Source organism: Nomascus leucogenys, chromosome 8, assembly GCF_006542625.1.
Source record: "Nomascus leucogenys isolate Asia chromosome 8, Asia_NLE_v1, whole genome shotgun sequence".
Taxonomy (NCBI): Eukaryota; Metazoa; Chordata; class Mammalia; order Primates; family Hylobatidae; genus Nomascus; species Nomascus leucogenys.
The window spans coordinates 51,068,597-51,212,775 of record NC_044388.1 but is presented as its reverse complement, the minus strand read 5'-3'; the positions used below and the strand labels follow the sequence as shown (position 1 = coordinate 51,212,775).

Here is a 144,179-nt window from a genome sequence, read left to right as displayed (position 1 = left end):
GTGATGTTATCTTCAGGAGTCATTGGGGAAGTTACATACCTTGTGAACTCCGCAATAATGTCTGGTAATAATTTATGTCTACACCTTAGCAGAATTCGGGCTCTTCTCATCCTCCCAGCTCGGTGGCCTTTCATTAGTGTTACAAAAGCAATTTTGTTTGGAGAAGGATTATTATCATTTAAACTATAAGCTAAATATCTCCCAAAGTTAGCTTGGCCCAAGCCCCGGAATAGTTAAGGGCAGTTTGAAGGCAGAAGGCAAGAAAGGAGTTGGCTAAATCAGATTTCTTTCACTGCCATGATTTTCTCACTGTTATTAATTGTTGCAAAGGTGGTTTCAGGGGGACTGGCTCACAATGGACTCTGGGCTTCTGTTTTCTCTTGCCACCTATCTACAGGCAAGAATCTCACTTCATGTAACTAGCTTTGGGGTGGGGTGGGGGTGGCATGTTCTGTCTCACCAGAATCAGCCTAGTTGTTAACCAGTTCCCTGTGAACCTGCTTCACAAAACTGGCCTGTGAGCAGGGTCTGGTCTGACAGGACCATGGCTTCTTGGCAGAGTGGGAGGGTGGTACCCTTCAGTACCCAGCACAGGCAGAGACATCAGCCTGGCGGTGCGGGGGGCTAGACATGAAGCTGAAAGTTTTGTAGAGAAGGAAGGGTGATAAGTGGAACAGAGGTCACCTTCCCTACACACACACACACACACACACACACACACACACACACACACACAGATGAGAGAGAGCTGGCTGCAAGGACTGAGGTGGGGAGAAAAGAATATGGAAATGAGAGCATGGCACATGACCCCTGGTTGCTGGCCCTTATGTGATCACTCATTTCCGGGGCTGGAGAGTTCAGGAGTGGGTATGTAGGTGGACCCCAAGGTACCCAAGAGGGAACCCACATGCACAATATGGGTCTTCACAGAAAAGGAGAATTTGGATCTAAGGGATAGAAGTGGGCAAAATGCAGGGGAGGCCATGTCATGGCTCTCTGGGATAGCTGATGGGAGAGGACCGAATGCTCTGCTGTCCCAAAAGAAACGGTGCAATTAAGGGTGGGGACAAGGTCTCCAGGCCCCCACCATGCTCCTGTCAAAGGAGAGAAAAATTATACTGATGCCATCGGCAGGTTTGAGGACAGACATGGTGACTGACAGTGCCTATTTGCTGTGGGTGGGGCCCTTTGGGCCATTTTGGGCACAGTGACCATGGTTTCCACCTCTGCACTATAACAGGGGTCCCAACCTCCCAGGCCACAGACTGGTACTGATCTGTGGCCTGTTAGGAACCAGGTTGCACAGCAGGAGGGGAGCATGGACAAGGGAGCATTACCACCTGAGCTCCACCTCCTGTCCGAACAGCGGCGGCATGAGATTCTCATAGGAGCACAAGCCCCATTGTGGACTGTGCATGTGAGGGACCTGGGTTGCGTGCACCTTATGAGAAGGTAATGATAAATATAATGGGCTTGAATCATCTTGAAACCATCCACTCCCCTGTCTTGGAAAAACTGTCCTCCACAAAACCAGTCCCTGGTGCCAAAATGGTTGAGGACCTCTGCATTATAGGCATTGAGACTTGGGCTGCTGTGGCACAGAATGCCAGGCCACCTAGATGGCATACCCTCACAGCAACAGTGGGGCAGATCCATTCCTGCCTACCACCTAAGCTCCCCAAGCCCCAGTGGGTTGTTCAACAAAAGCAGTACTGAATGCAAAGTGGAGAACAGGACTTTGTGTTAATTCTGATAAAAATGTTACAAACCATTCTGTCACAATGTGACGGTTGACTTTGGCTGGTCAAAAAGACCTTCAGGGGATGGAGACCAACAACGGACTGTTGCAGGCTGAACGCCAAGGCCACTTGGACAGGAAGCCAAAGAAATATCCCAGACGCCATCAAGCAAAAATTGTTGGCCCGGCAGCATCCACTAATAAAGAGGAGGTCCCATAGCAGGTAGGTCTCTTTGAGTGCTAGAGATAGCATATACCCACCTTGTGTTCCTTTGCCCCCTTAGTCAAGGTGACAGGCAAAGCTGCCAACTTTGAACAGGGCCCTTTGCAATAGCAGGCCTTGGAAGTCACTTAACAACTTGTGTCTCAGGCACTGCCTTTAAAACTTTTACAGCCTGCTAGCCCAGTGGAATTATAGGTGTCTGCCATCTCCACACGTGCCGACTGGAGTCTCTTGCAACAGGAAACTGTCACTGGGGTGCACCGGCCTCAGGTTTTGGACACATAATTCCTAAAGCAGCCCCCAGATGTGCATCTATTGAATGGCAACTGCTTGCTTGCTACTGGGCGGTGCAGGGGACTGGAGATCCACATGTGATGTTGCAACCTGAACTGCCCAACTTGAATGCTTACAAATTCCACCAATAAAATCAAACAGGCTCACCAGAGCTCAACTGTTAAGTGAAAATAGTACCTTTAAGATTGGATCCAGCCAGGACCCGAGGGGCCGGTGGGCTTCATGAGCAATGGCTAGCTTGACAGAAGGTACCACGTGAGCTGATGGGGGTGCTTCAGCTCCTCTTGGGCTACCTGGGACCCAAGATTCAGATTCAGAGACTGGACTGCCTATGATATGGCATGGTTTACTGACAGCTCTGCAAAACAACGAGCAGACAGGGTCCACTGGGCTGCGGCCACTGTCCAGCCAGTGAATGGCTATCTTTCGACTGAGACTGCACATGGATATTCTGTCCAATGGGCTGGACCACAGGCAGGGGTGATGGCCATGCAGGCCACCACCATATCTTGTTAGATATTCGCTGATTCACGGACTGTGGCTAACAGCCTAGATGACTATTCAGGAGAATGGCTACTGAGTGGCTGGACTATTAAAGGGTTTCCTGTTAAAGGAGTATGACAATAGCTGGCTGCCTGGAAGGGACACAGAGATGTCACTCATGTGGGTGTTGAGACTACCGTGGCCACCCTTGAGAGGAGCTTCTGTCATGTTTTTGGATATCCCGGAACCTCACTCTGCCCAAGGAACATCCTTCACTGCCTTAGCAGCGTAACAGTGGGTGCGCACTTACGAAATGGGACAGACTTTCCATGCATGCTGTCACCTGCAGGCCAGCGGGGCTGCTGAATGATGGAACCATTGCCCACAAAGAAACCAAAGACAGGACATCAAGATGGCTTGCTAGCCGGGTGACACCATCTGACTAGGGCGTTATGGACCCTAAACTCTGTACTCCCGCACAAGGGAAGCGCCGAGACCAGCTCAGTCTGGGAGACCCTAACCCAGCGGCGCTATGGGAATTAAAGACACACACAGAGAAATACAGAGGTGTGAAGTGGGAAATCAGGGGTCTCACAGCCTTCAGAGCTGAGAGCCCTGAACAGAGATTTACCCACATATTTATTAACAGCAAACCAGTCATTAGCATTGTTTCTATAGATATTAAGTTAACTAAAAGTATCCCTTATGGGAAATGAAGGGGTGGGCCGAATTAATTGCAGCAGGAACACGCCCTTAAGACACAGATCACTCATGCTAATTGTTTGTCGCTTAAGAATGCCTTTAAGCAGTTTTCCTCCCTGGGCTGGCCAGGTGGTCCTTGCCCTCATTCCCGTAAACCCACAACCTTCCAGCTTGGGTGTTATGGCCATTATGTTACATTGCTGCAGAGATTTTATTTATGGCCAGTTTTGGGGCCAGTTTATGGCCAGACTTTGGGGGGCTTGCTCCCAATGGGGAAGTGTGACACTGCAGGGCACATTGAGAGACACTGGGCTTCTAAGGGTGACGGCGACAGGGGGCGGCAGGCAGCCACCTGATTAGGTTGCACCTGTGAAATCCCAATCTCAGCATTCCCAACCATTCTTTTTCCCTTCTCCCTTTACAGTGCACGTCCTGAAGGTGCTTTGTGGTTCAGGCTGCCATAGTACCCAAGACAGGGCCCCCAACTTGAACCTGGACTTCATACTTCCCCTGGGGGTCTCCCCTCTATGGGGTCCCACAGGAGTGGGGATGGGACCAAGGAATACCAAGGCGCTAGGGTCTCTCTAGTACCAGGGGAACATCTGATCTTCTACTAGAATAGGCAACATTATCAGACATGTCATTTGTACAGGATGTGACACCCTTTCCTGGACTAGATGACTGAGGCCAGAAGGTCTGAGTCATGCAACAGGGGCCATGGGTGCCACAGAGGTAGTGGCCTGGGCTGGGGCAGACAGACTTGGTCACTGCAGCAGCTCAGCCCAGCCTTGTCCACAGGTGGGGAACACCTGGAACCCCGGTGTGTCTCTGCTTTTCCACAAGGACGTGGGAGCAGAGGCCTGGGAGCATAATACCTTTGTCGTACCCTCCCAGGCAACCTGGCAAAGTGCTAGATCTGCCCTTCTGGACCTCGTTCTGTCCCTGACCAGAGCAACCCTCTCATCCCGTCAGTGGTGAATGACATCTGTGTGCCTGACACCACCACGCACCCAACAGAGCCCGAGCCCTGGCTGACCGAGGGAGGCTCTGGCACCCAGGCATGGGAGGGAGCTGGAGGTGCCATGTTTTAACTTAACCGATTCTGCAGCAAAATGGCATGAACACAACTAATAAACCTCTCCATGGGCTGGTCCTTTGACACACCACACTCCTTTGTTTCCATGGACAAGAGGTGTCCACGTGCAATAAAGGAAATAAGAATTGGATTAGCAGCAGCCCTCTGTGCAGGGGAGACTGAGCTCTGCAACTCTGCCTCATGTGGCGTGGCTGGTGAACGTCAGTGCCTCCCACCCCCAAGTATGGGATTGAGCAGTCACGTGGGGGAAGGGCTACACCTTTCTCTGTGGGCAGCCCTGGGATGGGCAATGTCATGCCAGCCAAGCTGGCAGATGGTGGGATCCTGCACGCTGGGTGTGCTGGGAGCAACCTGGCTATCACCCCTGGGAATGGGCCATACCATTGGGCCAACAATCTGGGGCTTTTCACCAGACTTGCTAGGGACCTGCCAGGAGGAGTAACAGACCGGGTTTATGTCCCCTAAGGGATCTCTGGTACCATCGTAGGAGTCAGTGCCCATGAAAAACGTAAGAAACCTGTCCCTGAGTGTGGCAGGTATCACTGCCTCCACCGCCTCTGCCTGGGCAGCCAGCAGCCAGCCCTTGGCTCCTTCTGGAAGCCTGCTTCAGATGACAGGATTGCTCAAGACTGTCTTCCCTGACCAAGAAGAGTGTGTGTGTGTCAGGGATTGCAGAGACACAAGGAGAGGAGATCTGGAGGCAGACCCACTGGGTCACAGTGGGGCCACCTAAGGACTCTTCTCCAACTTCGTTACCTGGATCGCTGGGATCCTGGGCCAGACTGCTGCTCCCAGCAGGCCTGGCCATCCTGCTGTGGTTGTGGTCCCCCTGGGCCTGGTGAAGTGTAACCTGGCTATGGCTCAATGACATTGCACTGAGCCTGTGTCCATCAATCTGTTACATCGACCTGACAAGACATGCCTCTGTCTCCAGATCTGGAGAGGTCGGAGGGCAGAGGCAATGGACTGGCTTTGTAGAAGGGGCTACCTGGGTTGGGAGGTGGACTGCAGGACAGCTCTCCAGGTGACCCTGGACTAACCCAGTTCTGCCCCACTTCTCACTCATAGCTGTCAAGAATAACCATAGAATATACTGGAATGCTGCATCCCGAGATAGGGAGGGACTGACTGGGCCTGCCTGGGCTCTGTCCCAGTCTCCCCTAGAAACAGGACGTCCTTCAACACTGCAGCCCAGTGTGTCCTGTGACCCCAGGGTATAAAACCCAGGGCAGGCTGCTTTCTGGGGGTCCTTCAGCTGTGGTGCAAGTGGGGTACACACAGATGAGACTCCACCCGCCCCGGGCAGCTTTCCTGAGCCTTGGGGACCGGCTTGCAATGGAGCCATGGCTTCTGCAGTCCCTTGCTGTCCATCTGTAAGAAATCCACTTCATGGTGCCTGTTGAATTTGACTGTGTTCTAACTCACCAGGCTCAGACACGTTCATAAACAGTGCCCAGTGACACTGCTTCACAAACCCCTTCTAGACCTTTCTCCAGTGAGTCTGGACCATCCACAGAAACTCCAAGGGAACTAAAGGGAATATCACGGGAGGGCATAGGGTCAGTGGAGGAGCTGCCTTGGTCTGTTACTCACGTACTTAGTGAAGGCAGTCAGGTTTCCAGTTAAATTCTCCATATCTGTAACCTATGGTCACTGCGCTAAAAATAATGTGCCATTTTTTATTCACAGGCAGAGGTATTATCGAGTTGATTAGATTAGGAATTGGTGTTTACTAGCTGTATTAATGGAAAAAGTTATGATCAGACACATTATCTACCAAACTATCTTTGATTTTGACCTTTCCTGTTCCCACCATAGCGTTTCAGTCATATGGTCAGTGGATAACATTTGGTTACTGTGCAAATTGGATTAAGTGACTCAGAAGTTCCTTTCCAGTCCCGTGATGCTATGTGACATGGTGCTGATTATCTGCAAGTGGTCTAATCTTAGGGCTTGAATGCAGACCGTCATCCAGCTCCATTTACTTATGTATGTCTTAACAACACAAGAAAACGGACCTCCAGAAGTGAATGCCCCAGAACGAGCGTTTGACACTCCTGACTTTGCAGGTGGACAGAAAAACCACATCTGTCCAGGTCCCAGCACAGGAATACGATGCTGGCCACTTCTAAAAATACTCAGGATCAGAGAGAAAAATCTTTACTTTGACTAGAAAGTGTTATTATATAGAAGACTTTCAAGATCTGTAGCAAAACACCTTCTACGTGCCATGCACTTTGTATTCAATTTGAACTCCTCTCTGGTCCTACATGTAGGTGTCATTTGCTCAGTTTTACCAATGAAGGATGGAGGTTCAGGGTGTGGCTGCAATGAGCCAGGTCTGGAAACCAGGCTTAAGTGTAAAGCCATGCTCTCTCCACAGCCTCTGCCCCTTGGTGAGGGGTGTGGTATTTATTAGGGGAGGGGGCCTGATGGAGAGGGAAAGAGGTAAGGGAGGAGCAGCTGCCAAGCCTGGCTGCTTCTGATGAAATTAAAGCAAACAAACAAACAAAAACTAAAGTAGAAGGACGTTCCCGCCAGACTTTTATAGTTCTTGAAGACAAAGACACTCTGTTTACCTCCATTTCAAAATACATTTTGAGTTTTCCTTTTTCAATAGAAAATCCAGCCTGGCCACAGTGGCTCACGCCTGTAATTGCATAATTTTGGGAGGCCAAGGAGGGCGGATCACCTGAGGTCAGGGGTTTGAGATCAGCCTGGCCAACATGGTGAAACCCCCTCTCTACTAAAAATACAAGAATTAGCTGGCCGTGGTGGTGTGTGCCTGTAGTCCCAGCTACTTGGGAGGCTGAGGCAGGAGAATTGCTTGAACCCAGGAGGCAGAGGTTGCAGTGAGCTGAGATCACGCCACTGCACTCCAGCCTGGGCGACGGAGTGAGACTCCATCTCAAAAAAAAAGAAAAAAAAAAAGAAAATCCAAATTCCCAAGTTCCCGATAAACCAAGGTACCCCAATGGGTATGAGGTTTCTGAGGCTGCACTCCACCCACCCCGACGGCTACTGAACCCATGGCCTCACGGGCCTCTGCACGGCTGGAACCCACCTGTCCCAGCTCCACCCCCACACTAGCCCTGCTGTTCATTGGTCATAACTCCTCTTGGTTGCCAGTTATTGAAACCCAATTTAAACTGGATTGAGAGGAAACAAAGGAAGGGATTTTTGGAAGCTTCAAGCTACCACAGAAATGGCAGGAGTGTGGTGGGTGTCAGAACCACCTGACTTGCAGAAAGTTTTGCAAAGATTTCATAAGCCTCGCTGTTGTGACACCCCGTCTGTTCTCTTTCCAGTTCTGTGTCACTGTGACAACCCACAGGCCAGAGGAAACTAGAAAAGAGGTTTCTGGTATGAACTGTCCTGAGGGCTCCTCTCCTCTGCTATTTGACGATTTCCGCACCACCACCGGGTTCAGCAGTATTCTTTGATGATCCTAAATTCTCTAGATTTAGCTTCTCAGTCAAGCCTGTTTCTGCTTACAGGAATGGGCAGATGGAGTGGGCAGACAGGCAGTAACAGACCCTTCTAAACCCCACCCATGCAGCAAAGAGGCCAAGACTACTCCTGCTTACAAAAGGCAGCACGTCCATCAAAATCTGTGGCCATCCAGGTCTGTTCTCTCCCATGGAGGAAGGAGCCAAGGTTTCTCCAACGAGGGAGAAAAGGAGACAAGCGGAGAGGAAGGCACAGGGCACACTGATCACTTTCCCATTGGAGTTCATTCCATTCCTATTTGAATATCATGCGAGCTAATGAAACAATTCTGACTTCCATAGCAACTGGCTTCTGAAAACTGCTAATATTTCTTAATGCTTTCCCACGTAAACAGTCAAAATAATTGTGCCTTAATTTTATATAGCACTTGACAGTTGATAGAATATTTTTATCTGCGTATCTTACTTGATTTTCATAAGAAATTTCCAATGTAAAAGTGGCCCTGCCAAAAAATAAAAGTGAACCTAGAAGTCATTGTTATACCCACTTCCAAGCTGACAGAATCGAGGCCTGAATGAGTGAAGTGACTTACCAGAGACTGAACAATGGCCTTGTCTCAAAAGCCAGTTTTCTCAACATGGAAGCTTGTTGGAAGGATGTAAAATATGTATTTAATGACTCATTAGCAAAATGGAGATTTTCCTTTAAGTGGTTCTTATGATACAGATAACAACTATGGTTTTTTGTGTTGGTTTGTTTATTTATTTATTTACTTTTTTGGATGGAGTCTCACTCTGTCACCCAGGCTGGAGTGCAATGGCACAATCTTGGCTCACTGCAAGTTCCGCCTCCTGGGTTCAAGCAATTCTCCTGCCTCAGCCTCCTGAGTAGCTGGGATTGCAGGTGCACGCCACCACGCCTGGCTAATTTTCGTATTTTTAGTAGAGACAGGGTTTCACCATGTTGGCCAGGTTGGTCTCAAACTCCTGACCTCACGATCCACCCACCTCAGCAACAACAATGCATGACTTTGTAGAGGTTATTGTAATCTATCCTCCTTTAAGAGATAAGGAAACTGAGGCTTAGAGAGGCTAATATACTATGATCCACAAGTTGTCCAAATCTGTTTTATGATTTATGACCTTAAGCACGTTCATTATATTTTAAAATTCTACTTCATTGAAACATCATGGGAAGGTACAGCAACACAACATTTGCAATGAGGTTATTGGATAAACAATCATAAGGCAGAAGGGATGTGAATCCTGTTTTTAGTGCACTAGTAGGAAATTCATACCACATCCTAAGCTACTCCAGTCATTCCACTCTGCAAACTAGAGCATGAGAAATGATCTTGGCTCATGACTAATCCACTGCCCTGAGCCAGGGGACATTCACATCTACACTATCTGTGACATGGAGTTGTCCATTCTTGAAGAGCATCATCTTCTGTAGCGAGGAAAGTCAGTTAAGCAATTACTTGCTGAAAAGCTACTAGGAGCCAAACGTTGTGGAGTGAACATGACTGTGACTGTGCTTGCCCTCAGAAGGCTTATAACCCAGAGCCAAAAAGACAGAACCTCTGCAGTGTGACGTGAGCAGAGGAAGGAGAGACTTAATGAAGCGAACGGTTAGATGAAGACTTCACATTTTTTTTATAGATCATGGGGACAGAATTTCAAAAAAATTAGAGAATGGAAGAAATATGGAACTCTAATTCAGATACTTTCTGCTTCAAACAAAGTTGGCTAGTCATAGAGATGGCAGTTGAGTAACTTCACGCAGAGTAAAGAAATACCACACCCAGGACGTTGCAGGTTGCTCAAGCAGATGGCCACATGGACCCCGGCTTCCTCAGAGCCTGCTGTGACTAGAGCACAACCAGTACAAGTGACAAGAGACCCGCCCCATGTGTGCACTTGCTACTCAAGCGTCCAACATTCACCATTCCCCACACTTGGGGAATCTCGTACCAGAAAGTCTATTCTTGGCCCAATAGACTTTCTGTTCCACTGTACTTGTCTCAACAACCTGCAACAGTGAGGAGGCGATGAGGCAGGTAGAGAATTTGCAGGCTATGGAGTGGAATTCATGTATTTTATTCCTCAGTAAGGAGCCAAATGAGTAAGAAGGTGTGTTTTCACCGGAAGCCACAAGCTAAAGCAAAATAGGCAAGAAGCTCAAAAGCCTCCCTCTTTCCTTAGAGCCCAGCTAGCCCACGTGTGCCTTTGTGAGACTCAGAAAAAGACGTCCTCTCCTCTGGATTTCTGCCTGCTCACCGTCGGCCCTCAGCCAGGCCCCCTGGGCCTTGCCTTGCCCACACAGCCACACAGCAGCGAGTTCCCCACCCATGCAGCAATTTCAAGTGTGGATGACAAACACCTGGAGAAAAGCAGCAGCTGGTGTCAGAAGGGATGACAGGGGAGGGGGAAGAAGGAGGCAAGCTCAGGTGGCATGGGGACTCAGGACCTCCTTAAGGCCTCATAAGTCACTGAATGTGTTTAGAGCAAGGAAGAAAAGATAAATGACAGCTACAGGTAGGGAGGCAGGAGGTGGGTCTGAAAAGAGCCTGTTTGCCACCAAAAACTTATTTCTAGGCTATTGATGGCAGGTCACATAGCATAGTGAAGTGGTTCTCAAGTGTGGTCCACGTGAACCAGCCCCATTAGCACCACCTGAGAACTGACAGTTAGAAACACAAATTCTTAGGCCCCATTGAAGACGAACTGTATTAGAAATCCTGGGATTTTCAGCGAGTCCTCCAGGTGATTCTGATGCATGTAAGAGCCTGGAGCCACTGGCAAGGTGGCCGGGCAGATCCGGCTCTGGGGGTTTCCATCCTAGCTGACTCTCAGGAAGTCACTTTGCCATCTTAAGTTGTGTGCTCCTTTTCTCCATGTAAAATAGACATACTAACAGCACCGGCTTCTATAGTCTTTTTGGAAATTGAGATCACATATGGAAAACATTTTGCATGGTGCCCAGCATATGGCAGGCAGGGAATACATGTTTGCAATGACTGCTGCCAGCCAAAATGAAGCAGCAAGTGTGCTTGGAAGACTGCAGGCCTCCATGGTCTCCAAGTTCAGCCTGTCCCCTGAGTGGAGAAAATGAAAGAGGATGCAGGCTGGCGTCCAGGGAGAACCCAGAGGGAGAGAGCAACGCCCGGTGCATAACCACCCAAGGCCCTGGAACGCCACAATGCCTCAGAGCCCAGGTGAGCAGTAGCGCCTGGGGCTGCACAGAGCTGGGCTGGGAAGCTGAGCCTGAGGGCTCAGCACAGGCTTTGAGAGGAAAGCGATGCTTGAACTGAGGTGGGGAGAATGAGTCATGGCAATACCCAACATTTACGGACTGCATGCAAGACATGACTTTAAGCAATGCCAGATTTGAATCATGTAATCTCCAAAGTGATATTTTGATACCCGTTTTAAAGATGAGGGAAAAGAAAATAACCTTGACCAAGGTCATGGAGTGAAGTGGCTCAGATAGGATTTGAACCCAAGCAGACAGACTCCTGGACCCACACGCCTCACCAAGTGTGGTTGGCTAGCGGGCTTAAAGAACCCTGGGGGCAGGGTGCTGAAGGAGGGGAGAGTGGTGTGAGGCTCTCTGTTTCTCTTATTAAATCCAGTTCTAGGCCGGGCAGTAGCTCATGCCTGTAATCCCAGCACTTTGGGAGGCTGAGGCAGGTGGATCACCTGAGGTCAGGAGTTCAAGACCAGCCTGACCAACATGGTGAAACCCCGTCTCTACTGAAAATACGAAAATGAGCTGGGCATGGTGGCAGATGCCTGTAATTCCAGCTACTCGGGAGGCTGAGGCAGAAGAACTGCTTGAATCCGGGAGGCAGAGGTTGCAGTGAGCCGAGATTGCACCACTGCACTCTAGCCTGGGCGACAGAGTGAGACTCCATCTCAAAAATAAAATACAATAAATAAATCTAGCTACTAGGTGTCTGGTGTGTCCTACCCCCGTGGATGGCACGGCTGGTGGGGTGCAGCACAGGAGGGGTGCAGCTCCCTGGTGGTGGCTCCAGCTCAGCCATGAAAAGTCACACGCTAAGAGACTAATTCTGCATGTAAGAAATCATGTGAGGGGGTGAGAAACAGCAAGCTATAAACAGATGGTGTAGTCACACACACACACACTCATTGGAAAAAATTTCCAAAGGACATATACTAAAATGTTTATAGTGGTTATCACTGAGAAAAAATATTAAATATTAAAGTTGATTTTTATTATCTTTTATCTGCTTTTTTTTTTTGCACCTGCTCCTGTGCCTATGTGCAATGATCATGTATTACTTTTGCAGTCAGACAAATACATAAGCTCTACTTTAAAACTGTTTATTAATCTACCAGGTTAACGACAAATACTGAAACTCAGTCTTGGCCTGAACCTGGTGACCTGGAGCTGGTGGAAGCCCTGGTGAGAGACAGCTTAGACACTGGCTCACTCTCTCCTGGCTGAAGCCTGACTCCTGGTGGACAGAAGCATCAACGACAGACTTCTATTTTCAAACGCCTACATGGACATCTTAGGGAAAGTTTATTTATCCCCTCATTTTGTCATTCAACAAGTATGTACTGATCACATTCTACATGCCAAGCATGACAGGAATGTAAAAATAAATTTGAGATGACGCCTTTGAGGAAAACAGCTTCTCTCTACTTTCGTTCGCATTTTCTTTTGTTTCAATAGTAGGGTATAGTGCGGTAGTTTTCTTCATGTAAGTCCTGCTCCTCAGTTACAATTCAGTTTCTTTCCAGGTTGCTACTGAGAATGGAATATTCTTCTTGGTGTCTTTTCTGACTGCAGTAGTGACCCGGAAGCTATGGATTTTCATGTGTTGTTCCATGTGGCCACTTTACTGGACTGTTAGCTGTTCGGACTCTTCTTGGCTCTCAAGGTATACAATCACACAGAAAGAATTGCTTCTCCTGAAATAGAGCAGTAGTAGTTCTCATTTCAGAGATCTGTGCACACTGGGTATTCTCCACCCTTCTCATCTAGCTTTGTAACCAGGGAAACTTCTGGTTGGTCCTGCTAGTGGGAGGGACTGGCAGGAGATGAGAAGGCAAGAGAGAGAGGATTTAGACCATGCATTTCCTCCTCCTACCCCCAGGTTCCCTACTCAAGAGGTGCAGCAGCTGCTGAGTTCTTTGCCTCCACTCAGGGCCGCAGTTCCTGTCTGAAGGCTGCTGGCCACCTCCTGCTCTCCCAAGGCTCCCTGCCTGCTCCCACCCCTTGCCTCTTCAGGCCTTGCCAGGGAATTGCCTCTCCCCTTGTGTTGGTCCCCTGAACCTTCCCCATACCTTTTTAATACTTGTGATCCCTGATTAAAAGTTTCTCAGTGGCCTGAGAGGACCATCTGTGTCCTCCCTGTCCTCTTATGCCTGACTGGCATAAGAGCTTCAAAACATTTAGTTTTAAATAATTGCTTTTTATGAAGATTTGTTAACTCTATTAAAAATATTTACTTCTGCTTGGTTTCTGCTTAAGTTATAAATGCCTTTGTGGGCTCAAACTGCCTGGAACTGCATCTATGCATCTATGAATGTGTAGTAGTGCTTTTAAACTGTAGTAGCTACACAAAGGTTAATTCATAAAAAAGTAAGCTATCCATGGCATTTACGTGAAAGCATAGGAAATTCATCCTTTCTAATATAACATCAGTATCAAAAGGCGGGTTCTCTTATTTGGAATTAATTGATAACATTGTCCAATTAATTGATAACATTTTCCAGGTACAAGTGTGAAGACTTGTACCTGGAAAAGATGAGTTAACAACGATTCTTCTTGTAACAATTGGAACAAATCTCTGCAAGTCACTATTCTTACTGTTCTTAAATTCAGGTTTGGCTGTATGAGGGTGAACAAAACTACAAAATACACTTGGAACATAAGGAATAAGTTGTGTTTGGTGGTTATGTTGCTTTTTCAGAATCAGTACATAACTTCTGATATTTATTTATTTACTTATTTATTATTATTTTTTAAGATGGAGTCTCACTCTGTCACCTAGCCTGGAGTGCAGTGGCGCGATCTTGGCTCACTGCAATCTCCACCTCCCAGGTTCAAGCGATTCTCCTGCCTCAGGCTCCTGAGTAGCTGAGATTACAGGTGTGCGCCACCACGCCCAGCCAATTTTTACATATTTAATAGAGATGGCGTTTCACCATGTTGCCCAGGCTGGTCTCAAACTCCTGACCTCAAGTGACCTGCCCACCTCAGCCTCCCAAAGTGCTGGGATTACAGGTGTGTGCCACTGCACCTGGCCCATAACTTGTGCTATTTAAATGGCATCATATGGAAGGGCTGCCCCCAATTGTTGAATACTACTATAAACAGGCAAGAGATGTGCCTCCCTCACCAGAAACTCTGGCTCACTGCATTAGTTTTTTCCAGGGTTCAGCTAATGGTGTACTTTCACAATCATGCTCACTGTGGTATGTGCTAGGTATTCAGGCAGTGAATATCTGCTTTACAAAACTTTAAAAATCTGCTTTCACATAATAAGATTCTTTGAAACCAAAAAACAAGCATTTCCAAACTTTCAAGCTTGATTTTACAATTACAGAAAGTTGGCTGCTCAGCGCCCCGCTGCTGGATACAGCAAGACATGTGCTGCAGGCTCTCCCCAGCACCACATGCTCCAGAACAGGCCCTGTGTCCATGTTACACACGGTGTGTTCAGGGCCACATGTCTAATAGGATGATGGGTCTCAAAGAGCTCTCAGCACTTATTTGTTGGCCTGAGTTATGATGCTCACATATTTTCCGGGCATAAATTCACACCTGTGCCTTGACCACCACTGGGATCCATCCCTCAGGAAACTGGCAGGAGTGAGTCATGACTGAAAAGCTTGTTAAGAAGTTAATGTCACCTCCGGTTACATCACAAGCACACTTATTATCTGGAAGTAACTCCATCCCCCAACAATTTTTTTTTTTTTTTTTTTTTGAGATGGAGTCTCGCTCTGTCGCCCAGGCTGGAGTGCAGTGGTGCGATCTCGACTCACCGCAAGCTCCGCCTCCCAGGTTCACACCATTCTCCTGCCTCAGCCTCCCGAGTAGCTGGGACTACAGGGCACCCGCCACTATGCCTGGCTAATTTTTTGTATTTTTAGTGGAGACAGGGTTTCACCGTGTTAGCCAGGATGGTCTCGATCTCCTGACCTCGTGATCCACCCGCCTCGGCCTCCCAAAGTGTTGGGATTACAGGCGTGAGCCACCGCACCCGGCCTGTAAAAATGTTATTTTTAAAGAATCAAAATTGGCCAGGCACGGTGGCTCACGCCTATAATCCTAGCATTTTGGGTGGCTGAGGCGGGCAGATTGCCTGAGCTCAGGAGTTCGAGACCAGCCTGGGCAAGATGGTAAAACCTTGTCTTTACTAAAATACAAAAAAATTAGCCAGGTGTGGTGGTGTGTGCCTGTAGTCCCAGCTACTCAGGAGGCTGAGGCAGGAGAAGTGCTTGAACCCAAGAGGCGGAGGTTGCAGTGAGCCAAGATCACGTCATTGCACTCCAGCCTGGGCAAAAGAGCACAAGACTCCGTCTCCAAAAAAAAAATAATAATAAATAAATAAATAAAAAACTGGGCTATAAATTTCTTAATGAAATACTAGTAAAGATAATGGATTGGACCCACAAGTAATTTTATTTCCTCCTAAGCCTCCACCAAAAATACAGTAAAGGAATCCTTAAAAGCCATCAATCCTTAAAAGTGAGGAGAACAAGTGAGATAATGGCAACATGATGCTGGAGGTGGAAACATGACGGGCAAATGATAACTGACCTGGCAAGTCGAGTGGGGAATGCCAACGCATCAACGTGGCAGAGGTCTCAGAGGCTTGGGAAGTGGCAGCAGGTAGGGAAGAGGAAGACGGGTCTCCAGACACCCTCTCCTACTCCAGGCCATGGGAAGATCTCAGAACCAAGAGGCCCCAGATAGAGCCAGGGGCTTGGGTACCATTTCAGTCAGAAGATCAAAGTGATAGGCACATACTGATTGATGTATGACGACTTTCCTCTTTCCCTCCCTGGCACTCGGAACACAGGGAGCCATGCCTTGACCTACTTGACCGAAAAGATGAGCCTGACCCTACCTACCATCTAGTCTCAACACGGTGGCAAGGGATCCCTATAACATCAAAGTCTCATCAGGATACTCCTTTGGGGGAAACCCTGAGTAAAAGCCAAAGTCCTTCCCATGACCTAAAAGGTCCCACCTTATCTGAAGCTCCATGATCCTCGGCCTCGACTTCTACCACTGTTTCCTCCCCTCCGGCTAGACTGGTCTCCTTACTAGACGCTGAACCCACCCAGCCTTCCATCCTCCCTCGGGGCCTTTGCACTTGCTTTTCCCTCTGCCTGGGATCATCCTTTCCTGGGTGTCTGAAAGGCACATTCACTTCCTTGAAGTCTTGACTCAAACACTTTCTTGGTTGAGATCCACCTTGGCCACTCTACTAAAACTGCACTCATACCTCCCAACCCTTTCCATATTCAATCTTTCATTCATTTTCTCCTTAGCATAGCACTTATCACTATTTGGCATATTAACATATTATTTTTCATACCATAAGCTTCAAGAACACAGAATTTTTGGTCTCTTCTGCTAGCTGATGTGTTTCAACAAGAATAAAACAGGCACTCACTATTTATTGAGGCTGGGCGTGGTGGCTCACACCTGTAATCCCAGCACTTTGGGAGGCTGAGGTGGGTGGATCACCTGAGGTCAGGAGTTCGAGACCAGCCTGACCAACATGGCAAAACCCCGTCTCTACTAAAAATACAAAAATTAGCCTCGGGTGGTGGTGGGCGCCTGTAATCCCAACTACTTGGGAGGCTGAGGCAGGAGAATCGCTTGAACCTGGGAGGTGGAGGTTGCAGTGAGCTGAGATCATGTCATTGCACTCCAGCCTGGGAAGAAGAGCAAGAGTTGGTCTCATAAATAAATAAATTTATTGAATAAAAAAAGAAACTTCCCTAGAACTGAAAGGATTTTCCAGGTTCAAAGGCCCACCAAGTGCCCGGTGCAGACTTTTAAAACACGGGGAGCAAAGACAGAAGAATCTACAAGTTGATAGAGGTTACAAACAAAAGACCACACACATCAGGGTGCCTTCAAACTTGACAACAATGTGGGAAAGTGTAAAACAATGGACAAGTAATTTCTTACCTACAATTTATTCCCAGCCAAACTCTCAGACACATCTGAAGGTAGAATAAAAGCATTTTGAGTCTCCTGAGGTGTAAAAATACTTTCCCTCCACACACCCCTGCTCCATAAAGCTACTAGAGGGTACATGCCACCTGTGCCAGAAAGCACAGTCAGTCCTGTAATCAGATAGGGTGCAGGGAGAAGCAAAGGAAAGCTCCAGGGTGATGATGGAGGGAGATTCTGGGGATGGCACCTGTACACTACAGTGCAACCACTCCAGACAGGAGGGAAGCCAGTCGGGACCAAGCCTCTGCAATGTACAATCCCTCCGGCCTGATAAAACTACTAGAGGATGGGTCGCACTGAAATAGCAGAATAAACCAAGAAGGCAGGATGGAGCATCCAGAAAATGGGAATCTCACTCAGAATACAGGCAGAGGACATCCCAGGCCAACAGCCAGCAGCCTTCCAGACATGGCAGGAGGACCCCAGGAGGGATCACGCAACAGCGGGGGGAGAACCGACTACCTGAAGGGGCCATCCTTGTGGGAATACGCACGACATGCGACTAAGGAGAGGGAGAGGAAGTAGCAGTAGGGACAAACAACTCTCAACCGAGCAGGAGGAGTGGCATATTTTGTGTTCAGGACACACAAAAAGTAAAAGAAAAATGACTGTTTAGAAATATGGAGCTGCAAGAAGAAACCAGGACAAGTGGGGAGGGATGGGCACGGGACTACCGGAGTCTTCTACAAGCCATTGAAAGAATAATTCCTGTATGGATTCCTTTAAAGAGATCAGAGCTAACTTTCAACAAGGTAACACTGACTTCTTAACTAAGCTCCCTGTTCTTCCCATCTGGTGATTTCTCCTTCCCAGTATCCACCCACCAAATGCAATGGTGACAACGCTGGTATCTAGCATCCAGGCGGGAAAACCATGACAGAATCGAAGAGTACTTTGAAATAGTTTTATTGGCTCATAAGACCTTTGCATATAAAAAAAATACCCAAAACACTATGCAGTATTAAATCACAATTACATTTTTTTTTACCAATTAAAACTACCCAGAATATACATTTTTTAAAGAAAAAAAACTCCTACAGAACTGAATTCTGAAATGACATTATGACTTAAATACTATGACAAAATAGATAATTCCTTATAACATTAATTCATTGCACAAAGCCGCCAGATATTTTCATAAGCATAACCGCTGCACTGAGTGCAAATGAACACAATTTCAAAGTTACACATTTAGTTGAAATAACTGCGCCTCCACCTATGAAACTCTTAAATTTCTGGCACAAAATGTTGGTCTGTTCTAACTTCCACCAGGCAACCAACTTTGCAATCCAGTTACTTTCTTTCTGGCCCTCCCTTAAAAAAAGCAACATCCTTCTGCTGTCATGGCCTGAGGAGTCAGCACCTCCTCTGCTTGAAGAAATCTACTCCCCTCAACTCTTCAGGCAGGTACTCCTGATCCACAGGCTCGCTGTACATGGGGTTGTACTTGTAGCCTTTGCCATAGCCCAAATCCTTCATCAGCCTAGTGGGCGCGTTCCTCAGGTGCAGGGGCACGGGGGGCAGCGGCCCCTGGTGGTTCCTCAGGCAGGCTTTGACGTTGTTGTAGGCGCTGTACACCTCAATGGACTTTGGGGCTCTGGCAAAGTAGACCACACACTGGGCCAGAAGCACCTACCAATGACACAGAGGACACATTTTACTAGCAAGATGCCGAGCTTCTGTTCTGCAGAGCCCCTTCTGATACACAGCTCTAGGTAATTCTGAGAAGATCCCCACATGCTTTTATTATCCCCCTTTTGCACCTACAGTCTGGATAACCACCTATGACAGACAGAAGAAATTCCCAGGAGGTGAGAGGCAAACCAGGTGAGTGGTTTTCATTTTCTTTTTAACTGAAGGACTTTTTACTAAATTGAATTTTTCTTAAGCCCCCAATATATAAAAGAGATGAATATGAAGCTGCTCTGGGGGCGAACTTGCAGAGGCTTGCTGTTCAGCTCCTTTAACCTTTCTGCTCCCTGGAAAATATGGAGCATGTGCTCTGAACCCCAGAATCCTGAGGACAGTTTGAAACATGACCTCGTTGACACAGAAGGTTTCCCTCTCTAGGAGTCTAAGAGTCTACAATTGGAATTCAAAAGCCAAGCAGCATATTCAGTGGGCCCAATACACCAGTGGTGAAGGAGGGACACTTATTCAAATCTACAAAAGGACAGAGCACAAGAGAGAAAAGAAGTGACTTGCAAGAACTGAGCTGATTACTTTACCTCACATTCGGGCATGCCTATAAAATGACAGCCTTGGTAGGCAGCAACTGCTTGTGTTAACGCAGACGGGTCTGCCAGACCTGCCACACACAGAGACAAAGGAGAGTTTCAGTCATGACACACACTGTCCTCCTGGCCTATGTGCAGGTGACCAGAGACCACCACTGCTCGTACACTTGGTGACCAAAACAATCCCAGGTAGCAAAACAGACTGACTTAGCTCTAGTCTCTGATCACATGAACTTACGCAAGAAATATTTAGTGAGTGGTTCCTGTGTGGTGTTAAGAACTGTTTCCTTGTGGATAAAAACTCTACATCTAGAAAAATATAAGTCTCTGTATAACAAACATAAGAAGTGAAGGCTATGGAGACATTCACCAGGATGGAAACACTAAAAACAAAACATCCCCTAAGACCAAAGAAGAGAAGAACTTTCCTGATCTTTTTCTTCATATAGTGTCTAGAGTCTTCCATTTCTACCTTGGGAGCTGTCCAAAGAAAACCTTGAACACCTGACTGAAAGCAAAGTTAAAAGCAGCTCATCTACTGCAATACTCTGAACAGCCACTAATGTTAGTAAAAACATTCCCGAAGAGGAAACAGAAAATGGTGACTTTATGAACATAAACATTCAAAAGCACATACACCAGGAAGTAAACGACTGAGCTCAGGCACAGTCTTATCTTCTCCTGCCAGTCTCACATAGCCGAGACATTCTTCCTGCTACCCCCGCCCACCCTGCCCTGCCAAAAAAAAAAAGCCACGACATAACTGTTAGCCATTTCCCCACCCTCACGGACACAGGGCTCCGGGACCCTCCCATCACACTCACCTATGTCCTCGCTGGCAAACCTGACAAGCCTCCGTGCCACGTAGAGCGGGTCCTCTCCTCCCTCGAGCATGCGAGCCAGCCAGTAGAGGGAGGCGTTCTGGTCTGAGCCCCGCATGGACTTGTGCAGGGCGGAGATGCAGTTGTAATGTTCCTCACCTGACATCACAAAGAGCACCACTCACACAGAGCTCACAGGAGGGGCGCCCAAGCCATCTTCACCTCCGCCAGCTGACTTCCAGGAAGCCTGAACAAATAAAGGCCCTGAGAATGCCGAGGAGAGGTTTGCGCAGCTGCCTTAACCGTGCTCTGAGCGGGGTGCACTGGCTGCTCAGGCTTAATCCCAGGACATGCCCCAGCGCCGTTCTCTGTGGGGCTGGGGAGCCTGTTCAGTGACCCAGTCCTATTGTTCAGGGGAAGAGGCTGCTGCAGCAGAAACCTGTGGCCGTCGACATGGAGTGCACGCACAAGCACAGAGCCAGGAGGCAGGGGACATTCACTTGGAAAGGTGGTCCTCCCAGCGGGTGGATTTGCCAGAGACAAGAGTGGAGGGAGGGCAAGTCTTACGTTCTGGCTCCATCCTGTGACCCACCACCTACTGGAGCAAAATCAATGGTGGGCCTGGTTGGAGCCGGGAGGATGTAGAGCCAAGTGGCAAGGGCAGCTGTTACAGCCCATCTGTTCCTCAGTGTCATTTCCAGCTGCCTTTCTGATATCCGAAGCCTGTGGTCATTTAAACCTCCTTCTACCAGCCTTGGTGTGGGGACACCTGTGTGGCAGGGTCCCAGAAGGACCGACACATGGACTAACCAGCTCCCGCCCTGAAGGTACGGAAGCCCACTCTCACCGCCTGGTCTTATCCCATTTTTACCCTAGGTTCACATGAAATCAGTGAAATGTGCTTTAAAAAAAGGCATATTTAAGGGCAAAAAATGACAGCTAAACAGTTCTCAGGAACTAAGCAGTGGCACCTGCACACATTTCACTATTCTCTGGCCATCGTCCCTTAGGTAAGTTCAAGGAGGGGACACCTTCCTCACGAGAAAGCAGAGGATGGTGTTCCTGCCAGTCTCACTCCTCCCAGAGGAGCACCTGGTCTGTGCTCAGCATAAGCCTGTGTCCACAATACGACTGGCGCCAGTCACAAATCCTGGCAGCTGAGCTCGCTAGTAAGATGACAGTTGGTCTGCAGGTGGAGACGACAGCAAGCAGAAGATGCTGGCCTCCTACAGGGGGAAGAGCTGCAGGACCCACGGCTCAGCCTGAGTGATTGTGGTTTCTGAGAACCAGGGCAGATGGATGGGTCAACCCAGCTACCGGATTTCTGAGGAGGAACTGAGTGTCTCCTGTGCAGGGCTCTCCTGGTGAAGTCAGAGTGCTATGGACACTGGCCGAGAGGGAGTCCTGGATGACGTCTGCATGGTTCTGGCCCACTCCCTCACCCTGCTGGCCCAGGCACTCTGGCTACACTCTGCTCCTTTGCAGGGTGGAGGAAGGTGGGAAGAGGGTAGCAGATAACAGGCCTGGCTAAACTCACGGGCATGGGGGCTGGAAGAAACTACCCACACCACTTTATGTCAAATTTAAACTCCCCCTACACAGGTTAGTCATCTTTTCCCACTTTGTCAATGCCAGGGGCAATACCACCAGTGTAACAGCCAAGAGCACAGGCTCTGGGACCAGGCAGCCTGGGCTGGACCCCCAAGCTCCTGATCCTCACTGTGCCTCAGGCTTCTCATCTGTAAAATGGGAAAAAGGAGACCACTTACCTCACAGGGCTGTATTAAATAACACACGCCTGGCATAGAGCAGGCACTGTAGAAAGATTCTTTTGCATCAGTGATAGACACTAGTATTATTCTATGTTACCTTCAGTGTTTGCTTTTATTATATACTGCTTTATAACCTGAAATTTGACGATTTCTATAGAACCCCGATGCCAATGCATGGCAGAGAGTTCGCTCTCTTAGAAATTCCTTCACTCTGATGCAGAAACATCACTGGATCCTACTAGTGGGTAACTATGTACTAGGTGACATATACAAAATAATAACAACTCTGGGGATGGGTCTTTGTCTCACTCCAGCTATAAAAAGGCTCAAGATTATAAGCTAACAGGTTTCCAGGGCAATGCTTCCACCATCCCTATTTATAGAGCAAAGCCTGTAAAAGCAGCTTTCTCCAGGATCTGAATGAAATTTATGTGTCTGCGGATCCACTGTGGGGCAGACATGTTGCACTGGGGGGGGGTGTGGGAGCACGCTCATACTGGGAAGATGTATAGGATGTGGGGTTCTTAAGGCGGTGGCACTAGGCAGCCTCCACCGCCCCCAGCTCCAAGCTATAGACAAGGTCATCCCCACTGTGCAGAGCTCTGCAATGTGGGGCTCAGGAAGTGGGATTCCTAGGACTGAACCCCTCCAAGATCCGCTCTGTGTGTATGTGCATGGACGGGTGACCCCTCTCAGGAGCATGATGTAATGGGTGAGATCAGTAACAGCATGGCAAGGCTGGTGTGGAGGCAAACGCGGATGGGGGGAAGGGCAGTCTTGGGAACCAGTCAGACCTGGATTTACGGGTCAGTTTCACCGCTTGCTTTGTGAATGCAAGCATGTTTTGTTACCTTAAAATGTGGGTAATATTAATAGCTATCTCCATAAAGTTATTTTAAGAATTTAAAAAATGAATACACCTATAAAATACTCAATGGCTGAGTGTTAGTGAATGCCATATTATACGAATCTCAACTGACAGTCTGATAAAATGTCAAAGAACAGTCCTAGTCGTTCCAATCAAAACAAGGCAAATCCTTTGGGGCACCTACAAGAAGAGAGAGAGACCGCTGCTGCTGCACCTCAGAAACGATGGAGATCCCGGCATGGTGAGATTTTTTTAATGTCTGAAAATCTTTTTCTTGTTCATACCTACATTTTTTCTATTTGGCCAAAAGTCAAGCGGGGCTCTACACCTAGAACGTGTTGCTTTTCAGACTTTGCCAGCATTCACGTCATCTCCAGAGCACTAGGGAGAGCCAGCCATCTGAGCAGGCCCCGCTGAGGCACATTCACGTCACAATGTAGACAAGATTATTTATTCAGCTTGCCAGTGTGTCCTTAGCGCTAATGTACACCCCCGAGCTACCATCAGCTGAGGCACACTAAAGCCAAAAAGCTTTAGTCAGTCCCCCAAGGTCATGCAGCGAGTGTGCTCACCCACGAAGAGGCAGCGCCTGGAACCAAAGTCATTCTTAAGCCCCTCCACCCCTTCTCTAACCAGTAAGGACTCTCCGTTGTCACGTGGCACAGCCTACGTGAGATCTGGAACATTCAATTATCAGCTTCCTTTTCTGGCAGAGCTTTGAAAAGTGTGGAAATTATATTCCACAGTTACTGCAACATGATTCCATCCAGAGTCCCACAAATGCTCAAGCAGCAGAAGTTTGCTCATCTACAGTATGTTATCTTCATCTCCCACTTCTTTTATAAGAAGATGCAAATGTGCTGTGCTAATGACATTTAATATTGCTAGGTCACAGATTTAATAAGAGCTGGTATCAAATCTGCTATCTGTAAATGCAGTTCTACACAAACAGATAAGTGCACACAGCAAAATTAAATTTTTGAAAAAGCTACTACATAAAAACTTCAAGATCCATGACAATTTATTTTTTAGTATAGACTCTAGAAATAAAGCATTTTAATTCTCAATTAAAACTAATAAGTCATTATGACAAAAGTCTTCTTTTTATTTACTGCCATTGTAAATGATCACAAAACACATTCACTGTCAAGTGAACGCACACGCTTTCAAAGGTGATTGTATTCTGCAAGATGGGGAATAGCCAACTACCTTCTAAGGTGAATGTGCAGCCTGCCACTTCCAACCCCAAAACTTCTCTAGATTCTCAACAGGGCAGCTTCTGCTTCATGCCTCTCTTCGGAAAGGTCAGCCCTGTGTGGAAGGCTTAATACCAACATGGAGATCCACCTGAGAATCACTGGAATGCTTTGGACCCAGCTCAAAGTCAGGCTTCCAGAAATGAGAATGTGTGCACACACTTCTTTCCGTACAGTTTCACTCTTTCCACAGGTGAATTACTTACCTGCCCGGTCATATAAAATGTGGGATCGCTGTAGGCCCTCCTTCACGTCATTCTCTGTGATCAGAACTCTACTCGGAGAATAGGATTGCCCACTCTTCTTACAGAACATCTTCCTAGAGCTTAACCTAGCCAGCACCGCCAGCTGCAGTCCGTTCAACCCAGCTCGGGCATCACCGTCACTGAGGTAAGCCAGGGTGTCTACTGCTTTATCCTCTATGAACATGGCAGGCCTGAAACACAACCAGGGTTAGTTACGGTCACACTCAGGCTGCATACTTCTTGTTCTGCACATGTCTTAGAAACTCACACTTCTCGGCAAGGACCCTGAAGAGTTCAAGGCCTTTGCCTCTTATTCTCACCTTTGTCAACGTGCTTAAGCATCATCAAGACTACGAACTGACCAGGTCTCCTAAGTCACCACATTATCGCCCTGTATCTTATGACTGTTATCTCACTGCATAGGTTCATACATCTAAGTTTGTGTGAAACAGACACTGACTGGCCTGGAAAGTCACTGTTGACAGGTGGTCTCTCTGGTTCTACCCTGCAGAACAGTGAAAACTTTATTAGAAATGCTAGCACCTCATTACCGTGTATGGAAAACACGTTCCAAATGCAGCCTACATCCCGATGAGCCAGACGTGCTTAGACCACTTTCCACACAGGGGAGAGTCAGCATTACATCTGAATATTAGCTCTGAAGGGTTCCAGATCATGCAGTTCAATTCCTTCATTTTAAAAACAACAAATTGGGTCCCTAGTTACTCTGAGCACAGCAGGTCCTAGAAGCAGGTTTCAGGAATCTTGGCCTGGGGAATCTTGGAAGCTGCAGTAGGTCATCTCATAGTGGGCACTAATCATGCAAAATCCGCACAGGGTAGCAGAGAGGTCATTAGCCTGGGAAGCGACGAGCAGACTGCTGGTACATAGCCATGAGACCCTGAGTAAGCCACCTAGCTTCTCTCTGAACATCAGGACTAAAACTTACAGTCACATTTCTAAATTTGGACCTTCATAAATAAGATCTAACTATGATCAGAAGGCTGACTCAGTAAAATTTTCTATTCCTAGTTGAGTTAAACAAGACATCTAACACATTTCATGACTTAGTGGGGTCTTACATTATTCCTGGCTGAGCTGCTAGCTGCACATTTGTGAAGCAAAAAAATAAAAATTTTCAGTTACAGTTCACCCATGTCATTATCAACATTCAGCTGAGAACATCTACAGTAAATAATAAGCCCATTAGGACTGTCCGAACCAGCTACCTGGAAAACAATGTACAAGCAGCAACGGGGCTGGGCCGGGGGCGGGGGTGGTTTCCGAAGGGGACCCAGCTTGCCTGCTGGATCAATGCAGAACTCCCCAGCATACACCCACTCACTGACACTACTCTGCTCACTGAGTAACCCAAATAACACCAATCTGCATTTCATTCACGGAAGGATTTGTTCCCAATGCCTTAAAGATGCCTCATCTCACCCCCATTATTTACCAAAGTTGATTTCCAGTTATTCCTTGTGGGTCTCTCACCATACCTAAGACAACTGGCCAGCCCCAGCTTTACAACAAATGACTCTCTCCTCACTCATGCCAACTGCCTGGGCCCCAGAGCCACCGGTGCAGCCTGGAGACCCATCTTCCTCTCTCCTGATGGTAGCCTTCTCTTCAGCAGACCTCACCAGAACAACAACAAAACAAACACCGGGGCCATGTCACTGGCACTCTGTAAAGCCTGTGGGTCGCTTCTCAACCAGAAATTAGTTAGCAAGTCTTCTGGAAGACGATTTAGAAGACAATGATGGACAGAACATACACTAAAGAAAATGTATGCGGAAGGACCAGCATCAGAGGGGTGTGGCAGTACGTGACATGCCTGAGAGGGAAGGGTGCACTCTCGGCCCCTTACTGCACTCAGCCTGTGTGGGAAGACAGGTAGGGAGAACAGAAACTGCTTGGGCATCTCATTTCCGCCTCAGAACTAATAAAAACAATGGATTCTCTCTCCTTGGAAAGCTGCCTAGCAACAAAAAGCCTCCAGGACAATTGAGGGAAGAAAACGGAGTCAAAGCAGGAGCCCCAGTGGATCCTAACGGACTGAACCAGCCTATATCCTGCACCATGGGTTGGATTGTGTGTTGATTACATTACATTCATCATCTCTCCATCCCTACTACATGCAGAGCACCTCAAGGACAGGAATATTTTATTCTTTGTATTCCCAGACCTGGTAGATGATAGGCATCCAATATTTGCACAATAAATGGACTAAACTCAGTTTCATCATAATCTCAGAGTGAAACCTTTACTTCTTATAAATTATATGCAAAGTATAGAGAAAACAAAAAGAATCCATATTTCCAGCACCGAGAGATAAAACTGTACTTGTTATTTCACAGCAGAATGAAAGCTACTGTGTCAAGTGTTGAATTTATGACCCACTCAACCATGCAACCATCAACCTTACAGCTAACTTTCAAAACAAAAATTGGGACCATATTTTGTATAGTTTTACATCCTTAACCATTAAATAATTGTTTGAAAAACAAGCTACTCAGACCTGTCAACATTTACTTTTAAGAAATTTACACTAAATTTTAAAAATAGATAAAGGGAGAAAATTCACCTTCCGCTAGACTACCTTGACGTTAGTATTTTGGTATGTATCCCTTCTCCATGAATTTGTCTTTTGTATGTATTTAGGGGCATGGCGTGCTCTTGGGACAGTGACGAGATGGGCAACCTTATATACCATGGTATTTACTAGTATAAACTGCCTCATTTCCATTAGTCCTCATATATAGACAGGGAAGCAGGCCTTATTAATTAGGAGAGAAGCCAACTAGCCGTCTACTCCACAGATTTATGAACAGTATGCTGTGAATAAGTCTTTAGCAATGATTATGTATTTTATGTGGTTGGAAAATAAGGTCTTCCTTTGGCTTTTAAACTCCCGACCAAAGTACAAGTGGTTCCACTCTTCTGGTTTGGAGTCATGGGGAATGGAGGTGCTGCCACAACGAAAGCTACCCGAGCTCCCGCCACTCCCTTCTTCTTCCTCCCCTTGGGTATAATCCACATTTTAAATTTCACCCCTGTCCAAAAGAAGAAAGTATTTCGAGGCCCAGATCAATCTGTCAGCAACTCTGTCCAAATAATACAGGACCTGCTGACAGCACTCACAATGATCACACAAGAAGAGTACAAAATGGGGATTCACTGTGAAGAAGACTGAGCAGGGAAAGGTTCCACTTAAACACCCAGTATATCTTGAACTCCCATTTACTAAGTTCTGAAGAACAAAGTAAGATATACTAAAATACCTTGAGATCTTAGAATGGGAAGCCCCTGAGAGAACTCACACCAAGAATGATGAAGGGATAGTTGTACTGATATTGGCAAAATTCCTCAGCAAACTGCTGCACAAACTATTTTGAAAGAGTGTTCCCAGTCTAGAGAATTTACAATTATTTTTAAATTTAAGCATATATTAAAATTAAGCATATATTTATAAAATGTTTTGCATTTAAAAATAACCTTCCAAAGGTAGAATACAATAAAAAGAGGTGAAATCTATTCTGGGGATAGACTGCCCAAAATGTCGTAACATCCTACATGGAAATAAACAATAGGAAGTAAATTATGTTGTTATAATAAAACACTATTCATAATAAGGGAAAATTGCTTAAAATAAATGCATTGGAAAAGATTCTATTTCTAGTTAACAAAACCTAGAGATAAAAACAGACTTAATGGAGCTTGGCTTCTCCAACTGACGAGAAGGGCTTTAATCTTAACAGAGGAATGTAGGAAGCTCTCTTCTTTCTTATTCCAGGTGCCTAAATCCTGAAGCTGTCTACACATTGGGTAATGCTGGAATTTGGAGGATACTACTTAGACAGCTGGATGTGTAAGTTGGAGAAGGAGTGTAGTAAGTAAAAACGTACCTGTTATTTCAAGGCAGAACGAAAGAATATGCATGGCTTGGTTAAACTCTCCCTCTCTAAATTACAAACCAAACCCCACAAATCTCTTTCACTAAGGAAAAAGAACTTTCATGGTCAGGGTGATAATTGCTGTGTAGAGGTTCTCAACTAGGGATATGCATCAAGTTAGATACAAATACAGCCACATGTACCTTACCTACCACAGACTGAGCTCAAATCTCCAGGGACAGACCCTGGGCAAGGCATGTTTCTAAAATGTATCCCAGGGAAGTGTGATGTGCAGATCTGGTTAAAAGGCTCTCCTGCTGCTCTTACACAAAGAAGTGCCAAGAGAGAAAAGTCAGAATGGGAAAACCGAGCAGTGGGTCCATCCTCTGTAAACTTGGCACCTCCACCCATTGTAGCACTTGAAGTCACTGAGAAGACAGAGACATGCCTTAAACACTGGCTCCATCACACTGAGGCTGGTTGGTCTTGGGCATGTTACTTAACCTTTTTGTGCCTCAGTTTCCTCATCTAGTAAATAGGAGGTAATGGGACCTACTTTGCAGAGCTGTATTGAGGACTGTATGAGATTAAGACATGTGGAATGCTTAGAGCAGTGCCTGCCATGTCATGAGACTCGACAAATACCGCTATTGGTATCAACAGTGGGGAGAATCACCCTCATCAGACTGTGCAACAGCATACTCTCCAGAACTGCACATATTCAAGGGAGAGCCCCAGATGCTGCTGCTTCCGTAACATTAGAGTGAAAGCAAAGCAAAACAAAACTTACTTTCTCCACAAAGAGAGAAGGTACATTTCAGATGACGACATCTTTCTGTTTAATCCTATGGAGGCACATGTCTTTCCAAATTACGTTATACTTGGTAGGGGTCTGTAGTGGGTTGAATAGTGACCCCAAAAGATGTAAGTCCTAATCCCTGGAACCTGTGACTGTGACTTTATTTGGAAATAGGGTCTTTGTAGACGTAACTAAGGGTCTCGAGATGAAATCATCCTGGATTTAGAGTGTACTTTAAATCCAATCACAAATGTCCTTACAAAACACAGAAAAAGAGAAGACATAAGGACACAGAGAAGAAGGCCACCATGTGAAGATGGATGTAGAGACTGGAGTGACATGGTCATTAAGCCAAGGAATGCCAAGAGCCATCAGATGCTGGATGAGAGCATGGCCTTGTTGATACCTTGATTTTGGTCTTCTGGCTTTCAGAACTGTGAGGATAAAGCTCTGTGTTCTGAGCCACCCAGTTTGTGGCAATTGTTACAGCAGCCACAGGAAATGCATCCAAGGACCATGAGATCTGTGGTTCTGGCTGCTGGTGCTTTAATGGCATTATTTTAACGCACCCTTGTATTAAAACAGCTATGTTAATGTGCTATATTAATGTACTTTAAGAAGTTTTAAATAAAAATATTGAAATCTACTCTATACCAACCATTTATTCTGGCCAATACCTTGTATTCTGGAGTTCTACTACCTTTCTTTCTATTCAATGGCACAAAAGATTATTTAAGACAATTTAAACTTTTATAAAAAGAAAAAATCCATAGCCACCTTGTTTGAGGGCCAGCTTGTCAGGGGCTCTCCTCTCCAGATGATTAAAGCCCCACACCCAGTTACGCCACAGCCCTTACCCAGGGACAGACGCCACTGTCAGTCTTCCAACCACCTCTCGGAACTCAGCCTAGCTAGGCAGAGGGCAGTTATGGCTTCTCATTTCACTCTCTTGATCTCCAAAGACTTGTATACTCTATCTGGTTCACAAATAATTGATTCTTTGGGAGCGTTTTTGAATATGTATATATTCTATGACCTAGGAATCTATACTCCTTCAAAGCAGCAAGTAGTGCAGGATGATGAAATGCTAGCTTACTTTTTCATTTTCAGCAGCACAAGCTCATTCTTCGTATCATGAATCATGGACTTTTTTTTCCTGGCCTCCAAAACCAGAGCAGATAGCATGCTTCACTGTTTGTATCATGTGACCCAAATATTTTTGGGAGAGCAAAATACCTGAACACCATTGCTTAGCCACACAAACCAAAGCAACTATGGCATCGACAGTGAGCTTCCTATTCCACTCAGTTAAATTCTGCTTATCCTTCAAAACTCAACTCTGCATCCCCTCATCTAGGAGGTGAAATACTGGATTTCACATAATCTGAATGCTGCTTCTCTACGCCCACTGCACTTGGCGTATAAGTGTGGCACTGGAAGTGGACCTGCTCCCCTAGCCTTCATCATGCTGCGCTCCCTCTAAAGGCACAGGAACAAGCTTTTCAACTCGCAGCCAATGCCTAGCATACACAGGAGCTTCAATTTTGACTGAATAATAACTACAAGAGGGAATTTAAAAAAAAAAAAAAAAAAAAAGAACACTTATTTCACCTTAATGGGAATTTATCACTTACATGAGTATACTGTGTGACAACTCACAATTCCTCAAGTGCAATCAAGAACGGCTAAGCGGCAGCTTGATTAGTTTCCAAATCCAGTGCCCTGCTCACCTCCTCTCACGTGCAGTTCAACAGCCTGGGACTTCTCTGTAAATGTTCTAGTTGCTATCTAGGGCACCAAAACATGACACAAGAATACAAATGCACACCAATAGCTTCCCGGAGAGAGAAAGTAAGTATATGGGGTTAAAAGTCTTTTCTTTCAACTAGATTAGTGTCACCAAATCTGATTTATATGCACAAGGATGTATATATAGCTGTCAACAGGGATTGGAAAGCAAAATTTTACCTAAAACAACTAAAAGACATCACAATCCACTCTTAATTATCCATGACAGTTGGGGTGGCAGGTACTTGTATTCGGAAATCACTTGTAAGAGTTCTTTCTGTGGCCTATGATATCTCCTAACTTAACTTCTTGTTAGAATTGCTAACAAGTAGACCAATTAATGGATTTAAGCTTAATATTCTTTCATTTTACTCTGCTTGCTGCTGATGAAAAAGGCAATAGTATTAAAGAAAAAGGCTCTTGCTACCTGGGTAATTATCCCTTATGCTGGATAATACAAAACATATTAAACTACTTTTCTCATATTGAAAGCTAGGATTATTATTATTCATTTCCAAACAATTCAGCAAGCACATAACGTGTGCCAGGCACCGTGCTGGGGATATGAACAAGGACAAGCTCCTGTCCTCACAGTCTTCCCAGGAAAGCAGGGGACACAAGATAGCAAATATAATTGAGATCAATTCTAAGCAAGTGGTAGTGGAAATAGTAAATCATTTACCAGATATGGGAAGTTTTCTCTGAAAAGCAATTTTAGCAGATTAAGAATCTCTAGCTCATTTTTATATCAGTTTCAATAACTAAATCTTAATTATTTCACTTGATCTTCTTAAACTTTAATGTGCCTGCAAATCACCTGAGGATTTTTAATAATAAAATACAGAAATTCTTCTCACAAGGATGAGCTCCTTGGCTGCCGCCTTTCTCATTTCATTTAAATTCCTGCATGGCAGTGACTGGGGAGAGGTGAAAAAACCTGGGGGTATCTGAGTAACAACTGATTATTATTGACTTCATGTCATCAATATTAATTATTGATTTCATGTTCTATTTCATGAACTGATGACATGAAATCAATAAAAATCACCCCAGACAAGTATACATGCAGAATATTAAGTTGCAGATACATTACGATAACCAGTACACAGAACAAAGAACACACAGAAACAGGAAACATGTTAGGATTTCCCCCCTTTTCTTTCAATTTGTCTTTACCATGTGGTTCTATGCGTCTGTGATGAGAATTCTGTTACAGGAAACCTACACATGAGTATCCCACATCTGAAGTGCCTGGGACCAGAAGTGGTCTGAATTTCCTATTTTTTTGATTTTAGGATATTTGCATCATATACTTAACAGACGAGCCACCCAAAATCCAGAAATCTGAAGTGCTCCAATAAGCATTTCCTTTGAGCATCATGAAGGTGCTCAAAAAGCTTTAGATTTGGGAGCATTTTGGATTTCAGATTTGGGATACTCAACCTGTACTAGATATGAGAAGCTGGCAGCCCCCTTAGGCTCTGACAAATGCCCACCATATAAAGGGCTTCTGAGTATGAGTCCATGCGGCTGATACCAGCAGGTCCCACACACTGCTTGTGGCCACAGATCTAATGGCTATCCCCATCACAGTGGTATTCCAAAACGAGGCCACTCTGTCCTACCCAGTGGTCCACGGGACAAATGTTTCAAGGCTTTCATTAGACACAGCAGAATTCTTCCTCCATCTCAGACAGGAGCAAATGGGGCCAGACACATAGGGAGAGCCTGTTGAAACCTAAACCCTGAGCCTAAAACTATGCCTTGTACTTTAATCCTCACAGAAAAGTGGCTCCAGAACTTGGCCTCAGGGCAGGCACGAGCAGCTGCAGAGTCCACAGCAGGAGGAGGTGGGCAACAGCCTCTCATCAGACCAGATTATGTTCCATGGCAGTATTTCAGCTAACATATGAACAAATACCATCTGAAGAATATGTTCTAATATAAAAAAACGGAAAACCCCTGACCCAAGAAATCCAATTGATTATCTATGATATATACTCGGTGCATTAATGAGCTCATGTGGTACTCATGATGCAGAAACAGGTCACTAAAATGATAGGGACAGCCTCTAATGTCATATTCAGTTAACATTCCTTTACTTTCATGAAGTTGACTTTCAAGTATGCAAAAAGGATTACATAATTTTAAGGTTACAAGTTACATTAATTTTTACTTGATTTTTTTTTAACAAAATGCTAAACTGCAGGTTAAAAAGAAATTGAAACATGAGTACAATGCTCAAAAGAGTTGTATGGTAAGTCTAGGAAGTATCTATCTATTTGTTCTATTCAATGAGGGACATAAAGCCTTTCAAATCATCAATAAGGCTTCCCATAGAAGCCTAAGCACAAAAGCAACACCCAAGAACCAAAACAACAAAGCAAAGTTAAAGCGTGAAGAATTATAGAAACACACATCAGAGGCTAGAAAATGCATCCTAAAGTTTGCAGGGATACCTTTGTTAGGTATAATCCAACATTTCCCTCCTCTTTTATTTTCATTACAGGCAGATCAACATTTCTTCTCTGTCCCCACCCTCTCCTCACTGATGCCGAGCCCTTTCTGGCCCCCTGCCAGACTCTCTGGGAGGTGTGTGCCCCCAGGACGCTGCACACTGTCAACTTACTCTGAGCTGCTGTTGCTGCTGTGGCTCAGAGGGTCAGTGGGACGGCTAGAGTCTAGGACGTGGATTCCCAGGGAGTTGATCGCTCGCATTAAAATAGTCACCATTGCCTCTACTGGAAGCTTCTCAAGAACAATCACTCGACAGCGGCTCAGAAGAGCAGCGTTGACCTGGAAGGAAGGGTTTTCAGTGGTTGCCCCAATCAGAGTGATCGTCCCACATTCCACGTGAGGAAGGAAAGTGTCCTAATCATGGGAGGAAAACAGAAAACAGTGATTCCAGTCAACAGCCACCTGCAGAATCCTATGTAAGTTGGCTATCCCTTCCTTCCTTTTCCTCGTTTTTATCTTTCGAGTTCAGGAATAGCAGCAGCCTTATATTCATTGAATATGGATGCAATATTTGGGGGAGTACAATTCTTGCTTTTAAGTCTGAAACACACCTTCTGGAATGACCGTCTAAGCTTGATCTCTTGCTAGTAGACTAATAGCTTTAAGTAGAATTCTAGCTTAGTTTCAACATAAATGATTTCTTTACTCAGAAAACCATCTTCTACCAAAGGCTGAACTGGCCCATAGCTTATATGTAACAGCTATTTATTTATAGACAAGAAAGAACACACAAAAACAACACTTTCAGAATCTTCTTCCACTGCAAGTACTCAATCATATTATTATTACTCCTAACGAAGTTGGTGATTATGCTGTTTTATGGGGAAAAAATACTAAGATGAGTCAATGGTCCAATATGAAACCTAGAATGCTAACATCCCGTCAGAACTTTAAAAGGGTCTGTTTATTCGAAAAGTTCAAAAAAGGCTCAGAGTTTTGTGAAATAGTCTACATATGATTAAAAAGTGGCAAAAAAACATATTTTAAAAGTTATGCCTAAAAATTTATTTTAATTTAGAGTATAGCTCTCAGATCTCAGCCTGATAAAATGTTAATGTTTACTTTTTTTAAATCCCTAAGTGGCTTTGTTTATAAAAATAGCTTCTGTCCTTTTATTTCGGAAAGCCATTTAAATAAACAGTAATCATTAGCTCTTCCAACATTTACCTTGAAGAGAGCCTGGAGTTACAGAAAACAGATTAATTTTGAAAATAAAAATAGAGTTAAAGAAATTTTTAAAAACCCATTAAAATAATGATCTTAAAATCATTATTTTACTGTTCACAATGACTCCTAGTATTTAGATTAAAAATTTCTAAAACTGGACATTTGATTCAAAGCTGCTTTTCTGATATGTATAGCTCAGGGATATACCAACCATTTCATTTATTAGATAGAGAAAGCATTTTCTTGTTACCAAAAAACACTAAGAAATGTATGGGGAAATAGGCTTGAAGGAGATGGGTTGACAGGCCTATGCTTCTTTGTAAAGAAAGCTCATAATAAGTCTCTAGCATTTGTATAGTGATCTCACATACTTTATATTCTGTTTGATGTTCACAACGACCAAAAGGTAGAAGGAAGTTAATATACCTGCTGAGATTTATTGAACCGATGAATCTCATCAATAAAAAGGATGGTTTTCCTTTTGAAAAAGCTCTTTTCATTTTGAGCTTGTTTTATGACATCTCGCACATCATTTGTCTTGGCATTTGTTGCAGATAATGTCACAAACCTTATGCTATGTTTCTTGCTGTTGTTGGCTATGATGTGAGCCAGAGTGGTCTAGAAAAGATGACATACATGGAGTTTGAAAAGCTGATAAGACACAGAGACCAGCACCCATGGGAACTACTACAAGCAGCATCATTATTTACCAAGCAACTTGAACTCTGAAGAATGCTTAGCAGCACAGATACAATAAAAAATACCACAGTACATTTAAAAACAAAAAACAAAAAAAAAATCATAAATACAACAGTAAAGTAGCTAAACCTTAGGCTAATCCTGACCTTTTCTCCTCTGTCCCTAACCACCTTTGATTCCTTTTTGGGGGACTCTTTAAGATCTCTGGAATCCCAGTAAAGAGCGGCTGTCTTGATTTAGCAGAGTGACAGCTGTGACCTCTCACCAAAGAGAAAATTCTCCCTCCTCTAGCCAAGACAGCACGGAAGGATCTAGGTACAGAACTCATCGCAGAACCACAGCCCGAACTGGAAGCTCAGGACAGCTGAGAAAAGGAGAGTGAGGGAGCATTTGCCTTGAGACCAATGGCATCGACCTAGCATTTGAGATGACTGCAGGCCACTTCTGCATGTTCACTCTGGTAGGAGATGAAGGGCAGCACTGTGGTCACATTAGCGATTACTAGAAAACCAAGGAGACCCAAGTAAAGCACTTCTTGGGTGCTTGACAAATATGTATATGCTGTTATTAATATGAATGTTATTGTTATTAGTACTAAAGGATGAGAAGAAAAACTGAAGACTGTTTAATGAATGGGACAAATCTGCACCTAAATGGAAAGGTGGCACTTTGTTTTCTAAAAGTTGTAGAGCACCCATTCTGTGGCTGCTTCTTTACGAAATCCCCGCCTGCCTGCCTTTTGGAATCAGGCTCGCAAGTCACACATGCCTAGGCTTGCAAATGACCAACGCCCATCTCACTGAGCAGCCTGGACCACCCAAACCTCTTGCCTGGCATCTGGTAGGTGGAATGATCTCACCCACTCGTCTCCCTAAGGACCTTCTTGCTGTCTGGGGCCACCAACAGCTGATTATCCATTCTCATGATCTCATGTAAAGACTTCACAATTACTAAGAATGATACTGCTCAATTCCTTAAATGGGGTCAACAATTCAACCACCATCATCATAAAATGTTATTTGGGATAGATGTGGTTTATTCCTGGCCAAAGGGAAGGCATGAGTGCAAACGAGAAGGCACAAAAAGGGCAATTCATTCCAGGAACTGGAGTTAAAGGGGGTGTGGTTAAGTTGTGGGAGATAAAGCTAGAAAGAAAAATAGGAGAAAAATCATAAAAGCCATGTGTGCAAAGGAGTCTGAATCTCAAAGCTACAAGAACTCTTTACAGTTTGACCCCTGAATTCTCCCTTTCCCTCCCTGATGCTGGTTCTTCTCTCTTATTATGGATAAAAGAGCATCCTGTATTTAAGCACTTCTTAGCTTTCTCTGTTTTCTGGCTCACCTCCTCCATTTTTTCTCAAGTGCTTTTCCAATGACATGCTTTCTAGACTCACAATATCCTAACTGCCCTCGTCTGGAACGCCGACGCCTCACGAATGGACATAGAACTGGACACCAAAATGCACGGATGTTTCTTCTCCAGAGTAGAAAGCATTATGAGAAAAGTTATGGAAATACCGGATGAAAATGACTTACAGATGAAAAAGTTTTTATGTTAGTTTTGTAAATACTTGAGTATATTTAGTAAAATAAATATATTCTCAAGAATATAACAATGTTAAACATATTCTCAAGAATAAATAAATACCAGTCTGTTAAACCAACAACTAGTGGAAAGGGAAGGAAGCACAACAGAATTAATTTGATTTTTTTTTCAAAGCTGAAACCGTATTACGTACAAACGGAATCTACAAATGTTTCTTTACAATTTAAACATGCTGATTCCTTGCGAATTCGGTTACTAAATCAAAGTCTGGGGAGGGCGCGGGGAGACCCGACGGAAGATAAAGGCAGATCAAATCTACGAGTCCCTATCTTGTAAAACTGTGGATTCACAGACATCGTCCTTTCGAAAACCCGGCAAGCCTGCCTTACGAATCTGCGGGTGTGTGCCCCTTTCACACCCATCACAGACTCCACCTGTGGATCAGGCACTGCCCCAGCCCAGCCCGCGTCTGCACCCCTGGGCCCTCTTATCCAGGAGAGCCAGGCGGCTTCTTTGGGGGCAGCACACTCGGCTCTCCGACCGTCAGAGAAAACTACGGAAGCCCTGCGGCCAAGGCCGCACTCACCTTGCCGCAGCCTGGCGGCCCCCACAGGATAAGCGAGGGGATTTCGTTGGTCTCCAGGAGCGAGCGCAGCAGGGTATCCTGGCCCACGGCCCTGCTCTGCCCGAAGTAGTCCTGCAGTGTGTCAGGACGCATCGTGTCGGCCAGCGGCTTGCCCTGTAGCATCTGTCGGATCTCCTCGGCCGCCAGCGCCCGGGGGTGCGGGCGGCCCCCGCCGCTGGCCCCGAAGGCGGTGGCGGCTTCGGCAGCGTCCGCGTCCCAGTGCCCCGGGTCGTCCTCGCCGTCCGCGTCCGCGTCCCCGTCGCCATCGCCCACGGCCTCCTCCTCCTCCTGCGCCTCCGCCTCGTCCCAGCTGCGCGGAGACGCGCTCCCCGCCGCGGCGGCGGCCGTCGGCCTCTTCCCCGACCCCTTCCTCCCGGGGCTGCTGGAGCGGGCCACCGGGAAGTCGGGGATGAGGCGGGCGCCGCTGGGCGTGGGCGGCGCGTCGTAGCTCTCGCGGCTCTCGGTCTCGCCGCCGTCGTCGCCCTCCTCGCCCTCGCCCTCGCTGCTCTCGGCTGCCGTCGGGGTGGCAGGCTGCTTCAGCGCCGAGCTCTCCGACAGCCGCCGTCTCTTGGCGCCGGGCGGCGAGGGCCCCTTGGCCCGCTCCCCGGCGCGGTGCGACCCGGCCGCGGGCTCCGCGTGCCCCGCGGGGTGGAGCAGCAGACAGCGGTCCAGGTGCGAGTTGATGTGCGCGGCGGGCATCATCTGCTGGCACACAGGGCACTGCACCTGGTGCATCTGCGAGAGGAAGGGGTCGTCTTCCGGCCCGCTCACCTCCATGGCGGCCGCCGCCCTCCCCGGCGCCCGGCGCGGCCGCAGCAGCCCGTGCGCACGCCGAGGCCTCCGATGCCCTCCGCTAGGCCCCGCGCCGCGCGACCCTCGCTCGGGGAGCCAGCAGGACTCTCGCGGGCCGGGGGAGGGCGCCGCTCATGCCTCACGTCCGCAGCTCCCGCGTCCGCCCGCCCTCGGCCGGCAGCTGGCAGCGCCTCGCGCGGCGTGTCGGGAAGTGTAGTTCGTGGCCGTTTGCCCCGGCGGCGGCAGCGCCTCGCGCGGCATGTAGGGAAGTGTAGTCCGCGGCCGTTTGTCCCAATCACCGCCGATAATACCTCGCGCGGCACTTCGGGAAATGTAGTCCGCGGCCATTCGCCCCAGCCGCCGTGCGTCCATTTCCGACTCTGAGAACCGCCTGTGTGAGGGGTCGCGGGACGAGCGTGGTGCGCGTGCGCGAGGTTGCGCGGTGGAGGGCGCAGCCCTCCGCCCCGGCCTGCGAGGCGCGCGCGGGCGGGGAGGAGCCACGGAGCGCGCGAGGTTGTTGGAGCCGCGAGCGCCGCTTTCCGGGCTGTTGAATGGGCCTGTGGGGAGAAAAAGGAGGAGGCCGCGGCGGGTCGTTTGTAACTAAAGGGAAATGGGGGAAAAAACCCAAAAGCCTCCAATAGAAAACCTGTGTTCAATTGGACCCGAACAGCAGAAAAAATACAAACAAGTACGCGGGTGAAAGAAATGCTCACCTCAGCAGTGGTCAGAGAAATGTAAATAAAGCGTCCCTCGCCCCCTTTTAGATGTGTTGGCCTTTAAGTCAAGGGCGGTTCACCTACAGCGCGCTTCGAGCCAAGAGATGCTTCTCGCGGGCCGCTGTGTAATAGTGGCAAATCGGAAACACCAGCCTTCTGTCTCCTTAGCAACCAAATGATGGGAGGCGCCCGCGTGCAATTACGTCGTCGACGGATAGAAATGGAAAGTATCAGATTAAAACAAGTGTGGTATTTTGCATCTTTGAATGAACTACCATGTCCTGTGATTTTATTTTTTGCTTTTCTGTAAGTCTCCCGTTTTAAAACATGTATCTTAAACATGCATTTTTGGTAACTAGAGGAGGTAAATGAATTGAGAGAGAATGAAGACTTTTCTGAAATTTGGCAAAAGCGGAATTTTTATTTCACGTGGGCATGAGCAGATTGAGGGTCTCGCTCGTTCTGTTGCCCAGGCTGGAGTGCAGGGTCGCGACCAGAGCTCACCACAACCTTGAACTCCTGGGCGCCCGGGACCCTCTCGCTGTAGCCTTTGGAGTCGTCTCGGGGTTACAGGCTGAGCCACCACGCCTGGTTGGATGGTTAAGAGTTTTTCTAACTAAAAAAGTTAGGCTCAGAAATAAGATTAATAGAAACACTAGAGAAACGAGTTAAACTTTCTTTAATCATCATGTAATCTGGAACTGTACCAAAAGAGGATCATGAGCTTTTATTATTTATTATTACTATTTTGAGACGCAGTTTCACTCTTGTTGCCCAGGCTGGAGTGCAATGGCGCAATCTCAGCTCACCGCAACCTCCGCCTCCCAGGTTCAAGTGATTCTCCTGCCTCAGCCTCTCGAGTAGCTGGGATTACAGGTGGCCCACCACCACGCCCGGCTAATTTTTTTGTATTTTTAGTACAGACAGGATTTCTCCATGTTGGTCAGGCTAGTCTCGAACTCCCAACCTCAGGTGATCTGCCCACCTCGGCCTCCCAAAGTGCTGGGATTACAGGCATGAGCCACTGCGCCCGGCCATGAACTTTTATTTTCATTTGGCCCCCAAAAGTGAGAGGTGACCGCATGCTGGCAGCCCTCACAGTCCTCGCTCGCTCTCGGCGCCTCCTCGGCCTTGGGGCCCACTCTGGCCACACTTGAGGAGCCCTTCAGCCCGCCGCTGCACTGTGGGAGCCCCTTTCTGGGCTGGCCAAAGCTGGAGCTGGCTCCTTCAGCTTTCGGAGGGGTGTGGCAGGAGAGGCATGGGCGGGAACTGAGGCTGTGCGTTGGTGCTTGCGGGCCAGCGCGAGTTCCTGGTGGGTGTGGGCTCGGTGAGCCCCGCACTTGGAGCAGCCCAGGCAGTGAGGGGCCTAGCACATGGGCCAGAACTTCTCTCGGGGCATTAGCTGCTTGTGCGCGGGGCAGGGCTCGGGACCTGCAGCCCACCATGCCCGAGCCTCCCTCTCACCGTGGGCTCTTGCGAGGCCCAAGCCTCCCTGATGAGTGCCACCTGCTGCTCCATGGAGCCCAGTCCCATCAACCACCCAAGGGCTGAGGAGTGCGGGCACACTGCGTGGGACTGGCAGGCAGCTCCACCTGCGGCCCCAGTACAGGATCCACAGGGGGAAGCCAACTGGGCTCCTGAGTCTGGTGGGGCCTTGGAGAACTTTTATGTCTAGCTAAGGGATTGTAAATACACCAATCAGCACTCTGTATCTAGCTTAAGGTTTGTAAACACACCAATCAGCACTCTGTATCTAGCTTAAGGTTTGTAAACACACCAATCAGCACCCTGTGTCTAGCTCAGAGTTTGTGAATGCACCAATCCACACTCTGTATCTAGGTACTCTGGTGGGGACTTGGAGAACCTTTGTATCTAGCTAAGGAATTGTAAATACACCAATTGGCACTCTGTATCTAGCTCAAGGTTTGTAAACACGCCAATCAGCAACCTGTCAAAACGAACCAATCAGCTCTCTGTAAAACAGACCAATGGGCTCTCTGTAAAATGGACCAATCAGCAGGATATGGGTGGGGCCAGATAAGACAATAAAAGCAGGCTGCATCTAGCCAGCAGCGGCAAGCGACTTGGTTCCTCTTCCACGCTGTGGGAGCTTTGTTTTTTCAGTCTTTGTAATAGGTCTTGCTACTGTTTGCTGTTTGAATCTGCACTGTGTTTATGAGTTTTAATGCTCACTATGAAGGTTTGCAGCTGTGTTCGTGAAGCCAGCCAGATCACAAACACACTGGCAGGAACGACTGACTTCAGATGTGCTTCTTTAAGAGCTGTAATGCTCATTGCGAAGGTCTGCAGCTTGACTTCTGAGCCAGTGAGATCAGGAACCCACCAGTAAGGGATAAACTCTGAACACATCAGAAGGAACAAATTGTGGACATGCCGTCTTTAAGAACTGACACTCTCCGTGAGGGTCTGTGGATTCATTCTTGAAGTCAGTGAGACTAAAAACCCGTGAGTTCCAGACACAAGGACTCTAACAGGGGCATCACAGAAGCAAACACTTCTTGGAAAAGAAGTTCTGGGGCCGGCCTCAAAACAGGTTTTCAAGAAAAGTGTTCCTAAATTTGGAAATATACTACACTGATCTTAAACATTCATAGAAATATATGGACACATGATCACATTTAACCCATCCAGAAAGTTTTAACATGACAACGAACTAGACAACTGAAATTTCTTGAATCTCTTTTAATAAAGGTAAGGCCTAAACTTTTTTAAAAAATAATGCTGTGGAGAATCTACTTGTAATCATTGTTAGTATTTTAGCACCTTTTGCTAGTCTCTTAAGACGTGTTTTAAGATTAGACAGTATAGTTGCATGTAGACATAATTTTATGTCCAACTTAATTGTTAACTAACAGTGTTTTCAAGAGTATTGTCATGGGAAACGTGTACTATGGGAGTGAAAATTAAGAGTTAGGGAACTATATATAAACTCCCGTAATCCTAGGACTTTGGGAGGCTGAGGCGGGCGGATCACAAGGTCAGGAGCTGGGGACCATCCTGGCCAACATGGTGAAACCCTGTCTACTGAAAATACGAAAATTAGCTGGGTGGGGTGGTGCGCGCCTGTAGTCCCAGCTATTTGGGAGGCTGAGGCAGGGGAATTGCTTGAACCTAGGAGGTGGTGAGCCAAAATCACAACACTGCACTCCAGTGTGGCAACAGAGCGAGACTCTGTCTCAAAAAACAAAAACATAAACCTAATATGTGTAGTATAATCCCATTTGCTTTTTATACTTGTGCTTTTGTAATCTATGTTATATAAATAAGAGGAAAAATACAAAGCAAAGATTGTGTGTGTGTGTGTGTGTTTGTGCGACTCCCACAGCCACATACATGAGGTTGAGCTATTTGGATGACTTATGAGGTGAAAATGATTCTAGACCTTGACTTCAAAAACCCCGATTTTGAGCTGTCCATAATGTGACCTTGGGCAAGCTACATAACTTCTCACACTGTTTCCAAATCTAAAGGAGGAATAAGAATGCCTACCTCACATCTGTCGCGAGAATTAAGTGAACTTGTCAATGTGAAAGTATTTAGTAAAGTGTCTGGCACCCAGTAAGTCCTGTAGTAATATTTTTTCCTGAACCCTAGCACCCTCTGTCTGAAGTTCAAGGTTTTCTCCACTAGGTGGTGATGGTAGAAAAATAAATGAAAAAAAAAAAACGTACTTCAAAAATCACCCCTCCTCAGATTGCTTTGCCAACCAAATTTAAACTTTCTTTTCAGATCAGCATAAATACAAATAAATTTAAACTCATATAGTATAAGGTCCCAGGAAGTGAAATCAATGTAAAACAGAAACCTAGGCTTCCATTTTCTCCTTTAATACCTCACTGTCTGCAGCTGACCTCGGTGGTTTACTTTTAAGTGTGTAACTGTCTTCTCTGTCTTCCTTCCCCAGAGTCAGAATGGGGAGGATAGATTCGGTGGTGACTCAAATAGACCTTCTGTCAGTAACCACAAGTAGAGTCAGCCTGGCTGCAGTGCCTATGAGCAGGTATCTTATAAGCCACCTACTATTAGTGAACCTTTGGGCATCATCTTGCACCTTCATGTTCATATCTAAGGTATGCTGGACAGTTGAGTCCAGTTAATCCCACGTGACTCACATCCCTGCCATCTTTAGTCAGCATCCTAAAAGTTAGTCGTATGGTTATCTGTTCTTCCTACTCTGATTACTGTCCCCTAACCCAACCTCATGTTCCTTTCTCTTCTTGACTTTACACTACATCTTCTGGAATCTATGCCACATTTCGTATTGTTTATTCTAACACATTTTATATATTTCCTTACTACTGTAAGTAGAACCTTTTATTTACTCTATTTTCTTACTGCCCTTTATTGGTATAAAAGAAATGCATTGATTTTTTTGTTAATTTATTTCATACTTGGCCTTTTTGTGAACTCTTATTAGTTTTAAGTGATTTTTCATTGATATTCATAGTATAAAAAGGAATATATTCAGCCTTTCTCCCTGGCTCCTGGCACAGATCTTCAGAATCCCATGGGATTTCCTGGGTGCTAAGGAGTACCTTTATAATGCTAATGAAGCAACTCCTAGTGGATCCCTAAGGTTGGAACTTGGGACCAGCCCAATCTCAGGGGCTAGAAATTGAATTTGATTGCTTGGCCAATAATTTAATCAATCATGCCTACACAATGAAACCTCAATAAAAACTCTGGACACGGAAGCTCAGTGGAGCTTCCTGGTTGTGAACATGCTGATGTGCTGGGAGGGTGGTGTGCCTGGATTCTACAAGGAGAGGGCTTGTAAGCTCCATGTCTGGGACCCTCCTGCCCCTCACTGTGTGTGTCTCCTTTACAATAAAACTTATAAAACTATTCACATACTCCCATATATTTTAAGTCATCTCTAGATTACTTATGATACCTAATACAACGTAAATGCTATATAAGTAGTTATTATACTGTATTTCTTTTTTATTTGTATTTTTTGTAACCTATGCACATACGCTCATATATTTTAAATCATCTCTAGATTACTTGTGATACCTAATACAATGTAAATGCTATATAAATAGCTATTATACTGTATTGCTTTTTTATTTGTCCTATTTTTTATTAATTGTACTGCTGTTTCTTATTTTTTCCCAAATTTTTGATCCACTGTTGGTTGGATGAGTAGGTGCAGAACATGTGGAAATGGAGGGCTAACTGTATTCTCAAATTATTGGAAAGATCAGTTCTCTGTATCTTATAAAGTGGAATGTGAAGTGACATTTGACAAAAGTCTATTTCAATCCTTGATTTTAAAAAAATCTTTAGTAAAATAGAGAAAGTTATCTTCTTAACAAGATTTTTGTTTTTGCCCTCAAACTAGCACAATTATCATGTTGAATGGTAAAAACATCATTGATGTCGGGAAAGGTTTCTTTTTTTAAAAGAAAAAGCACTAACCATAAAAGGAAAAGATTAATACATCTTAGTACATGAAAATGAACATCTGTTTATTTAGCAGAAGATACTACAAGAGTGAAAATACAAGGCATAGAGAAGAAGCTATCTTAAACACACATTACTGTCAAGCACAGCGTGTAGGATGTAAAATAAGTCCTACATAATAGTAAGAAAATAGTAGGAAATGTAATTAAAAGTGAGTAAAGAACATAAATATGTACTTCATAAAAAAGAGACCAAGTGACCAAATATGTATTTGAGAACAGCTTGGCTGGGCACAGTGGTTCATGCCTGTAATCCCAGCATTTGCAAGGCCAAGGCAGGAGGATCACTTGAACCCAGGAATTCAAGACCAACCTGGGCAAAAAAGTGAGACCTCCATCTCTATAAAAAATTTTTAAACAATTAGCTTGGCGTGGTGTTGTGCACCAGTGGTCCTAGCTTCTCGAGAGGATCACTTGAGGCCAGGAATTCAAGGCCACAGTGAGCTATAATTGTGCCACAGCACTCCAGCCTGGGTGACAGCGTAAGACCTGTCTCTAAAAATAACAACAAATTTCAACTCTTTAGTAATCAGAGAAATGCAATTTAAATTTATAAATGATATACTATTGCATGCCCAAAAGATTAGCAAAAACTAAGTGTTTTTGAAGCTATAGAGTAACAGGAGAATTCTTATAGTGCTGGAGGGAGTGTAAACTGGTATATACATTTAAGTGCGTACATCATGTGTGCACATTGGTGTTCATAGCAGCCCCAAATAGAAAACAGCCAAATGTCCGTCAGTGAATAAACACATACATTTTGTAATATTCATACAACAAAATATTATATAATAATGAAAACTAACTGAGACATCTATACACACTATATACAACAATATGATGGGTCATAGACAGTTTTAACTGGAAAAAAAACTAAGAAAATTATACAAACAATACGAATACATTCAAACAAACTAAAACTGCCAAAACAAAGCTATATATTTAGAGCGCACATGTAAATGGTAAAATTGCAAGGAAAATCAAGGAAATTATTTAAAAGATTCAGATTAGTGGTTAGCTTGGGTAGGACAAAAGGATGGGATTTTTGAATTTGGGGATTCTTGACCTGGTGGTGGCTTTATGGGTATTGCTTTTATAATTATTTATTAAATAGTATTTATGGTTTTATATACTTTACATATGTATATCTTTCAATAAAAGATAGATACGTCTTTTATTATATATCTTACATATTATATGTCATGTATACTTATATAACATTTTATGTTATTTATATTATCAAAAATATGTATTTCATATATACATATGTAATATATATTTAATATATATGTCCTGATAAAAGAAAAAATATTACAAATTACTGTGACTTCATTTTGTAGTTGCTAAGGCCCTGGTATACAATAACAGCAAGTGATGTTACACTGTTGATTAAGAAAACTGAGCTACTCCAGAATATTCTTCCTCTTTAGAATCTTGGCTCTAAATTTTTCAGCCAAATAATCTTTTATTTTTTAGGAGATCTGATAAGATGAATAGCAATAATATTACCAATGATAACCATAAAGGCTGTTATTTATTTATTTTTTTGAGACGGAGTCTTGCTCTGTCACCCAGGCTGGAGTGCAGTGGTGCAATCTCGGCTCACTGCAAGCTCCGCCTTCCGGGTTCACGCCATTCTCCTGCCTCAGCCTCTCCGAGTAGCTGGGACTACAGGCGCCCGCCACCACGCCCGGCTAATTTTTTTTTTTTTTTTTTGTATTTTTAGTAGAGACGGGGTTTCACCATGGTCTCGATCTCCTGACCTCGTGATCCGCCCGCCTCGGCCTCCCAAAGTGCTGGGATTACAAGCGTGAGCCACCGCGCCCGGCCAAGGCTGTTATTTATTAAGTTTCTCTGATGCATCAACCATTTTTATCTCATTGTTTACCCCTCAACAACCCCATAAGGTAAATGTTGTTATCCTCACTTAACAAATAGGAAGCACTGAGGTTCCGGAAGACTGAGCAGCTCTTGAGTCAACACAGCTCGTAGAGCTTGAACTCAAGCATAAGCTATGTGTCTCAATGCCCATGACTTTCCCACTAGGCTGGGAAATTTATTTTGGCAACTTTTTTACATTAAGAAGGAAATATATGTTTATTTTAGAAAAATGGATAACTCTAGGAAAGCACAAACCGTATTTGGTATAGCAATCTTACCTATTTAGCTATGGATCTCTGTATTATCATTCATCTGCTATGTATTGACAGTGCGTCTTTTTTTTAGTTAAAATTCGGATCCTATTGCATCTACTGTGCCGGGATCTGTCCCTTTTTCCCTAACTATGAAATTGACACATGACCAATAACCCTGGTTTTTTTTTATGGAAGTATCCTATTATACTAACTCTAGTACATAGATTCTATTTCAGTGTTTTATATATAACAGATAATGTGATGATGATATCTTCAGAGATAATATTTTGTGTACAATTCTATTTCTTTGAGGTAAACTTCTTAGAAATGTGATTGCAGGGTCAAAGGGCATGACCAAGTTGCCTTCCATAAAAATCAGAGCAATATGCGTTTTAACTAGAGGTGTACAAGGCGGCTGCCCATCTGCCCTCTCCCTCCCAGGCTTCATTCACACTGAAGATGTTTTCCATATACTAACTGGGGCTTATAATGCTTTTTACCATTTTACGAGCTGCCGTGGTCCTTTTGTACCCCAGATTCTTCAATACTTTTGGACATATAGAATAAAAACTAGCAACCTATTATGACTCATTACATAATAGGTCAACTTATTTTCTATCTAAAAATACAACTTTTATCTTTAATTAAAAAAAAAAAGCACACCTCTGAGAGTTCACCAAACTGCCCATCAGCCATTAATGCACGCCCTATGGCAGTGTTTTTCCATGTGGAAAATTTCTCCTCTCAACCTTACCCTCTTGGGACAAGGAGGCCAACATTTGGTCAGAAGAGCATGACTTGGACTTTGCACTTCTGTAATTTCATGCCTTGTTACTATCATAAGCTTATTCTAGCTCTGAAATCTACTTCCAATTTAGAAGGTAGGAAAACATTCCCGAGAATGTAAACATAAACATTGTTCCTCCAGTTCCTAAAACTAGAAAATGATGATTCAGGCTGTAGCATGGGATTTTTAAATATTGGAAATGAATATCCTTAGACTTTCCTCAATTGTTTAAAATGGATAATCACAACAGTAACATGAATTTTACCTTGTAGCAAGCATTTTATTTTGTGTTTTCTCATGTTTAAAATTTTTAGGCTTAAAGAATCAGTGGGAGGGGGTTACACATGTGGTATAGGGAAAGGGCGCAAAGAATCCTATGGTGTTGGGTTGGAAACAGAAATGTATCCATATGAGTGTGAACTCATGATTTTTTAGAAAGAATTACATTTCCTCACTCTGTCCTCTGAAATGTCTACAGTGACACCCCCGTAGCAAAAAACACTCCTGGTGCCCAGGGCTTGATTTCTAAATACCATTCTGCCTAAGAGGAAGGAGGGCTCCTTGAATAAATGGCAGAATTCAGAAATAGGGTGAAAACAGTACTGAAAGTAAGGAAGTACTCAAAAAATAATAATGACATGTCAAAAGTACATAGAAGGCAGCTCGAAGGCACTTCCGTTGGCCAATATGGGGCAATTTGAGCATCAAAATAAAGAATGTAGGGAGTGTATGTCCATTTTTAAAAGGCCATGAGCTCATCCTGATACTAAAGAGAGTGAGGTTCAGGATGGGGATGGAAAGCTCTTCTTTATAAAAGAATACCAATTAATAAGTATAGAAGAAATGGCAGGATTAGAAAATCATTTCACAGTCACTGTGGTAATCATTGATTCTCAAGAATAGATACTGAGAAACGTTGGGTGATGCATTGTTGGGGAACATGATACCTATAAATTCCTACAAGTTACTTATCAATCACAAAAATGAAAGGGTTAGTTTTACATTTGAGAAGTCTGGTGGACACAACCTTAATCAGATCACCAAATTTAGTATATGAATAATGGCACAAACTGACGTTTTGTGCCACCTTTTGTGATGTTCTGAAAAAAATACAGTGTCACTTCTGTAGTTTTCATGCTCGGGTATAACCTGGTTCCAAGCATGAAGACACAATCAGGAAATTGGAATTGAGAGACATTTTATGAAACAATTTGTCTGAAGACTTCAAAAATATCAGTGTCATGAAGGATTACAAAAAAGAGAGAGATACTAGGAAGCCTCATCTCCACAAAAAATACAAAACTTAGCCCGGTGTGGTGGTGCCTGCCAATAGTCCCAGCCACTTGGAGGGCTGAGGCAGGAGGATCGCTTGAGCCAAGGTCAAGGCTGCAGTGAGCTGTGTTCATGCCACTGCACTCCAGCACAAGCAACAGAGTGAGACCTTGTCTCAAAAAGTAAAATAAAATAAACGGAATGACCATTTCCTAAATAGATAAAAGGAGACTAAAAAGACCTGGTGATTAAATGCACTATGTAATTTTTGAGTAGATTCTGTTATGTGAGAAAGTGTCTTTTTTCTCAAGAAACATGTACCAATTCATATAGGGGTAAAGTTTAATGAGATATGCAACTTACTCGCAAAAGAGAGAGCAAACGTGGAAAATGCTAACATTTGGTGAATATGGGTGAAGGATGTATGGGTATTCATTGTACTATGCTTGCAAATATCCCTTAGAAAGTTTAAGGCATATAATTAAAGGAACAATTTGTGTAGCCACTGTAGAGGTAATAAACTGAAACATTATGTAATATTTCTGAAAAATATTAATTTTTAAGTGATCCAATCCATATTTTTATCTAATTTTTAAAACCTATTTTATTTTCATTTTTACATTTCATAATACTTAGCTAATTGCTGTCATTTAGAAGTTTTAATGGTCTAATATCAACATTTCCTGTAAATAAATCTGGATATTCTATAACATCATTATCTTTCTTGCTCAAAGTATCCTAGCTCCAAGCAGAAAATAAAAGATAGAAATTACTTTTAAAATTACTATTAATTTTTGGAGTAATTACAAAATCTTATGTGATATTCATGCCAGGAGAAGAAAAGCGTGACAGTCTTAACTGTCTCCTGCTCACCATTCCTTTTTTTGGCCCTAGGTGACCTGGCAAGTGTGGAATATAATTTATGTTTCCCCGGATCCCAGCCTTGGTCACTGGGGACAGATGGCCACAAAGTGTCCAGTTTTTTCCTTTCCTTTTAACAAGCTTACTTTTTGTTAATCGTATTATTGGGTTTTCTTTTTTCTTAGTGACTCTATTGAAGCATAATTTACAAATTATTAAATTCACCCATCTCAAGCACACAATTCTGCACTGTTTTAAGAAACTGAATGAGTTGTACAGTCATCACTACAACACATCATCTGGTAAGTTTCTGTTTACAATTAACCCCCATTCGTGCACCCAGCCCCAGGCAACCACCAGTCTGCTTTCTACATCTATAGATTTGTCTTTTCTGGGCATTTTATACAAATGGAGTCGTACAATCTGTGCTCTATGTTTCTGGCTTTTTTTTTAAATTAGCACAGTGTTTTTGCTCATCCATGTTGTAGTAGATACCAGTATTTCATTCCTTTGAATTACATAGTGTTCCATTTGTATGCGTATACCACATTATCTTTTCCCAGTCCCCAAACCATCCGATGGACATTTTGGTTGTTTTCAGTTTTTGGCTATTGTGAATAATGCTGCTGTGAACATTCATGTGCCAGGGTTTCTGTGTTCATATGCTTTCATTTCTCTTGGGTAGATACCTAGGAGAAGAATTTCTAGGTCATATGGGAAATAACTTCTTAAGAAATTGCCAACCTCTTTTATAAAACACCTGTACCATTTTATATTCCCATCAACATATTTGGTGAGGGTTCCAGTTTTTCCACATCGTTGTCAACGCTTGCTTTTCTCTGTCTTTTCTTTTTTTTTGGTAGAGATGGGGTCTCGCTATGTTGCCCAGGCTGATCTCAAACTCCTGGACTCAAGTGATCCTCCTGTCTTGGCCTCCCAAAGTGCTAGGATTACAGGTGTGAGCCACCACACCCAACCTATCTTTTATTTTTTTTCATTATTATTACAGCTCTCCTAGTGGTTGTGAAATGATGTTTCCTTGTGGTTTTAATTTGCATCTCCCTGATGACTGATTTTGAGCATTTTTTTTCATGTGCTTATTAACCATTTTTATATCTTCTTTGGTGAGGTCTGTTTTAATCTTTTGTCCATTTAAAAAACTGGAATGTTTTGTCATACTATTATTAAGTTGTATATGCTGGACGCAGTCCTTTGTCAAATATGTGACTTCACAGTATTTTCTACATATCTGTAGCTGGTCTTTTCATTTTCCTAATAGTGTTTTTTCAAAGGCAAACATTTTGAATTTTGAAGAAGTGCAATTTATCCATCTTTGTTTTTATGGGTCGTATTCAGTGGTGATTTTTGGAAGTAAGGAAGTTCTATTGTAATGTGGATAACAGGGATGCAGTAGCTTTTTATTTGCATTTTGGTATTTGTGCTGTTGCTCCACTTTTGTGTGTAAACATTCAAGAGGTCTTGTTCTGGAAACATTCAGAATGCTGTGTGGAAACAAAAACTCTTAGTGTGATCTAGCCGGGTTTCACTGCCAACCCGCAGACAAGAGCTGTCGACGATGCTTCTTCCTGTGGCTCCTTTGACAACAGTCTCTTACGCAGCTAATGGAAATGTGCCTTGAAATAAATCAAGGGATTCTTTTCCATGGCTCTGTAGGGTGCTGTTTTCCTGATGTTGGTATTTTTTAAAGAAGTATAACGCCAAAATATAGAAATACTGGAAAAGTGTTCCTGGGCCTGCTCATATTCCTCACTAATGAATTTTTCCGGGTATAAGAGCATCTTTAAGCATACAGAACATTTTATGAGTATGGACTTAGGGTCCTGAGGCTAGGCTGATAGACCAGAATGAGTATGCTTGTATAACCTGTTTTTTTGTGGTCAAGTGTTGTGCCAGCAGTGTGCTTGTCCTGTATGCCATCGGAAGCTGGGAACAGTGTGATGCAGCAGAACCAGACAACCAGAACCAGACAACCAGTCACTCTTAGCAGGGATTATTTTAATTGACTTGTTTTTTAGGGCAAGTAGACACAATTAAAGATCATTCTGTCTAGTCATTAATCAAATATGTATTGAATGTATATTGTGCGTGGAAATGTCTGTATGTGGATCCAAATTCTTATCTCCAGCCTACACCCCTCCTCTGAACTCCAGTTTTTCCCTCCAGAGCAGCCCTTCCCACAGCCGTCTCCGTCTCGGTTAATGTTCACTCTGTCTTTCAAGCGCTCGGGAGAAAATTTGCAAAGGTGTCTACCATCTTTCTTTCATACCCCATACCCAATCTATCATAAATCCTACTGATTCTAAATGTAATGTGGAATCCTGCATGGGATTCTGGAACAGAAAAGGGGCATTTGGGGAAAAAAAAAAAACCAGCACCAATAAAGTACTGAGTTTAGTTAATAATAACGTTCACCATGGTTCATTAATTGTGACAAGTATACCATACCAACGTAAGATGTTAAAAACAGAGGATTTGGGGTGCAGGTCAAGGGGGACTCTGAACTACCTTTGCACCTTTCTGTAGATGTAAAACTACTCTAAAAGGAAAAGTTTATTACAAAAAAATAAGCTAAGGAGCAGATTCTCCTGGCCTCTGGCTCACTCAAGCCTGTGGTTGGTTTGCTGGAGCCAAGGAGATGGAAAGTCTGCTTTTGCGTGGTGGTGGTCTGGGTGGAGGATGTGGTTGGATCAGCAGCAGCCCACACACATTTTGCCTCTGGCAGGGCATTTGTTGCCTTATCAGTACTTCTACACAATTTAATTATACTAACAAAATTGGTAACCTCAAACCAGCTTAGTCTTTATATAATAATTTTGTCAGATAATTTATCTCTCACAAATTTATAGTTCCACTTCATTACTTTTCCTGAAGAACAAAGCTCTCTCATCTGAAAAATAACAAGCATTTTGTGTTTTAAAAAAGATTTTGCTATAATTCATTAATACTATGTAAAATGGAAAAATGTGTATTTTTATTTCACATGGAATGTATCGATCTGAATTAAAAATAAGGTTTTTTTTTTAAAGAAGCAGAAGAGCAGCAGAGGCTGGTATTATAATGGGGCATAGAGGGGCTAGCACAGGCTCCAAATAAGAGGTGACAATTGGCCAGGCCCTGAAAAATTGCAGAGTTGTCTAGACTGCAAAGTCCGACCTCTGGGTAATCAAGGTTTTATGCCACTTTAATGAATCTAGGGATGCACTACTGCGAGAGTCGGGTGGGTGAGTTGAAATTCCCCTTTCTTAATCTGTGCAAAAAACTACGGAGGAAGTCCTAGTGTTGCTTAAGGAGAATATATGAAAAATTTATTCCTGTTTCCTGGGTGCCTGTGCCTTTGACCTTTCCCTAGAGCTAGAAATGGTTGGAGACTTTGCAAACATCTTTAAGGACTGAGAAAAATAAAACAAACTTGCTAACTGCTTTCAGAAGATCTTCTATATTGCAGTTGGATATGCTCAAAGCATAAGATGGGCCAACAGAGGTGGCTGTGGGGTTGCCACACCTGGCATTTTCCCGACTGGGGGAAATTTAATGAGCACTTAAATAATCCTGAGTCTGAAAGGGGCAGAAGGTCCAGGCAGATGATTGCCGAGAACAAATCTAGCTTTGTAAATCCGAGAGTATTGACACAATGATACGAGAGAAAGGTGAAGGTGATATTTCATCCAGTGTTCCCGGTTCATCCTCTCCTTACCTGACCTCTGAAATGGAGCCATTGGCCTTGAAAAGCCTGGTGTCTAAAATTAATATTCTTCCCCATCTGACTAAGAAGGCAACAGCTGAGCAACATGAGATCAAGAGCCATATTAATTTAAACAGGGACTCAAAGTGGCATTTGAGAGAGAAGATACTTCCTCTCGTAGTGGACACTTGTCTTTTCAGAAGATTTATACGACTGAGAGTCAAAACTTTTACCAGAGACTTCCATGGTCAGTTTGAATTCTGCAACATTTCTCTTTGGCTTCTGGAATGTATGCTCTACACTTGGAGTGGCTCAAGCTCTTCGATGTTATCCTATCAATGGTAATATCAATGGTAATTATCTTTGTTTATTGTTATAACCTCTCAAATCTCCTTCCCTTTATTCTAAGTTCAATAACAAATTGCACCAAACTTCAGGTAGAGCTAAATGTTTAATATTTCCTTGCAAAATTGTTGTATCTTAATCCTAAGCTTTTGTTTTAATACATTAATTTTGTGTGGCTTCCTGATCCAACTTGAGTTTCATCTGCAATTAACCATAATATTTTAGTTGTAGTTTGCCTTAGAAATAGCCATGCATTTGTTTCCTTATTTTAATAATTTTTTCAGGGCAATTTGAAAGAATGCTAAGAATGGTCTGTAATATATCTGTAGAGCTCTGGTTGATAGTATTAATATTTGCGTTTTTATTTGTTTGAATGTAAGCTCTTTATGTGGATAAGTAAAATTTTTTAGAGCAGTGAATTTTAAACACTTTGGAAGTCAAGAGTATCATTTTACTGTAGGAATTGACAAAACAAAATATTAAGTTTTGTGGTGAGAATCACAGTGTGGTTTTTAAGCTGAGAAAATGCTGGAAGAAGCGCTTTTCAGAAAATCTCCACCAGGGGGCCTCAGTTGTCAGCCATGCGGAACTAGCACAAATTCAAATCTCTCTCCCTCTCCCTGCCTGTCTATGCAATCAAGTGATGTGTACATATAGACATGCGTATATATCTCTAGTATCAAAGCGTATTGTGTATGCTGTATTACTTCATTTGTGAGGAAAGTATTTTAAGGAGAGTTGAAAGACTCTGAACTTCTCGGTACATAGCTGTTAATGCAGATGCAAGGAAAGGTATCTGGGTGTGCTGTCCACGTGAGAGGACTGTAAGGAAACAAATTTCTTTTCACAAATAAACACCGCACATTTTAAGGCATAGGTAGAGAAGAGATCTGGAAAAGGACTCATTTGGGGGCGATCCCTCTGGAGAGGGAGGCCAGGGGAAGCAGGAGAGACCCCTTCGGTGATAAGCCCTTCCCACGGGGCTGCAAAACCTGCGGTTCCAATTAAACCCAAAGATACTTTATATTTTACATCTAAGCTGGCCGCTTGATCTACAGCTTATTTTGTGCAATGAGGAGCATATTTCATCACCCGTGAATCTTGACATTGTTTCTTACTGTTTGCTTTTGTAGTTTTAAAGTGAAAAAAATTTTTTTCCTTTTAAAGTTCCAATGTTGGAAACTTAATATGAATGTTGGTATTTCTTTTCCTAATTTTGGATCCTCTCTCCAGTTTCAACAGAAGAGACTTCCAGATTCTCACTGGTCATTTTCCCAAGAAGTCAAATGCATGAATAAGTGATGAGAACTTTCTGTGTTTCCTTTCTCTGCAGTCAAGAGAAAGAAGCACGGAAGAGTCATAATTGTGTCTTGATTTATAAATCGGAGACAGAGGGAGACGAAAACCACACTCCAGAAAGTAGCTTAATCGGACTCACTACTAAGATGTTAAAAGTGAAGAGGCTGGAAGAATTCAACACGTGTTATAACAGCAAACAGCTGGAGAAAATGGCCTTTTTTCAGTGCAGGGAAGAGGTGGAGAAAGTGAAGTGTTTTCTGGAAGAAAATTCTGGGGACCAGGATTCAAGACCTGGACATCATGAGGTAATCATATTCTAATTTCGTCTCCTAAAAAGTATTCATTCTATCTTGCCTTTTCTAATGTCATGGAGCCACTTGTGAGTACAATTATGAATAGGCACCACTCCATTTTGCTTCACTGAGAATTGTGTGTGTCAACTATACAACTGTGTTTGGTAAATAATTAGGAGGCCTTTGAAACTGCATTTCTGCCAGCAGTCAACTTCCCTTTATAGTTAGTGGCTTAGGAGTTATACAGCCAGCTTGCGGAAATGAAGAAGAATCCTTTAACATGATGGATTTGGGCTTGAAATTCAGAAAAGGGCCTGAGAGGCACAACTGTTCTGCAGAAAGAAGTTTCTCCTTTCCTCCAGACCTTGAGTTCCTCACAGGGTAGATGGCAGAGCTGATGATAGTGAAGTTCAGAGAAGGGACAAGAAAGACTTGCTGATGGCACGACTGTGGGGCTTGTATCCTTCTCTGTGCAGAATGAGAGTTCTGAGCCCAATTCCAGCTGCTTGTTCTTGGGGAAAAAATATTAATTTAACCTAGGGTTTGCCACATCGGAATTAGTGAGATAATAGCAATTGTGAAAATTAAATGTGATCACATCTGTAAAGCGCTCTGCCTAGTATCTGTCACTAGAGTCAGCATTTACTATGCGTTAGCAGCAGCAGCAATTCCCTCCCCTGCCTTGGCCCAGTCAGTTCCTGCCCAGCATCCGTTGGCTCCTGGCCCGGTGGAAGCATCAAGCATTTTGCCGGTGCCTTCATTCCAGCACATGTAGTGGCTTTGAACATGTTGATCACCTTTCTCTAGACAAGGCTCCTTAAGATTGGGAAACCTCGTGTTGTTTGTTCATGTTTTCTCAGTTGCTTTCCCAGTAACGGGAACAAATAGGCACCAAAAGTGTTCTTGGAACACACAGATCTATTTAAGTGAATTCTGGTTGAGGGCTGGGAACCATTATTTTTGATAATCAGAGCAAGTGATTCTTATCAGGCAGGTTTGGAAAACATCCTTCTTTGCCCAGATACTGTTCTAAAAAACACTATTCAGGTAGGAAGGGCGTTTCTAACAATGCAATAGACAATGAAATAGAGATATTGTATATAAAAGGTCTAGGAGGCTTTTTATTGTAAGTGAATAAGAAATGACAAAATGTGCTGGAGAGAATAAATGAGTCAGATTGAAACAGATTTTTTCGAGACCTCTGCTTTCCCCATGAGTTCAATATAGACCAAGGAGAAATATCTACAGGCAAAATTAAGTGAGACATGACTTTCTCATTAGGGTTTTTAGTGGTACAAACAGGATAATTCTTTCCGTTTATTAATTTCAGTAGGACAGAGAAGACAAAATATTCTTGGATAACTTTGAAATCATCAACTAACCGTAATAGTTTATATGAATTTCATTATCTTTCAAGTACTGTTTTTCTCCAAATTCTATGATACAATTTTTATAAATAGGCAACACTCTAAAGCGTGAGATAAGCTGGACACATGGCTTATACCTGTAATCCCAGCACTTTGGGAGGCTGGGGCAGGAGAATCACTGGAGGCCAGGAGTTTGAGACCAGCCCAGGTGACATGGTGAGACGTCTATTTCTACAAAAATAAAAAAAATACAAATAAAGTAGCCCGGCATGGTGGCACACATCTGTAGTCCCAGCTACTTGGGAGGCTGAGGCAGGAGGATTGCTTGAGCCCGGGAGTTCAAGGCTGCAGCGAGCTATGATCACACCACTGCTCTCTAGCGTGGGCAACAGAGCAAGACCCTGTTTCTGAAGATAAAAAAAAGTGTGATAGTGCTAAGTTGGAACATAAATATATGTAGGGATATTACTTTTGTGATAGCCAACTGCATCCAGAAGTTGATGATTTGGAAGTTAAATGTTTTTAGGGTGTTTTTGAGGGAAAAACTGAGATTGTTATTTAACCCCTAGAAACCATCAGAGAATATCCTTTGTAGTAAAGTCTCATATCCCTTCTGTAACTTGGGCCTCCTGGCTTCGGTCCTGCAGTTGACACCCTGTGGAAGGTGGGAAGGAATCCCTAGGAGCTCCATGTGTCCCATTCAGTTTCTTACTTGTAAATGGAGAAGGGCCTAGAGATGACTGCAATAAATTTCCCTGTCTATCTCCGTCCACGTGGAGAGTGGATAGGTGCACGTCTCAGAGGCACAGAGTTCTCCTTTCCATGGCCTGAGCCCCTGCCTGTCCAGTTGGTGGGTGCCAGGGCAGCCAGCAGGCTTGGCAGCGGGTGGGTGGAGAAGGACATTCCAGCAGCTCAGATGTCTTCAGGTATGCAGACAGAGCTAGATTAACACGTCTTCATCTTCTGCTGGGGCAGCAGTAAATCTTTAAAATGCCACTCTTTTCTCTCCAGGGACTATAAAAACGTGCTTGTCGATTTTCTCCACCTATTCCCCTTTCTCTCTCATCCCTTCTCTCTTTGAGGAGATTAGCACGGCTAATCATAGTAGAAACATCCCCTGTGGTGCACTGGAAAGAATGTACTCTGAATTTCAGACTCTGGTGACATGAAAGCTTTGTCCTGGAAGCTTGCAGTGCAGTTTCTTTAGAGTCTGGAACTACTCTCCAGTCCCAATAGGGGAAGAATTTTATATAGATTTAACAACTTATATTTGTTAAAAATAGTTTGATAAAACTCAGATTCTTTTTGTTTTCCTGCTCTTAATCAGATTTTTCTATTTCTTTTATTTTTCTTCTACTGAATTTGTTTTTAGCTATCTTCCTTCTTTCCTCTATGTTTTACTGAGTTTATGAAACACTTCATAGCCTTCTTTTCTTCCTTCTACTTAAGTAGTTCTTGTTCTTTTAATTTTTCTTTCTTTCTTTTTTATTTTATTTTATTTTTTTTATTGTTTGAGACAGAGTCTCGCTCTGTCGCCCAGGCTGGAGTGCAGTGGTGCGAGCTCAGCTCACTGCAACCTCCGTCTCCCAGGTTGAAGCAATTCTCCTGCCTTAGCCTCCTGAGTAGCTGGGATTACAGGCGAGCGCCACCACGCCCGACTCGTTGTTTTTTTTTTTTATATTTTTAGTAGAGACGGGGTTTCACCACATTGGTCAGGCTGGTCTCAAACTCCTGACCTCATGATGCACCCACCTAGGCCTCCCAAAGTGCTGAGATTACAGGCATGAGCCACTGCACCCAGCCTTGTTCTTCTAATTTTTCTTTTTTGTTTCTTTCTTTTCTTTTTCTTTTTCTTTTTTTTTTTTTTGAGACAGGGTCTCACTCTGTCGCCCAGGCTGGAGTGCGGTGGTGTGATCTCAGCTCACTGCAGCTTTGACCTCCCTGGCTCAAGTGATTCTCCTGCCTCAGCCTCCCAAGTAGCTGGGACTAGGCATGCACCACCACCCATGGCTACTTTCTGCATTTTTGTCAAGGCAGGGTCTCCCTGTGTTGCTCACACTGGTCTTAAACTCCTGGGCTGAAGCGATCCTCCCACCTTGGCCCCCGGAGTGCTGGAATTATAGGCATGAGCTGCTACGTGTGGCCTATTTTTCCTACTTTCCTTTTTATTCTGTTTTCTAGTGACTTTTCTCATTCTATTATGTTCCAAAGGCTGTTCAAAATCACCTAAATTCTACCTACTGTGTAAAATTTTAAAAGTTTTCAGCCGATAACCATATGCCGTAATAAACTAGATCTAAACATACGTACATGGTGTGGTGCTGAAATCAAGTAAAATTTACAAAACCAAATTGATCTGACTCATATGAGTGATGAGCTTGATAGCTACTGTGTCCATACCATTAAGTTATAAATGATGAACAGGTTTCATAACTATAATTAGTATTATTTTTGTACAGTTGAATCTGGGTTTTTTTTCTTTTGTCAGTTCTCTGTTATCGATACAGTAACTAGCCCTTGTGTTGTATTTCCCTCAGATTTACTTGAATATTTAGTAGGATCTCTTGTCTCATATACACCCTCACACCCCTCTGCTTAATGAAACACAAATGTGCCCGGTAATATTCTCAGCCAAGCATTCGGCCCTGTGTGCTTCTCACTGCTTTCCTCCGTGTACCACCCAATCCCTGCTCCTGAGGCCTGGGGTTGTCTGTGCTCACCTCCTCGTCCCTTGGTTTTCCCCACCTTCCTGTTCACCCCTAGTTACTCGTCCTCCATCCAAAAGGCATGGTCCCAAGTGTAAAAGTAGGACACAGATTATGAATGCTCACTCTACAAAAATATGTCAGCATGGCCCACCATTCCACATCCGTGCCTAGAAGACCCCTAAGGAAATCATTTCCGAATTTATCTTAACCCTTGTTGATTTGTGTTTAAAAGCCTTCCTTCATAGGGGATAATTCCTTTTTAAAACCTGGCTGAAGTTCTTCCATATCCCAACCAGGGGGTATCCCAAAGCTGTGGGGGTAGAAACAGGCATAGCCCCAGCAGACTCGGGACCCCACAGTCCCCAGAGTGTTTAAATGCCCGGTACAAATGCTCCCTAGACCAAGCAAAGCAAAATGTTTATTAACAGGATGTGCAGCGGGACAGAGTGGGTTGGAGTAAAGTGTGAATTTTCCTATTTTGATTGCAGTTGGTGGATTTAACACCAGGTGGCATTTCCTGACCATCTGCTGTGAAATTGTACCATCAGCACCATCCATAATGACTATAACTTAGATCTCAAAATAACAAGGCCGAGGGCTGAGGTTTTGTGATTTTTCAAGTTGCATTTCACCACCCCCATCCCTGCGCTCCTCACCCTGTAAGGGCAGGAGAAAGCTCCCTGGCGGTGGCCCAGCCTTGGCAGCCAGCAGATGCCAGATACAGTGGTGCTAATTGTCCTTGAACTGGGAACAAATGCGCATTCACGGCGTCGTAAATTATTGCCAGCAGTCTCCCGATGCCCCTACACCTGTTTCAGATCTGTCACACAAGGCCATCATATTTTTCCTTTTAAAGAGGCAGATTATTTGCTGATCACGTAACCGGAGACGTCTAGTGCAGGACTCTGCAAGAACTCTCTGTAATTCGGTGACACCCACTCCTCAGGGCAGAGCAAAGGGTGACACTGCTTGAGAAGTGCTGGTGCTAGATCAGGGCAGGGAAGGAACACATAAGCCAAGCGACGTCCACAGCTGCTCCCAGAGAATGGACTTCACACTCAGAAGAAAAGATGTCTGGGTTGTAGGTAGCGTGTGCCTTCTCTCGTCTTCAGTTCTCTGGCGCTTGATCCGGTTCGTGATGACCCGGGGAGGCCACTGGCAGGCTCCCGCTCTTGAGGACGTACAGGTAGTAAAATCACCTTTATCTAAGACAGATTCATTTTGTTCAAATGTTTCCAACCTGGGAGTGATGCTTGCCAAAGAAAATGGAATGTATGCCCTGGCTGAATCTTTGCCCAGAACCCTGGTCTTAGGGACAGTTGAGGTAATAATAGTGGCATGTGGCACATTTCAACCTTACAAACACTTGCACCAACTTTTGGGGAACCTCACGGGCAGGGATTCCCTGTGCATATTAAAGTTGGTGATCTGTTTTTGTTTCTGAGAGCTAAAAATAATGTCCGTATCTCTTCCTTCTCCTACTTCTTATATGACTTATAAAAAGAAAACAAAACATAAGCAAAAGTGCTTCTACTCTTACTAAGAAATCGATTGCAAACACAGCACCTGCGGTGATCAGCCCTTCTGAGCATAGCCTTCTCTGCTTTCTCCTTTGAGCTGTCACCTGATAATGCGTTTCATGGAATACCATAGCTATTCCAGGAATGGAATTCAGTGAGGAGCATAGCAGAATTCTGGAAGAAGAGAAATAATTCCTATTCTAAGAATTTTAGCACTTTTCAAGAGGGTATTCATTTTGGGGAAGACAGCTCTTTGCACATATTTAACTCTTATCAATTAGCATGTGATAAATTATTTTTAAAACAATATACCACAGTTTAGAAAGCACTATGAAAACAGTTGGAATCATTGTTCCTGTCTGAAGGTGGGTTTCTGGCGGTGTTTCTCAGCTTTTTTTCATTATCATCCACCCCTTCCTACACTTCTTAGGGTTTTTTCCCCTTAGTTGACTCCTCCCATTAAATTTTAATACCACATATATACTGCATACCTGTTGATGCATTGTTTGTATATCTGTGCTTCATACGTAAAAAGAGTTAAGATTTTTTTCACACCTCCCCAGGAGAACCAATTTTCACTCCTTTGGGGTGCTATTGCCCCATTGACAATGCATGCAGTTAAAAAAATTTCTCTAGGGGAGTTAGACAATCTATCCCTGTACCTGTGTATAAATGCCTTATTTATTCTTATTCAACAAGAAGCCACCAACTCGGCATCTTGTTGGTGTTCAGAAGTCGGAGAGCTCTAGGGGTCAGCCTTTCCGCATGGCCTGAGCCTTTCCCAGGGACCTTTCCACAGCAAATATTTCTGGAGCATCAAGTTCATATGAAGAGGAATTGCCCAGTCTTGGAATGGTTTGTCAATCATCTGATCTGTCTTAGTTGAGGACAAAGTGAAAGAGATGGAAGAAAGGAAGAGATTGTTTTTTTAAGTAAGCAATCATAAAACATCATAATTCTCTTTAGGTCTGACCTAACATCATGGTTAAGTCTGTGTTTTTAGGCAGTCACTGTTGCCCGAGTGTTAATCATTTTTCGCCGTTTATCGTATCTCCTGTGGGAGGTGCCAAGAGGACTACATTTCTCCTATGGGAAATACTGAGGACTTTCATTTTCCATGTGGAAAAGAATGTGTTACTCACTCAAGCTGTGAGATCGTAGCCCTCAGAGCCTTTCCCAGTGAAAAGGCCAACAAGTTATGTGAGTTAATTAGGAGTATTATGGATGTATATTTCAGAATGTTTTTGCAACTTTTTAGCCATAAAATCTCTCTTAAATTAGAGTGTACATGTCCTCATAGCTTTTCTTATTGCTAATGAGTATTTAGAAATGTGAGCAAACTATTGTCTTTGAAACATCTACAAGCACAGCAGTTCTAAGAACTGTCTTTTGTAGAGGTATCAGTTAATCCTATTTATGATATGAATGTGCTCTATCTCCATTCAGGACAGAGCAATAAAAAGGTTTTCCAATGTACTGTGTATAGGTACCTGCCCATGTAAATTCTGAGTGTCCTTGACCAAATGCACAGATGAGTCATACTTATGTGTATGTTGTTTCAGCTTCTTAGAGTAATTAAAATTATGATAGTTTCATGCCATTTCTGTTGTTTTAATATGAGAAAAAAGATCTTTATTTGCTCTCTCTGAAAGTTAAAACAACGTCGTCAAAAATACAAATATTGCAAATCAAGTCTGTGTACCTAAGAGAATGGTTAGCATACTTGATAACAAAATTCCTAAATATAGATGCCCAAACTACGATCCTATCCACTTACCTAAAACATAATGGTTATAAAAGGCACATTTATCTATTAGTTTTCCAGATCTTTTTTTCACACACCACTATCGTGATTTTTGCTATATTTACATGCTATCTTTATTCCTATTAATATTTTTCATATGTTGAGTCATTTAAAACATTTTTAGCCAAAGCAAAACTAAAGTGAAATCATCTGGTTTTGATGTTTTATTTATAGATTTCTAATGCACAGTAACACACACATAAGTTTGAAAAATGGTTTGTTACTGTATGATCTAAAACCACCTAAGTTCTCTCGCAATGTAGCAGCCCCAAACTCAGTCTCTGGACATCTGACTCACGAAGCTATTCCAGGTCTTTGCCCTGTGGTATTTGGTTCTTTCACTTATTTCTCATTTTCTGCCCACCACATGGTGACAATAATAACAAAGTCCACTTCCCTCAAGAGAGCAGACATGGAGAAGACTGATCGTAGGCAGCATTTAGTACAGAAAATGAGTAACAGGTAAAGTTTATGTAGGATTTCTTATGTGACCGGCACCATGTCTCTACAATGTCATTCCTGAGTTCCTACCAGAAAGCAGAGCCCAAGCATGCATGAGCGTAGCTTGTTTTGTGAACTGACTCCAGGGAATAAGTGTGGGCTTGAGGAGTATGAAACAAGGAAGGAGAGAAGCCCCAACAAGGTTGAGTTGCCAAACTCGCTACTTCAGACAGGATGACCTCAGAGCCACCTGCCCATAGGACTGAAGCAGGCACTGGCACTGATTCCCCAGGCACCATCTCCAACTTCGGGGGGTCTTGTGGAGTGACTATCCCCCTGGCATTTTCAGTTGTGTATGCATAAATGCCAATTCCCAAGAAGGTCCTGCAGCAATGCCAGAGAACCCTGGCGAGAAGGCATAATGCAGTGGCCTGAGGTGAAGCACTTTCAGACTACACCTCTATGGAGCTGGTTGCCACAGTACTGGCTGGAGCAGAGGTGGGGGAGAGCATGCGTGGAGGACAAGGAGAGGTGCACGTATTCTGATGCCTTTAAAGTCTCACTGTCAGCCAGGAGGTAGGTACTATTTCCTCCACTTTACAGACCCAGGAAGGCTCATTGACCTGCCCAAAACACACATGCAAAAGAGCTGGGCTTTGAACCCCATGGTGGGCCCCTAGCTTGCACGCTATGCCACCGTGAAAGATTGTCCTGCTATACCCAACTTCGTGCTTCACAGTTAAATATCCTGTTCAAGATGAACCAGTGGGGTCAGGAGATGCAGCTTCCTGTCCTGGCTCCGCCCTTGCAGGGGAGTTCTTTAAGTTCTTTGCACAACAGTATATGCAGGTCAGTTTCTGCAGCCCTGTCTACTGCACAGGGTTGCTCTTAGGGACAAATAAAGTACCATGCATGTGTGAAAGTTCTTTGTAAAGTGTAAAATGCTGTATGTTAGTACTGCTATCAGTACATTTCTCTTAGGTGCTTAAGTGTATATAGGCCCTAGGTCTTTTAAATACAGACATACAACCTGCCAATTTGTATTAATTGTAATGATTTTTAATTGTATTAATTGTAATGATTTTTTAAAACCTCATTTGCTATTTTAAATAGGGAAAAGTATCTGATTTGCCAGTCCATTGAGGGTGATAGTATGCTATGTGCTCAACTGGATACCAGTATAAACATAATCCATGACTCATGGCTTCCTCCACTTGGGGTTTCAGATGCACACAGGTTGTCATGGCATTTCCATAGTGAATGGGACACTGAAGGCTGTGCTCTGACCCACAGGTTGTGACTCAAAGATTGGAGACCTTAATGCGTAGATCCTGAGGAACTTTGGGGGTCAGCTCATCCAAACCCTTCTCTGAAGAGAAACTGAAAGTCCGGGAAAAGTCAGATGGACTCATCCAAGATTCCTTAGTGTCTAAGCTTTCCTTTATGTATTTATGCCTAGATTCTGTATTAATTTACTCGGCAAATCATTACTGAGCCGCCACTGCACAAAAGACACTGTATTGGTTCTAGTCAGGCTCTCCAGTAGTGATCAGCCTGCCTTGGCCTCCCAAAGTGTTGGGATTACAGGTGTGAGCCACCGTGCCTGGCTGGTTGGTAGAATTCTTATCTCGACCTTGTAGGTGAGCAGACTGAGGCTTAGTGAGGTCAGGAACTGGCTCACAGTTATGAAGCTATATACCATCTGGTCTTTGAATGCATTTGCTTGCCCAACATACGAAATAGGTGCTTAGGTCTCTTTGTAGAAATTTTAACTGAATTCAAAATATTTATCAACTATTAACAATCCCAATAGAGTGGGACATATTTTACAACTGATAAACTTACATTAACATATCACTCAGAGTCCATGGTTCACATTATGGTTCACTCTTGTTGCTGCACATTCTGTGGGTTTGGACAAATATATAATAACAGTATCTACCGTTAAACAGTAACTTAAAAATTAAAAAGTGTCAAGATGAAACATTAAGTCTTTGAAAAGCTGCTATCAGTGATGAATTTTCTAAGGACAGTTTTTTTGCCACATGATCAGAAGTATGTTTTAATGATTGTTGCTTTGGTTGGTTGGTTGATTTCTTTATGCAACTACAGCCAGCCTAGATAGATGAAAACGTCCACTTTCTTTACCACCACAAATTCAGGTTCTTCTCTCCAACTGCAAGGTAACAGTGACCTCCAGTGGGGAAAAGTTGCAAAAGTTACTGCAGCAATGCAGTGAAGTCACAGCATTTTAAGCTAATCCTAATTGTTGGAACGAATGTCAGACCACTCTCAGCTCTCTGTTCGTAGACACAGAAGCTGCTAGGAAAGACTACACTGGAACTAATGATTCCCTCATGCATATAGAATAAGGCTGGAAGATTATAAACTAAATGCAGTTTGCCAGCATGCTCTAAAATACTTTGTTTCATTAAACCATGTATTAATATGTTTCCCATGCTCAGTATTTTGTTAATCATAATTAAGTCTTGACTACAGAGTGGAACTGACATTTCACTAAAGATAGATCAGGAAGGTGGGTAATCCAAAATTTATCCTGTTTAGCCTTTTACAGTGCCACCCACTTGCTAGTTTTGCAGGATTGCCTACTCACATATTTTGCCTAATAATGAGAAGTTATAATGTGACACATTCTTACTGTGCAATCTAGTTTCACATAAGACCACCAGCTGGAATTTCATTTCTGCTTCTTGCTACTTCTGTGACATGGAGAATATTATTTAGCCTCTTAACTATTTCCTCATCTGGGGTTAATAACATTGACCCCCCCGCCTCCCCCCCAGAGTTGTATAAAGCAGTTAACACAGTGCTTGGCTTAGAAAAGAAAAAAGCTGCATGAACAAAACAATACACTCTTACTATTAATGTAGCTACACTTTATACCATCTACCGTTCTAGTAATTTATGGGGCATGTTGTCTGTGACCCAATATCTTTCCTGCTCAGAGTCCTACAGATCTGGTTTCCTGAAGGACATTTTCTTCTTTCATGTCTTTCCACACCTAATTTCTTCCTGTGGGTGATGCTGTCAGGTTTCTCAGGCACTGGCCTGGGGTCCTGGCATCTTGATGCCACATTGCCTGGAACTATGGACTCCCCCTCCCTTCCCTGTCATATCCTGTCAGATACCAAATTCTGCACACGATTTCCTGAAATGTGTCTTACATCTCTCCTTTTCATGCCTACTGGTGTGACTGCAGAATGTGTTAGTTCCTCCCCACCCCAACTGTCCTCTAAGGATGTGAACAGACTAGTTGCCATCAGAGACTGAAGGAGAATGGAACTTCTTCCAGTCTGGCAAGAATAAGATGCCCAAGTACTACCAAGGTCACAGGTGTGAAAATGCCTTGGAAAATCAAAAGCATTAAGCAAGGCATAATGGTAGGATCGTTTTATTATTTTTATTATTTTTTGAGATGGAGTCTCACTCTGTCGCCAGGCTGGAGTGCGGTGGCACCATCTCGGCTCACTGCAACCTCCGCCTCCCAGGTTTAAGCGATTCTCCTGCCTTTGCTTCTGGAGTAGCTGGGACTACGGGCGGGCACCACCACGTGCAGCTAGTTTTGGTATTTTTGGTAGAGATGGGGTTTCACCATGTTAGAGATGTGACTCAAAAACTTAATTTCTGTTCTGCTTCATTGTTTTTCCCCAAACCTGTTCTCATTCTCTCTCCTCTTCTATGCCTTTTGAAATCCTTCAAGGCCAGAGTTAAATCTCACCACAGTTGATTCTAATTTTACCTCCCCAGTTTGCATTGATTACATACGCTGAGCCAGGTGTGTGCATAGTTTTGGGGCCCTGTGTGATAAATACTACGTCATGGGTTTGGACCTCCATTCCTGAAAAGCTGGAGCTCCCTCCCCATGGAGATCATTCTCTGTATTTCGTGGTATCCTTCGCATGAGACATGTCCATTCTCAATTGTGTACTAGTTTTTACCAATACATTTTAGGCATAATTTTGTCTTTGATGTCTTAGAAGTGAGGATAATGAGTAATGTACTTATTTCAAATATTTAAACAATGTAATGAATAGGGTCAGCCTTCATATAGCAGAATATTTGGAATAATATAGCGTTTGTATATTTTTTCCCAAGAGCTTCCAAGGATTGGATTTTTAATCATTTCTAGACTGGCAGAAGCAATTTTAAGCAGTCAGAGTGGCCTGACATGCCCTGGCTTTCTTCATTTACCTTCAGATCAGAGTGTCAAAAATGAGAGAAAAATACCTGTAGTTCTGGGTGCTTTCTGTCCCCTTATGAAGAAGAAGGCAACCTGATTCTTGTAAGTCAGGACTTGTCTGTTAACTCTTACTGAAATGGGTCTAATATGGGAAGAATTGTTTGTAATGATGGCTAAGAGGCATTGCCCAGATTCTGAAGTTCCTTCTGAATCATCTAAGAAAGAGTGCCTTAATTTGAACTTAGTTTTGTTCGTTTTACATATGCTAAGCTTTGACAGGTGCTGTTTTATGTGAGATGCAAACATGGTCATCTATCACAAGCTGGAATCTGATTGCTCAGAGTGGCTTCTGCCTGGGCCTCAAGCACTCCCTGGGAGCTGGCTACAAATGCAGGCTCTCGGGCCCCATCCAACCTGCTGAATGGGAATCTGCATTTTATCAGGGTTCCTGGATGACTCATGTGCACATCAAAGTGTGAGAAGCACTAGAATATTCATTAACCCCTCCAGTCAAATAATGAAGTTTACTTCAAAAAACTGCTGAAAGAAAAATAAAGGTAACAGGTACTACTGCAGTTGTGAATGTATGCTTACCTAAGTAATATTCATATGCGTATTACATTTAAATACACATATATACACGTATATGTGTGTGTATAATATGTATGTGTGTATGAGTGTACATATATATAGTCTTTCAGGCTATTCCTTGGGAACCAGGCAGCATCCTTTCTTGAACATTTTAAGAGCATATTTTCCTTGATAGGATAAATATTTCTAATAATAGTCCTTTCCATTAGATTTCCCAGGCCGACAAAACACAGAACTTGTCCTGCGGCCAGTAAGATAAGCCTGGGTGAGAGGATGTGTGAAGTGGCAGCACTCCCTCTGCCCTGGGAGGGTCACATTGGTGCCCTGGAGGGTAGGTCTGAGTTCCAAGTTCCAAGCCCATTCGAAGGGTGGTGGCCCCGTGACAGACCACAGCATGGGAATGCCTTGGTCTGCCCTTGTCAGCAAAGCAGCACATGGTTTAGCGAAAGCTGCCTATGTGCTGGGTAAGGGAACAACCTGTGAGATTCCATCCCCTAACAGAGTTGCTTCTGGCAGGTGCCCGTTAGCAAGGGTTTGCCGACACGAGTACGTGCGGCGTGGAGCAACTGAATACCATTGCATTCTACTGTCGCTGGTTTTAGCATGTTTTTTGGCTCATAAGTTTCCAGGGTTGAATGGAAAGGTCACTAGTGTCTGGAGTTTGTGGTCCATTTGGGCTTTGACACTCACACTAGATAAGTGACCTTGACTTTGAGCAAGTTGTGGGATGCTCTGAGATTTATTATTTATTTATCAGGGATGAGAACCATCGTAGATAAGAATCACCTGGGGTACTGGGTTAGCATCCAGATTCCCAGGTTCTCCTAGCGCCACCAAAGCAGCATCTCCATGGGCGAAACTTGGGAATCTGTGCTTTCGATAACCCTCCAGGGGTCTCATGAGAAGTGTGGTTCGTGCTGTTGGAGGGAATCCACTTGATTGCTATCCACTCACTTTCCTCCTTCATCCTTCTAAACTCGCTCATACCAGGAGGCGCCAACTGACAGCTGAGAGAGTCATATTGTGTCATTGCTAGGGATTGGTTAGACTATAATAAAAAACGTATTAAGTTTTAAAACATTTGAGCTCTATCTGGGCTGACTACGCACCGCCCCTCCCTCCTACAGCTCAGTCAGTCTTGTGACCACGTAGGCTTCCTTCTCGGTGAGTGAGGCTGATGACGCACGCCTGTTAGGTGGTTCCTCGTTCTGAGTGAACACTCCATGCTCATTTTGGCTGATACCATTGAGTTTCTAGCTCCTCCCATTGCTTGGTTGGCTTCTGAGGTCTGTTGGTCTCTGGGGATTATGAATTCATAGAAAACTGTAGGGACTGTAGTTTTTACACACATATTTCCATTTCCACCATAACTCTTCTGCCTTTGCATCAGCTGTGCTATGACTGAAATAGGAAAAATTTTATGGGGATAAAAATTTGGTTCTCTTATACCTAGTGAAGTCAGAAACCTTTCTCTGACAGAAGGCTGGCTTCCTTTACAGTTTGCATAAAAGACCTAATATGTGGTTGAAGTAGCAAAAGCCTATTTTTGCAGGGTAAAAACAACAGATTATAAATAATTCAAAAAGAAGAAGGATATAATTTGACAGTTTAAAGAAGAGTTGAGACCATTTTTTTCTGTGTGAAAGCAGGTAGAAGGGCCATTCTCTGCCTGAATAGTTACAATAAAGTCAACCTTCCTTGAATCGACTTGAGAAATTGAATGAAATCCAACTCCAGTGTTATTTAGCTCTAAGCACATCCACAAATAGATCAAGGGAGCAGATGGGGACAGAGGGTCAAGGAAGGTTGTGAGTGAAAGAATGTTTGGATGGAACAGCTAGGGCTAGGTGGAGTGAAGCCCAAACTCTCTGTGATGTAGGGTCACTCCCAGCAGAAACAAAGGACAGTGCAGTCCCTTTGGTCGTTCCTGCAAACCCTCTAGATTTTCAGTTTTATGGCATCAGAGGAAGCTACAGCAACCACCCAGGATGTTCGTCTAACACCCTCCTCGGGCTCTCTCAGCTCCAGTGGGTCTCAAGGGTCACCTGGCATGAAAGGCGCAGTGTGATGTTCCTAGGGCCACTGCAGAGCTGGCCGATAAACTCTGTGAGCCCAGGATCCACTCAGGCTGACTCTGGCTATATGTGTAGACCCAGGTGGAAGCTTCTGTAAACAGAAATACAAGGACTTGTTCTACCCTGCTCTGGCCAAGTTGAGAGGGTTTATTGAGTGCTCAGATATCCGCTTGGATCTAGAGAACAGGCCAAAGAAACGGGGTTTCCAGTGCGCATCACGATGAGCTGTTGGACCTATGTAAATCTCTGCAGCTCGCTGAGTGGGTATTTGAAATATGGGGTTAACGCTATTGTTCTCATCTGGGCTGCTGTGCAGGTAAATATATACTGTGCATAAAATGCTTGGACTCTGCCTGGCTCAAGGTTAGCACTCACTAAATGGTAGCTAAAATCATTATTAATGGTATTGCTACCATCACTCCAGAAGCTTGTCATCTCGTGGAAGCTGGCATGTCTGATTACGTGAATCAGGAAGGAAACAAGGCTGGCCAAAGGCCAGCATGGGTCTTGGAGGCTGTAATCCTCCAGGTGCGTTTTGCGGGTGTATGAGCAGGCTGGTCCAGGGCAATTTCCAGGTCTGTTTAGGCGTCCTCCCTCTCACTGAAGTTCGTGCAGAAATGGAGTGCACTCTGCTCCCTGGAGATGGTCAGCCTGACTGCCTGTGGGTGGCCTCCCCACTGCTCAAAGGGTGATGCCGTGGTCACCTACTTGCTGCCACTTGCTCTTCCTCACCCGTCTCCTTAAAATGCCGACTTTGGAGCCAAATCTCCAGGTCCTTTTGTAATAAAAGATAACCTAGGCATATAAAACTGGACTCACAGAAACTAGCATTGATTCATTTTCCCAGTATTCATTAAGCACCCAACGGGTGGGTGTGGGCTGAATGAGTAAGGTAGGTTGAATACAATGATGAATAAAAGAAACAGTCTCCTCCCCCACCAATCTTAGAGAGAATTCAGCAGTGGAAAAGGGTGCTCAGGGTTAAGACCAGAGCAGGTGCCGCAGGAGTCCAGAGCAGGGGAATTTTATCTAATCTGTAGGGATTAAGGAAGGCATCTCTGAGCAGGTGAAGTTTCATCTGCGCCTGAAGGATAGCAGGGACTAAAGCCAGGGCACATTGGAGGCGCACAGCAAAGGCTCAGCATGGGGTGAAGGAATGCGGCCAGGCAGAGGGAGAAGCACCTCCAGCAGCCATGGCTCAGTGACCAGGTTTCAGACCTGCCTACCTAGAGTCCAGAGAAACTGGGGCCCCTTATCCAGCCCCAGAGCCGAGACACCAAGGTGCAGCCTGTTTCCGCCTCTTGTCATCCCATTTCCTGATAATAATCCTACCATTTTTTGTCACCCCTAAAAGTTAATTCTAGCAGTTCCGGGATTCATTCCTGGACTTCTTAGACATGAAATTATGCTTGGTACCATTTCCCTTCCTTCTGAAATTACTGTTTCTATATTTTTAGTGTGTTTTGGGGGAGTGAAAAGCATTACTTACCTCTACTTTTCCATATAACCTCTTCTGATGACTACCCCTTTTAAATCTTTTTTTTAAAAAGGCTATCCAGCCTGAATTAGCTTTTCTGTAAGAAAAGGTCTTTCGTGGTTTATAAATTTTAATGCAGGATGCTAACTGCCAGGATATTTTTGGACCACAACCAGGGGTTTAAGCAGCCTCCCGTAACAGATGAAACGAGGCCAGCCTGAACTGCACCTGGACACAGTGGCCCTTTCATCCTTCACGTTCAAAGTCATGACACCTCCCGCTTTCAACCTTAAGACGTCAAGAATTTTCTTTTTAAAACTCGTTTCCTGGAAATAGGTCTTTGCTGTGCTAATGGATAATTTTTCACTTCATATTTTTTTTAAGATGAATAAATTCTATTTTTTTTTCCTTTTGCAAATAAGAAAAAAAAACAGGGTATGGGGGCGCTGTGGTAAGCATCTCCTCTGTATTAAATAGCACAGGCCATTACTGTCCTGGATTTTTAAATGTTTCATTAGCAACAGGGGATTCCTACACTGCCCTATTCATTCCGCCTCAGACACTGGACTGATTATTTTGACCAAAAGTGCTGAGTAAGAGAATGTTGCCTGGAAATTCGCCTGTTAAGTGAACGCCGGGGCCTTTAACCACACAGGGACCTGCTCTTGTGGCTGCTTACAGCCCCTCATTCATGCTGCAATGAAGGAAAACTGGAATTTTCAGATTCATCCACTTGCCTCTGTTTTCTGCATCCTTCCTCCCGCTATGCTGGACAATTCTCCAAGAATAATGTATCACTCCAAGCCAGCAGGCACAAAATTAAAAGAGGGGCTCCCTCGGGGGCAGTAGATTGAGAGAGATATCCTTCTATGTGCCCTGTTGGCTCACATCTTGGCCAGCTGACAGCGCTTCCCCTCCTTGGGTTTGGCCAAGGGAGCACCCACTTGCTCTCAGCCCCTCACCTCCCCAAAGGGCGTGAACTACGTGCTGCAGGCAGATGGCCTGCGGAATGCTTCCCCAGCACACTGTTCTTAGCTACCTGTCCATTCATTATTGTCAAACCACTGACATTTTGTCTGAAAGACCCCAGATCATGAAGTTTTGAAGGAAGTATAGTGAGTTTTTCAGTAAGGCGATGTGCTTTAGGGAGAAAATCCAGCGTTTGAAGACTGCCAACTGTGTTTCTGTGTGGATGGAGGGAAGAAGTTGCCTTGGGCCCAGTGGCCCAGCTGGGAGGGATTGCTTCAGTCACCCTTCTTGCGTATGTAAATGAAAAAAGATCACAGAAGCCACTGCCTTCATATAGGTCCTAACAGGGTCCTTCATAGGTTGTCAGAAACTTCTCTCCCAACGGTCATGGTGGGTAAATGCTGAAAAATGCCTCCTTGAGAGAAATAGCATGAGGCCTTCACCTCCTCCCCAGTGAGGTTCAAAGTCACTAAAACACATCCAATCCACCAAAGTCCAGTCTGGAAAGCATCCTGAGAGGCAGAAGAGAAACGCTCCTTGAGGGAGCCTGGCCCCATGCTGCAGGCAGGGTTCAGGGTAGGGGAACTAAGGGAAATACAAGACCCCTTGGTGAAACTGGAATATCAGATAATGGTGGATCGTGTTTAGTATAAGTTTGTAATAATTGGTACACATACCAAAGTTACTTGTTGCTTATCTGGAGAGGTGCGAGCTCCTTTGCCAGGATCTCTGTGTCCTGCAGCCGACCTGCCTTGGCATCCTCATCTCCTGCTACTTCCTGTTTTACCCCATGTGCTTGCTGGTCCCTGAATTCTCTTCCATCTGTCTTTCCTCATCCTCCTGGCCCCACTGCCTCCCCAGCCATGCCCAGAGAGATTGGCACTCCAGCTGAGGCTGCAGCTGGGAAGCCCATGGGGGCCACAGAATTTGTTTTCCTTCTGTCCTTCTGTCCTGGTTATCACAGTGACCAAAATTTCACCAACCTGGAAACCAAGCACATTTACATCTGCTTTGACTTGATCTGTCAAACCAATCTGTCAAGCACCCACCTCCCAATCACAGGGTCCCTGGCATCTCTTTCTTCTTCCATCCATGCCCACCCCAAGAAGCTATCTCTGCTGCTGACCTCAGAGGAAAGAGAGCTGAGAATCTCCACGGTGGATGGCAGATCCTGGCTCTCTGTGTCTCTGCCTTCTGTTGCTACCTCCCCACTTTGCTATCATAGGGCTTGGCAATAGAATGGAGTCTTTGAAATTTGCTGGTCATCCTGTAATTTTATTTGCATGACAATAGGGGCATGGCCTGTAAGTGGGGCTGGCACATGAAGTGTGTGTCATAACTGTGGCTTTGCAGGAGTGTGAGCTAAAAAGCTGGAACCTTGGGAGCCCAAGCGTGAGCACAGTTGGTGGACAGTGAGCCAGGAGGGAGTGGGTATCTCCTTTGAACCATGGCGTGTGTGTCACATAGCAACCAGCAAAGACTCTCGCCTGCTGGAGTGCAATGGCGCGATCTCGGCTCACTGCAACCTCTGTCTCCTGGGTTCAAGCGATTCTCCTGCCTCAGCCTCCTGAGTAGTTGGGATTACAGGCGCACCACGCCCGGCTAATTTTTGTGTTTTTAGTAGAAATGGGGTTTTACCATGTTGGCCAGGATGGTCTCGATCTCTTGACCTCATGATCCGCCCGCCTTGGCCTCCCAAAGTGCTGGGATTACAGGCATGAATGATAGCTACAAATAATAATAATGACGATGATGAGATATGAACCATCTTATTAGTTTTTATTTTAGAACCCGTTTCCAGGCCTATGAAATTAAAACTTCTGATCCTTCTGTCCAGATGCAACCTCGAGCGGTTAGTAGGCACTCTACAATTTTGAAGCATGACTGTCATCTTCTGTGAAGAGCGGCTGTCTTTGGGGGGGCTTCCCACTCACTTGTGCATGGGGGCAGGTATCGGGGCCCCTCCTGAGACTCTAGAGGAGAAGGCAGAGTTTTTCAGTGCCTCGGCGTCTAGCTCTGGGCAGCCCTTTTTGTGGCATTCCTCCAGCTCTCCCAACTTCCATTTAACGCTGACAGCACTGCAGGGCTTTCCAGGGTCTTCTCTTTCCTTGTGGGCAGAATCTTAGAGTAGTGGAATCCTAGTTTTTATGTTTAAGGCTGAGCAGTGGCTTCATTTTGCTTTAAAAGGGAGCAGGCTTTGACTTAGTTAATGGAGCCACTTCTTTAAGATCTGTGAAAACCGACAGTGAGACCAGAAAGAGCAAATCCTCTAAGTTGGGTTCCACCTGTTCTGCCCACATCCCTGAAGCCACGCAGTGGGCTGAAAAAGGCCACCTTTCAGATCGCAGAATCTGACATATTCACAATGTCCAAGTATTTTGTGTCACGAAACCTATCTCTCCTGCTGTGAGATAATGATACAGTTTTAAGATATTTACACAGAAATTTGTTTTAGCCCAGGTAATCATTTGGTTAATTATATAGTAGGCGCCCGGGTAGGTGGCTCATGCCTGTAATCCCAGCACTTTGGGAGGCCGAGGCGGTGGATCACCTGAGGTCAGGAGTTCAAGGCCAGCCTGGCCAACATGGTGAAATCCCATCTCTACTAAAAATACAAAAATTAGCCAGGGGTGGTGGCGGGCGCCTGTAATCCCAGCTACTCAGGAGGCTGAGGCAGGAGAATTGCTGGAACCCGGGAGGCGGAGGTTGCAGTGAGCCGAGATCCTACCATTGCACTCCAGCCTGGGCAACAGAGCAAAACTCCGTCTCAAAAAAAAAAAAAAAAATGTATAGTAGGCACAGCTAAGGATGTGGGAGCTACTTTAGTTTGGAGTTCCTTTGAGCCACTGTGGCTTCTCACTTTGACTTCTCATATTTGGTAATGACCTAACAACTCTGGGCATGGTTTTTGTCTCCTCTAAGTTGGAGTGAGTACTTTTCTCAATGACTGAAAGGATGCAATTTACAGAAGCGGCCCCTGAACGCTGAGATCTGGTTTCAGGCCAGCTACTCGCCTAACAGTCCAAAAACACTTAAAGCTACTTCCTGGCAAAATGGCTACAGCTCTGCTGGCCTTGGGCTCCTTCTCTCCTCTCACCTAGTACATCTTTTTGCTTTTTATTACATCGGTCTATAACCCAAAACATTTTCCTTTTTTGGATATTGCTGTTAGAGAATCTCAAGATAATCTTTGGACTTTAATAACAGTATACATTTTCCAAACACACTGGATATGTAGATTATTTCTCAGTCTTTTTAATGCCTTAACTCCATGAGATGTTTGCAACTGATAACGAGAGAAGTCAGCCAGAGAAAGGGATGACTCAGCATTGTTGGCCCCTACTTACTCCTTGGAAAACCCCTCAAAGTCTGTCTTAAAGATAAGAGACCAGGGTTATCTTACTCACCTTGTTATATAAAAACAGACCTTCCAAACACTGAGCTTGTTCCGTGCTAGAACGCCTTATGAACTAGAGAGCTCGTGGCTGGATGATCAGTTGTCAGGTGTGTTATTAATATCACAGAAGGCTGAGTGAGATGCACTCACGTGTCCCTCCAAACTGCAGGATTCTTTGATTTTTAAAAATGTGAAATTCGGATGTACTTTGAATTCTGATGTATATTCTCCCAGAACACATGAGGTTATTTCAATAAGTGCTCTGCCTATCGATAGTTAAAAGATAAGCTTTACATTCTACTTATCTACAGGATATTCTTTTTAAAAATTTTCTTTCTTTATTTTTCTCTCTTTCTCTTTCTTTCTCTCTCTCTCTCTCTCTCTCTCTCTTTCTCTCTCTCTTTCTTTCTCTTTCTCTCTCTCCTTTTCTCTCTTCCTTCCTTCCTTCCTTTCTTTTTTCTTTCTTTCTTTTTTCTTTCTTTCTTTCCTTCTTCTCTCTCTCTCTCTCCCCCTCTCTTCCTTTCTTTCTTGAGGTGAGGCTTTACTGTGTCACCCAGGCTGGAGTGCAGTAGTGCAATCATTGCAATCATAGCTCATTGCAGCCTTCAACTTCTGAACTCAAGCGATCCTCCTACCTTGGCCTCCCAAGTAGCTCGGACTATAGGTGTGTACCACCACACCATGCCTGGAAAATTGTTTTAATTCTTTTTGTGGAGATAGAGTCTCCCTATCTTGCCCAGGTTGGTCTTGAAATCCTGGCCTCAAGCAGTCCTCTCACTTTAGCCTCCCAAAGTGCTGCGATTATAGGCATGAGCCATCATGCTTAGCCCCATATTCTATTTTTGTTTGTTTTTGAGGCAGAGTCTCACTCTGCTGCCCAGGCTGGAGTGCAGTGGGGCCATCTCGGCTCACTGCATCCTCTGCCTCCAGGTTCAAGTGATTCTTCTGACTCAGCCTCCCGAGCAGCTGGGATTACAGGTGTGTGCCACCATGCCCAGCTAATTTTTCTATTTTTAGTAGAGACAGAGTTTCATCATGTTGGCCAGGCTAGTCTTGAACTCCTGACCTCAGGTGATCCGTCCCCCTCAGCCTCCCAAAATGCCCAGCCTATTCTTAATTATACATAGTTTTAGTATGCTTCAGTTGTGTTACAGGCTTTAACTTAGAAAATTGTGCTTCTTGAATTAATAGAATACAAGGTCTCCCTGTCACATGATCTTAATCATCAAGACATTTGCCAATTTTCTATTTGTGTGTTGCTGTGCTATGTACAATATTCAGAGACAGACCAGGCTGGCCTCTGTGTTCACCCCATCATTACAAAATGAATTCCCTCAAAATATCCTGCAAGAAACGCACTTTGGAGTAGGCTCAAATGTCTTGGATTTTTTAGCAACTGGCCATAAAAGTCTAAAGGATGGATTTCTGTACTGTGATTTTAACTTGGGAGTAAAAAGCTTTATTCTTCCCTTCATGATTTCCCTTTTGGCTTTTACAGACCCTTCATGCTTCCTTTCTCCAGCACCAAGTGACGAAAGGTCCCTACATACCTTTCTCCCTGCGTTAGTGATTGATTTCTCCCTGGCTGGATCCAGTTGGAGGAACCCTTTCATAGCTCCTATAGATCTGAACCCTCTGGGATTTCTTAATGTGCCCCTATCCAGGACAACTCCTTTTTGGAACCTCAGGAGCAGGAACACTGGGAGACATGGGTTTTTGGTGGTAATGACCAAGGAGTCACTGGAAAGTCCTCTATGTATATCGCCCATCTGTAGCAGATGCTGGGTAAGGGAAGGAAAACAAGGTCATCTTTAAAATAATCAATCAGCCAGGCATGGTGGCTCACGCTTGTAATCCCAGCACTTTGGGAGGCTGACGTGGGTGGGTCATTTGAGGTCAGGAGTTTAAGACCAGCCTGGCCAACATGGTGAAACCCCATCTCTACTAAAAATACAAAAATTAGCCCAGTGGTGGTGGCACGCACCTGTAATCCCAGCTACTCGGGAGGCTGAGGCAGGAGAATCGCTTGAGCCTGGGAGGCGGAGGTTGCCATGAGCCGAGATTGCGCCACTGCCCTCCAGTCTGGGTGACAGTGAGATCCTGTCTCAAAAAATAACAATAATAATAAAATAAAATAATCCACAAAGCCATTGTGAAGGGCATCAGAAACTGACCAAATAACTGTGTAGAAGACAACCAAGTTGTCTTAGATCCCAGAAATAGTGGGGCTCCAAAGTGCTGCCAACCTAATGAAGGGTGTCTGTCTAGCCAGAGATGACTGGAGCCAGAGCTACCCACAGCCCGACCACTTCTACCTGAGCTCTTATTGAGGATGTGAAAAGCCAAAACCAGAAGTTTACGAGGTGCTCTGATGGGGCCATGAGTGAAGAGGAAACATGGAAAATTGATTCTAAGTGAAAGAGCAAACGCAGACCCTGGGGTGCCAGCGAGGGCGAGAGAACCTCAAGCTAACTCAGTGTGACGGAGGTCAGCAGTTTTTTTGAGAGATCTTTCCATCTGTTTTATTCCCCAATATTTGAATGCTCAATTGCTTCAGCAAATTTGTTTCAAATTAGAGCTTTAAAATAAACTCTTCCCCATGTTTCACAAGCGTGGGGCACAGAAAGTTTTCAGTTAGAACCTTACTGAATTATCTTAGTAATTATCAGCACTCACATAGCTTTTTCTTTTCTTTATTTTTGAGACAGGGTCTGACTCCGTCACCCAGGCTGGAGTGCAGTGGCGTGATCTCAGCTCACTGCAACCTTGACTTCCCAGGCTTAAGTGATCACCGCACCTCAGCCTCCTGAGTAGCTGGGACTGCAGGCGTGTGCTACCATGCCCAGCTAATTTTTTTGAGTTCTTGTAGAGATGGGATCTCACTATGTTGCTCAGGCTGGTCTTGAATTCCTGAGCTCATGCAGTCCTCCCCCCTCAGCCTCCTAAAGTGCTGGGATTGAGGGTGTGAGCCACCATGCCCTGAGTCAGCTTTTTAAAAAAACTTAAAGAAGCAAAAATATGAGAAGCTGGCATGTTGAAAAAATGCATATTAAGGTGATACAATAGGTTCTCAAATTGTCATGCTAAGAATTGGGGCAATTCATTCATAATTGAAACATTATATATAGGATGTATAAAATATTTTTACATAAAAATCTTTATATTTTTATATTCAGTATGCATTTACATAATTTGACGAGTCATAACGTTTTACCAAGCCTTTGCTAAGACACAGCAGTTCCTACCCCTTCTGTCCCCATTCCCCCTCACCAGAGGTAAACATTTTCATTTCCTTTATCTGATTCTTTTGTTATTTACCTCCATGTGTCTAAATAATATGCGTATGTTCGTTTTTCTTTTCATATTTGGGTTTTGAAAATTGACTTCTGTAGAGAGAAAGATGAGGATTAGGTCTCTTCTATTTTCCACCTCCAACACACACACACACACACACACACCCCTTTTATGTCCTACTTCCTGCCCTCATTCTCTCAGCATAGTTATATTATAATTTTTGGTTAAATAAAAAGTGCTTCAATGATTGTGATTTTGAAAATGTTATTATTCATGGCTGAAGGCTATATAGAGTGCTACTATGAACTTTTATTTCTTGCTCAGCTTTTTCTTTTCCCTGGAGTTATTGGTTGCCTTGATTTTTAAAAACTTGCTTATTTTTGAAAAACACATCTCCTACCCTAAACCACACTGTATACTAATTGTCAAAATCCTTTCTACATACCTTCAGATTTATTAAATATTCTATCAATTTTATCTTGAAGAAATTTCTCCAAGAGTCTTCTAACCAATCTGGGCTTTATTCTATTCCACAGTAGTGGCCCTCCAAGTCTGAAGCACAGCTGGTATCTGAAGATTTCAAGTCTGCAACAGTCTGGAAAGACCCTGTCTCTTTATGTTGCATCACCTCTGTTAGATATCTTTTGCTTTCCTTTCTTACTTTACTCCCTGTTTAGACGTAATACATCTTCCAGTAGTTTTCTGAGAATGATGGAGGGTTGTATATTTTTGAGACCTTACATTTCTGAAAGTGTCTTGATTTTACATGTTGTACACATTGATAGTTTGGCTTTGTTTTCCATTGTCTTCTAGCTTTCATGCAGCTGTTGAGAAGTCCAAATAAGTTCAGAATCCTGATCTTACGTATGTGGCCTATATTTTCTCTCTCTAGCAACTTGGGAAACCTTCTATTTGTCCTTGTGTTGGGAAAAGTTTCTGCCAGAACCAAGAGCCACTGTCCATAAGTGGAGGAAAGTTCAGACTGAAGAAAGAGGCAAAACCACTGTAGGTTGGTAGGTAGTCAAAGGTATTCAGGAGGAACTTACATCTGAGGCAGTCTTGGGTAGCAGAAAGAAGGGGTAGATCTCTGCACTTGCAATGCATGTGCCTCTCTAACCTTTTATACCACGAAAAGAAAAGGGAAAGAAAATAAAAGTCACAGATGGTGTGTTAAACCATCCAGTTGCTTTCTTAATCTGTTTACTTTCTACCTAAAGAAATTAGATCCCCTATAATCTGGTCAACACTCCTAAAGCAGAGGCAGATATTCCTGGCAGCAGCAGTTATCTTGGTCCCCCAGTCGCTCTGTCCTGCAACTCACTTTGAGGTCATGTACCCAGAATACATTTTCACAACACCTGGATTTTCTGAAATTTCACAGTGATAGGCTTTGTATGAGTGTTTCATCCATCGTGCTGGACATTTGCTGGGTGCTCACATTCTTCAGACTCGGAACCTTTCTTGGATAGTTTCATGTTCTCTTATTGTTTATTTATTTATATATTTACTTATTTTTGAGACAGAGTCTTGCTCTGTCACCCAGGCTGGAGTGCAGTGGAGTGATCTTGGCTCACTGCGACCTCCGCCTCCCAGGTTCAAGCAATTCTCCTGCCTCGGCCTCCCGAGTAGCTGGGACTATAGGCATGCACCACCACACCTGGCTAATTTTTGTATTTTTAGTAGAGACGGGGTTTCACCATGTTGGCCAGGCTGGTCTTGAACTCCTGACCTTGTGATCCACCCACCTCAGCCTCCCAAAGTGCTGGGATTACAGGTGTGAGCCACCATGCCCAGCCCACATTCTCTTATTCTTGTTCTGGAACTCTTATGATTAGTATTTGGATGTTACATCTCCTAGTCTAGTCCTTTACGTTTCCTGTCTTTTTGCTTTTATTTTTCTTCTCTCTATGTACTGGCTCTGCTTTCAGGGAGACTTCTTTACTCTATTGTGGAAACTTTCTTTATATTTTCTTATCTACTGTCATAGTCTTAATTTCCAGTAATTTCTTTTTATTCTCTGAATGTTTCTTTTACACGAATCCTATTCTTGTGACATAGATTGAATACATTTTCTTATTTCCCTGAAGAGATTAGGTTGGTGCAAGGTAACTGCAGTTTTTGTATTACTTTTAATGGCAAAAACTGTGATTTCCTTTGCACTAGCCTAGTATCAATGAGTAATTTTTAAAGTTCTCATTTCCCTGCATAATCTCTGTTGCCTCCAACTTGCTTTGTTTCATTAATTTTAGTCTCTGCTTTTTTTAATTTTTTTTTATTTTTAGACGGAGTCTTGCTCTGTCTCCAGGATGAAGTGCAGTGGCGTGATCTCGGCTCACTACAAGCTCCACCTCCCGGGTTCAAGCCATTCTCCTGCCTCAGCCTCCCGCGTAGCTGGGACTACAGGCGCCCGCCACCTCGCCTGGCTAATTTTTTGTATTTTTAATAGAGACAGGGTTTCACCATGTTGGCCAGGCTGGTCTCCATCTCCTGACCTCGTGATCTACCCGCCTCAGCCTCCCAAAGTGCTGGGATTACAGGCATGAGCCACCGCACCCAGCCTAGTCTCTGCTTTTTTAAAAAAAATGCTAGGACAGTGGTCCCTAAACTTGTGTGTGTATTAGAATCACCTGGGAAATCTTTAAAAATTCTAAAGACCAGGTAAATTAAATTATAATCTCTGGGAATGGGACTGATATTTGTATTTTTAGTAGAGACGGGGTTTTGCCTTGTTGGCCAGGCTGGTCTCAAACTCCTGACCTCAGGTGATCCGCCCACCTCAGCCTCCCAAAGTGTTGGGATTACAGGTGTGAGCCACCACATCCAGCCCAGACTAATTTTTCTGATGATAAATGCTGCTTGTTGATGTGAATTCTGATATGGCACACACTTGAGCCTCACTTTGTTAGCTATTAATTTGTGTTACTGAATTTACAGGCCTGGAATACAATTTGTGCTTCTTTTTAAATAAATTTCTTACTTTTTTTTAATGGACTTGTAATCTACCTGAACTTGGATTTGTTGAGGGTTTATGCTAATGAAAATAACAGAAAGACGAACTGTGAGATATATCATGCCATTTATAATTAGTAAATCACCAAACAGAGGCACAAACTTCAAGGGCTATAAAATGCCACACATTTTCACAGACAGTTAATAATAAATTATTTGGCACAGGCACTTCTGTAGCTGGGTAGGAAGTTACTGTATTTAGTTGCTTTCAAACTCATAATTTTACCTGTGGAAGGGTGGCCCTCTTTTGACTCTTTCAAGAACTATTATAAAACATGAAGTGTTTGTGTGTGTGTGTTGGGGGGATTATGCCTCACCCTTCCAGTTTACAGAAATGCTGCTGGTTTGTTTCTTTTTAATACCATTGGTCTGGTCCTCCTCCCCTCCCCGCCTTTCTCACTGATAAAAATTCAATGTACTGGTCTTTATGAGTGAAGCTGACAGGAGTGTTTTTTCGTGTATGTGGGTGGATGTGATTCAGGAATGTAACCCAAGATTTAGCTGCACATCCTGTCCTTTGAAGAGCCTTTTGTAGAGAATTCTAGCTTTCCCTAAGAAGCCCTAGGACTTTTGTTCAAAATGAGCTCCCCGTTTTCCCTCATTCCTTGCTAATATGGTCTGTCTGCAAGAAAAATCCAAAGTAACGTCAGTGGGGTGGTGGAAAGAGGACCACATCGTGAGTCCAGGTAACTGGCCTTAGAAAGTTACTTTATGGATCAAAGGAGACTCATGACTTCTAGCCATATCAAAAGGCGTTCTTAATGTAAAAGAAAAACATTCACAGACTTCCTTATCATAGCAGCCGTACTTCTGTTATTTCCTGTTGAGAAATTACACAACTAGTAGCTATTTTTATTCAGTTGTTCTTTTGAATAAATTTGGTTCTTACTAACCACACCAGTATAAACAAACATCTGAACAATGGTAATACATTCAGTAGTGCTAATATTTAGTTAGAAATTGTATGTAGCTTCTAGAAACAGAGCTCTATGCCTGGTGGATTAAATATTACACATAAAGATATCGGCCCTCACAATAAAGAAGTCCAGAGGTGCTGGTTTATAGCCAAGGTCTCTGAAATTCTCTGACCTTTTCTTCATGGTCCCAAAGTGGCTGCTGGAGCTCCTGCCATATCTGCTTTTCCTGCAGCGTGAAGAAGGAAGGATGATGGAAGGTCAAAGAGTTTTTCTTGAAAGGTTTTTATATTTTTTATGCTTATTTACCAATGGCTACCCCTTCTTCAAAAGAGGCTAAAGGATGTAGTTTTTTAGGAGAGCACATTATCCAGGTATGTGTTAGAATAGAAGAAGGGAGAAGGATATTGGCTAGGCTACTAGCAATCTATGACTTGCTCAGTCTGTAGACAATGCTGGAAGTGCACCTGGAATCATGGGCATGGTGGGGATTCTTGGTGTAGGTTTGGAGACCGCAGCACTAGATGTCTAGGATTTTCTTTTCTTTTCTTTTTCTTTTTTTTTTTGAGACAGAGTTTCACTCTGTTGACCAGACTGGAGTGCAATGGTGTGATCTCAGCTCACTGCAATCTCTGCCTCCCAGGTTCAAATGATTCTCCTGCCTCAGCCTCCGGAGTAACTGGAATTACAGGCATGCACCACCATGCCCGGCTAATTTTGTATTTTTGGTAGAGATGGAGTTTCTCCATGTTGGTCAGGCTGGTCTCGAACTCCCAACCTCAGGTGATCTGCATGCCTCACTCACCCAAAGTGCTGGTATTACAGGCGTGAGCCACTGCGCCCAGCCGATGTCTAGGATTTCTTATATCTCTCACACACTGATTCTATGAAGCTGACATCCTGGAGTGCTGAATTTAAAGCACTTCTCAGAGGAGACAGCATGTAGCAGTGAAAAGAGCACTGAATGTGGAGTCAGAAGACATGGATCTAAATCCTGAACTATTATCAGGAACTCAGGCAAATTTCTGGACTTCTCAGAGGCCCAGTTTTTCTCCTATAAAAGGGAAAAAATAAGGTCTACCCACAAGTTTCTGCTGAGGATTGGATGAGGGCATCTTAGTGCACTGTCTCAAACATGTAGGTGTTTACTCAGTGTGACCTTAAGCTGAGAAGCCCAAGGTTACAGTCTAATCCCAAATCTGGGGAGAGCCAGGGAAATGTGACCTTCAGGACCAGCCCCACTTAGTGGGTGCTGAACTGGATCTCCCAACGCCCAGCAGCCATATTGTACATTCCCTGGCCCCAGAAGCAGGTGTCAATTGGATTTCGAGAGGTGTGAGGCCTGCTGCATTCTGCATGTCTGCTCTGGAGGTCTGCTTAGGGACCTGCTTTATATTTCAGGATTTTCATTTTTTATACTAGCTCATTTACAGATGTTTGATCAGGTGTGAACTTCGACCAAGAAGACTGTAAAAAGGAAATTTAACAAGTGAGTCTGAAATGGCATAGGAAGGGTCAGACTTTACACAAATTACGTACTGGACTTTCAAAACGAACAAAGCTGCTCTTTCTTTCTCATTTCCTTGAGACGCTCCTGGAAGGAAAGTTCAGGAGTTCACCTTGCCTGCGTTGGCTGCTAACCAGGCAGTCATACCAACCTGTTTCTGCTCATGCTGTCCCCTTCTCTTGGAATGTCCTTTCCCTGCTCTTACCTGGCAGAACACCACTTCTCCATTAAGGCTTAGTTCAAGCAGCATCTCCACTTTAGAACCTTGATACCCCAGGGCCCAGACAGAAGAAATCCCTCTTCTATTGGTGTAATGCCTGTCTCATATCTTTACTATAGTGACATCAGGCATTATTGAGAGCCCACCGTGTTCCAAGCACATCCTAACTGCTTTACATATTTTCATTCATTTTATATTCATAAAAACTGTCAGATAGGAACTACTATCCTCATTTTACAGATGAAAATTGAGGTACAGAAAGATATAGCTTGTCCAAGATCACATGGCTAAGAAATGGCCAAGTCAGGATTTGAACCTAGGTTCTTGACCAATTACAGTACACACATGGTAACTAATAATGTGTGGATCAGTTTCCCCTACTAGGTTATAAGGAGTTTTCCGCCAGGGCTCTGTCTGACTCCTCTGAGCATAGCTGGGTCTTATCTTGAATGAATGAGTAAATGAACACCACATACTAGCATGTGGTAACAAATTCAAACTACAGAAAATACTGAAATAGAGTACTCTATGCCCCCGATTTAAGTTTCTATCTGCATAACAAACACAGTCAATAGCTTCTTGTGATTTCTTTGAGACGCTTTATTTTTATTTTTTAACTTTATTATTATTATACTTTGTTTTAAGGGATAGCATTAGGAGATATACCTAATGCTAAATGAGATGCTTTAATGTATACACCAGCATATATGTATTTTCCTTAAAGGATTTACCCAAACAGGATCACACTTAAACACATTCTGCTCCTAGCTGATACATACAGGTACAAAGATAATTTTCAACTTATGACAAAGTGAAAACCCAGTGAAGGGGTGATTTATGATGTTTTGGTTAACTATGATACTTGAAAATTCCTTTGATTTTTGTGTCCATAAAAATAGTTGTCCTGACCACGTGGTAGTAACCTCAAATCCTTTGGTGGTAATGGAAAGAAATTAGGAAAGAGAGATTATCTGTCTTAACCAATGTTCTTGTCCACAATGTTCAGACTCATTAAAGGATTCTTGCTGTATTTTCTGGTACTCTGTATTTACAAAGAAATATTTACTGGAGTTTAAAAAAAAAAAAAAGGCAGCAGAGAGCTTTGACCAGAGTGCAAAGGCTCTGGAATTCCTGGGGCAACAGTCGTGGTAGCCTGGGTGGTGGCACAAGGAACCGTGGAATCCTGGTTAGCACGGGAGAGGTCCCATAAATCTTGGACTTTCCAAAGGCCTGGAGTTTCACACGTGTTCTGAGTTATTTGACTGTGCAAACATTTCATCTCCTCTGGCAGGGAAAACCCTTTCATATTCCATATGCTACAAATAGGCCCCTCTCTCAGAAATGGGGAGACAGCAAGAATTTCTGCATTCATGAACCTGAGACAAGCATGTTTGCTAGTGCTTTTGACCCTCACCTGTAAGCCAGACACGTGAAGCAGGACTAGCTAATTCTTGAAGTCAACTTTGATTCAGATGTCTTGTAGGGAGACGCTCCTTTCCCCTAGATCCAACAAGTCCCCTGTACTCAGGTAGGAGGGAAAAACCTCTTGCTCATACAACAGGTAATGTTAACACCACGCTTTTCTCTGCCCAACATTGTTTGGATCAGCCAATTTTCTTCTCAGAAAGGTTCCAAACAGCAACATAGTTGAAATTGGCTTTTATGACTTAAAAACAATTGTAGTAAAAGATACATAACATAAAATACTGTTTTAACCATTAAGTGTCCAATTCAGTGATGCTAAGTACATTCACATTGTTGCAGCCATCAGCACCATCCATCTCCAGAACTCTTTTCTTCTTAGAAAACCGCAACTCTGTACCCATTTTTTTTTTTTTTTTTTTTTTTTGAGACAGTTTTGCTCCTGTTGCCCAGGCCAGAGTGCAATGGCAGGATCTCAGCTCACCGCAACCTCTGCCTCCCAGGTTCAAGTGATTCTCCTCAGCTTCCTGAGTAGCTGGGATCACAGGCGCCTGCCACCACACCTGGCCAATTTTGTATTTTTAGTAGAGACGGGGTTTCTCCATGTTGGTCAGGCTGGTCTAGAACTCCTGACCTCAGGTGATCTGCCCGCCTCGGCCTCCCAAAGTGCTGGGATTACAGGAATGAGCCACCATGCCCAGCCAACTCTGTACCCATTAAAGACCAACTTCCCATTCCCTGACCCCAGCCCCTGGCAACCACTATTCTACTTTCTGTCTCTATGAATTTGACTACTGTAAATGGAATGATACAGTATTTATCTTTTTGTGTCTGGCTTATTTCACTGAGCATAAAGTCTTCAAGGTTCATCCATGTTGTAGCATGGATCAGAATTTCCTCTCTTTTTAAGGCTGAATCATATTCTATTGTGTGTATATACCACAACTTGTTTATCCATTCAGCTGTCAGCGGACACTTGGTTTGTTTCCACCATTTGGCTATTGTGAGTAAGCTGCTATGAACATATATGTGTACAGATAGCTCTTTAGATCCTTGCTTTCAGTTCTCATGGATGTATACTCAGAAGTGGAGTTACTGGGTCATATGATAATTCCGATGCAGGACAGGCGAGCCCCCAAATTGGGGCTTTGCCCCAGAAAGAATGCAAGGGTGAGCCAGCGACGTTAGTCAGCAATCTTTCATCGAATGGTACTGCTCTTTGCAGAGCAGGGCTGACTCATAGACAGTGCATGCAGAGTGCAACGTATGGGGTATTGGCAACTGTATTGACACTCATTCAAACCCACTTTCAATTACATGCAAATTAAGGGGTGAGTTAATGCAAATGAAGTTACTTAGAACTTTCTAAGAAGGGGGTGGTAACTTCTGGGACGTTGCCATGGCATTTGTGAACTGTCATGGAGTCCTAGGCTGGTGAGATGTGTTATGCTAATGAGCAATGGGGCCAGCTAGGGATTGCTTTGGTCGCCATCTGCTGGTTTTGGCTGGTTTCTTCACTTCGTCTGTCCCGGAGACAAGTCCTGCTGGTCTCCTACCTCAATTCCATGTTCAACCTCTTGAGGAACTTCCACACTGCTTGCTATAGCAGCTGCACTATTTCACGTTCCAAACAACCGTGCACAAGGGTTCCCATTTTTCCACATCCTTGCCATCGCTTGCTATTTTCTTTGCCAGTAGCCATCCTAATGTGTATAAGAGGCTATCTCATCGTGGTTTGGGCTTGTATTATTTTTCACCCAAGGAAAATCATTCTTCATCCTGTTTGAGTGGGAATGGCCATGATTTATTTGTGTTTTGAAGAGGAATTTTTACAAATCCGGATTCTCTACTGAATGGGAGCTCAGGGCGGCTTTGCCAGCCTATGCGTGGACCTAAATATGGGATACGACCTTTAAAAGGTACTGGCTGTACCACCTGACCCTGCTGGTCCTCAATGACCTCCCCAGGGCATTGCTGACAGTTAAATCCTGCCCTGACTCATGGGGTGGGGAGTGAGTTCTCTTTAACGTAATACCAGGGCAGCTTTGTGCCTCCTGTTATGTAAAGGGAGAGTGTTGTTCCAAGTATCAGGGCCATGCATGGACGCGACTCCTATTTCACCAAGCAGTGGCAAAGACTCCACACTGAGACACACACAGAACTTTCTCTTTTGGCCACGGAGAAAGGATTCTGTGCACTGCTCCTTTTGTGCAGAACTTGAAAATGCTTGTTGAAGGAAAGACTAAATCAAGTTAGTATTTATGTTGCTTTTCTTTTCTTTTCTTTTTTTTTTTTTGAGATGGAGTTTCACTCTTGTTGCCCAGGCTGGAATCCAATGACGTGATCTTGGCTCACTGCAATCTCTGCCTCCTGGGTTCAAGCGATTCTCCGGCCTCAGCCTCCCAAGTAGCTAGGATTACAGGCATGCGCCACCATGCTTGGCTAATTTTGTGTTTTTAGTAGAGATGGGGTTTCTCCATGTTGGTCAGGCTGGTCTGAAACTCCCGACCTCAGGTGATCCACCCGCCTCAGCCTCCCAAAGTGCTGGGATTACAGGCGTGAGCCACCGCGCCCGGACTATATTGCTTTTCTTTTTCCAAAAGCACTTTCACATGTGTCACTGTATCTTGGCCTCACAATAATCTTTGGATCCAATAGAAACTATGCCCATTTGACAGAAGCATAGTCTTTGAGATGTTAAATGCCTTCCTCAAGGGTACACGTCTGGTTAGCAGAAATGGGATGAGAACCCAGCATCCTGGCTGTAGATCAGTCATTGGATTTGATAGAGAGGATCCCATCCAGGAGTTAACATTTTGTGGATTTAAATGGCCTGCTTTCTTCAGGACTTTTCAGGGCTTGAAGCAAGGTACTCTATTGAGTGGGGGCAGAGAGTAGCTTGTGTCCAGTTTTTTCTCCACGAAGTCTTGATGTGTGAAAGCCCATTGCAGCAGTCTGGCTCTGTGAAGAGAGGCACATCTCATTTGGGCCTTCTTAACCTCAATGGGTCCCACTGAGTGTACCTCAAAATCATTGGAGATTCTGTTTGTTTGATTCTGCTTAGCTTAAGTTTAGAAGCTATTGCTTATGACTTTTGTGATCATTAAATCTGTTTCTCAAAACATGAATGTCATAGGCTAGTGAATTTGCTAGGTTTTCGTTGTTATCATTGCTCTGTTTAGTGCGAGTCAGAGATCACTTGACCTTTTATATCACTGGCAATGTGCTTTGAATGCCTGTTGGCGCTCTACTTGAGTTTAAACGGCCTGAAGTAGACACAGCGGTCTGGGCAAGCCTACCCATATGTGGCCTGTCTTCTGGAATTTGCTAGCCAGGACCTGCATGTCAGAGAGAGTACGTGAGTGCTACTGAACACAGCTGGTGACTGCCGTTGATGGACAAAAGGGAGCCAGCTTAGATTTATAGCTTCTCTCCACAAAGGTCATCTATCATCTCAGGTGGCTTCTGCTGAACATGAGCCCCAGAACATGATGAAGCTGTTGTTAAGGGAGAGGGGCATCCGTGCTTGAGGCCTTTAGATTACAGTGAGCGTTAGTGGAAACGTGGTGCTTCCTTTGAATAGACCAGTTAACAGCAGTCCCTCTTCTGCTTTAAAATAAAAGATGGGAAAAATCTACTTCAAATGGCCAACTCTGAATATATCCTGATACATATTTACCTGCATAATGTATAACTTGTATTTTCATGGTTTACACCTTTACAGAAGCACCTTTTGTCAAGGATATCATGGTTGGAGGAAAGAGCTTTAGTTATTTTGAAAAACATTTATCATTTGTATGTTGCTGTTTCGGATGAAATGCTTAGAATCTACTTTAAAGTTACACACCTTAAAATTTGCCTTTTTTTTTTTTTTTTAAATGATACCCGACTTTAACATTGTTAAAAGTTGTTTTCAATTAATGGGTAATGTTACATACTAAATGCCTGTCTCAGATGCCTTTCCAAAACATCTTTGAACTTCTTAGCTTATCAGATAAGTGCTGCCCCATTAAAGTGTGTTCCTGTGCAGTTGTCCTTCCATAGGGCTGACACCCCATAGCAAAGCTCATGCAGAATAAACAGAAAATTGTCCTCCTATGTCATAGTAGTGCAAGGTTGAAAATACAAGGAGCGTCTTCCCCCCGTTTCATTTTATCTTTATTGAGCCATAGGCAAGAACATTTAATGAGAAGATTCTGAAGTAATTGGAATCTAAGAATATTTAGAATATGGAACCACCTGAGTGTGAAGGTAGGAGGATGCTAACACATCCAGAACACTAACAATAATTTGTAACTTGAGTTCATTAAGAAAATATCATGCTAAAGTCATCTTACTTCCTTTTCTCCATGGTTACTAAACTAGTTGTTGATGGTAATACCATGATTAGATTAATTTCTGCAATTGAGTTTCTTACCATGTCCTTGTGGGAAATTCAGAGGCATGGAAACTGGATAACAACAGCTGGGTGAAGCTGTGACACTGATATGTGTTAATTAATGGACTGATATGAGCCTGAGCAGCAGTTCTTGCCGTTTTCTGTTGTGGCACACACAGAGGAGGATGTTCCCACCCTGGTCTCATGGACACAGCTGTGTGTGGTTATGCATAAGCCAGTAGAATGGCCACAGTTCCTCCCCTGTGTCTCCCACTCAGGAAAACACTCCTGGAGACAAGTGAGTGCAAGAAATGTTATTATAAGGAATAAACTTGAAACCACTGATTTGAAAAAAGAAAGGATGGCAAATTTTAGTACCTTGGACATTGCTGGTAACAAATTATTGGTGATACTATAAGCTACTGTAAGACGGTCTGTGCTGTGACACAGCCCTTCATCCTGTTCAGCCTTTTAAACACCAACTTTAAAGAATACTGAAAGCCATGTGTCTAATCTTATTGCCGGAACATCAGGGGTTTGGTCTAGGTCCCGTTGCTTGCAGCACAGAAAGGCAGTCACTGAGACTTCGAGTCTTGCCAGGGGAAAAGTCTTTATTTGGGTGCTGCAGCCAAGGAGATGGGAGATCTGTTTCAAATCCATCTCCTCAACCAGCTGAAATTAGGAATTTTTATAGCAGTGAAGAAATGTAAAACAGGAATTAGGGAGGGGTAAGGAAGCGGAGCTGGTCAACAGGAATGAGGTGGTTGTTCAGGCAATCATGACGGATAAGGAGTCTGGCATTACGTTGTCCAGATGTGGTGACCTGGTGAGTTTTAGTTCTTTGATACTGTCTGGGATACCTGATGGTTGGTTTCCTGAGAAAGGAACTCAGAGAAGAAAAATGTAACTTTTTTAAGTTTTAAGACTGGGGGAGGGAGTGGGGGCTGTAAATTTCTAATAAGACACTATGAACATCAGTTCTGTGGGACAGCTGGGCCGATTTCAGTCTCCTAAGGAACCACATGGCTTGAGAGCTTTAACAACAACGCTGGGGGGATCAATTTCTATGTTTATTCAACACAATCATTCAAAACTAGAAGCAGCATTCAATGTCAGAAAATTTACAAGTGAGAGAAGGTTTATATTAGTAAGTAAAAGCTATTAATTTTTAAGAATATATTTTTGATGCCTCCATCAAAAAGGGTTTTATTTATGTCTTATTCCAAATGGACATCTCTCATTATCAGAAATGTCAACATAGCAAATTACTACTTAAATATTTTTATATTTTAAAGAAGTGATTTCCTGTTTTAATAAGATATATCTTCAAGTATGGAAGATTGTATTTTATTTCAGCTCCTGACTGTTAGTTTCTTGAGGACAGACACAGTATTTTGTTTATTTCTCTGCTGTCAAATCCTAGCACCACCCAACACCTACTCTTAAAGTTTGGTGAATTAAACCATCATTAAGCAAACCTGAAAGAGAAATCTTGGCTGGGGCTACAGAATTCACTTTCCATGTAGCACAAGCTTTACAAATTAGAGAGATCGTACATTAGCAAGCTAACCCTAGGGCAATTGTTCTCAACTCAATTCAATCTGTGACTGAATGTTGGAATCACATAGTTTGCCAAAGAAAAACGTGCAGAACACTAGTTCAAATGGAATTGCGAACAGCGTTTCTCTGGGTTGCCATGTGCTGTGCTTGCTCATTTGTTGAATTCCTGGTGCCATTTATGAACCTCAGTCCTGGGGCTTGCTGTGGCCCTGAATTCTAAGGTGGTGAGCCTCCTTTGTGAGCTATGCCCAGTGGGAAGGTGCAAGGCACAGATCTGGCTCTGTCTGGCTTTGACTGGGACCCCATGCCTCATGGGCAGATCCACGAATAAGACACAAGTCTCATGGCACCACTGACAGAAATTGAAACAATGGGAAGGCAAGCTAATATGGAGTATAAGATGTTGATGTAAAATGATGTTTTCTTTTTGATATGTAAATTTTGAGATCCTTACAGCATGACCAGATGTTAAGATCTACTCATCATTGTGTGATAGAAATAAAGACCGAATTTTGGAATGATTGGTGCAGAGTTGAATAGAAAGGGCTCATGAGTTTTCCAAGAGGAAGAAATCTCAGTTCACTGTTCACAGATGACTAGTAGACTAGTAGATGAGATGACCGATAGAGGGTTATGATGGCCAAAGTGGGAAGAAATGTCAAATAGCAGTGAGTTGTTCTGATTAAACATAAATGATGAGTACCACTAACAGGATAAAGGCTATAGCAACCATGATCATTCTGTTATTATCAAGCTGAAGAAGGCAAAATATCTTCTAAAAGAATGGGGACAATCTGAAATTTTATAGGTACATGGCTTGAGAAGGGAGGTTAAACTTTTTCAAATTTTAAAAATAGTAGCTTATTTAGAAAGAAATCAGATACTGTGTTCAAGGCTATGAGAGAATATACAGAGACGCAAAAGCCAGAAGATGAACCCGGGCTTTCCTCTAATGTTGACTTCTGCCTTGAGGGAACGATGTTTCTTCATGGGAACTAGAACTTTTAGTTATGAGTCAGAGTACAAAGTAATAGGCCAAAAGATTAAGTAGACTAGAACATATAGTCCTGGGTGTAACCAAAACAACAACCTTTGTGAGAGTTGAGAGCTGCCAGAATCCCTAAGCATACTAGAATAGCCGATTTATTCTGGGGCTGCCTGAGACTAACAGTTTAAGTCAAAGTAAATATAATTTTTTGAGATTGGATAATTTCTCTACTTTGTTAGCAGAGGAAATGGAAAGGTGAGCCATGATTTTTTTCTCCCATAGCCAAAATGATGATGAAGTTTACATTGTATGGCAAATCTGTGAAGATGAACTTTGATGAACAAAGATCAGCACTTTGGTATTCTCTGAAAAATTATTCACAAACCCAGTAGAGGAGAATGTAACAAAATGTAATGCTCAAAGGCAAATTTTTAAAACTGTGGTTTTCTTCAGGGAATAGTACTCAGAAGCACACATTTTTATTTCTAAGTATGAATATGTTTGTAGATTCAGTATCAACTTTTCCAATTTTTATTTTGGAGTTGGTGTTCTTTAATTATTACTTGAACTTAGTAAGGAAACTGACTTTAACATTATTAATTATTAAAATAAAACATTGTTTTGAGACAGTATGTTTCCATATAAGGTTGAGATTAATACCATCAAAATTCCTATTTTTGAGTTTTAATAAAGATATTAATCATCCGGGGAAAAGATTATATACACTCTGTGAATGTGAATATGGTTAAATAAGTATTGATGGGAGCAATATTTTAATAAAAATATGATACTTATGAATGGTGGTATGCTATTTCACTAAAAATATATATCCATATTTTATAACAAACTAGTCTTAGTTACTTAATCACTAAAAAAATAGATTTTAGGATTTTGATTTGTTGATTTTTTTGCAGCTGGAGTCTCAATTTTATAGAATGCAGATTTTCTTCAGTGTTGTAATCCTAATTTGGTTCATTTTCTTTAAAATTCAAAAGAAAAACCACATTTGACTTTGACATTTATTGTCACAACTTTTAGTGGAGAAAAATTTGGGGGTGATACTACCTAAAAGTAGAATTCATAAAATGTGCTTAACACTTTTTATAGCATCTACCTGGGAACTGAACTTACTTATTTTAAATAACACTACTTCTCTATTAGGAGAAGTTCATGCCAGTATGATTAATTTTGTGGGGGTGAATAGAAAATGAACAACAGCAAAGTAATAGCATGTGAACTTTTCATGTTGCGATTTGACTGATATCGCTGTAGTAAGTTATGTGTATGTGTAAATGTGCACCACCAATAATGAGATCGGTTTTAAAATATATTGCTATATAACTGAATTAAATCAAAATGAAAAATTTTACAGTGATTGTTAAATGCCAAATTGAACTGATCTCATTAAATGTGAAATTCAAGTATATTTATACTGTGGCCTAAATTTTAATACATGAAAATAATGAGATATGGCCAGAATAGTTGGAAAAAGTTACTATTCTTAAAGCAGTTTATTTCACAGTTTAGATCTATTTTCTGCAGTTGGGTGAAAATAGCTTAGGACCTGAGTATGGAGCATGTAATGTCTCTCAGTTAACAGAGGAAGAAAAACGTATACTGTCCCGTGCTGCTTCGTGCAGGTATCTTCCTATGATAGTTACTTCAGGTTGCTACCTTTATGTGCAAGTGGACGTTTACAAAGAAGAAAAAGTTCATTAAGCACTTTGAGAAAGACGCAGCTGCAAGTAGTAAATACAGATGGAGCCCCATTTTATACGGGGCTCCTAACTGAAAACAGACTTTAATTCTGTTCGTGGAATACCCATAATTGAACTTTCCATCTGTGATCATGTGTTTCTGCTGCAGAGGCCAACTGTCACCTCATCGTAGGCACTGATTTACTTATTACTACTCTGAGTGTAGTTGAGCACGTTCTCCGTGAAGGAGGAAGAGCCCGTCTGCATTGCTGTGGCTTCCTATGGAAATGCACGCCCTGGGTGATACTGTACCTCTCTCCTCCTCGGAGAATTCCAAGTGGGGCCCTCTGCCAATCAAGGAAGTAAGCCAGCCCCTCCTGGCTCCCACACACTGTCTAGTCCAACGCTAAAGTTTCTCTTTAGATACCACAGGTGCTAATATGGTTTTCATAATCTTGTCCGTTATTATATCTATATTTAAAAAAGCTTCACTGAGGTATAAATTTATATACAAAAAATTACACATATTTAATATACACATTTTGATGAGTTTGGACAAATGCATACACCTGTGATACCATCACCACCATCAAGTTACTAAACTTATCCATCACCTCTAAAAATGTCCTTTTCTTTTGTGGGTTTTTTTTCTGGAAAAAAAAAAAGTCACTTTAGAGTGACGAATAACGTGCTTCTTACTATAGCAACCTGATACCAAAACATAAATTAATTCTTATGCTTATAGAAATACCTAACACAAATTAGTCTATAGTTGCCTACTCTTCTAAACATCACAGAAAACTAGAATACAATAACAGATAGAATATTCAGAGCTGTGTGTCTTTGAAAAATGCATTGTGATGGCTGGATGTTTAATGAGAGAAGAGATCATATATTGCAATGTCCTATGACATTTTTAAAGATGAAAGTGTGGGAAAAGATCATCAGTATTATTCAGTGTTATCGACAGTCATCCCTTTTGGCAAAAACATTTTAAACATTATTAAAATTTCCTGTAATTAGGTGAAATTGGGTAGAATCTCATTTCAAGTTGAGCTGATTGGGCTACAATGCTCTTTAAGGTTTTGTTTTTTTTTTCCCCGAATTCAAATGGATTACATAATTTGAGAAACTTTCCCTTTCTTTGTCTTATTTTGAGCTTCTAAAATGCTATGTTCTTTTGTGGTAAATTGTATGGTTGGGAATACAAAACAGTTACCTTTCTAACCCAAAGGACTGGGAGGCAAACTCCTTGCATTCCCGTAATTTCTTTGTAATATAAAATTTAAATGTAATGTTAAATCTAAGTTGTTTTTTCAGATTTCTTCTTGTTCTGCCTTCAGCCAACATGGAAAATAAATGGCTGATTTACACAACAACAAAAAATGCTGTTTTTGGGGTTTGTTTTGGTTTCATTCACCAAAACAGCAATTTCCTGCCTTGGAGAATAAGAGATTGTTATTCTTATTTGAATCAGCAAATCAAGCTCCCTGCTTCAACAGGGAAGACAGGCTCATTGCCATGGATGACTGGGACCAGGAATTTGAAAAGGACCTGGAGGGGCATGTGTTATAAACTCAGACTCTCTATACCCCCATCCTGCTTCACTCATTACTACCTCCAAGCAATGCGTGAGAAGAAACTTGAGAAGAACCTTGAGACTACTCCCATCACCCTCCCTTCCCTTTGTAGAAAGGGGAATGGGAAAATTTGTTGAGAAAGTCCTCAGTAGAATGATTTCTATGTTGACAGTTCCTAATGCAGTAAGGAGAACCTAAGAACTGAACCCAAGCGAAGGCCTCACCTGCTGAGAAATGGGGAAGAACTAAAAACACTAAATAAATCAATAAGCAGCACACAGCCACCCAAACAAGCATCGTGCTTTTTTCTGCGATCTGTTATAAAGACATTTTTGCTTAGCAATCTGGTTACTACTAAATCATAATCGCAACAGAAGACAGATTCCAAGGGTGGAGATATTTGGAAAAGCACCCAAGAAGGGGTGTCTTGCAACCATATAAAGCTTCTGAGGATGCTCCTTCGCTGTGCTAAGCTTTCTTCTAGCTCCTGTGACATCCTAAAACTTTAAAGCTGAGGGGACATTAGAGTGATGGATATGATGTATAATTGGACTGGCTACTTAGTTGCCATTAGAAATATTGTAAAGGACTTTAATAGTAAAATGCAAAGACATTATTTAGCACCTGATTTGGGCTAGGTGATGTACAAAGAAATTTAATCAGACATTTCAAAGGAAAGAGCTACTCCCTGCTCTTGCCTTCTGGCAAAATTAGTTTCCATAATCATAATAAAGTAAAATGTGGCAGCAACAATCCCTAACTCTAACCTCATTTCCCATGATCAAAAGTATTCATGGAGTATCTCTCTGTGCAAACATGTTAAAGCATGCTAAAGAAGTTATGGCCAATGCAGAAATATGAATAATAGATCTTAAATATATACACTAAGCAAATGAATGTTTATAGTACATGTTCTGATTTTTAGTAGGTCTAAGAAATTTGAGAAGGTGATCAAATGGTAAATTACTTCAAAAACCATACTGAGGATAGAGTTTCAGATGCTGCTGGTGACACAAACATTTGAATTTCTACAAAGATCTGAAAAGACTTGGCTTTTTTTCTAGAGGTCCAGGACAACAGATTGCCCTGCATGGACGTGGGACTTGCAGGTACCACAGGAGTCTGGGAGCTGGACATCAAAGTGTGATGTTGAGGAGGATGTAATAAAGGGCATGTAATGGCAGCCCTTGACAAAAATTTTTATACAGGTGGTTGAAATGATCAGTAAATACAGCCTGGCATCAGTTCCCCCCACCCGACCTTCTAATCAGCAAATCAGTCAATCAATCAGTGTCTGTCATGAGCTGACACTGAGTTAGATTCTAGAGATACTGAGATGCCTTGAGGGGGTCAGAAATGCAAACACATCATTCAACATAGTGTGATAAATCCACGAAGATGTGTGGCCAACAGAGGCAAAGAGAAGGTGGACTCCTCTTTAGGTAGAACTTATGGGAGGGGAGCGTTTAAGAAAGAATTCGCCTGGAATCCCAGCACTTTGGGAGGCCGAGGCAAGCAGATCACGAGGTCAAGAGATGGAAACCATCCTGGCCAGCATGGTGAAACCCCATCGCTACTAAAAATACAAAAATTAGGTGGGTGTGGTGGCACACGCCTGTAGTCCCAGCTACTTGGGAGGCTGAGGCAGGAGAATCACTTGAACCCGGGAGGCAGAGGTTGCAGTGAGCCGAAATCATGCTACTGCACTCCAGCCTGGCGACAGAGCAAGACTCCGTCTCAAAAAAAAGAATTCACAAAGGGAAACCTTCCTGAACTGGGTCTTGAATAATGAGTAGGAGTTCCATCTGTTTTCTCAAAGTAGGGTCATTGGACCACGTGCATCAGAGTCACTCCCAGAGCTCATGAAAAGTGTCCTTGGGCTTCAACCCAGACCCACAGATTGAGAATTTCTGGGGAAGGAACTTTATTAATTTCAGGGCCACCATCCCAGGGCCTAAGGTAGGTAAAGGCATTGCTGGTAGTAACTCTTTTACCTTTCTTCAGTGTTGTCCATTGCTCTCTCCTTGACTTTCAAAGCACACTTTGATTCCGTACCTAATAATGAACTTGCAGGGATAGCTTAAAAACTTCTTATTTAATATTGAATGTTACATGGCCAGCAGCCTGTTGTTGTGGCCATGTGCCTTCATATGATACTCTTGTTCCCTGGTCTGTACACTAATTACTGGGAGTCCACAGTTGCCCACGTATCAAGGTGTACTGCATTGGACCAGGGTCCTGGGGCCCCCTCCATGCTAGATATTGATCCGAAAGTTACTGGTCTTAGGACCGTCCTGAGGCTGAGAGGAGGCAAGGTTGGGAGGTTGGAGGAGCTCCTGGGAGTCTCAGAAAATCCCCTATTTACCAGCCAGCATGGAGGTATTTCCATGTTTTAATAACTAGGATGGTACCAGCATACCAGCTGAATATTTCCCCCACGTCCACGATGAAACAAAGGACAATGAGACAAGAACCCGAAGAGTTCAGCTTGGTGTTCATGTTCTTCATATATTGAGGGCTTAAGCGTACCTTAGGAGTAAAAGCACAGACCGATCGGGGGTGTTGGAGGGTATGTACTAGCTGTGTACTTACCATTTTTAATTAATTTATTTTTAATTGACAAATAACAGTTGTGTATATTCGTGGGGCACGCTGTGAAGTTTTGATCTATGTATACATTGTAGAAAGGGTCAATCAAGCTAATTAACACATCTACCACCTCACCAACTTAACACTGTTTTGTGGTGAGGATGTTAACAATCTATTCCTTTAGCAATTTTGAAATATGTACAGTATGTTATTAACAACCGTGGTCACCAAGCCATGCAATAGTTCACTAAAACTTATCTCTCCAGTCTGAGACTTTGTACCCTTTAATCAACAGCTCCTCTTTCCGCCTTCCTCCCCCACCCCACCCTTCGACCTCCAAATTTTGATTTGTAAGAACTGTGCTAAACACAATACTTTTATTTTCTTTCAAGTTGATAGTCACCTTTGTCGTAGCCAGGTTACAGCACTTGTATTAATTCTAACTGTATTCTTTGCATTAATCCTGACTGCGTAATTTGCATTTTGGGGCCCATCAGAATACATTCCTAATTCTCTAGAGCTTGGTTTGCCTTGGTTTTCATCCTCTCTTTGGGCCTTAATGTCGCTCTTCTCTGAGGCCTGAGTTTGGGCAATCTGTCCACCCCAGAGATTAGTGGAAAGTTCCAGGCACATGATACCTAGTCATGCATGCTCTTCCCTGAGCTCCAGCGGGAGTCCTGGGCCTCCTGAACAGCTCATGGATGTTCCACACAGTGCTGGGTCTCCATCGACTGCTGCCAGCGAGGCCACGGCATGCGGCCCCTGCTGAGTGCTGTCTTGACTCCCTCCCCTCTCCTCACTGACTTCCGTCTGAGCTTACCCAAGTATGAGATTAGCTCGTCAAGACGCCTTGTGGATGGAGGCAAGATGTAAATAGACACATGAGGCTGGGACACATATTTTGTAAAATGCTTCTTCACACCAATTCATGACGTCTATTAACTAAGCCAACGCTTCTGAAATTCTAACGTGTATGGGAACCACCCGGCCATTGGTTAAAGAGCAGATTTTGATTGGATGGGTGGTGGGGAGGGGCTGAGGTTTTGAGGTTCTGCATTGCTAGCCGGTTCCCAGGAGATGTCACCGCTGCGGATTCACCAGCCCACTTTGAATAGACTGGACCAGGCGACTAAATGTTGTGGACAGTCATAACTGATTAGTTTTTTACCTACGTGGTTTGTATTACACTCAGAGACAAAAATGTCTCTGAATGTCATTCATTCAGAGACATTTTTTAAGAGCTTTGTAGTATCTCTTTGCTTTTCAGAGGTAGCTTTTTAAAAGTCACTCTGCTTTGCAGTGTGTGTTTCCTGTGTAGGGGAAGATGCAGAAAGGTAAACCATTAGGAGGTTAAGCATTTTGCTCAGTGAGTCTAAGCGCAGATCTCTAAATATTCCCGCAGTCCAGGGGACCACACCTCGCCTCACATTAGGAAACACCAAGCCCCTCTGAGCCTCGGCCGGCGTGCCCCACTGCAGGGAGCCAGTAGGGCTCGGGGAGGCTGAACTGAACTTAGGCTCTGAGTGGGAGACAGGAGATGAAGTGATAAAAAATGATCTTAAAATAAAAATTAAAAAGCATACCGAGAACCCCATGTGAAATGAAGGCTCTTAAAACTGTCTACGGCGGGAAGAAATCAAAGAGTTATATTGGGTGATGAAGAAACACTGTAAACTTCATGCGAAAACATTCCAAGGTTTGGACTTGTGTTATGAAAGGGAAATTTTACAAAGTAAGACTCATTTTAATGAAATGAACATGAGGAGCTGTGATTCCGTTTGAAGTCGGTTGACACACACAGGCACTCACACTCTCGATTTCTTAGTAGCCTCGCTGCACAGGTTTTGAAGTGCTCAGGTGCTATTCTGGTGACGGAATCCCAAGAAGGCAAAGCATCCCTTGATGTATAGTTTTTAGATATACTTTTACGCAAAGTGCTATAAATACTTCTATGCCCTGAAAGGTGATATTTCTCCACCTCAGCCTGAGTCCTCCTCTCTTCTGCTTACCTCCATTTTAATGGAAGAATTAAATCACTTTCAATTACTAAATTTTGGCCAAGAAGCAAGGCAGAAAGCTTTCAGGCAGAGGACCAGAGGCATGGTTGGGAATGTTGGACTTTTTATTTGTTGCCCTCCCAGGATGCCCCATAGATCATTTTTGGAGGGAGGTTTTATGGTTCTCAGGGCCATTTACCTTGGCCTCATTTCCACACATGTATCCCTGGGTGGAGGATAAGGAGGAGGTAGTGATTTGCTAGATAGTCCATCCTGGATAGAATCAAAGACCTTGCTCAAAGGGGGGAGGAAGAGGGATTCCAGTGTTGTTATAATTGCTCCAAACTGTGACCAGAGGGAGCCTGGCTGGTAAGAAAGCCTCAGAACAAAGGCCAGAGTGACCGGAGGCGACAGAGGAAGTGGGTCCCCTCCCTTTTAGTACTTCACAATCCCTGGGGTGTGGGTGGATTAAAAAACACTGGTGTTCTGGCCCCACTCAAGACCCAGTTTATCAGAATCTTCAGGGGAGGACCCCAGGCATTAATAGTGTCCAACGTCCCCAGATGGTTGAGAGCCACATATTAGAACTTGGAACAGTTTGGATAACAAGAACAGGTGGGGTAGTGGGGCGGCAGGGTGAGCAATGCGAGTTTGAGAGGGAAAGAAAGAGCGGCCTCGAGTCAGAGGGCTCAGTGTTTTCTCCGTGGGGAGGACAGGTGAGGTGGCAGTGGGAAGAAAATAACAATATCAGACTCATTATAAGGTGTCAGCACATCCAACGGGTATAAGATGGGGGAGAATAAAATCTGTTATCAAACTACTCACTGTGGCCACATAGGTAGGTGAAGGTTCTTAATTTGTTCATTTTAAGTGGTTTTTAAAATTGACGCAGACAGGCTGGATAGAAGAATGGAGGAGAGCAAATATTTGTAATAATTTGTAGCTGTGACCCACAGCCTGGACCCCCATGGTGGCCGGTAGATGTTAGGGGTTGGCCACCCCGTCTTACAGTTCTGTCCTCTACCACCAGGCTCAAGCGTTGATCTTTTCAAACCTCCTCAGCTCCGAACATATCACCCTTTCTACAACACGGGAGTTATCAGGATAAGAAAACTTGGAAGTATATTTATAAAAAGTTTTGATGTCAATGAGCAGTAGCCTAATGGAGTAAATTTGACCATCCTGGGCTCCACACGGTCTTTTCTGGCTAGCAGAGGCTGCTAAATTTGGTAGCAGCTGGGCATGGTGGCTCACAGCTGTAATCCCAGCACTTTGGGAGGCTGAGGTGGGTGGATCACGAGGTCAGGAGTTCAAGACCAGCCTGGCCAAGATGGTGAAACCCCATCTCTACCAAAAATACAAACAAAAATTAGCCAGGTGTGGTGGCGGGCACCTGTCATCCCAGCTACTGGGGAGGCTGAGGCAGAGAATTGCTTGAACTCGGAAGATGGAGGTTGCAGGGAGCCGAGAGTGTGCCACCGCACTCCAGCCTGGGCAACAGAGCGAGACTCCATATCAAAAAAAAAAAAGAAAAGTGGTAGCATGCTTTCTCTTATGACACAGCTCGATGTATATTATAATAAAACAAAGTAAAATTATCCGTGTGTTTTCATTTGATGGATGATCCAGTTAGGCTTTCCTAAATCCATACCTTTAACTTCAGGCCCTTTCTTGGTCTATGTACTTGGAGGGTCCTATTTACTTGGCTTCTGAATGAAGCACTGTGCACATAATTGTGGGTGCATCAAAAGGCTTTAATTTTCCTGGCGGGGTTATTTTGTCAGGTGACTGACTCTTCCTGATGTCATCAGCAGCCTGGGCAGGATCCACTTACTGATTTCTGAGCACAGGTGAACGCTTTCCCTTTCTGGGTTTGGTCAGTCACATTCTGTCCTGCCTTGAGCCATGCCAGTCCCCACACACCATGAAACAGGCTGTGCTTCGTGAGAGTTCCTTTTATTACCCAGGACTTCAGGGTTTTTTCACTTCAGGCATGGAGAGTTTGAGCGTGTGCTGAGGTTGAAGGGAAATAGATTTACTTTACAAACGATCTCTAGAAGTATCTTCTATGCCCAGGCAAGAAAATGTTTTCATATTTCTTCTGAAAATTCATCTCTTTGTATTCTTGTAGGAGTTATTTATTGTTCTCTCCCCCATTAGGAACCTAATCAAAGTTTAATAAAGTCATTATAAATTGTTATAATTTTGTTTAGATATTTCTAGAACTTAGGTTAAGATGGCCAACTATTGCTCATCTTGGCATCTCCATAAACAGTAATATGAAAAGCTGTTATTCAGGGTACACAACCTAACGTCCCCTGCTAGCAAGAAAAGGCTGCGTGGAGCCCAGAACTGGTCAGATGTATTCCATTAGGCTGTTCCTTTTTGACACTGAACTTTTAGAATTTAAATACACTTCCAAGTTTTCTTATCCTGATAACCCCCTTGTTGTAGAAAGGCCATGTGGGTGATATGTTCAGAGCTGAGGAGGTTTGAAAAGATCAATGCTTGAGCCTGGCAGTAGAGGACAGAGCGGTAGGACAGGGTGGCCCACCTCTAACATCTACCTGCCACCGTCAGAGTCCAGGCTGTGGGTCACAGCTACAAATTATTACAAATATTTGCTCTCCTGCATTCTTCTATCTGGCCTATCTGCAACAGTTTTAAAAAGAACCAGGAATGGCCTGTATATTATGTTATGAACACAATTTTCTGTAGCAACTGTACTCCCAAAATGCATGGCCATTGATATTGCTGGCTATCAGCTATGTAAGTTCAGGGCTGTGGATATGAGCCACCGTAGCAGGGATGCATCTGAGATAGCCCCCAGGGCAGCCTGGCTTTTCAGGGGTGCAGCCTGATGACAGAGTGTTCCCACAGTGAAAGTGCCATTCCAGAAAGCACTGTTTTCTTCATCACGCATTGCTTCACCAAGCACTTTAGAACCTTACTCTCTGTTCGGTGCTGGGGAAACAAAGGAGAAGAGAAGGGTCCATATGCCAGTGGGCAGACAGACACATTGAGAACGCTGCAGTAACATGGAAAATGATGGTGGTATTGTTGAGGTTCAGAGGAGGCAGCCCTTCTCTTAGCCTTTATGTTCGTTTAAGGTCAAATCCGTTTTACGATTGATTTTTTAAATGATTTTTATTGAATAGGAATGAAAAAAGGATTAGACAATGTTGTTCAATTGAATTAATTTCCCTTTCAGTTATTCCGCCACTTTCAGGAAAAGTAGGGTTTTGATGTAGTACTGGGACAGGTCTGTAGCGTCGGGCGAGAGCCCACTCATGCCCAGGTAGCCAGCACACGCCTGTGGACCAATGCCGCCCTCCTGTTCAAATCTGGATCCTATGGCAGTAAATGTAATGGTTAACAGAGAAAAGAAGATAAAGTGCTTACTTAAAATTGCTTGAATAATCAAAACTGCCATGCAAGCGATGAATAATGATCTCTTAAAAGCAGTACTTTGCAGAAGGAGAAAAAGAGTTTGCAGGAATTGAGCTGATAGTTCTAATTATGTTCTTGCACTCGAACTGACTAATTAGAATGATCCTTCTCCAAAATACACTTCAGAAAATCAGAGTGTGAAGCATGGTGTTATATACAATTGTCTCCAAATTATTTTGATTTTGCACTGCCATCAGTAAAAGATTTTAAAGCACGCCCCAATATATTTATGTATAAATTACATACGTTGATAACCACTACATGCATTTTATTTTATTTTATGTTACTTTATTTTATTTATTTTATTTTTGAGACAGAGTCTGTCTCTGTTGCCAAGGCTGGAGTGCAGTGGCGTAATCTTTTCTCACGGCAACCTCCTCCTCCAGGGTTCAAGCAATTCTCCTGCCTCAGCCTCCTGATAGCTGGGACTACAGGTGTGCACCACCAGGCCCAGCTAATTTTTGTATTTTTAGTAGAGATGGGGTTTCACTATGTTGGCCGGGCTGGTCTCAAACTCCTGACCACATGATCTGCCCACCTTCGCCTCCCAAAGTGTTGAGATTACAGGCGTGAGCCACCGTGCCTGGCTGCACTTTTATTTTTATAAATAACATTTAATATGTCAGAGATACTTTTATATGTGTCCAATTGTATCAATATATTTTTAAAAACATATATAAAATATAAATGTTAAAAGAATGGTGTCTTAGCTTCGGCTGCTATAGCAAATTATTCTGGACTGGGTAGTTGAAACAACAAACATTTATTTCTCACCGTTCTGGGGGCTGAGAAGTCCCAAATCAGGCTGCTGGCAGATCCAGGGCCTGGCGAGGGCCCCGTTACTAGTGTGTAGTGGCCTTCTCCCCATAAAGAGTGAGCAAACTTTCATTTTGGTTCTTATAAGGGCACAAATCCCATTCATGAGGATTCTCCAATCGCGACCTAGTCACCTCCGAAGGCCCTACCTTTTAATAGCATCACCGTGATGGTTAGGATTTTAATATACGAATTTGTGTGTGTATATCGCCGGGGGGGGGGATACATTCAATCCATAAGAAATGGAATAAATTAAAATGAGTTGTAGCATGTCCTTGATACCCTCCAAAGGACGACTAAGGACACTCCCTGGGTACGTATGCCCCACTTACGAGACCAGTCTAAGAAGCCAGACAGAGTGGAGAGAGCTGAGCTGTGTTTTGAATACTTGGGCATCTGGACCACATAGCCTTTCTTCCCTGTGTCATTCTATATCCACTGATAAATTATTATAAAAGGAATTGGTAAATAGTTCCAAAGGAATCCATATGCAAATATAGAAATATTTTTTAAGTGAATTTGCATGAAAGAGGTCCTTAGGTTCATCCCCGCCACTGATGTGAATTCAGCAGAGGAATATGGTCACTGACATGGTTTTCATCCCATTAACTGGGGATGGTCAGGATTGGGTCAGAAACTTCATGCCTAAGAGCACTGGTCCTATGCTCTTTAATCGGTAGAAGACATGTTTCATTTTTGGACAACAAAGAAGATGTATCTACAAACTTGAGCTTTCTATTTTAGCAACTTCTAGGCATAACTTAGAAATACAAAGTAAAAACGTTTCATATTTTTGGTTGCAGTCCTGAAAAGAAAAGGAGAAACACAGCTTCCGTCCTGGAGAGAACAGGAGAAATACAACTTCTGTTTGTTGGAAACTCTTCGGTTCAAAGTTCCTCTAGATGTCAGTATTACATAGGGAAATGAAAATATAACAGCCTTTGGCAATGAATGAAGGCCTTCTTACATTATTTAAATGGAAAAACATATGTGACATATAATTACTAAAGAAAAAAGCAACCTCTCTTGGAAGCTGCCTTCTTATATTCCTCAATACTGACAGATTCTCCTGTTGGTCAAGTCCAACTCTGAACCCGAAGAATATTGACTCAGCATGTGGACTTTTCCACCTGGTACTCAGATGGCCTCAGAGGCAAACATGGATCTATCAGTGCTCCACAGGGTCTTATAGCCAGCTGCTCAATTTTATATACTTTTATGGGCAGAAATTGACTGATACATACCAGTTTTCATTATTAAATCCACGTATGCTTATATCATTGCGTTCATGCCACACAGAATAAACCCAGAAGCACAATGTTTATTGATACACCAGAAGTTTTCATTTCGAAAGGGAAGAACTGAAAGACAGTTATAAAATATCTTAAACACAATTTGTTAAACTGTCTTACTTGACTCATTTGGATATATGCTTTCAAAATTGGACTTAAATTCTCCCTCTTCTTTTTTTGCTTCTCTTCCGTGTTAATTGTAATCTTTTGACAAATATTTATCTCTTCACTCTGCTAATTTGTTTTTGATTTATGACCTTCTCTCTTAATCATTTTTCTTATCTCCTGTGTTGCCAACTGTGTAGTAGATCTCAATAAAGATGAATCATGTAACTTGGCTATAGCGTTTCTATCTTTTTTTTTTTTCCCCAGAAAGACAGTATAGGGTGGTAGTTAGGTGCACTGGCTGAAGTAGACAGCTGGGTTAGAATCCTAGCTCTACCATTTCTAAACTTTATAACCTTGGGAAATTACCTAACTTCATTTATACGATGGGGCTATAGTATCTATCTTAAAGGGCTTAGGAGGAGCAACCCGGTAAACAAAGTGCTTAGAAGAGTGACTGGTACATAATGTGTGTGCACAATACATGGTAGCCATCACCACTACCACCATCATCACCATGACCGTCACCATCACCACTACAATCACCACCATCACCACTACAATCACCACCACCACTACCACCACCATCATGGCCACCACCCTCACTATCGCTGCCACCACGACTACCACCACCACAAACACCACCACCATCATGAACACTACCATCATCATCGTCATCATCACTACGTACTGGTCTCTGAAGTAGTCACCAAGGAGTCAAAGATGAACCAGTCTTTTTGCCCACTAGAAGTCCACAGTCTAGTGGGAAATTGACAGGAAAAAAGGCTTAAAGTGTTATAAGGGATACCAGGGGTGGGGCTATGTGCTGAGTTCTGTGCAAGCACAGAGCAGGGAGCAATCGGCTTTGCTTGAAGAGGCGGCAGCCCATTTTCCCTGCAGAGGGAAAAATAGGCAAGTACCATCTCTGGACTTTCACTTAAAGAGAACCTTTAAGAGAAAGAGAAACTCTGAAGCTCTCACTTCCAGCCTTGGCTTTCCACAGATTTACTAAACATGCCTTTATGTTGTAAGTTCAGCATCTAAAAAACGCAAATACTCTGAATCCATGGAACTGCCCCCTGCATTGTGTAACAGCACATTTGCAGCCGGACATGTTGGCTCACACCTGAAATCCCAGCACTTTGGGAGGCCGGGGCAGGCGAATCACCTGAGGTCAGGAGTTCAAGACCAGTCTGGCAAACGTGGCAAAACCCCGTCTCTACTGAAAATACAAAAAATTAGCCAGGCATGGTGGTGCATGCCTGTAGTCCCAGCTACTCAGGAGGCTGAGGCAGGAGAATCGCATGAACCCGGGAGGTGGAGGTTGCAGTGAGCTGAGATTGCGCCATTGCGCTCCAGCCTGGGCAACAAGAGCGAAGCTCCATCTCAAAAAAAAAAAAAAAAAGAGAAAAGCACATTTGCAATTTGTCTTGATATCTGTGCTCTGAACTTACATGGTGTTTCATGCTTGCAAATCAGCTGAAGGCAGATTATGTTGTGTTTCAAAGGGGAAATAAATACTTTTTTTGGACATCCACACAATGTCATTTATTGATAATGCAAAACTTTAGAAGTTATGATAATTTGGGTAGATTGGGCTAATGTTTCCCTTTTATATGGGGTACATTAGCTAACGGTTTGCTCAACTAATTCAGATACTCCAGGACTGTGAGAAGAATGTTTATCCACTTAGGAAAAGGGCCATCTGTTCTAAGCACTGTAAAGGTTCCATTTATAAAGCTGACTTTCATCTCCTACTCTCTGGTTTACAGAGCCCATTCACTGTATCCTCTCATTTCTATTTGATTTATATGTAAACCATATCAAGACAACGTAAACAGAGGTCAAGGGTGATGCACACATTATTACTACCCTTTCATCTATTCATGAAGATGGGCTTTTTCCCATAATGACAGTTTTACAGAATTTCTTTGAAAATAGCTCATTTCAAATACTATAGTCTATATGGGCTTTTATTAATTCAGACTGTTCTGCCCTCTACATTACTATTACTTTTACTGGGTTGTTTTTCTATGTTTGAATCGTATAGTATAGTAGTTTTCAGCCTGGGATGATGGGTGATTTTGCTTCCCATTTATAGATCTCTGGAGACCTTTTTGGTCATCACAACTGGGAGGGAGGGTGCTACTGGCATCTGGTGGATAGAAGCCAGCGATGCTGCTATCCTGTAATGCTCGTGACATTCCCCACCACACGGAATCATCCAGCGCGAGAGTCAGGAGTGCTGAGGTTGAAAAGCCCAGATGTGATATTTAGCTTTAATTACTCAATTGTGCCTCCACAGGCGAAGGAGGTGTGGTCAAATGCCGACCTGACGGAAAGGATGCCCGTCAAAAGCAAAAGGACATCAACCCTCGCAGGTAACATCTTTAGAAAACTAGATAGTAATGGATAAAGAAAGTTCTGTTATAAAAGTCCTGTTGTTATTCAGAGGAAGTTGCACATTCATAAAGCCCTGTGTAGGAAGAAGTGATGTTTATTAAAAAATACCTCCCCCCCTTTTTTTTTTTTGCTTGTCTTTGGGTCTTACTAGTTACAAACAAGAAAATCTTTTGGAACCCAGTTGGTCATATTTCCTTCTACTTTGCTTTTAAAAGCTTATATCTGCTGATAAAAAGAAACCTGGATAAAGATGCCGTTATAGAAAGCCAAAATTTTACTGATCACCTGCATTCTCCATTAAAATATTTTGTGTCCTATGGTGGCTTCTAGAGAGATCTACCCAGAAGAATCAGCTCTCCTCTGAGAAAGAAAAGGTTAACAAACCCAACAAGAAAAATGCTGAGAAGACCAATGCCTCTCTAGTTCATAGAAGTTTTGCCATATTTCATCCAAAAAGACAAGACAAAGTAGAAGATTTTGCTCCAAGAAATTCTATAGATCCAAGAGAGAATATAGATGGAACAGACATTTCATGCACGGAGAGCCTGAATGCACAGGAAAGCGATAGTACTGGAAATGAAAAGTAAGCCACTGTGGATAAAAATGAAAACCCAGTGTTTGAAGAAGAGAAAAACGGGTTTCATTCTAAAGAAGATACTAGTGGATGAGAAGCTGAGAAGAAAAGAGAAAACTGGCAACTGCACATGAGACAGTGCTGGACCAATGTCCAAATAAAAATCAATACGTGTATCAAACTAATGGTGACCAATTTCATGAAAGGTAGAGTTACAGCATTGCATATCCACAGCAATGTTTTCTGTAGATCTATGTGCCATTGCAGTTTAAGGCCTTATTAAAAGGATAAATGAAGAGAGTTTTGAAGCGATGATTTGTAACTCGGTTTTCCAGCTTATATGAATTTTTAATGGCCACATTTTCTTGCCATTATTTTTTCTTCTTGCCTGTGATATTTTCAGGCATTTTATTATTTTCTATGTTTTCTACCAACTGGTAGATAAAGATGATGATTAATAGTGCCCACAGGAATCAGTATTTTTTAAAGATCAAGTAAAGCATTTTCATTTTTGGCAATACAGAACATATCCTTCCTAAGGACAAGAATTAAATAATGACTAGATTTATCTGTAAGTTAAAAACCTAAATCTGAAAAAGCTTACCCACTCCATTATAAATAATAAATTGCCTATTTTTCCCAAATATTAAGAGGATAAAGTAAGACGTAGATTATTGAATGACTTTCTTTCTCAACTACACAGTTTCACTTATAGATTCAGGTAATATTATAGCCAATTAAAATGAACTACTCTAAGTTATGAGTAATCACATATCACGGTATCTATTTGGAACCAAAAGTATCAAACCACTTGTGTGGTCTTTTTTAGGGATTTAAAACATAATTCTTACTTCATTTTTTAATAATGTATCTGAAACCTCATCTTGGAGAAATTTAATTTTCCGAGAATTAAGCATAAATATTAATGATAGCTAAGAAAGAAACTTCATCACTGCCAGATGTGTTCAGTAAGATCGAGAGCTGCTGAGAAATGGAAATTAGGTCAATTCTTCCACTGATAAAGGTTTAATCTCACTGCCCTTAAGATTCAGAGAGATTGGCCGGGCGCGGTGGCTCACGCCTGTAATCCCAGCACTTTGGGAGGCTGAGGCGGGTGGATCACGAGGTCAGGAGATCAAGACCATCCTGGCTAACACAGTGAAACCCCGTCTCTATTAAAAAATACAAAAAAATCAGCCGGGCGTGGTGGCGGGCGCTTGTAGTCCCAGCTACTCGGGAGGCTGAGGCAGGAGAATGAGTGAACCCGGGAGGTGGAGCTTGCAGTGAGTGAGTCGAGATTGCGCCACTGCACTCCAGCCTGGGCGACAGAGCGAGACTCCGTCTCAAAAAAAAAAAAAAGATTCAGAGAGATTATTGCTTCTTTTATCATGCTATAATTTAATAATTTATCTCTAAGGAAAGGAAGTGAAAAAATGAAGATCAAATTAGTTAGGTATTCATAAAATGACGGCTTTTGTTAAGTGCCAGTGGAATAACTTGGGGTCACGATTTGGCCAGTGGTGAGATTCCCTGGGACCCTGGTTATCTACACCCATAGACTTGATGGGGAGCATGCTGCTCCATTTCCTCTCCAAGCACCGAAATGGTCACCTCTATCGCGGAGCTCACGTCCTCGTCACCAAAACACTGTTTTAAGAAAGCCTTCGTTCTAAGAATTTTCACCATCTGAATGTTTTCTTCTTGAAACTTTGAGAGCTGCAACTGGACTTTACTTTCCGGGTGTGTCAGCAGCATAAGGGCCATTTCTACCCCCACGAATCCCTGGAAGTTCAGCAGTAGGATCCATTTTCTGGAATGCCGACCAGACAGAGTGCCCGGGCAGCAGTGAGCGTAGAGTGGCAGAGGAGCGCCTCGTCAACGAGGACAGCAAAAAGCGCAGAGTAGACGTAGTGGGCACAGAGGAAGAACACACGTGTCAGGAGACACAGGCAGCCAGGCAAGCTGAGGAGCTCCCAGGGGCGACTCCGGGAGCCTGCCGGGACGAAGACCTCCTGAGGGCAAGAGGGCCTGACCCCATTGGGTAGGAAATGGCTCTTGTATGGGCCTTTTAAGGCTTTTTAACCTTTTCCAGCAAGCATTGCAGACTAAATTTCATTTAGTCTAACAGCCTGCAGGAGATATAATGCCATTTCGATGCCGCTTGTGTATTTAACTCCCTCTTTTTATTAATCTGAAACAGTGAATGTTATCAAGACACTTCTCTGGTGACTTCAGTTTTCAGCATATTTACACTCTGAGAGGTGATATCTATATCAAATCAGATTCCCAGAGATTTATATTATCTGAATTTTTAAAAATATTAACACTTGGCAGAGTGTCTGGAACAAGGTAAATGCTCAAGAAACGTATGTCAAATAAATGTAGGGTGTTTTGAAAGCAAAGCTGTTATTTACTTACCTCCCTTTGTATTCTTATTGTATGCATGCAGTCGCTGCTTAATAAATGAGTTAGCAAAGAATGAGCAGGTTCATGGCAAGCCAATTTCAACAGCAGTAGTCGTGGAAAGGTAAAAGAATACTGGGAGGAATATCCCTGAGTAATTCTGTATGTTAGAGCTGGTGCTGATGTGGACGAGCGTTTAAATACTTAAGGTGGAAGGGGAGAAAGTGGGAGAAATTTGATCTCTGTCGAATACACACTTACCTGGTTTTATTGGGTGTTTTATTTCCAGCCAGCCAGGAAAAATTCATCTTTGTGCCTTAAATGTGTCTTAAATAAAGTCTAAGATATTTTGGAAAGTAATATATAATATCAAGCATTTCAAAAACATGAAGAAATGTTTCATTTTTCTTTTTTGTCTCTGCTTTAATTAAAATAATGGATTATATCCGTAATGCATTTTAAAAATGAATCAAACAATTTCTCATGTTTGAATTTGAATGGTCTCAGGCTTGGAAGTATTACCTGTTTGGAGTGTGTTGGGTTGGAAATCTTCAACTATTTAGACATTTCTAAAAGTGATCCTGAAGATGGTATGGACAACCATTGAGCCGCCCTGACACTCTTTCTCAGAGGTGTCAGGATCAGCTTTATGAGTCACAGCTCATAATCTCAAGTGGAAATTTATATCCCTGGATCATTAGGAATCAGACAGATGGCTCCTTGTATTTTATTATTAAATGAGCACATTTTTACTATGAGGCCCAGGCTTGCCGCCTTAACGAGGTCAGACTGCTTGACAGATGGCCCTTCTGTTTCTCTCACCTTCTAGTTGACATCCCGGCTCCTCCGGCCCCATTTGATCACCGTATTGTGACAGCCAAGCAAGGAGCGGTCAACAGCTTCTATACTGTGAGCAAGACAGAAATCCTAGGAGGGTGAGTAAAGCTGAATGTTAACATTCTCTCAACAGAAGAAGAGAGCGTGCAAATGACTTCATAAATGTCTGCTTGTCTTGACCTGAGAACTAGAAACGTTAGAAACAATCATTTTAAGAAACTGTAACCATTTCTGAAAATTGTCACTGATGCCAGAAAGGTTAATGTGGTGACTAAACTCCACGTTTATTATCTGCTTTACTTCCCATGTTGTAATGTCTAAAAGAAAGAAAAACCCATTGTGAGTCACCAGAAGGTTGACCAGCTGTCCAAAGCCGTAGTGCAGCCTCCAGGAGACAGAACACAGAAATGAGTCAACAGCGTGTAGTTCTTGTGGCCTATGTTAGGTCTTTTCTCCTGGGTTTTCATTTATGTTGTTACTATATTAATTACTATTATCCATTTCAATTGATTACTTTGCTCAGCAAATAACTTATTTTAGGGACATTTAAATGCACATTCTCCCTAAAGAAGGAAGATTAAAGGCCTTGCGTGGTGGCTTATGCCTGTAATCCCAGCACTTTGGGAAACCGAGGCGGGCAGATCACTTGAGGTCAGGAGTTCAAGACCATCCTTGCCAACAAGGTGAAACCCCGTCTCTATTAAAAATACAAAAATCAGCTGGGCGTGGTGGTGCATGCCTGCAATCCCAGCTACTCGGGAGGCTGAGGCAGGAGAATCGCTTGAACCAGGGAGTTGGAGGTTGCAGTGAGCCAAGATCAGGCCCCTACACTCCAGCCTGGTGATAGAGTGAGACTCTGTCCCCCCCGCCAAAAAAAAAGAAAAAAAAACCAGAAGGAAAATTAATGTCCATCAGGGACCAGCTTCATGCTGCGGGTGGGGAGAGGGTGTTCTTTCTTCTTTTACTTCTTTCACAACCCCCCTATGATATCTTGTAACTCAAAGTCTAAATTATAATGTTTGCTGCCATCGGCATGTCTGTGTAAAATAGGAAGAGGAAAGCAGAACATCTGCACGTATACATACAAAATGTACTCACCAACACAAGGAAAGCATGCATCGCTACTGCAGTTCAGGCGTCTGTCATTGGTATTTCTTCAGGGAGTCATTGATATTTGTGAAGTCCCTTCCTCCTCTTCCCACTCTGTAATTCTTTGCCCTGTGCCGAATGGAACCACCTGGACTTTCCCTTCCTGATCTGGCTGATCTCATAGAATGCCCCATGAGACTGCGGGGATGGGCTGAGGGAGAAACAGGAATTCCACAGCATGAACTGGTGCCATGGAAGCCTGAGGTATTTGGGCCTTCAGGGACATCAGTGGCAAGCCAGCAACTATTTCTCTAACCGAGAATAGTTATTTGCAGAAGAAGCTTTGAAAGAATTCCCAGGGTTTGTGCTGTTTTTCTGGTCAAGGTTTGTCAATTGCTCCTTTGAAACTTCCTTTCTGTCTGTTTGGGCACCATGGGATCTTCTGTTTGGTACTGCAGTCTAGACCAGCTGCTCATCAGCTCTCGTTATGGGCTTCACCAAAATTGGCAGCCGTAATTCACTCAGCAAATAAGTTAGAGGAGCATGATCAAATGTGCATGGATGCCTTCGAAATGCAGACATCACCAAGTGCTGCACCTCCTTTTTAGTGGTAGGAGGTTCAAGATATAGCAACTTATCTTTTACTTTTGGCAGAAATATTGCAACATGCCAAGGATCACTGGATCCCAAAAAACCTGCCCACAGGGGCAGGCCCCTGAATTTTCCTGGGAGTTCCTCTCCTGCCCTGTGGCCTTGAGGGTATCCATCATCCCTGCTTGCCACGTTCAATGAGCATAAGGTTATCACTGTGTTGAACCAGCATGAATCCTGGGAGTTGGCCTCAACCTTCAGCGCCCTCGTAGAATAAATCAGGGGAAAGAGCCAGAGGATTGAGGGAGCTGGGAAGTCAGACAGTGATGGGTACCACTGCTGGCTCAGGAGGTTCTGGGGCCATTGCTAGTGAAGGGAAAAAAAAAACAAACCGTTTCCATAACAGCCACTTAAGAGGTGGCTGGGGCTGTGTCCATGTGTTCCCATAGAGACTACATCGGGAACAGAGGTTGGAATTGAAGTCACGCCGTGGCTATGTTTACGGTAATCCTGTGTCATTCTCCAAGATTCATCTGTCTCTGTGCTGGGTGTGCAGCCCCACAACGGATGCAGCGGCCGCCAGTGCCTCTGCATCTGCCCCGCCTTGCCATGACTTTCATCGTTGAAGTCCTCTGCCTTGTCACAGGGCTTGCCTCGGGTTCACTGTGTTGCTAGGGAAGCTGTTCCTCACGCCCTACTGTGACATCCACCGTTGCAGAGCAGGGACACGTGTTCTAGCTTATTTTACTAAATAAGAAATCAAACTAAGCAAATTAGATTTAAAACTGCTCACAAATGTGTACATCTGTATGTGATTACGTAGGTAAGAAGCTGTCTTATGCTTATATTCAAGCTCATAGGTGACTTGGTGATATGCAGTCTTGACTATATGTATATATATGCAGTACTGTTACATATGCAGTTTCCAAAAATAATTTTATATATCTGAAGGTGGGCGCTCTTGTTCATATGCTGACAAAGCCCAGCTCATAACATTCATATGTATTCAGAAAGATTCTGCATTGTCCTTAAAGGTGGTTCTCAAATGTGAGGGTGCATATGAATCACCCAAGAAATGTGCTGTAATGTAGATTCTGAGGCCTACCCCTGGATTATTCCTGCTTCAGGAGGTCTGGGGTAGGGCCCAGAATCCTGGATTCTTTTTTTTTTTTTTTTTTTGAGATGGAGTCTTGCACTGTCACCCAGGCTGGAGTGCAATGGTGCGATCTCGGCTCACTTCAACCTCCGCCTCCTGGGTTCACACCATTCTCCTGCCTCAGCCTCCCAAGTAGCTGGGATTACAGGCATGTGCCACCACATCTGGCTAATTTTTTGTATTTGTATTTTTAGCAGAGACAGGGTTTCACTATGTTGGCCAGACTGGTCTCGAACTCCTGACCTCGTGATCCTCCCGCCTTGGCCTCCCAAAGTGCTGGGATTACAGGTGTGAGCCACTACGCCTGGCCGAAACCTGCTTTCTTGACAGCTCCCACGTGATTCTGATGCAAGTGACCCACAGACCACACCTTGACAAATACTGCTCTAGAAGTTTATTGAAAGAACTCCTCATAGGGCTGCTCATCCAGACTCAGCAGGAGAAATACTGGCACCACTATGCGCTGTCCACTTGGCAGCTGACCACAGGGCCTCATGCTACGCCACTTCCTCTTTTTCGGCAGAGGGCGTTTTGGCCAGGTTCACAAGTGTGAGGAGACGGCCACAGGTCTGAAGCTGGCAGCCAAAATCATCAAGACCAGAGGCATGAAGGACAAGGTACAGCCTGTGGGAGGTGGTCCCCTCCCTCCCCGCCCTGTCTTGACCACACTAATGCACTGGTTCCTGCTTCTCAGGAGGAGGTGAAGAACGAGATCAGCGTCATGAACCAGCTGGACCACGCGAACCTCATCCAGCTGTACGATGCCTTCGAGTCTAAGAACGACATTGTCCTGGTCATGGAGTAGTACGTATCCCCTCCGCCCCCTCCCTGACCTCCCCAACAGCACTCACCACCGTGACCGTGCCTCAGTAGCTCCGGTCCTGCTGTAGCGGGACCAGAACCAAGCTTGCCCCGGCAGACTCTGATTCGCGCGGATCACACAATCCCATCAGTTCTAGAAGGGAAACACTTGGGGTTCACACATCTCCATATGGGATTTTATTGCTAAGAAGTAGTGGGACCAAGTAGATCTAGCTTTGCATCTAAGCTGTTTGTCAAAAATCAAGCTTAAATATTAGCCAGGGCAACCTGGAGGAAAGTGGTTTTTGAGCTACATCTTACTTTCACCATATTCACTAATACAAAGTTCATGTCAAAAACTGTTGATGATTAGGGCTAAGAAGCTTCCATTTAAACTCACCTTTATAAAAACATGAGGACTGGTTAGTTAGAAACCGAGTACAGTCATTACTTGGTATCTGAGAGGGATTGGTCCCAGGATCCCCGCAAATACCAAAACCGGAGGACACTCAAATTCCTGATATAAAATGGCATCGTCTTTTGCATATAACTTATGCCCATCCCCCAAGTACTTTACATAATCTCTAGACTACTTACAATACTTGGTAAACTGTAAATGCCACATATACAGTTGTTATACTGTGTTTTTAAAAAATTTGTATTAGTTTTGTTGTATTGTCAATTTTTATCGTTTTTTGGTCAAACATTTTGGTTTGCGATTGTTTGAACCTGTGGAAACAGAACCCACGAATAGGGAGGGCCGACTGCAATTCCAACACTGAATCGATATTGTGATTCTGTTTTGTTTTTCTTCCGCAATAAGGCATTTTGAATAAAAAGTATGGTATCGTGGTCCTCCCTTATCCACACTTTCACTTTCCATGGTCTCAGTTACCCAAGGCCCCAGAATATTAAGTGGAAAATTCCAGAAGTAAACAATCAACAGGTTTTAAATTGCACACTGCTCTGAGTAGCCTGATGAAATCTCCCACCGTCCCGCTCGGTCCCACCCAGGACGTGAATCATCCCTTTGTCCAGCGTCTCCACCACTCCCTGCGGTTAGTCACTTAGTAGCCGACTGGGTCATCAGATTGTGGAGGCATCGCAGTGCTTGTGTTCACGGAACTCTCATTTTACTTCATAATGGCCCCAAAACACAAGAGTAGTGCAGCTGGCATGTTGTTATAATTATTCTATTTTACCCTTAGTTATTGTTGTTAATCCCTTACTGTGCTTAATTTATGAATTAAACTGTATCGGAGTTATGTAGCTACAGGAAATAACATAGTATATACAGGCTTCAGGACTATCCACAGTTTCAGGCATCCACGGAGGGTCTTGAAAGGTGTCCTGGAGGATAAGGGAAATTACTGTGTCTAGCACCAGCCACATAGAAGCACTATATCGCTGAATTCAGTCTGGAGACTTAAAAGGGCTGAGACCCTGACTACCTTCAGTCAGGGCTTGGAGTTCCCCTCCCGGAGTTCTTAGGGCCTCTCTCTCTTCAGCACCTTTAGAACATGATGCGTGTGGGCTCACCCCAGAGCTGAAGACACTGGATGAAGGGGCTTTGAGGGCCGGTGCAGTGGCTCACGCCTGTAATCCCAGCACTTTGGGAAGCCAAGGCTGGTGGGTCACTTGAGGTCAGGAGTTCGAAACCAGCCTGGCCAACACAGTAAAACCCCATCTCTACTAAAAATACAAAAATTAGCCGGGCATGATGGCGCTTGCCTCTAATCCCAGTTACTTGGGAGACTGAGGCATGAGAATCGCTTGAATCTGGGAGGCGGAGCTTGCAGTGAGCCAAGATCCCGCTGCTGCACTCCAGCCTGAGCGACAGAGCGAGACTCCGTCTCAAACACACACACACACACAGACACACACACACACACACAAGGTGGGGGGTTGGCTTGAGGATTTCCATTTTATGAGATTAAAGGTATATAAAATACAGGCCTTCAAGATAAGAATCATCTAAGTAAGACAGCAAAGAAGGCAGAGGAATAACTGCACATACACCTTTCAGAAGAGGTAGCAGAACTTGCACGTCAAGTCACTACAAGAAAAGCACATGGTGGTTAGGAAATCGGGACTGAGGGCTTCGCTCCTCTTCCCTCTGCAGTGTGGCTGGTGGGGAGCTGTTTGACCGCATCATTGATGAGAACTACAATTTGACGGAGCTTGATACCATCCTGTTCATGAAGCAGATATGTGAGGGGATAAGGCACATGCATCAGATGTACATTCTCCACTTGGACCTGAAGGTAAGGGTGTTTTGTATCCAGTGAGACGTAAGCCCTTCCCACCCCTTGCTCAGTGGGCCCTGTCTGCTATTATATGCCAGCTGGGGAAATTGGTACAGTCATTTCAGAAATGAATAAACATCTGAATTGTTACCCCCATCTCCTTATTCTCAGCTTCTGTCACTCCCTAATATTTGCGTGTTCCATCTTCACGGGCTAATATTCAGATTCTTGTAACTTGCGTGCATTAAAGAAATCTATATGGCAATCATTTCCCTAAAAGTTTAGAATTAAAACAGTCACCACCACCACCATCACAGCGGTATCCATGTGGAATGGTTTCCCTAAAAGTTTAGAATTAAAACAGTTACCACCACCACCACCACAGCGGTATCCATGTGGAATCCCTCTCATCAGGACAAGTAGGTGAGAGGATTTTAGCTATCTCAGAATTCCCTAAGTAGTAGCCAACCTTTCCAGGTCTCCCAAGAATCGCCGGCAGCTCCTGGAGTCACTCAGGAAGCTCCGGACTTTGGGACCTGTTTGTCTGTGGGTTTGCTGCCCCTTGGAATAGAGTCCTATGGAGAACGGAGCAGAGGGCAGTCGGAAGGATGGGGCCAAAGTGCTAAGGGGCAGAGAGGGTGGGGCGGACACCCCACTGCCAATGGTGGAAAGCACACAGAAGCCAAGCCGCCTTTCTTTCTCCTATTGATTGCCCCTTCGTTCTTTACCTCTCTCATTATGTCTCATTATGAAGTTCCTGGAATCAGACTGTACGTAGTCTTAGTTACAACCAAGAAAAGACCTAGGCCCAACAACCCTGATCAAGTCCCATATTGGGACTAAGTATCATAAAGTACATCTTGTGTGGCTTGGTCATTTTCTCATTTCCCTGTTTGCACAGCGTGACAGTAAGATAAAATATATATTCTATATAACATCCCATCTATTGCATTCACTAGGGATTGCAGAGCTAAATAAATTCAGCCTCCTGAAATAGGTTTCCATGGGCCTCCATGGGCCTCTCTTCCTATAACTTGGCTTCCCTCACTGTCTTGATTTATGTGCTTGCCTTTCCCATTCACTTTTGAGCAGGAGGAGAGCAGGAGGAAGTGGTTTAAAAATGACAAAGTCAGAGGTTAAAAATCATTAGCAAAACCCTCGCTATGAACTGAGTTTGATAATGCATGCTTTCGTGGAGCATTTTCATTGAATGTAGATATTCTGCAGATATCCCTAAAGGGATTTGATTGGCAACTGGAACTAGGAGCAAACCTATCGTAAGTCAAACGACTCCATATGAGGCTTCACAACATTGATTGAGGACCTGCAGTGGGCAATTTTAGTTATGGCTTGGATGCAAAGACCATCATAAAGGTGACAGCTGGATGGGTTCTTAAGGAGCTGCTTTTCTGAAAGCTCCTTGGAAGGAAAAGGGCCAAAAATATTAAGAGTGATCGTCACTATGTGGGTAGAGATTATAGGTGACTTACAAACAGTCTGTTTTATATTTTTCTGTTCTGCAAATTTTATCCAATGAACATTCTTTAATTTTATCATCATAAAAAGGCTTTTTGAAATGCCCTCAAAACAAGTTTCTCTATATCCTGCAAATTTTTTGATGCCACAGTACTCCTTCACAATTGGACAGCTTTATACATGATCCATCCGTTATTTAAGCATGAAACCAAATGCTTCACATAGCACCCCCTTCTCTATAATGACTTTTACTCACAAACATCTGTTTTAGAGATAGTTTAGAAAAGGGCTTCCAAAGATATTCTACCCAACCAAATGTACTATTGAGTATTGACAAGGAGACATGATGTCATTTCATAATGTGTTTCTGAATTTCTGATCTCATTGGAACCTCTTGTCCACCTGGACAGGTTGGGGAGGGGGAGCCTGATCCCACTAAAGGCTGAGGAATGGGATACTGGGCATTCGGCTTCTGGGCTGGTGCCCTCCAGCTTGTAAACAATTGGGACTGAGGGTTCTTAACTCTTTGAAACTTTTTTTCTCTTTTATAAATGGCCTTGACTTTAAATCAAATCCCTTACTTTCCCAAGACCTCCGTTTTTCTACCCCAATAAATATTAAGTGCACTTGTAAGACATTCTGTGAACACTGACCAGCTGCACTGCAACCTATTTTCTCCCCCTGCACCCCAAGACTGTCAGGTCAGCAGGCTAAGGTCTTACCAGGGCCTGGCTCCAAGGCAACACTTAGTCAGGGGTTTTAGGCATTGAGACTAAACTCAGCAAAAACTCGGAACTGCTGAGACTGAAGAACGACTGGAGAGAAAAGCCCTCCTCTGCCGTGCGACTTTCCCATAGGCGTTGAGCAGAGGGAAGGTCTGGAGGCCGGAACGTTCACATGACAGTGCGTGTTCAGTGTGGCTGTTTGAATGGAGCAGGTCAATTCTCTTGGAACTCATAAATCTTGGGAAAAATAGTTCTCCAAGAAGGGGAAATTCATACTGAATAATTTAGAGGGGCAGATGTCAGGTCCGAGCGGGCCTCCACCGTGCATTTGGGAAGGACTGAAGCAACCTCCTCTTCTTGCTCCCCTCAAGGTCTCTGCCTGAACTCAGGCATTAGAGTGAACTGTGAAGCCGTGCAGAGGACAGGCTGGATAATGCAGGGTTGGCAGGATACCCGCAACCTCATCCACCACATAATTAAAGGAGAAAGTACCCACACGGACAAGCCCGCCCCGAAGTGAAAGGCCTGATATGTTTTTTCTGAGCATCGTTGTATTTTTAGTTGTGGTTCAAGGACAATTTGAGTGAATGATGGTTGTTTTCATTGCTAATGTGTCTCTCTCTCCTGGCAGCCTGAGAATATCCTGTGTGTGAATCGGGATGCTAAGCAAATAAAAATTATTGATTTTGGATTGGCCAGAAGGTATGTCTATTTGGACATAGATGGACGAATGGAGCTAGGGGACATGATGGGTGCCCTTCCTTTGCAAACATATATCTGATCTGCTATTTGGTTTCATGATCTCATTTATAATTAATTTAACAAAAATTATGTTTGGCCTTAACTTGCTAAATTTGAGACTCGAGTGTTTAGAAGTTTCTATAATGCATGCAGTAAAAAGTATAAAAAATTAAAACCTAATACAGTGAAGTTTATTAAATCAGAAGCCATTAATTTAGCATTTGCGAGAGTTTGTCCCCTCTTTCATATTTGTTCCATCTGTACAGAGAAGATTTACTTTAAAAATATTAACAACGTAAACAAGTTTGCAAAGGGTTCTGGCACATATAAGATTCTTCAGGGAACAAAGAGTTTACGTGGATGCATTAACAATTCAGCACATGAACGACACGTCTAAAATGGATGGTGTAAATTATTGCAGTGCTGTGTTTATTCATTAATACAGGCTTATTCAAGTCATCCCCATGTCAACGACTATATCAGTTTTCCTCTTGTCATCTTCTATAATTCAGATGTTCTAATTATTCACAGCAGCTTCTCCCACAACTGGTTCAGCTTATTAAGGTTTCCTAGTATGCATTTTGACTTTAAAATTTGCTGGGGCCTCTTTAAAGTTTTTGACACTCTTGCTTAATTGTTCGGTTTCCTTTAATGTTTATTTATCTGGAGTTTGCTGTATGGCTGAGGTTATTTTGTCTCATAGTCGGCATCATTTCAATGTTCATGATTTTTGATTGACACTTCCGTCCTTCCACTTTGTCTCTTAAATTGCAGATACAAACCCAGAGAGAAGCTGAAGGTGAACTTTGGAACCCCAGAATTTCTCGCCCCTGAAGTTGTGAACTATGATTTTGTTTCCTTTCCCACTGACATGTGGAGTGTGGGGGTCATCGCCTATATGCTGTGAGTAGCTGTCCTCTGTCCCTGACCCTTCTCCAACTCCATGCATATTTTCTGAGGTTTCGCCATTTTAAATAAAAGTCCCAGTTGGGGTATTTAAGAAATAAATAACACTGTCCCACCCTCAGTTGCCTTCTAGGTTTTCTTGACTTCTGTGGGTGAAAGGAGTGAATTCTTTCCCTGTACATCATTTGGAAAAGTAAATGTGTGTCCTCTTCATTAATCACTTTAACTCCTAGGACACAACCTAAAAGCCAAAAATTAATTTAAAAAGCTCACGTGGCCTGGCGCGGTGGCTCAAGCCTGTAATCCCAGCACTTTGGGAGGCTGAGGCGGGGGGATCACGAGGTCAAGAGATTGAGACCATCCTGGCCAACATGGTGAAACCCCATCTCTACTAAAAACACAAAAACCAGCCGCGCATGGTGGCATGCACCTGTAATCCCAGCTACTCCGGAGGCTGCAGGAGAATCTCTTCCAGGAGGTGGAGGCTGCAGTGAGACGAGATCACGCCATTGCACTCCAGCCTGGCGACAGAGCGAGACTCCAGCTCAAAAACAAAACAAAACAAAAACTGATCTCCTAAATGACTCAGGCTAGCCTCACCCCTCAGAGGTGACATGCCTGGCGTTTGCCATCTGAGCATGTAGTAGCACTTTGCGAGCTGTAAAGTGCTTTAAAAAGGAAGCTGATACTCATATTCATATTCTGTTATTGCTGCAGTTGTTCAATCAGGAGTTGGGTAGGGGTGGCCAGCATTTTCTTGATTGCAATAATATATTATAAAATTATCCTTCAGGATTAGGTGATTTTCCTTCTCTCACCTTTCAATGGCAGAACTAGAAAAGCAATCTGTATGAAAAGGTGTTGAGGCTGTTTAAAAAATACTCACTCTGGACCCTGTGTCCTCCAGACTTAGCGGTTTGTCCCCTTTTCTGGGTGACAATGATGCCGAGACGCTGAACAACATCCTGGCCTGCAGGTGGGACTTAGAGGATGAAGAATTTCAGGACATCTCGGAGGAGGCCAAGGAGTTCATCTCCAAGCTTCTGATTAAGGAGAAGAGGTAACGCAAGTTCGTCCTGTGCTCTGGGCACAGTAGGGATGATAAGGAAGCAGGGCGTACCACAAGGGCTGTTAGAATTTATTCCCTTACTAACGTCTGTGATGCTTGTGCAAAGTCATAGATAGAATGAGGTTTGATCCTCTTGACCCAGGCTGCTGAGATCTGGGACTGCTTTGGTCATGAAGCTACACAAATCTTTCTCCTCCTACCATTTATCATGCAGCCATACCAGCCATGGACTCCTGCTGGGCCCCAGTTGACTCACTGTCAAAATGAAAGGCTTGGGAGAAGTATTTCTAGGATTCCTTTCACCTCTACAAAGCTGAATATGGTTCCGTGTAGCTGAATCTTTAACTACCTTTTCATTTGAGAACCTACTATGGGCCCGATCATGCCAAGTGCTTTGTAGACATTATCTCTTTTAACCACCACCCCAACCCTGCCCCCAACTCCATGAGGCAGAAATTGGGTAGAAGATCCCACGTGGTTTGCCCATGATCACGCCGCCAGTAATTGGCAGAACGGAGGCTCAAACAAATAGTTCTCCTTCCCCCACGGCCACACACTTGGTTGTTATTTATTACATGGCCCTATATTTTCTGTTATGCTGAAATCACATTAATTCAAAATTCAGTGGATGAAAAAGAGTGACATTGAAATATAGGGATTTGCATTTTAGAATCATAGAGGGAGAAGGGTATTGTGATTAACCCATCAAACATGCTGTTTCAGATGGCTTTATACCTGAGCCATATAATGATTGAAGCAGTTAAGATTTTCAGGGCCAATAGCACTTGCCCTATCGTTTTATTATCTTTATGGCCTTAAAGTCACTAATACACATGGCCATGGATCAACAGGTAGGAGAGTGTCACAGGGAGTGGGGAAACAGTGTGGGCAGTGGGTCTGGCACACAGCCTGGCAGGAGATGCTTTCATTCAAGTGTCGATCACCTACTGTGTGCCAGGAAATGTGTCATGTGCTCAGAATAGATGCACAAATCCAGTCCCTGCCTATAGTAACTCACCATCTAATAAAACGGATAGGTGTTTTTTAAAAAGATGTAATAAAAGGTGGTTAACACAAAGATAAGGCCATCCCTAGAGGATGAAGAGAATCTAGCCGGGCTAGGGCTATCAGTTCGACAGGAGGGACAATTCACAAATAGTGGATTAATAATAATAACCTTGGCTGTTATTGTGCCTTTCCATCAAGGCACAATAACAGCCAAGGTTATTATTATTAGCACATTACCCAAGGCAGTGAACAGATGGAAACTGTCAACCCTTTCAAATCTTTGGAGGGCAAGAAATCCACATTTGCTGTGAACCTGTTTTATATGTGTACTTTTGTGTGTTATCTTATTTGGCTTCTGGATAATCCTGTGGTCTGTGGAGACCATCATTTTACAGATGGGGAAACTGAGGCTGAAAGCAGTGCTGCAGTCACATGGCCAGCTCAGAGCAGATGCAGAGGTGGGCCCAGTGGGCTCCAGTGCCGCTCACTCCTTCAGTGAGTGAGCCCAAGGAGCATCAGATACCCATGTGGGCCGATGGCAACTGGCTTAGAATTCCAGTCAATGCTTGGTTGAAACTAAAGCCAAAAGCCAAACACCACGATCATAGAATAAATTTCTGGGGTACAAAAATAAACTTGAAATGTTATTAAGTTTAATTATTAGTACAATGTTATTGTTAACTTTTTAATAGCCAGATTTAAGAAGTTCGACACTAGAGTACAGAATCATCATTTTTCACCTTGCTCAGCCATTGGAATGCTCTGGAGATCCAGTACTGAAAATTTATAACACTAAGCAGAACCACACTTGCAACTGAGGTTGGTGGAGGTCAAGAGGTTTTTAAAAATTACCTCTGCCTGTTTTTGGCACTATAATGGTGATGCTGTCACCAAGTTCATTGACTGTAATAAAGACTTATCTCCTCTTCAAATCTTATACTTAAATATTTTGGTATCTGATGAAGCGATTGCATTGAAGCAATCCTACAAACTGAAGCTTCATTACTGCTTGAAACTACCTCTTTGACGTCAGATTGTTACATTCACTTACAGATGTTTGTTTGTTTTTGAGATGGAATCTCACACTGTCACCTAGGCTGATGTGCAATGGCACGATCTTGGCTCACTGCAACCTCTGCCTCCTGGGTTCATGTGATTCTCCTTCCTCAGCCTCCTGAGTAGCTGGGATTACAGGTGTGCCCCACCACACCCAGCTAATTTTTTGTATTTTTAGTAGAGATGGGGTTTCACTATGTTGGCCAGACTGGTCTTGAACTCCTGACTTCATGATCCTCCCGCCTCGGCCTCCCAAAGTGCTGGGATTACAGGCATGAGCCGTCGCACCTGGCCTACAGTTTTTATTTTGAAAGGTTATTTGTTTTAATGTGATAAATGTTAGCACAGCAGACAAATTTATAGAATTTAGAATTCGAATATAGTAAATCTATATTATTCTTCCTCATATTATTTCCCAAAATTGTATAAACCTTTGCTAGCTTCAAAAGGATATTGTTTCTTTGTAAAAGTATCTAATGGCCCTTCTCTTAATAATTACATTGAGTCTATTTCCCTACCTATTTAACTCAAAACTTCTCAATTCAAAAGTTAGTAATATTTATTATTCAAAAGTTTTAATACACAAATTGCTTTGGCAATCATCAAGAATCATTGTAGCATTTTGTTCTTACAATGATAAATATATATTTATTTTTCAACTGACTGATAGGAATCCACTTTACTAAGCTCAGATGTTATACTACAGAAATGGTTACTTATATTTGAAAGTAAATGTTCAGTTATTAACAAGAATTTTTATTATTTGCCTTGTTTGTCTTTACTAATGTTATCCTGATTGGATTCAATGGTCATCTATGCCATCATTGATAGCACACAATTCAAGAGAAGGCAGAATTGACCATGAGTTTGACATTCGGCCATCTGGTCTCCCAAAGGCAGAGGCTGGAGCTGAGACTGAACAGCAGATACAGGCCTTCTTCGGTGTGTTTCTACTAATCACCTTCTGAATTTCCCTCTAGTTGGCGAATAAGTGCAAGCGAAGCTCTCAAGCACCCCTGGTTGTCAGACCACAAGCTCCACTCCAGACTCAATGCCCAGGTGACCATGGCTTCTTGCTCTTCCTCTTTTTCTCCTGTCTGCCTGTCTTTTGAAGATCAGAGGCTAGAGTCATCTTAACCTTAAATAAGATTCTTTCTCATTCCTTTTCTCACAGACTGCAAATCTTGTGCGGGTATTAAATTACTTAAAATGCTTTTTTTTTAATTTTTTTTTTTTTGAAGCAGAATTTCACTCTTGTTGCCCAAACTAGAGTGCAAGGGCACGATCTCAGCTCACTGCAACCTCCACCTCCCTGGTTCAAGCGATTCTCCTGCCTCAGTCTCACAAGTAGCTGGGATTACAGGCGTGTGCCACCATGCCTGGCTAATTTTGTAGTTTTAGTAGAGACAGAGTTTCACCATGTTGGTCAGGCTGGTCTCAAACCCCTGACCTCGTGATCCACCCACCTTGGCCTCCCATAGTGCTGGGATTACAGGCCTGAGCCACTGCACCCAGCCTTAAAATGTTTTTTTGAGCAGTTTACATTTTAAAAATAATATATTTGTTGTTTAATAGAGTATTTTCAGCATAACTGTTTATTATTAAATTATTCTATCCATTATAAAATGAATTACTTCATTGTCTTACGTGCACATACACACACACATATAACCTATAAACATATAAAGTTCTGGAGAATATATAGTAATGTTCATTCAGGAGAAATATGCCACCTTAAAACAGAATTCAGAATTCTAAATTCTGTGCTCACCTGGCTTGATCTGCTCTGGGCACCAAATCTGAACTCTAATACTCAGCTTAGTCCAGATATCTATACAAGTCTATGTGTAGGAGACTCTTAGACTACAGAGGAGTATTGTGAATAACCTAGCCCGCTCTCTGTAATAACTTCTTACCATGAAATCTTCATTTACTCTCATTGCCTTAATTACCAGATGTTTATATTCCGACTTCCTCATCTGCCTCTTTGGCACAGATATCTTTCCTAAGCTGCAGATCCACATGTCCATCTGTGTACTAGATGTTTCCACCAGGATCTTCCCATCCCTAAACTAATTTCATCTCCCTGCACCTTGCCTCACCATCAGTGATGCTCCTAGGGAAGAATGCCCGCGGAGTGGCCCCAGCCAGCCCCCGTGCTTCTTCTTTGTTTCCTTCCTCTCCCTCGAGCCCCCATCTCATGTTTAATTTACCTCCATGTACTATACATGATATCTCCTAATTTCCCCTGGAAGCTGTCTGTTTCTTTCCATTCCCATGGTTACCGTGGCCTGGGACATGCCTCCCCTGAATGACTGCAGCCTCCTAACTGGCTTCTCTGCCTCCTTCATGTTGTCTCCATCCAAATAATTGTGGATTATATAATTAACACAAAAACAGATGTGTAATGCCCAAGTAACTTTACCGAACATCTAGGATGTTCAACTGGTAAGATGCATATACAGCCAAGATGCCATGCAAACCTTCGGGCCCACCAGGGACCTGTCTGATGTGCCCATCAGTTAGGGTGGCTGGTGCCCTGCCCTGGTATAGCATGGGTTTGATACCTTTTGTTTCTTCCACCTTTGCTCCTCATCCTCTCCATTTCCTGAGGGTTTGGCATGGAACTTTTTCACTGACCAACAAACCTTGGAATGACTATGCCTGAGGTACTCACTTTTTCCACATCCAGTTTTTATTGAAATTAACTTTACTTCTAAATTCAGCATCGACACTAAGTTTTATTTGTGTCTGAATATACCTTTCCTTGATAATTGGTACTGATGTCAAGTAAAAATAGACTTATTACCTAGTGGGTACCTCACCCAGACTACATAAACTGCTTATTAGGGTTACTAACCTATTTTGAGCCAATTTTCCACTGATGTATTTTTATCCAAGCTTATTGGTGTCCAAATACACTTTGACATGGCAGGATAGTATAGAAACCACAGCAGATAATTAATGACATTGTACAATTTAAAAAGTGTTTAAGAATATTTTTTAAACCATATAAAAACAAGTAAAATCACCTTTTGTATCCTTCCATCTGCTGGTACCTGAGGTGAATAGATAGTTCAAGAGTGATGATGGGTTTTTTTTTAATGAAAAATAAATTCCATTTTATAAATCTAGTTATTACAGTTATAATTATACAGTATTGTAGAGGCACTCTTCTAACTGCTTTACAAAAAATAACTCACTGACTCCTCATAGCAACCCACAAAACGGGCACATTAGTGTCTGTAGCTGAGAACACTCAGGACAGGGCTGAGCTCTGGAGTCCGGGCAGAGCCTCACTGCTCTGCTCTCCTGCCGGTGGTGGGCTGCTGGGTACAGGGGACCTGAGCGATGCTTCCAGAGCCTTTCTTGTACCATTCAGTTTTAGTGTTACTGAAAGTCAATATTCAAACTTAGTATACCTTCCTTTTCAAGGAAATATTGAGACTACAGTTTTCCAGAAGGCTTATTTTTTAGAATAATATTAGTTTTACAAAATCAGAATTTACCTTTAAGTTGAAAATTTAATTCTGATCCCAAACTGTTTACCATTTCAACCTAAGTTCTATTTTTGAGTCTTTCATATATTTTTGTCTCTTTTGCTTCAAGCTTAAAAGCACTTACTATTTTGTAACCACTTGAGTAGCATATTGACTGTCACTAAATTTAAGAAGGATTTTCTTTTTCTTAGAAGTTAACATCCGAGAGTTCTCTGCCCTCTGTATTATGCTCAAGGTGACATGCGATGGCTTGCAGGCTTTCTCACGTCCCCAACCCTTTTGTTTCTTCCACCTGTTTCCATCAGAAGCAGCTCTCAGCTGGGGTGGGGCAAAGCACTCCCAAACTAGGAATCTACTAGAACTCAGCACCTACTGCAGAATTAACCAGGGTTCTGGGGCCAGAGGAAGGAACACGACACAAATTTGACGTGGTTTCTTTCCCCCAGAGCTAAGAAGCCTCTGACCCTTCCTTCCCATTCTCAGTGTTGTGACGTTGGCTCATGCCCTCTCAGAGAACTAATAAAACAACCCATGAGCTGATATCCAACCTCTACTCACCTTCTTCCCTAATCTATCAACGCATTAGTTCCTTAATTACAGCTCAGACCTTGACTGAAAAAATCTTCATGCGTTCCCCATTGTCCACACCAGACCCAACCTGGTTGCAGACAGGGCCTGCTCCAGGATGTCCCCAGCTCTTATTTTGAGCCTCATCTTCACTGCTGCCTCTAGAGGAGCCCACAAGTCAGTACTTGTCTAAGGCCTGTATTAAATGCCCCAGCTTTTCTCAATCCTCAAACTGGAGACTCTTTCTCTGTCTTCTTGAATCTCTTTGTGGAATTCACATTACCGTTGTCTACTCAATTTGAAAACCTTTGGAAGAAGCCGTTTCTGTGTCTGACTCATCTTTGCAGTCATCGTAGCCCCAGTATCGCAAGTGATAGAGCATTCTTGTGCTATATACACGTGAGTTTTGGCAAAACGTGCCTGAGTGTGATGAGGTGCTGAGCTGTTTGGCCCTGACTCTAAGTGAGAAGGAAGGGTCGTGTGACAGGGGCCTCAGGGGAGAGTGGACTCTGAGATGGACTCTGAGGTTGGCTGCTGTGTCTGCCAGGGGGTTGTCGGGAATGCAGTCTTCAAGAACCTCTCTTGAAGAGCACCTTCTACTCAGTAGCAAGTGATTGTCTTTTCATGTGAGCTCATAAGGCAGGGCCTGAAGGAAACAGTCCTAATCCTTCCCATATGCCTTCTGCTTTCCCTAGAAGAAGAAGAAGAATCGTGGCTCTGATGCCCAGGACTTTCTGACCAAATAGTCTACGGGAGGCACCCATTTGGAAGGTTAGTCTTGGGTCTCCTGAAGAGGTGTCTGTGAAGGCCTTAAGAGACAGGAATAAGAAAGAATTTGCTCACAGACTATGGGGGAAGAAGAGCAGCATTTTGGCTGGCATGGAGGGCCCTGAAATCAGACTGCTGTGTTTGCACCCTGGCTCTGCTCTTTCTTACTGGAGGAAGCTCAGTGCCTGACTTGTGGGTTGGGGAGAGTCTCACTTCCTAAGCTTGTTGACTGGCTCCCATGAGATCATCCAAGCAAAGCCCCGTGACCAGAGCCTGGTGCATGGGAGGAATCAATAACCAGCTCAGGGGGTGCTGGTAGCCATCTAGGAGTAGTCCTTATGACAATGTGTGAGATCAGAGGAAGTGACATCCTCTTCTGTACAGATGGGGAAATTGAGTCTCAGAGACTAAATAACACCCCCACGGCCATGCAGCTTGTAAAGGGTGGAGTGTGGTTCCCTCGGGTGTTTCTGAAGCTGAAGCCCATGTTTTTCAATCCCCTGAGCTGCTTCCTGATCTTGGCCTGCTGTACGAGCCCAAAGAATACCACCTCCTACACACCCAGACACATGCGGACCTCCGCCTAGCTCAGGTGTTTTTGGAATGATTGAGAGATGGGTTTACACACGAATACCTTCTTTGATATCAATAATCTAGCCCAATGTAGCCCTAAAGGAGAAGACTAAGAGGCACATGTACTTATGAAGGACTCTAAGAAAACCCAACATTCATATCCTTGCGGGAGCCCTAGACCCTGCAGCGAGTCAGCTCCCTAATCTTGGGCGGGGAGTCCACAGCCATTTGCACAGCTCCATGCATGTAACTGCACAGGGTTGATGACTTGTGAGTGAGTTCTTGCTGCTCACTGTTTTTTGTTTGTTTGTTTGTTTGTTTTTTGAGATAGAGTCTTGCTCTGTCACCCAGGCTGGTGAGCAATGGTGTGATCTTGGCTCACTGCAACCCCCACCTCCCAGGTTCAAGCGATTCTCCTGCCTCAGCATCCTGAGTAGCTGGGATTACAGGCACCTGCCACCACGCCTGGCTAAGTTTTGTATTTTTAGTAGAGACGGGGTTTCACCATGTTAGCCAGGCTGGTCTCAAACTCCTGACCTTAGGTGATCTGCCCGCCTCAGCCTCCCAAAGTGCTAGGATTACAGGCGTAAGCCACTGGGCCCGGCCTGGTCTTAATCATTTCTTCTGATAGGTATGTTTCTGGGCCTGAGGTTTTTGCATGTCTTTTTGATTGTATGTATTATTGTAAGCTGCCTTGAATTTTTTGTAGAATAAGATGGGGTAGAAATGAATCAGTGCCTCATAGTAAAGGCCACATATCAGTGCTAGGAAAACACTTGGCCTTCGGAGGAAGGGACGCTTACATATGCCCTGTCACTTATTTAGAAATCCGCAAAAAGTGAACAGGAAGGCTTCTGCATTCTATTTACAAAGACCATTCTCCTTTGTCAAAAACAGCAAGGACGTGAAAGTCTCGATAAGGTAGGAGAGAGTTGTTTCTTGTGAGGACAACCTGGAGCAAGAAAGGACCCTCGTGCCCCCAGCCCTAGGTTATGGCACTCAGCGAGCTGCCCCAGCCCTGCACCGTGAGTGCCTGGATCCACAGGCAACCAGGCTGTGTCCACTCCTTCCCTCCCCCGCCTTCACCCTCTCCCCCAGAAGCAGTTTTGTCCCTAGCGACCACAAACCCCGAGGGTTTGCCACAAACCACCTTCCCACCATAAGGACCGGAGCCACTTTGGAGGCCTGGTGGGAATGCATTCACTGGGTGACAGGGTTGCATTCCAAGGCGGGCCTGCTGCCAGGGTCCTGCGGGGAAAGAATGAGGAGGAAATGGTGGCGGGAGGGGGTAGAGTCCTTCCACACAGACATGGGTGCTTCGAACCCAACACGATGGAAGACAACAGCAGCCTACGAAGTGACGGCTGTGCAGAGGGCAAACACAGCAGCATTTGGGCTGGCCACGCTGGGGCAGCTGGACACAGCCTCTGCTGGAACTGCTTGAGGAGGGCTGCTGACAGCCATGGAGCTGGCTGCCTTCCTTTCCTGCACTCTTCAGCCCCATTTGGCCTCAGAAATTCACCTGAGTCACACCACAGGCCAAGGAAGAATCATTTCAGATACACACAATCTGGATGCTTCCTAGTTTGCGTTCTGTTTTGTTGTTGTTGTTTTAATTAGAGCCAGGGTCTTGCTGTATCACCCAGGCTGGAGTGCAGCGTCATCAGCATAGCTCACTACAGCCTCAAACTCCTGGACTCAAGCGATCCTCCTACCTCAGCCTCCTGAGTAGCTGGGAGAAAAGGCATGCACCACCACGCCTGGCTAATTTTTAAATTTTTTGTAGAGGTGGGGTCTCACTCTGTTGCCCAGGCTGGCCTTGAACTCCTGAGCTCAAGTGATCCTCCTGCCTCTGCCTCCCAAAGCACTGAGATTACAGGAATAAGCCACCATGCCCCACCTACTTTCTTACTTAAAATAAATAAATAAATAAAACTTAAAGTAAGATTTTAACTCTGGGAGCAGCCTCATTTGAGAAGTTAGAAAAAAAAAAAGATTATTCTTCACGATAATATTCCCTGCCAGGATGAGATGGGTTTATGGCAGGATGTATTATGACGGAAACCAAATTTGAGATAATATTGATTTTAAAAATCTAGTGGTTGAAGATTATTCCTGTGGAAAAAGAAAGAGTTCCAGGCCAATAAATAAGGCATAATTCACAATGTCAACTGAGGTATATACATCTCCTGCAATTTATTAGAGGAAACATTCCCAAAATCAACCTGGTGGCATTTCGTTTCTGGTTACCTCTGTCGTATCTTTTGCCAGCTTATGGGATATAAATTTAGGGTACTCCTCAGATCCACAGGAATGATGGCAGGTAGCCGTGTGCAGGCCTCAGGTCAGACGTGGTTGTAAAGCACATGGAAACATCTCCACACCTGAGGCCACATTCTCACTTTGGTGCTGGGATCAAGCTGACCAGATGGACGGAGTGGCTGCAATTCAGATGAAACAAAGAGGCCTTGTCCTTCAGTATTGCAAATAGTACTAAAATATCTTGCACGAATGTACCCATGTAACAAACCTGCACATGTACCCCTTGAACCTAAAATAAAAGTTGGAAAGAAAAAAAAATATCTTGCACAAACTAAAAAATAAAAAGCCCAACTCTGGTAAGTGGTGGAATCCATCAAGAGGTTTTTTTTTTTTTCCCCGCTCATATACACACATACATTATTAAAAAAATCATCTGTGGTTTTCCTAAGGGGCACAACCAACTAATTATAATTTTAAAAGCCCTGCTGAATTAACAAGATTCATATTTTGTTTGCTTTGCAGGAAAACTGCTGTGGTTGCTGCTGCTGCTTCGAGAAAGTTTTTTGAAAAATCAGCAGTTCTGATGCCTTGACCCCCACGATGACTGGTAGTCTTAGCAGGGGGAGCGCTCGACCCTGAATTTGAACTTGAACTGGAGTGCCTCTGCTGCGCTCAGAGGAACACCCAGCGCTGCGGTCTGGTCTCAGGGCGCAAACACATCCCTGCACCTGGTGGGAGTGACGTTGGGAAGATGTTTCCCTGCCATCTTGAGATTTTTTACTTTTTTAAAAAAATTTTTTGATCTTAGTCACTGGGGCAGGGGGTGCATTATGTCTGCTATTTCTCAGATAACTACAGCCATGACACTTGAGATGTATTGGAGATTTTAAAACTGGAGGATGCATTTAGAGGGAGAAAGCTACTTCCAGCCATTAGACTATGCCTTTCGAAGGGGCAATTAGATGGCCAGAAAGAATTCTAACTCCCATGCACCCTTGAAGACTTAGTTTCTCAGACTCTGTCATTTTGATTTGGTCTGTGGTCACGTGACTACAATGGATAAATAATTTGTTTGCTGGAACAGAAGCCGTCTTTGAATTCTCCAACAAGAGGCATCAGCCACTGTGTCTTTCATTTATTCTGAACTGTCCCCAGCACACGTTTTCTTCCATGTAGCTGATTCTGTTTTTCACATCTATACTCCCTGCACCCTTCTGACTGACAGTTCATTCCCACAAAACACATTGGTCTTGAGAGATGATGCAAAAAGTATCTGTTTATGGTTGGTCTTTGAAATTCCGACCTTTGGAATAATGTCAACAGTCACAAGAGGTTTCCTCAAGCCCCAGTTGTCAACGAAAAGAGACGGATCTGCACCTCCTGGAGCAAGATAGCACTGAGCTTTCAACGTTGAAGTGACTTGGGAAATAACATTCAAGCTTCTGGGTAAACACAAACCTTGGCAAAAACCAAGTGCAGTCTCTCGCCTGTGCTGTCTCACGGGACTCAGTGGTGGTGAAGAAATCTCAATCGGACACCAGAGGTGAGGGCAACTCTGCAAGCTCACCTGCTGGATGTGAGAATGTTGGAATGTTCCAGCTGGAAGGTTCCTATGCCTAGCCCGCATGCCATTTCATGGCAGATATGTAAGAAAGGAAATGGCCGTACTGTAGACAGCTTATGGGGCCCAGGAAAGCACTGGGCTTTAAAGAGCAAAACGAGTGTGTCATTTCCACATGAAGGAGAGGCAAGGAAAAGCCCCACAAAATTCCCATTACCCACTCAATTCCAAGCTCACCAACCAGCTTCATGAGCTTTCCTCACATTTTCCATTTCCAAATAACTGTTGTGTTGAATCAGCTGTGTTAATGCCTTTATTCTTTGGTTTTTTTTAGACGGAGTCTCGCTCTGTCGCGAGGCTGGAGTGCAGTGGCGCCATCTCGGCTCACTGCAACCTCCCCCTCCCGGGTTCAAGCGATTCTCCTGCAGCCTCCTGAGTAGCTGGGATTACAGGCGAGCGCCACCACACGCGGCTGATTTTTGTATTTTTAGTAGAGATGGGGTTTCACCATGTTGGCCAGGATGGTCTCAATCTCTTGACCTCATGATCTGCCCACCTCGGCCTCCCAAAGTGCTGGGATTACAGGCGTGAGCCACCGGGCCCAGCCAATGCCTTTGTTTTTATCCATCCGTCCTTCTAAGCTACTGTGTCACAATAGCAATGAAAGGTATAAGAATTACTTGGTGGCCTCATGAGGGATGGCAGTTTCACTTTGCATCAGCTTTCCTCCATTATCTCTCAGATCCACTTGAGTAATCCTTACAGCATGCCATGAATGTGTGCAGCATCCTTATTCTCACCTTTAAGGTAAGGAGGAAGTAGAGATAGAAGGAAATACGTGATTTGGTGAAGGCCACATGCAAATTTTGTGGTCGTGTTAGTGATAAAACTGACTCCTTTCCAGCGTTTGCTCTCACATTATGATGCATTTCTTTTTCTCCTTTGGCCTTGCATTTATCCAAGGTTGGTTTCTTATATTCCTGTTATGTGACTATGCTTCAAATGTTTAGTTTGCTTAAAACACACACACACACACACACACCCCTGTGACTGGAGTGTTATATTACTATGCTATCTTTAGCTGATGATATTCATTGAGCCTGGAAAAATACAAGCCAGTGCATGCATTAATACTTAGTTAGACCACAGAGAGCTGGCATTCACTCAAATGCTAAACAGGACACAAGGGTCTGATTTGAAGCCCCTCGTGGAAGGGCGTTTTCTGTCCTGTGGTGTGCATTCTCTACCAAATCGAGCATGAGATCTTTTGCACGACGTGCAATTTGCATCCACCTTCCCTTCTGACTCACGTTGGCAGATGAACTGTCCCCAGACCCTGTCACACATGGAAGAGACAGCTCAGGCCAAATACAGGCATGATTTCTTTGCCAAGTTAATCCACTGATGACCCTGCAGTGAGTGGGTGTGATTTTTGTTTTGTTTTGAGGTTTAGAAAGGAGACTCTACTTTGAAAATGGATCTTGTTTGATTCTGTAGTTAAATTTCCACATTTGGAATGGGAAGGCATCTCCATGCCAGCAGGGTGCCTTTTATACGAGTGCTGAGGGTAGTTTGCATTGCAGAGTTCATGATTACAGTCTAGAGTTACTTGAAATGGGAGATTATCAGTCTAGTGTTCATCCCGCCCCTGCTCCCTGTCCTTGTGTGGCGGCTCCAGCGAGGGCTGGTAACTAGGTAGATTGCTGCTCTAATGGGAAAAGGGGGCTTTGCAAAGCCAAGGAATCAAGCCAGATGTGAGCATGGACTCAGAAAAGCTGAGTCTGGCTAGACCAGGGCTATGGAGATCAATTTTTCCAACAGGTCATTAGGATTTGGGAGGCTATATTTCTCCTCCACCCTCTTAATGGATGCTATGGCTTTGCTCACTCACTAGGCAGTTCCCACTTTCTTTAGCAAATGGAGGAAATTAAGCACCGATATGGCACTTCCCACTGCCTGGAGAGAAATAAATCTCGCAAGTTATTAAGGAGAAGGCATGCCACATTGGTAATTTGGAAGACACCAACACCCAGAGATCTGCTGCTATTTAAAAATCAGGGAGAGGAGGGCACATGTCCCCATTTGCTACATTACAAACTTTGGACGAGACTCTCATCTGAACTAACTTGGGGAAACAATTTCTAGGTTGAAGCTGGTAACACTCGTGTCTGTTGAGTGCCATAAGTTTGTTTTCAGTTATTTCCTCTAACTTGGTTTTAATTTGCTTTCTTTCCTCAAAAATGTAAGTAGGCATGTTGCCATTGTTGTGGCTTGCTTTGATGTATGTTTGGAAAGATGTGTGAATACTTAATTTTTATCCATTTTATGGAAATTAGCTTAGCAATTTTTTTTCTCTTTTAAGAATCAAAATATGGATTTGATACTAGGAACAGAATCTGCTCTTTATTTCATTCCTTTTTTGTCCCTTCTGTTTCCTCTGCCCCACCCCCAGCCACGCGGCACGGGTGCCAGTGTGCATGGGTGTGCTGGGTTAGTTTGTGCTGGGGGCCAAATGACAGAACCCCGGTCGAAAATCCACTTGTAAAAGCACAAGTGAGAGGCAGCATCAGGCCCCCGGAGGGCTGTGGTCCTCGGACTCGGTTCTTTCCTGTCTCCTGGCCATCCTGTCATCCCTGTGTGCTGCAGCATCACCACGGCCCACTTCTCAATATCCACGAAGCTTCGCCTTTGCTTTTGCACTCTCTTTTACATTTTTTTACTTCTTTCTTTTTTCTTAAGTTAGAATCCAAGTTTGTCTTCTTATCCATCACCATGCTCCCTGAAAGCCTTTTTGAGATTAAGAAATTTTCTTACCAGGAGGCAATTTTCCATCTGTCCTAAAGGGAAGTGGGTGCTGGATTTATTAGATGTAGGTTCCTGGATTAAGATGACTTCCTCACATAGCTTGGAGTCTGCAGTTTCTCGATTAGAAGTGTTCTGTATTTCTTTTTGCTCCATTTTAGTGGGCCGTGCTTTGTATAAGTGGTCTTTCTATGGGCAGTTTCACCTTCCATGAAGGCTTATAACTCAACCGCTACTACCCATTCAGAAGAGCAGAAAGCATCTGCTGTGTGAGAGTTCATATGTTGCCTAATGTGTATTTTGCTGTCGTCTCAGCTGATAGATGTCAGTGAGTCTTTCTGACTAGGTTTGTTGGTGTTGATAAGAAATTAAAAAAAGGATTCATAATGTGGTGATGGTGTCTATCATGTATATTTTAAATTTCTGAATGTACTTTCATTTAGCTGTTTTTCTTTGCTTTCTAAAGATGTATAACAGTCATGTATATGTATTTTATTGAAGAATAAACATGGACCTTATTTATCTTTTGATTAATGGGCTCAATCATTCAAAGATATTGCATTAGTCCATTCTCACATTGCTATGAAGAACTACTTGAGATTGGGTAATTTATGAAGAAAAGAGTTTTAATTGGCTCATGGTTCTGCCAGCTGTACAGGCTTCTGCTTCCGAGGAGGCGTCAGGAAACTTACAAGTCCATAGAAGAAGGTGAAGGGGAAGCAGGCACGGTCTTTGCATGGCCAGAGCAGAAAAGAGAGAGAGAGAGAGCGAACGGGGAGGTGCTACACACTTTCAAACCACCAGATTTCGTGAGAACTCACTCACTATCACAAGAACAGTAAGGGGGAAATCCACCCCCATGATCCAGTCACCTCCCACCAGGCCCCTCCTCCAACACTGAGGATTACAATTCAACATGAGATTTGGGCAGGGACACAGAGCCAAACCATATCAGACGTGGACTTGGCAAATACGGTGCAAACTCTTTTACTTCAGGTCTAACTTGTCAATTCCTGTGACATTCAGAACCCAAGCTACCTAAAAGAGCCTCACGCTTAAAAGGGCCCCAGCGCAGTCCACGGCGACACTGGCCAGCCACATCGGGGAAAAGCAACTCTCCCATTTGAAAATGTGCTGGTTCCAATGTACCAAGACAGGGTTCAGGTTGTTTTTTTTCCCTATTACTACAAAAATACTGACTGAGATTTATGTAAAGTGTCTAGTTTCAGAGGGTGTTTAATAAATTATTAAGTCAATTAGTAGCAATTCAACCCCTTTCATGTCCATTAGTGTTTATTCCTTAAGCACTGAAAAGTGTCTGCTTCAAAAGTCCCAACACTGAAGGACCTCAGTGTAAAGCGGCCACCACAGGCCACAGGATCACTTTCTGGGCCTGTTTCTTGTCTGGAGATGGGACTGTTCTCTCCCAGGCCTGCATGTGAGTCTGTGGTTGACGCCTGGATCTAGGCCCACACTCCCCTCTCAGCCCAGCAATGGTCAGCTCTCCCAGTGGCAACAAGACCCCCTACCCTGGCGGAGCTTGAGGCAGGCCCGCTGGATTTTTCCATTGCCCACATGTTGCAAGCAGTAGGGAGGAACGAAGCTTTGTGTTCTCACAGGAAGCAATCTCATCTTGAATCTAGTCTTTTCCCACTCAAACTTCTAGGTGAGGCATTCTGATATCTTCCCCAAAGTGAGGAAACCTTCTTGGCCCTCCCTCCATTATTGGTGCGGCTCCTAGCAGATGAACACACCCTTTCCCAGGAACAGATTCAGTGCTGGAGTTTCAGGGCCTGCGACTCAGACAGAAGGGTCAGCCATCTTCTTCCTCCCTAGCCCTTCTTGGCCTCTCCCGGGGTAAGGTGGATTGGGGGGTGTCTCCCTCACCATGCCCACAGAGGGAGGCACTGAACCACTTCACCAGTCGCCTCCCCACTCCCCATTTGGAAAGGGGACACCAGTCCCACCCCATGATCCTGAGCCATTAGGAAGACTGGTTCTCGGTCCTCGCCCTTCAATCATTCCTCTCTCCCACTCCTAATTTAGGGTTTCCCGGAGAGCTTGTAATCAGCGCTCTTCAAACAGCACTGTGGGGACATAGGATCTCATGAAAGATACTCATCTGAATTTAGCTGGCTCAGGACCTCAGAGCTCACATGGCTATTACTAGAGACCTCCAAAATATTCTAACACAAGTCTAGCATCCAGTGTGTCAGAGAGAATGGGCTCTTCTGGCAGGATACACCCCCACCCCCTGGGTACCTCCCTGCCACTTTCCCGGTCCACCTGACAGACACAGCCCTCCTGACAAGGGTGAGGCTTCCTGGCATCCCCCAAGAGGCTGGCCCTCAAGGGAGCAGGGATGCTGTATTTCCTGGAGTCCCTGTCAGGCGAATGCTGCATGCATAAGCCAGGCAGAAGCGCAGAGGTGCCCACCACCCAGCCTTGCTCCGACAGACCCAGGTCAACTGGCCGTCACAACTATCAGAATCTTCTGCGGAGCCATGAGAAGTGAAGGCAACAGATCTCCGCCCAGCCCCCACCACCTGCCTGCTAGGTGGTATTTGGTACAATGAGGGCAAGGTTGAATTCTGCCACGCACCCAAATGAGGAGTAGTCAGGGCAGCCACAGTTAGACAAACTGTTGGGGGAGCCTGGTGAAGCCTCCGCTCTCTGACCTTTTAGCCCCCTCTGACAGCATCTCGCATGAAAGGTTGACTCCTGCCCTATCCACTCAGGAGACCATGTTTTTCTCAGTCACCAATTCACACTTCATGGCTGGGGCAGCCCTAATGATATCCTGCACTCCCTTTTCACATTCTACTAAATTATACCAGGATATTATTTATCAAATCGCTAATAGCTACTGATATTTAAGTACTTTACTAGGTTTCTAAGCCCTTTCTCCATATCACCTCCTTTAATACTAACAAGCCAGCAAGACAGTTAAACCCAATTTACAAATAAGTCCCTGACAGTGAAGTTAAGTAACAGACCCAAGGACATATAGCAAATCAGTAGAGGAACTGAAATTTTTATCCGGTGAGTCTGACCCAAAAGCTCATTCCCTTTCTCTACTAGAACAGTTTCTCACACTTTAATGTGCATAAGAATCACCTGTGAATCTTGCTAATGAAAAGATTCTGATTCAGAAGTTCTGGGTGGGGCCTCAGACTCTTCCTTTTTAATAAGCTCCAGGTGACACAGCTGTGGCAATATCTGTTTTGAGTGAAGCTTGCAATTCTGATCACAAAGTCCAACTATCTGTCTAGTAGGATCAGATGACAGCATCCCCTATAAATGGCTGGACATACGACTCAATGGAACTCTAAGGCCTGGGACCTCTCCCAAGACAATAGGCTCCTGAGCTTGCTAGATTCTTATCATATTAAAATTATGTTATTATTACATTTTTATTATTCATTTCAGGGTGCAGGTATCTGTACAACATTTCTAGTCCATTCACACACTTTAAACACTATTAGTATTTCACAAATTAAAAATAACTTATTTTTTAGAATTTTCCAGTGTTAGACATAAGGAGAGAAGATGAGATTGTAAAACCCAGTCTGCTTATGCTAATTTTAGATGCTACCTACCAACTGCTGGAGTGTACATTCTTGATGAGATTGACATTCTTTAAATGCTAACTAACTTCTGTGCCAGGGCATTTTATAACAAACCATGGACAAACTCATCCTGTTTGCCACAGCACCTCGCACAATCCTTCCTGAAAAAAGCTCTTCAGCTCTGCCTTTGGCCCCTCAGGTAGCTGGTGGAGGAACACACAAGTCCCTGAGAATGGGCCACAAATCTCTTTGCTCTTCCTTCACTCCCGTGAAGGCTTGTTCCCCCAAAACACACATCTCAGAAAGCACATCAGGCCTGTCTGAATCCCTGCCCTTTACCTATAGTGCCTGTCCGCTTTCTAGAGTCAGCTGGCACCCATGAGTCACCACAGAACCATTCCATACGAGCACTTGCTGTCGTTCTTAACAGTCTGATGATGCAAGCCCCTCAAGCAGCTATGAAACAGCAAGGAAGGATCTAGGGCCATGCCCATCCCTTCCAGAGAGGATTGGCCCTTGTGAGTTCCCATTTCTCTTAAAACTAAGATCCTGCAATTTTCTGTGGAGAGCTGAACTAGTGATGAGCAAATACCCTCCTTAAAAAACCATCTGGCTCCTTCTTCTCCATCCCTCATCCCCCATTTTGTTGTTGGGGGCCCTGGCTGGGACACACTCATACTTCATAGATCTCACTGGACTTCATCATTGGTGTACTAGACTGCTGTGTTTTTCTTCTCCAGTCTCCTCCACACCGATGATCTTTTTATTTTTAAAAGACAAATCTAATCAGATAACTTTAAAGGTTAGAAACTTAGGCTCAAAAAATGTTGAATTTCTTAGCGTCATGTTTAAGATCCCTGTTCATGCAGGGATCTTCATTTGCCACCTGTTTCCCACCCTGCTCCACACTAAAGACACAGGAATGATGTCCTAGGCCTCCAGCAGGGTCCTAATATGGCATCCCCAGCCCAAGTTGGCCTACAGATGTGGATCTTTTTAGACACCATGATTGCTGAAATTTCAGAATTGAATGCCTTTAGAATATTCAGGCACTAACAAAGGCTTCAGAACAATTTGTATTGCTATTTCTCTTTATCACAACTAGTGCCAGCAAAGACCATGACTGAGACAGGAGGATCCATTTCTCAGATGGCTCACTAGCATAGCTGGCAAATTGATGCTGACATGGTTGGCAGGAGGCCTCCATTCCTTACCAGGTGGATCTCTCCATAGGGCTGACCGTGTGACAGCTGGCTTCTCAGAATGAGTGATCGAGGGGAGAGTAAGACAGGAATCTCAACGTTTTTATGTCCTACCCCCAAGCAGCCGTCACACTCTCTGATTTCCACAATGCCCTATTCAATGTGGGAGGGGACTACACAAGGTAAGAATGACAGGAAGTGAGAATCACTGGGGACTACTTTGTAGGTCAGTGATCATTGTCTATCCCCAGCTCCCCAATGACACATGTCCTTCTCCATGCAAGGCACGGTCACCCACTCCTGGATCCACCCTCTGGACTCTTGCTTTTATCTTCTGAGTCATTCTCCCTTTTCCATGAAGGCTAGTTTGTGTGTGCTGCGGTGTAGGTTTCTCAACTTACTTCCCGCTGGTGGAATAGTTTGGGAGGACAAAAGCCTCTTTTCTCTTTGTGGTTGCTGCCTGTGTCAGTCCAAACTGGTGGTGCTTCAAGCAACGTAAGTCAAAACTTTCTAGACCTCCTGTGAATTTTATTGGGGTTCACTTCATTAGAGAAGGACTACACTCACCATTCAAGATAAGCTCTCCTTTACCTTGGACTTCTGCTGGGCCTATTGAGGGCCAACACCCTTAAACACCTTGGAAGCCCTATTGTTTGACTGAATAATTCTCTAATGCACTGTCTTGAATATTTCTGAAGTCTTAACAAATAATTTTAAATTCTTGGCTTCATGTTTAGACCATGTTTTCTTTAGAGTGTCCTGGATTTGATCATTACCTGGAAGTCATTTCTTAATTGTAGCATCATCTGTTGTCCCTAGAGGTTGGAATTTTTTTAAAAAAATTTTTTCTTTAAAAGTCCTTCCTTTAGCTTATCTCTTTCTTCTCACATTTTATTATAAGCAGCAAAAGGAAACCTGGAAGACTTTCAGCACTCTCTGGAAACATCCTTAGTTAGATCACACAATTAATTAAGTAAATTTTCTACTTCCTCTATTATTGCGGGTGACAGTGTTGCTAAACTTTCTACCACCAATATAACAAAAATCTTTTTTCTCCAGTTTCAAATAAAATTTTCTTTACTTTTCTTCAAACTCTCACTCACAACCTCCTCCAAGATCATCAAGATGTCATGAAGCACCCTTCAAGCCTCTTCAAGCTTTCACGAATACTTTCCTCAAAGTCTTTCCAGCTTAGTTCCACAGCCTAGTTCCAACGTCCCTCTCACCTTTTAGGTTTTTGTTATGGTGGTACTCTTCTGAGTATTGTCAAATCCTGACAACATCAGTACAATAGTCTTGTTTATAATTCTCAAGCTTTATACATCCTCTTCTCTTTGTCTAAAATATTTTCTACTAATCTTACCTGACAAACACCCAAATCGCACCATCCTTCCCAACCCAAGGTAAAGTCCTGATGTCCTTATCACATCTTCTATTAATATATGTTTCTTTAATAGCATTTGTCACATTATTTTCTAACATTATGCTTTTAAATTTTGTCCTGGCTTCCCTCCCCACCATAAATTCTTTGAGTACAGAAATTAGGGCATTATTTTTGGCATATGTATCCCTTTCCCCCCAAGTCTCAACAGAGACATTCTTTGAGTGCGTATCTTTATTTTGCTGAATTTGAAATGAGAACATTTCAACACTACTAGCAAGACATATTGAATAAACTTCCATACTGTTTAGAATTATTTCTTCTTTTGATTTTGACATTTTTGTTCTTTCCATGTCTCATCAGGTGATTGATAACAAAAGTACAGAATGTTATGAAT

At 43.5% G+C, this 144,179-nt stretch overlaps 2 protein-coding genes across 2 annotated transcripts; one reads left to right on the top strand and one right to left on the bottom strand.

Moving 5' to 3' along the window:
• Positions 1-18,113: 18,113 nt before the first annotated feature.
• On the bottom strand, positions 18,114-38,515 carry WRNIP1 (WRN helicase interacting protein 1). Its single transcript, XM_003272188.4, has 7 exons — positions 37,421-38,515; positions 35,016-35,207; positions 33,535-33,776; positions 24,384-24,613; positions 20,285-20,440; positions 19,452-19,531; positions 18,114-18,855 (listed from the first exon to the last, which is right to left on the bottom strand). The coding sequence occupies exons 1-7, from the start codon at positions 38,234-38,236 to the stop codon at positions 18,580-18,582; spliced, it is 1,992 nt and encodes a 663-aa protein (XP_003272236.2). The 5' UTR covers positions 38,237-38,515; the 3' UTR covers positions 18,114-18,579.
• A 16,381-nt stretch (positions 38,516-54,896) lies between these two features.
• Positions 54,897-134,657, top strand: MYLK4 (myosin light chain kinase family member 4). Its single transcript, XM_003272187.3, has 12 exons — positions 54,897-55,160; positions 108,822-108,897; positions 112,726-112,831; positions 116,093-116,186; positions 116,264-116,373; positions 118,493-118,634; positions 121,449-121,519; positions 122,333-122,461; positions 123,372-123,524; positions 126,578-126,656; positions 130,363-130,435; positions 133,790-134,657. The coding sequence occupies exons 1-11, from the start codon at positions 55,002-55,004 to the stop codon at positions 130,408-130,410; spliced, it is 1,167 nt and encodes a 388-aa protein (XP_003272235.2). The 5' UTR covers positions 54,897-55,001; the 3' UTR covers positions 130,411-130,435; positions 133,790-134,657.
• The last annotated feature ends 9,522 nt before the right edge of the window (positions 134,658-144,179 follow it).

Coding starts and splice junctions, on each gene's coding strand:
- WRNIP1 (XM_003272188.4), bottom strand. CDS start 38,236: ATGGAGGTGAGCGGGCCGGAAGACGACCCCTTCCTCTCGCAGATGCAC. Junction 24,614..33,534: donor AGCAGCAACAGCAGCTCAGA/GTAAGTTGACAG, acceptor GTTGTGTTTCAG/GCCTGCCATGTTCATAGAGG. Junction 19,532..20,284: donor GTTTGCCAGCGAGGACATAG/GTGAGTGTGATG, acceptor TGTGTGTGGCAG/GTCTGGCAGACCCGTCTGCG.
- MYLK4 (XM_003272187.3), top strand. CDS start 55,002: ATGTTAAAAGTGAAGAGGCTGGAAGAATTCAACACGTGTTATAACAGC. Junction 112,832..116,092: donor AAGACAGAAATCCTAGGAGG/GTGAGTAAAGCT, acceptor CTTTTTCGGCAG/AGGGCGTTTTGGCCAGGTTC. Junction 118,635..121,448: donor TTCTCCACTTGGACCTGAAG/GTAAGGGTGTTT, acceptor CTCTCCTGGCAG/CCTGAGAATATCCTGTGTGT.